Source organism: Homalodisca vitripennis, chromosome 1 (assembly GCF_021130785.1).
Source record: "Homalodisca vitripennis isolate AUS2020 chromosome 1, UT_GWSS_2.1, whole genome shotgun sequence".
NCBI classification, from domain to species: Eukaryota; Metazoa; Arthropoda; class Insecta; order Hemiptera; family Cicadellidae; genus Homalodisca; species Homalodisca vitripennis.
Window position 1 is genome coordinate 101,070,870 of NC_060207.1, and position 144,179 is coordinate 101,215,048.

Below are 144,179 nucleotides of genomic sequence, written 5' to 3' on the forward strand. Positions count from 1 at the left end.
GATCCCCCTAGCGGAAGACGACTGTAGAACCATTCCGCTCATTCTCAGACCCGGATGTAGCCTCCACCTTCCTTCATGTTCAGTATCCTTTGTTTGAAGTTTGTTTTTTACGATGAAAGTATTGTGGGATGAAACAAGATTTTCGGGACATTTTCCATCGTTCAGTGAAACAAAAAAACAGAAACAATGCGTTTGAGATTTCAATCTGATCTCTCCTTCAGATAAATAACTAACCTAACACATAATTACAAACAAGGTTAAAATAAACAAATCATACCAGAGCGTTGCGATACGCCTATGTCAGGAATTTCAACCACCATGTTTTGTGTCAACTTCACTAACTCTAAAACATGTACTTAATAAAAAACTAAACACAACACTAATTATTGATGCCTAAGGGATGGCGCAGGGATTGTGCGTCGCGAACGGAGCCCTTAGGAGTCCCCCAAAGTGTAAATAGCCTTACCTGGTCATGCGGGGCTCTTACTAGGCGGATTTTTTTATTTCCTCGGTACTCGTGAGACCTTTTATGGAATGTCTGAAACTAAAAAAACAAACCCCCGCAGATCTTGATCTGGAATGTTTGCAACAGGCAGTTGCATCCGGCAACCTGGCTCTGCTTGTTCATCATGCACTACTACCATCGACGACGACTTAGCTCAGTTGGTGGTGCAGATGCGGAGGATGAATCCATGAACACATACCCTGAAGCATGTAAACTGGATTACAACCTCAAGCTCCCTTTCAAATTGAGTAAGCAGTGGAGCAAAAGAAAGCTGATGGCACCTGGCTTCCGGATAGTGAATGGAGGAGGCAAAAAGGCAAGAAGTCAACGGAAGGAAAAACTGAGGAAGCAGAGGAAGTTAACACCGAAGGAATCGTAGGTGCTGACTCTACTCTGAGTGGGAAGAGAGGGCACTCGGGTGGTTCTTCGGCGGAAAAGCCCCTGCCGAAGAGGCGCCCGACCGCACCTCCAGAGCAGATAGAACAGGCAGGCAATCAAAACAATCCCTCAGCGGAGGAGGGAGTGGGAGGCACATTTAGGGAAGTTCTGACGGGACACATGCTTTGGTCCCTGAGAAATTTCCTGAAAGGCGCTTCTCGGAGGAGGAGGCCTTGGAGATACGGGGGCGCATCCTTGGCGAGGTACTCTTAGTGGAGGGTGTGCCTGCAGTTTAAGAGGTGCTTTCCAGAAAGAGGAAAAATCTCCGTGTCTGACTGGAAGGTTATTGATGTCCACACGGGAGGTTCCAGAAATACGGTGTTTCTGGTTAATGAACAGTCTTCAGCTACTCTTAAAGGGAGGAACTGGAGGGTGTTCATTGGTCCAGCTGAGTATGCGGGGTGGGGTGGCTGATCATGGGGGTTAAGGTCCTTCAGGTCAATCTGCAGCACAATAAAGCTGCTTCATATGTGATACAAAAACTTTGGATTTGAAAGGGTAATATATCAGGATTTTCTATGACAGGGGTCAAAATATTATTAGTGCCCAGGTCAATAATGCCAGAGCTTATCAAGCAACAAGATGAACAGCATTCCTGTTCTGGTTTGTTCATACCTTCGTATAATGATGTGGATTCTACGCCCTCCCGAGAGATGGCTGCCCTGGTGGACCATGTTGGGAGGAGCGGCTTAGGGCTATTGATTGGATGCGACGCCAACTCGCACAACGAGGCGTGGGGCAGCACCAACACTAACAACATGTCCCGTAGTCTAGTGATTGCAAATGTGGGAAATGTACCTACGTTTCGCACGAGGACGCGTAGGGAGGTGATAGGTGTGACCATGTTGACGGGGGGTATGGTTAATTGGATACACGGCTGGCATGTGACGAGCCCTCCCTCTCTGATCATACCCACATCTGCTTTAAAATCGGAGAACTGGTGCTTGAAAAACTTCAGTATAGGAATCCAAAAAATACAAACTGGGTATTATACAAGGAAAACCTCAGAGCACAACTAGAATCTAACTGTACTAATGGGAAACGGATTCATAACACGGTGCAGCTGGACAAATCTGTCGACAGTTTGATCATTGCAATTGCGGGCTCTTTTGATTTCAGCTGCCCTGTTATCAACAGGAGAAGGTCTAAAGTAGCCTGGTGGAGCTCTGAACTGGCCTCTTTGAGGAAGAGGGTCAGGGCTTTATTCAAGGGGGCTAAAACTTAGGGTACTTGGGAGACTTACCACGAGGCTCTTGCACTGTACAACCGCAAAGTCCGTACGGCTAAGAGATTAGCCTTGAAAACACTTTGCCACCAAGCCAATCACACTTACAGCAACATTTATTACGAACACTTATGGAGGAAATGCCCACTATTGAATCATCACTGAGATGTCACTAACAGATTTCTGTTGGAAAATTGTAGATGGAGAGTTGGAAATGACTTGCTTCGTTGGAAATCAACTCCCAGACATATAAGGACATTGTCATAACACCTGACATTTTAGGGTATACTCTAGATTCAGGTTTTTTTTTTTAATTGACTAATAATATCATGAAATAAATTAAGTATTGTTAAGTTAATAACCATCTCTGATACACAATATATAAATGAAAATGAACTGCTTCAAACTCCCAACATGAGGACGATTCCACTAATGATTAAAATTATTCTAAACATTTTTTCATTCATTCTTTTTCTTATAAAAATATGATAAAATGTTATATTTATATTTCTATGACATTATTATTTTCTGTTGATTTTCATTATTGCACTCAGTAATAAAAAAGAAAAATTGTTTTTAAATATCAGACTATAAAAATCCCTACACATAATTTTGTCAGATTAAAGGTCAACACAACAAAGACATCTTGCTGAACCAACTGTGTATAAATCTGATGCGCTTGAGTATTTCCAGCTCAAACTTAGTTTACATTTTTTTTTAATTGACTGAGTTTTATTTGTGTCAAAATCGTCAGTCTTTCGAATGTGACATCTTTTAGGGTTTATTTAAGATTTTCCCTGGATATCTGACAAGCTCGAATAATTTTTATTCTACCCCTTTGTGCGGCCACCTCAATCTACCAAGCTGTCAAATTAATGCTCTTCCTTTACAATAAACAGGTAGTGCATATATAGTGTTTAATGTCTGAAGAATTTTTGTATACCTTTGTGACATTTTTGAACATTTATATACACTCCCTTCCCCAGTGCAGACATACGAGTACATCATATAAACTTTTTCTTTTTGCATCCAATCTTCACAATCTAAATAGGTTCTCATTAAGCTCGAGAAACTCCTCATTTAGCCTCCTGGGCTCCCCTACTATTATGACTTTCTTTGGATTTTGAGCACCAAGCACCTTGTGGCATTTTGTTACTAATTTATAACGTAAATTGCAATAATAATCTAATTCACCTGCTAATGTTGTGGCTGCCACAGAAGCAAAGTTCTTGGTAATAACATATGATGATCTGAATTGGAAACCTCACATTGACTAATAATGTCTGAGGTTGAAATGCATCTTCATTATGGAACATGGAATTCTGGTCTGGGATAATTTATCTGCAGACCCCAAAGGTTTATTTCTGGACGGTTTTGTACATTCTAATTGAACCTACACTGGTACAACAAAAACTGATGTGTCACTAATATCTGGGCAATACTAGTTAGGAGTGGCACATACCTAACCACAAATGTCAAGATATTGAGGTGGATCGATAGTCTAGTTTACTGCAGAGGATGACTGCTGGAATGAGTGGAGCGCAATAGTGTTAAAGGCCTATAACCATGCCCTTTCATAGGGTGCATTTAATATTAAGTGATTTCTAATCTATTATTTCTTTATATCTATTTGAAACTAATTCTTGCACTTTGACCAATTTAAAATAATGAAATAAATTAAGGAACAATCTTACCACCCATTCTCAAACTGTAGAGTAAGGTTGTAAAATTATTGTGAGCAAAATGTCTTGTTTCAGTACTTCATTTATTTATGTGATATTTAGCTAAAACTACAAGATCAACAAGATATATACAAAATATTTATAAAAAGGCTCTTTTATAAAATATACAATAATTTAAATGTATTAATGATTACACAGATGTTACCAAAGGAAAGTTAGCACACTTTTTGTTAAATGCAATAATAAATACAACAAGAAGTGGAAGATCTTCAAAGTCCTTGAGAGAATGAGCTCCAAGGAAAAATCATGATAGAATGGATGAAAGAGATCTAGTTCAATCTATAAGGGATGTTTCAAGATCTTTGAGGAATTTGGCTCCTTTGTGTAATGTGTGTATTGCACATATTTAATAGCTACCAACATATGATTCAAAAAACAAAACATAGGCTGCATAACTAATTTAATTGTTATAAAACAACCAATTGATATTTCAAATTTTATAAGATTACATTTTTAAGACAGTCATACTACAATCTAATGAAAAAAAATCGTTTATAATTTGTCACTTATTGGCTCAAACATGCTAACATGAAAATTTGAACAAATAGGATGGCATTAAATTATTCAACTATTTTCCAAAAATATCTGATTTAGTTGAGCTCTTTATAACTCTAACTCAAGGACAATATATAAAGAGTAGGAAATATCTAGAATTGCTAACATTGTTGGTTTCATCTAACTTCATGAAGTGGAATAAAGTTATTATAATATACTGTGAAGAGAATTTTTCAAATAAAGAATAATTGAAGGTATGTATGTAAAATTAGCAGACCAAACATTAAGTTCACGTTCTGTTGAAATCAGATCACTTCGGTTACCAATAACACAACAAAAATTAACTAGGAAAACTAAACAATTCATAAAAATAAAAAAGTATATGCAATAACATTTTTATGAATAATTGATGTGTAAAGGATTAGTAAACAATAAACTAGAGGCTATCATTCCTTTCTATCCCCCAAACCCATGCTGTTACGTCCTTTGCTGTATACTCAAATATTCCACCAGCCTCCATGATAATGTGGAACTTCTCACATTATTCTGGTCATTCTCATCCTGGCTGCTGTGGTGCATATATGTTCCAGCAGTATATATGCAGTGTAATTATTCATCTGTATGTCTCTTAATGTCATGCTGGTTCAGGGGAAAAAGGTTTTTTTGACGTAGAACATTTTTATTGTTAACATTGGTGTGTTCAATGCAATAATTTTCTACTTCTTTCCACACTTAACCTATGTTTTAGTGTTAACCAACTCTTTTATTTTAACACTAAATTATGGCAAATATCCATAGTCCTGTTATCCCTTCAAATTACCCACACTCAGGAACAAAGATGAGTACATAAGTATCATACAAATGTGTAAATAAGTGAAATAAAGTATTACATATACAACTATTTTGAAAGAATAACAGGATTTTTTACATTTGCCATCGTTATAGGTTATAAAAGGTATAACATATAATGATGGCAAATGTCCGAAATCCTGTTATCCTTTCAAACCTTCCATTGTCAATAACAAACTTTAAACAAAGAACAAATATTTTGTGGTCAAGATTTTTATCTTTATGTGAACCTAAAGAGGTTTCACAAAAACAGAAAAATAAAGAAAACAAATTAAAATAACTTAAATTGTTAGGATACCTGTTCATTGATTGAATGGTACTTGCTTTGAGTAAAAAAATCAAATTTTCCAAAAGTCTGCTTTCTGCTATAAATGAAATTTGACAATATGAGGATTAACCCAGGTAACGAAATTTTAACTATATTATATATTTTAAGATACACATAAAAAAGTAAGTAAAGTAAATAAAGAGTTTTTATTTCATTTATAATAATATGATTACAACCTTCCATTTTTGAGATTTAGTTTGCGATTGACTTTTAAAAAGTAAGTTTCACCTTTAGGAGTGTACACTATTGTAGTTTTGGTGTTTTTGCAGCCCCTACATTTCAACCTAGAACCAGCATATCAAGTCTGTACTATCTTGCCATCTAGTGCCCACAATAGAATGATCCTGAGTCTTTGTTTCAAACAAAACTGACCAGTTGCTATCAAGGCTATCTGATGGAATTCAATCTTTCCAGTGTCAGGCTTTCATTAAAGGTGCATTTTGTAGCACTCAATATAAGAAATATTACTCTGAATGGGAATATAAAATTGCAACTTGAAGTGAACTAGTTTTTAAAAGCCTTTCCCAAAAGAAGGAAACCATTGATAGTACCACATTTCTACAGCACAACAATTAAATTGTATTTAAATAATGATAACATATAACAACTAATTGTATTGATAGGAAAAGATAAAATAGGCTTATTTTACATAGGTGAGAAGATCGCTATGTATCATTAATTACTGTATCTTTAAATTGTTTATAAATTTAAGAACAATTATTATCCTATTATTTTATATTTATATATTACAAAATTTTTACAATTTGTAGATTAACAATTTCTGGTTAGTTTGAAATTCCACACAAAGTTGATAAATAGAAATATAACATATTACTGTGTATTCTACAATACCTTATACTGTAGTAAAGATAGTAATAAGATGTAAACTATGCTTATAACTATCTATATAAACTATAATAAAACTTTAAATTTGCAATTTGTAATAGTGTCAAAGTTTTCAATGTGAATGGTTAAGTATTGTCATAAAACTTTCAATATAAATATATTGCATTTTAAAAAGAAATATTTTAAAATCTAAATCTAAAACAAAGCATAAAAATTTAATAAGCTATTAAGGAAAAGTTTACAGAAACAATAGCTAAATCTGCTTATTCAGTTATAAGATGGGATTCTGAAAATAAGTTATTAAAAAATATAATGAAATCATTTCAATAAGGCTAACTAATTAGCAGTTTTAAATACATCAAGTGTTATTCTAATATAAAACTGTACAGAAGGGATTCATGTTAGCCAAGGTAAATAGAATACAAGAAAGGGTCACATGTGGGTCAGACATTCAACAACTAAAGAGTTGACATGATTACACAATCTTTTGTTAATAAACTATATTAATCAAAACACTGTTCCATTAAGCCGCAGGCTGTGATTAAAAGAGAAACAAAATACTGTGGTCAGTTCTCCAATCATTATACTTCGCTCCAACGATATCACATCTATTGTACACCTTTTGATCCCTTACTTCTATTTTATTTGAATTGACATTCACTATCCTATCTAGAATATGTTATCAATCCTACTTTGTTCATTAAATATAAAATAAATTTACTACAGTAGGTGGCTAAGTTTGGAACAATTTTCTGAAATTTATTAACAGTGTAAATCACTGTCCAGTTCACAAGAGAGATAGTGAAAAATTAGTCCTAACGACCAATACATGCATTTATTTTTAAGTGCCAGCGAAGCGTATAAAAACAATTGTTAAGAAAAATAATATAAATTTTACATGCTTAATTTATGAGCATCTTCATTTATCTTTCTTTATCAGATAATCTTTAATTATTTTAATTTATTCTTTATTCAGATAAACCTATTTAATATTAATTTTAATTTAATACTTAATATTACTTAGGGAAACCATTTCTTTGACAATTCTGTATAAAATTCATAATTAGCTGTGTAATAAAAAAGTTAATACTATTAATTTAATATTTTAAACGATCTAAAAAAATCCATTACAAACAGTAAAATAACAAATCTTTAACAGTTTCATTGCTGATATCCATTTTTTAACTATGTTTATCAGTGGATCACTTACTGAAGTGGATCATTCAAAATAAAATAATTATAAAACATAATGGAGTTGCAAGATTTTAGACCAAATAATAGTATTTTTATTTTAAAAAAAGAAACTTTTTTGATAAGAGAAAAGTGTGTGTTAGATCAATATTTTGAGCTTGGAATGAAAACTGAATATGTAACTGTATACACATATACAATTGTATTTCAAGAATTAACCCAATGTCATGCTATTTTATTTTTGGGACCCAGAACATTTAATTTTTCAATGTAGTAGTATTATAAATGAATTGCTGTAACTTGAAATCTATAAGAGATATCATTATAGATATTCCGCAACACACAAACAACAACAAATAACTGAATGCAAGAAAATAAAATAATATATTACATAGTAATGCCTATCCTAGATCTTCTATTATTTGTGAAGAAGAAGGATACAGGCAGTTATGGCTCATTCAGTGCTGCTACTACGTACTAAATAATAAATCAACAAATGGAAGATCAATTTCTGTTATAGCATGCAAATGAGTTAAATAAAGTATTGCACCAAAAAGACTTTTTTATAACAAAAATAGGAATACCAGTATAAATAAAGATCAAACACATCTTATTTAATGCTGGATTATTTTGTTTTATAACTAATTAGATTAGTCATAATTCTTATTTGCATTATTAAATAGCCAGTGTTATTCCATTGTGATTTCTAAATCTGCTGCTGTACAAGTATTACATAGACTGTCCTCCACCGAATGAAACAAAATCAACCCTTAACCTGTCTTCTTACAGAATCCAAAAGTATCTGGTGCAGGTTTATTTTGGTCTAGAGGGGAGGCTATGCCACTTGGTTTTGTGAGGGGAAGACAATATCTCGAAGGCAAGGGTAGTCGACGAACTCCCGGCCATAGTACAGTATCGTGGAGCCTGTTACGCCAATCATTGAGCCCCAGAATAGCAGACAAAGTAGAGTGCCAGTACTGTACTCTGGAACATAAGTTTCTGTGGTAAATTTTGAGTAATTAGTATTACACCATGGAACCCCAGAATATCAGACAAAGTAGAGTGCCAGTGTTATACTCTGGAACATAAGTTTCTGTGGTAAATTCTGAGTAATTAGTATTACACCATGGAACCCCAGAATATCAGACAAAGTAGAGTGCCAGTGCTGTACTCTGGAACATAAGTTTCTGTGTACATTCCGAGTAATTAGTATTACGAGGGGGTACCCAAAAAAAACCGGAATTATTTTATAAAAATTATATATTATCAAATTTTTTACAATACGACCTTATCTCCTTCAAAATAATCTCCATTACAACTAATACACTTGTCCCAACGGTATTTCCATTGATCAAAACATTTTTTGTAGTCATCTTTAGAAATGGCTGCAAGCTCGAGCTTCGTTTTTTTCTTAACCTCTTCAACGCTGTCAAATCGTTGACCTTTCAAGCCTCTTTTCATGTGTGGAAATGAAAATAAGTCGCATGGAGCGAGGTCAGGCGAGTAAGGTGCGTGGGGCAGCGGAACCATGCCGTTTTTGGCTAAAAACTGCCTAACTGAGATGGCTGTGTGTGCCGGTGCGTTGTCGTGGTGGAAGAACCAGTCTCCAGTCTGCCACAAATCGGGTCTTTTCTGGCGAACACTGTTGCGCAATCTTCTTAAAATCTCCAAATAAAATGTTTGGTTGACAGTCTGACCTGGAGGAACAAACTCAGAATGAACAATGCCTTTAGCATCAATAAAGCAAATCAACATGGTTTTGATGTCTGATTCGACTTGCCGACATTTTTTTGGACGAGGTGAAGATGGCGACTTCCATTGGCTTGACTGTTGCTTCGTTTCTGGGTCATAACCATAGCACCATGACTCATCACCAGTAATTACCTTTTCCAGAAAATCGGGATCATTTTCGAGATGTTCTTTCAGAAGGCGGCAAGTTTCAACTCGATGTGCCTTTTGATGGTCAGTCAGAAGTCGAGGAACAAATTTGGCAGCAACCCTTTTCAGTCCTAAATCTCCTGTTAAAATTCGCTGAACCGAGTTCCAAGTTAACCCACTACTCTCTAAAAGTTCCTCAATTGTCTGTCGACAGTCGGTGAGCACAAGTCCACGAATTTTCTCAATATTTTCGTCCGTTCGAGAGGTTGATGGACGTCCAGAACGAGGTTTGTCTTCAATCGACATGTCGCCATTTTTAAATCGAGCGAACCACTCGAAGACCTGAGTTTTCCCCATAGCATCATCTTTGTAAGCTGTATTCAACATTAAAATAGTTTCTGCAGCATTTTTACCAAGTAAAAAACAAAATTTCACAGCTGCACGTTGTTCACTTAAACTTGCCATGACAAAAAACGAAACAAGAACAAAACAGGGTTAGCGAAAACAGTCACTACGAACGAACAGAATGCACTAGGACAACGGAACTGAGGTCACTGAGCTCGCAATGGGTTGCGCGACACACGCCTAGCGGCAGGAATGTGTACTACACGCTGCCGGCTGCCAGCAATACAATTCCGGTTACTTTTGGGTACCCCCTCGTACATCATGCCAGTGCTGTATTTTGGAATTTAAGTGTCTGTAGTAACTTCCCTGAGTGCTTTGCATTACATCTTTTCATGTAATAATACTCCTCAAAACTATACAGCAGTTTGTAAAATACATTTACATCAAAGAAAACATCTTCTCACATACTATTTATCTGTATGTGGAGAGCTAGTCCATCAGTTAAGTTAGTCCATGCCACATCAAGAATTACTTCGCACTTATGTTTTAATCCATCGTTATAATTTTTTTATATAAAAATGTAATATGTAGAAAAACTAAGATAAAATTACTTGCTTCTTAAATGACATCCAGAAAAATAGACTCGAAAATCATAAAAAGAATAAGGAAGTTTTATTCTAAATTTTATTACTTTGTACTTAAGAAATATCATCCAGGTGCACATTTAAATGAAAAAAATTATCAATATCATGTATTTGTCCATATCTGTAACCTGCCTTCTTCCTCACAGCTGGTTAATATTGAAAATTAGGCACGGAATTGACAGTCTGCAAGATGTCTTGATGTCTTCAAATTTATCATTTGGAACAATGTTTGCTTTCAACAGTATGCCTATTAACCCTTATAACGTCACAGACGCCGTATGGCGCATAGGCAAACTATCTCCAAACGGCAAAGACGCGGTACGGCGCATTGACACAAAACTGCGTCTATAGCAAATTTAAGTTCCTTTTAAATCCGATCAATGTCACTAACGGTATGCGTCAACCATGTGTGTGGGTTATTGACCTATGTCAAGCGTCAAAATATAGCTGTCGCGTTACATTGTTTGAAACAATAGATGCGGTGTCTAGACACTCTCCCTGCCACACGGCACAGACGCCGTACAGTGCGCGCGCTTCTGTTTGCAGTTTGGCTTCAGGTAGTGCGTGTCTAACCATCGCTGAGTCGGTTTCCTTCGTCGTGTTTTCTGTTTATATAAAAGAACACTATTAGGTTAGTTGTATATTTACAATCATGCATTTCTTTTTTATATTTATCACAAGTGTAATTTATATAATTGTCTGGTAATGTTTATAGTTTAGCTAATAAAATTTGGTGTGCCTTTTATTTTGACTTTATTTATATCTACAATTTAATGTCCCATAAATATATATACGTACAAGATAATTTTAAAATTTTTACTTTTTTATACTTACCATAATTATAGAAAGTAAAAATAAAAATGAACTTTACACATTTAACATTTTTTTTTTTAATATTGTGCCGTTTGCTGGAAGTCGTGAAAAGATATACTGACGTTATAAGGGTTAAGTATTAGGAAATGTAGGGCAAAACAAAATTACTTTTTTTCTTTAATTTTTTAGTAAATTTCAAATTTGCTCACACACGAAGCAGTTTTTTAAAAATACCAAAGTATTTAGAAAATTTACATTGTGATTTTTAATAGCCAAAAATGTACAGAATTTTAGTGTGTATCCTAGCTAAAACTTAATCCCTCATCTAGTCAAATAACTTATTTGTTTGAGACGTACGGAAAGGAGAAAATCTATAATTACACTTACCAGTAGGAGTGATGACATTGGCAAAGAACATAGCCACGGCCACACACAGAATTAGCGGGAACTGCAAACAAAATCTGTGTTTACTAGTATTAAAAGTACAATTATAAAATAGAGCATCATCCCCCCCTCCTTATTAATAACACCTTTTAGTTATAACATATTCTTATAAATTCTATTATATTCTATTAAATATTCTTTTAAAATTTACTATTAATTTAAGATTTATGGTATCAAAGAAGAAATTGTCTATATTTCAGCAAGCAGTTTGTAAGCATTTCAAACGTTTATATGAAAATTACAGAAAATTTTTTTAAATTTTAATATTCTTAGTTTACATTTTTTATGATAGAAGTGTTTTTTATAGAGTAACTTTTATGTTTGTTGTTAATTTGAAATTTTGGGGAAACTGATAAAAAGTTCACAGTAGTAGTGAAAGTTTAAGCTAATTTCAATGATTAAAAGAATTTAGATTTAAACCATAGCTCTTTTCTCAGTCATTTGTAAGCATACACAAGGCAATAAAAACTACTGAATAATACTATTTGTACTTGATTGGGCCCCTACTGTAACCATATTCCTTATCTCCAGAATAAGAAAACCATATTTTTTTGCATAAAACAGCATACAGAGTTTGCTTTACAATCCTATCACTACTATCTTAAATGGTTGTAATTGCTGGGCTAAGAACAAACAATTCGGTTTTAATGAAAAAAAAGTAGTGAAATGGCATGAAATCAAGTACCTATAATGATTTACTTAATAACTGTTCTATGAAAGTAGTTGACTCACCGTGATATACTTCCAGCCCCTGTTGACCGCCAGGGGACACGGGACTGTCACACACTCCTTCTCATCCACCTTGTAAGTACCCAGGAACAGTTCTATCGAATCCTGCAGACAATATAAACTTAGTTACATATATGGCGCATAATATTTAAAACCCCACAATGAGAGAAAGGGACTAAAATTTCAAATATTCTTTGGGAATAGGTACCCGAGGAAGTTTTGTATGGACATAATATCATGCAAACGATTTAAGTTAAATTATCTGATATAACTGATTTTATCAGTAGACAGATAACAAAGTTGACATAGTTGTTATCATCATTCTTACTTAACACATTCAGTGCGGCCGGCGCCAGATGGGGACGGCAGACCTGCGCACGCAGTACGGACGTCCCCAGATGGGGCCGCCTTGCTGCTCTACACACAAAGCCTTAGTGTGATTCAGCCATTTGTTGTAGACTGTTGAATCTAGGTTATGACCAACGCTTTATTGTGATCGGTTTCGTTCGCGTTTACACCTTACAGTTCTTTCTCAATAGGAGCCTGTTGTAATCTTTGAGTGTTTAGTGTGTTGTTTCTGTGTATATGAACTGTGTAATTCTTTCTCTACATTATTTGTGTGTTTTTTTATAAAAATGGAACCTGCAGTGCCAGGTACCGCTGGTCAGACTAACTTTCACTCTAGCAATGAACAAAATTACAACAGTGATGGTTCTGTGGATTTTACAAAGAGTTGTTGATGACTCTTCCTCATACTATTCATCTGCTTGTTCTGAAAGAATCAAGAACCAATGCATGGAAAGGATCACTGTACCTGAGCTGAAGACATTTTTAGGTGTTTTATTGCACACAGGCACAATAAAAATGAATCGAATCCAAGAGTATTGGAAAACAGATTATTTATTCAATTTCAAGTGTTTTAGTAATTTTATATCGAGGGACAGGTTCTTGTCCATTATGCGTTGTTTGCATTTTTGCAAAACAAACGACAATGTTTTTGACCCCGGTACTACAAACTCCATAGAAAAAATTCAGTTCGTTGTAGGTTACTTCAACGACAAAATGAGAAGTGCAGGCAGTGCACGAAACATGGTAAACCAAATGTCAAAACTGCTTTCCATTGTGTAACATGCCCTGAAAAGCCTGGCCTGTGCATGGGTCAGTGCTTTGAGGCTTACCATGACTCTCTGCAGTAAAAGACTGGATAAGTGGAGGTGGTGTATATAGTGTATATAATATTTATAAATAATAAGAATAGTGATAAGACTACAATATGCAGCAGACCATTGGGGCCGAGCTTGTAACGTCAATGGTCAAAGAAAAACAAACGGAAATATAATTTGGACAATCATCCTGGACTTTCATTGAAACAAGTAAGTGATATCAGCAGCAGAGCGATCGTAACAACAACTTCCGACAGTACGGGACCAGCACAATATGCGGTCAGCCCCAGTAGGGGCTGAAACTTATGACGTCACAGTTCCAGGAAACTCAGCCGGAAACGTAATTTAGACCTTCAATCCTGCCTTTCCGCCGTACAAGGTAAGTTTTTTCTACATAAAATTTTTTCAGCATACGGTAACCCTAATTATGCTTTTTGCAGCAGCGAATGTGTTAAGGAACCCTTGAACTTTTATGGAGACTATTGCAAACTTTTTGCTTAACCTATGTTTGTACTGATTTGCATGATGTAGGTGTATATCTCAATACAATGATAAGAATTTAAAATATTCACTTTTACCAACGGATTGTGGAAGTTTTATAAATATGGTGGAAATAACTTTGTCCGACTTTTTTCGTCCCACATTGTATAATGTATATTTTTAAACCATCTAAAATTCCAAAAAGACATATAAATATCCAATATTTTACTTTCAGAAATATTTATTTATTAACAACTGATATGTTTGTAAACGTTTGAAATAATTTGTAAACAAAATATTGAAAGAAATTTACACTAAAAACTCTTATTTACAATGTATAAGCTACATTTTTTTAAAGATTGTTCTTATGAGTAGCACTTGTGTTTGCTTGATATGTTTGCACTTACAGGTGATCACCTTCTTTAAGTTATATTCAGAGTTTTCACGTTGTATACAAAACTAATAAAAAACATACAAAATACAGTTTAATAGTGAAATATACTAAAATGTAACAGCTCGTCAACAAAGGCAACCAGAAGCAAACTATGAAGAAGAGCAAAAACCTGTAAAATAATACATAATAGCAAAGACACATAGAGTGATAACTTTTTATTTCCCAGACTTTATGTCTAGATACAATATGCAAGGTTTGATTGCATTAGGCTAAATATCTTTACTATTAGAAAAACTAGACGTGCACCCATAGTGCACATCGGCACGTTTAGCATTTCATATGGTATGCTAAATATATCAATTAATTAATGCTTTAATAATGGCGCTATAATGATTCTCACTAATGCATCACGATCGTGGCTCAAGCGTTATGGCAGCACTCTAATGCGTTGTGATCGCGACTTGTAGCACTTCTAGGGTTAAAATTGACCATGATCTATATATTGAATGATCATTTACCTAAAATCATACTAATTTTTTAATTCCAGCTGATAAAACCAAATTTTACAATTATTAATAGTTTGTGTGATTCTTTCCTATTTTCCTAAACATTAAACTTGGACACTTTATGCAGAGATCACAAAATAAGTCCACTGACACCTTTTATGTAATATATGGAAATGAAATACATTTAATGTTTTTGTTTGAACATTGAGGTCATGTTTACATTTTAGAGGTCATATGACCTGTCTGTCTCCAAGAGCAAATAGTACTCAGCGGTTAAGGCATCACATAATAAATTCGCATAACATAACAACTTTAAAGTACTGACAATTCTAACTCATCCTACATTACTAAAATTGGAAATATACCATCTAACTGGTCCAGTACCTGACGAAAGCCATCCAGGAAGTTGTTCTTGTAGTAGCGAGTGACGGAGTTGCTGAGGTCCTGCAAAGCGCCTAGGTACGTGCGCTTACCAGTCCGAGTGAAATCTGTCTTCAGAGCCCCAGTGCCAGAGTACTGTACACTGATTACATCTGCATTATCAGCCCACACTGCCTTGAACAGGGCTTCCAACTGTGGCTGCTGCTCCACCTTCTGCCCAACGCGCAGGATTGCCAATTTCTGGACATAAAGCCCAATAGTAATTTTTCAAACCTCAGAAATGTGTTTATTGTTGAAAATATCAAAGCAAAATAGTGTACTAAAACATTTGATAACTTTATACAATACTAAGATATGTTAGACTATAAGTAATATAAAAGTACAGTACATCCTTGCATATTCAGACATAATTTATCTATATTTCTAGATTATCTGGATTGGTTTTACAATTTGGAAAAGTTTAATTTTTTTTAATTTTCAGTGTAAATAGTTTGTTTTATTTTTACACTTCTTTGACATTTAGAATAATGTATGCAATATAATAACAAATTAACAATGTTGTAGTATGGCTACAAGAGCTTGATAATTGTGAATTTGGAAAATGATTTGATTCAGACCACCACTAGCATCGATGCGATGACTGCTGTAGCATTGATGGACATTGAAAACGATTTTATTGAAGAAAGTGGAATAAGTCATGACCCATTCTGATGCCACAACATAGCCATACGGCCAGATTATGTATGACCGTAAAGAGCATATAATGTTTCTTTAGCCACTTTTATGGTTCTGTAAATTAAGTTTTCAGTACTTTAACAGACATTTCTAAAAAATATTCTTTCTGTTGTGAATACCATATACCAGTATAAAAATATTTAAATTTACCAATGTAATTAGAATAAGAATATACTTTATTCCAAAAATATACAGTAACAAAAATTAACATCAGTACTGGCAGGAATTACTAGCCACAGTATCCAGTAAGCATGGCTAGCTCAATTGAAAGTTGTACTTAATAGCATAGTGTTCAGTGGAATATTAACAAGTAAATCACGTGGTGAATCCACAGTGTGCACACCCCAAAGTTAACAGTTATTCTAAACATAACATTTTTATTATTTACTATAAATTTACAAATTAAAAACATTGAAAATAAAATTGTAGAAATTCCTACACTAAAATTTGAAAAATGTCATCTATATTAACCAAATTTAGAAGCTAATTTTTCAACAAATTATCAACTTACTATACATTTTTACAATTTTTTATTTTAAGTCAAAATATTTTAAAAATTTGGACCCAACAAAAATTTTTAAATTGACTTATTTACCTGTGGTTTCATGAATAGACCCAATATGTTACCTCTTGTTCTTTGTAAAACTGTCATTCATATTTCCACTTTTCTCAAAGAAAATTTGTAATACTTTGAATAAAAATAAATATTTTGGTGGTAAGATACTTAGACATTTATATATAGGTAATGCAGATTCATATCTTTTCTTTCTTGCAATTATTCTTATGAAGTGGTTTTGTATTACACCGTTGATTGTATGGTTATATTGTCAGCAGCTCTCTAATGTTCTATACCATGATTTAATTTAGAATGAACTGGTGCAAAATAAAGTGTTCTCATTAATGTATCATCTGTAAACTTTCTTTAAAAAAAAATTAAAACTTCTGATATTTCTTCTTGAACCTAATTGAATGCTGTTTATATGCGGTTTCCAGCTTAACTTTCATCAATGTTTATTCCTAAATATTTAATTTGTTCAACTTGACCGATAATTTCACAATTGCAGTTTGAAATGGCTTGACAATCTTATCTATGAAATTTCAAAATTTTATTGAATTGGTAACCTTTTAAATCCAAAATTTTTAAACAGTCTTAGAGGCATTCAAAACCATTCTGTTATTTTCACACCATTTCCTGATTTTCATTAATCTTCTCTAATATTATTCCAGATGTTTTTCCATTGTTTCACAGAATATCTAATCGCAATGTCATCAGCAAATCCTATGATTTTTCCATTTAATGGTAATCTCAGCAAGTCATTAATAAAAATTAAAAGTAACCTTGGACCAAGAACTGAGCCTTGGAAGACTCCTATATTAACAATCTTAGTGTCACTAAATGAATTAAGATATTTTGACTTTCTGTTCGATTTTCAAGGTAGGTTGTAAACCAGTTGAAAGTATTATCTATCACTAAGTTCTAATTTTCAATAAAATTGTATGGTTAACAAGGTCAAAAGTCTTTAAAAAATCAATAAAAACCCCAGCTGCTTTATAGTTGTTATTGAAACTAATGTATATTTGTTCTACAAATGTTGGTATATCTCCTTCTGTGTTTTTTCTCATAGTTAAAACCATACTGACTATAGCGATCCAACCTGTCTTTCATGCATTTCCCTATTATCTTAGATATTACTGACAAAAGAGCAATTGATCTAAAATGTTCAATCACGTCTTTCTTATGAATGGTCACAACAAATTGATTCTTTCAGTTTACCTGGGAATACACCACTGATAAAACTCAAATTTATTAATGCTGCTAGAACCTCTGTTATATCAAATCCCACACTGTTTATAAGTTGTACAGAAAGAAAATCGCATCCAGTTGAATTTTTTAAATTTGTTTTTTAATGTTTTGATTATACATATCTGAAACAACTGTATTTAATTTTATACTGATAAAACTATAATTAGCATTTCTTTTCTATGAATTTCTATTGACAATGAAAAAATTATAACTTTTTCGCCAAGATTTATGATTTATATGAAATCACATTAGTATACTAATGCAAAGAGGAGTACCTCTAGCACCGTGTTGAGGCTGCGGCGAGCCAGCATGCTCTGTACAACATTTGTACGATCCAGGCAGTCTATGCAGTTCGTGCGGAATACACCAGTCTGCTGTGATGCCAGTGTGCCGTCTCGCAGCAGCAGGAAGTAGCCAAACTCGTCTTGCTCGTGTGCCAATCGGTCAATCAGTACTGATAGCCGATCCCACCGCATCTTGCGGCACTCGTGGTGGAAATCAAATGACTCGTATCTACAACGTTTTAATTGTAGCAGTATGAAACTACTTGGACCAGTTTGTATATTAATTTCTACGCATTATACAAGGTTTTATATTTGTCAAGTTATCCAAATTTCAATTATACTGCCAAATGAGAATGTGGAATCGCTCAGTAAATTCTTCCTACTTTGTTCCTCAATGAATGTCACTTGATACTTCTAGCTACTTTTTACACTGTTACCGTATTGAATCTTTGTAAACATATATTTATTGGATGAATTAATTTCTTTCCTAATGTTGCCCTACAGTTAATAAATGTATAAAGAATACACAATGAAACCCTATTATAAAATGTTCCTCCAAATACGACCTGCATCAATGTTATTCACAGAAAACTTTATAAACTCAGGGGTTTCATCTATTTTGTCTTTCAAATTATGCCTGGGAGAAGCTAGAGGGTAGTGATATGTCAACACTGAATTTTGAATTCATTAAATCTGTAATATTCAGATTCAAGAATGAATTAATGAGATTTGACAACTGAACCTCGAGATTCTCCATGTTACTAATTGTTTGCTGACTACGTAAATTACCAATAACTAAAACATGCTTTTGTAATACTTTGTATTTGAAAAACGTTCAATAGATAATCTAATAAATAAATTATCATAGATTTTAAATAATAATTTGCTTGCAGATGACATTTTCTATATTTATATTAACACATCAATACGAATCTGCTGCTGTGTTTATTCACAGACAATAGCTGATCAGCATTGCATGCATGGAAAGGCATAACTAGCTAACTAAATAACACACGACCGTAGTTTTGAAAATAATATTTTGCTTGGAGTTAGTATTTTAAATATTTATGTCCATAACTTCCGTGGGTCTGCTGTTGTATATGTGTGGATGTCACCTAAATTCTTACCATAATCATGCAACTTTCAAGACAGCAAGACCGGGGTGTATACCATGCAAATACACAAGGTATGCAGTAGCCAGGAATAGCAAGGCGCAGTCCAGTTAAGAAGTGGAAAAATTAAAGTGAGAAAATAACAATGGAATTACTGTTTTAACTGTTTTCTTAAGTTTAATTTGGAATATAAAATATTTCTTACGCTCATAATTACTTATGTCTTTTATAAAGTGTGATACCTTATGTCATAGTAATTTAGTAATATGGTACCTTGAGGAGGTAACCGAGATGAGAGTGTAGTGTTGTGTGTTTGCGTTGTGTGAAATGATACGGTAGAGTAGTGTATTGTTAAGCGTGGAGCCTGTTGTCCACCCCTCCACCACCATAAGTACTCCGACCAATTGATTCAAGAAAGTGTTCCTTCAAAAAAGGCCTACAGTGCTGCGATTGGTGTCCCACGCTTGCGCACTATCTATCTACGACTGTTAGCAAACCACAGACGCAATTATGGCAATCATATTTACAGTTATTAATGCATATTTCAAATGTACCCGCCAACTGAGCATCCCACTGACTGTACATGCTGATTTTTGTTTTAGAAGGGCTGAAAACAGTTGTAATTTACTGTCAAAATTGTGAAGTGTATGGGTGAAACATTATGAGTGATGAAATACCATTAAAATGCGTAAGAGATGGCTGAAGAATGTTCATGATGAGAAACAGAGTGGACAACCCTCAATGATCACCAACGATTTGGTGCAGAAAGTGAATGATAAAGTGAATATGAAAAGACATTCCACAACTTGTTTATTATTTGAGAAGCTTCCTCAAGTTTTCTCTATGGCATTTTTATTGAATGTTTAAAATGATAAATACAAATATGAACACAATGATAAGTATATTGCTGTATAACAATGTCTGTCGACATGCAGCAAAACAAACTTAGATTTCACCACAGCATTTTGCTACAACAATTTGATAATCACAGCCCAAAGTTAGCACCCAGAGACAACCATTTATTTTTTTCATCAGAAGCTTCATCTTGAAGGTTAGTGCCACTATGACAACAGTAGCAATAAAATGATCACATTACAGTTGTTGTTAAATCAGGTGGCAATCTTCTGTGACGACATTATAAAAAAGGTAATTTTTAAATATGATAGATAAGTGCCTTAATAGTGATGGTAATTACGTAGATAAAAGTCTGGGCTTTCATAAACAAATAAAATTGTTAGAACGATTCTACAGTACTTCCTAAAAAAACAGACCTCATATTACGTTGGATTCATCCCACTTCATATTATAATTTTCAGATCAATAAGGTTTCCATATTTTAAATAGTTTATAGGTTGTCAAACCTAAGTAGATACAAAACCCATAAGTTACAGGAAGTCTAACCTGTGATTGCAGATTGATTTACTTGGTGCCCTAGCTTGTAAAACTTTACAAGTCTATGGTTATTTATCTTCATCCCACAATAGGTTGGGGACATGATAAAAAGTAGTTTTGAATTGGACCGGCAGAGTAGCTAGCATTAGTCTTGAATTTATGGTATAAGCTGATTTATCATCTTGCTCAGAAATTCTCATGAACTATTGTACTTTACAGTTGGTGGGACAGTCAATTGACTTAAAAAATTAGAAAAAATAGTCAATTGTTAACAAACCTGATATCAGGAAGGGAGACCCTGTTCACCATGTGTTTGTAAGCCTGTTCCATCTCCCCTTCAGCCCCTCTGTGGTCCACCTGTAGAATAATAAATTGTAAACAATATTAGCAGAACTGTTGTAAATAGATTCATAAATAATTTATAAACTATGCAAGTTCAACTTTATTGGCACAAAAACTTGTTTTTATTCGGGCTAAAGAAAAATCAGTTTTTCAAATTTAAAGTTAAACAGATTGAATGAAAATGTATGTGTGAAAAACAAGATAAAACAATCAACATGATTTTCTGGAACTGAAATGTCTTCTCTTGACATGGATTAAGATATTTTCATATTCTTTCTCAAAATAGCATATGAAAACTTAATAGAACCACAAAGAATCATAATCATACTGTAAGAGTTTCTCAAGTAATAAATTGTTAATTACAAACAGATAGTCAAAAAACTTTAGGTTTTGGGACATAGGTTAATATGAACTCTTTTGCTTATTTTCATTTGAACAATTACATCCTAATTTTTTGAACACTTTTTCTGAACAACTGTATAGCCAGCAGAGTATTGTGAGAGAGTATCCCCTCCATACTAAATCTACTCTGCAACTTCTACTTACCAGGTTGACAAGCACTTGTCGCTCGTAATCTACAATCTGGGCCTCAAAGTGTTTGGTGAAGGCCTCAGAGTGGTTCTCACTAGGGATCAGTGAAGGCTTCGGTTTGTACTTGAGGTTGGGTAACTGCTGCCAGAAGAGAGGTATTGAACCTCGTGTCTGCACAGAACCACAACTTGCTAAGTTACGATAGTATTATGGGTATTTACATCTCTCTTAATGTAAATAGTGTAAAATCATTAACTTTAATTTATCAAAATGCTCAGAGTATACTGTAATACTCTTATATTGCTTATAAATATTAAAAAATTTACAACTTTTATGGGTAGGTACATATCATATTTTAAAATTAATACTTAGAAATATAACTCTTAACAAGAATATGCAATATTCAAGGGAAGTTTATTAGATGTAAAAAAACTTTCTATTGACTTCTTATCCTAAAAGGGTTAATTAGCTGCATTGCAATTATAATTGAGTTTTACCTGAATGAAAGAACTCCTGTCACCAGAAGATTCGACAATCTGTTCTGTTTCAACAAAGTTGGCAACATTGCCACTCTTGTCAACACCTCTTGTGAAGAAGCGGGTGCCGGCACGTTGACAACTGCGACGCGACACTATGCTCCATGTGAATGGTTTCCCATTCAGGGAACAAGAATTGATAGAGATGACTGGGTAAATGTTAAGGATCCAAGTGTTTGTCAAGCCCAAGAATGTCACAAAATCCATGAGAAAAACTAGGTCTTCAGAAAACTTGAGGTATATTTTCCAAGTCAGTGGTGAGCTCTCAGTGTTAATCGCCCATTTTTTACCCACCTACATCATTATCTTCAATAAAAAAAAAAAAATCTAACTGTCAAAAAATGTCCCCCGGTTTATTAGCTAGAGACAAACTCCTCACCACCATCACTTGAAACTGGTTCATCCATTATTTTCCTCAAGTAACTTAACCCTTGCCGAGCGGCATATTAAGATGGAAAAACACATTACCATGCATATTTTTTTATTAAATTTTCTTTTTTGTTTTAACATTATAGTTACATAACTGCATGAAAAAGTATATAAAATGGGTTTTAATTAAATATTTACAAAAATTAATAATTAAAACTTGATATTTTTCAATCAATAATATGAATAACTTCCAATGCCTATATTCTGTTAGTGAGTAAAATACTTGTATATTACCCATATTTATATGTTTAGAAATATTATTTGTCAGTATAACTCAAATATATTATCTTAAAATGGCTGTGGTGAACGTGTAGTGTAGCGTCCTTGGACTGGCGGGGGTCACGACACCAAGACGAGCGAGGCATGGGAACGGCGCGGCACGACACATGTCCGATATTACTGTCACTAATTTCCTACATTAGAGTCTCTACATTATTTATATATAACTAAAAACAACACATAAAACACAGGTGAAATAAACATAATGTAAATGTAAGGTTACTTCAGAATCACTGATCACGAGTTGTTTGTTTTGTTTACTTTACAATGATCGCATTGGAAAAGGCGGGAAAACAAATAACACACAGGTTTATTGATACGTGCTGCTACCTACTAAACAGAAAGGCGTACTAAGTGTACAGGGCTACATTGATAAGTGCTGGTACGTAGTAGATGACGGTGAAAGTAACGTGTGGCGATAGCGCGGCAGACAGATGGAACGCAGCTGGCGGCTGGCGCATATATACGGATGCCGCTTAACCTCATACTCAAGCGCTGGCGCATATATACGAATGCCGCTCGGCAAGAGTTAAGTCAAAATTTAAGTGTTAATTCACTAATTATGAATTGTAAATAAGTTTTGTTTAAACCAATCATAAAATCAAACTCAAAATAATTCAAATAACTAAAGAACACAAAAACATGGTGTACAAGAAATACAATAACATCTGTAATAGTAATAATGGTAGTTTCCAGACTATTACATAAAAGTCATGAAGAAAACTAAAAATAAACCTAACAAAAACTAATATTTATGTTATTTATTTTTCTGGTAAACCTCCAGAACACAATATTAACTAGTAAAGTGATTTATATATCATATATCAGTCTTCTGTTCTTTTATATCCTTGGTTAATGGATAACCGTTTAATTGTATAAAAATCACAACTTAGTGATTAACTGTTGTCTGTTGTTTAATCATATAACAATCACAACTATCTTGCATGTTTTAATACAGTCAACCTCAACCCTATTAGAGCCCAACCTTTTTGTTACACCCTATACACACGCACACACACACACACACACACACACACGCACACATGTGTACACACACACTTATATTTAATTATTTAAAATTCTTAATACTTATTGTTCCAAGGTATGATAACTCTCAAAACAACCAATCTTTCAAATACATCTCCCCCAATAACATTATTTGAAGTTGGGCCTAGGCCTTCATTAATTTCATTATTTGACCAATTTTCCAATGTTAGCAGGATTATTTCACAATCACTATGATCACTTTCTTCATTACTTCATTTGTCATTGTTCTCTAACTTGCCAATAACCTCGAAAACAGAAAGAAATATAATGCCCGGTAGTGACATATTTAGTTGACGAAAACACCAAATGAGGTTAAATCATCAACTAATAAAAACAACAGTAGATGACCACTGGTCTCTCTCTGATGCTCTCTGATATACAAGTGGAACGGCGAAATTAAAATGTCGGATAAGGTCTGACATATGAGTTCTAAGGGGTAAACTCTGAAGAAGAGAGCAGATACCAGTTCTCAAACATTGAATTTCAGCTATACTAACAAATGTTCACAATCCTCTAAAATCACTCCATAAATATGAACTTTAAACAAAGAACATGTAATAAAAAGCATAGTTTTATATTGATACCAATTTCCATTAGTAAGCTTCCAGCAGTAAAGCTATTTTGAAGAATCTGAGTAATTCATATATAACCAAAAATATCCCTGTTAAACAAATAGGAGGAAATGTCTTCATGGATAAACTACATACTAAATCATATTAGACACTTAAATCCACTTGTGAGTTAGGATACAGCCATGCATGATTGGCAGAAGAAACTTGCTGAAGTCTGCGCTGTCAGGGAAGTTGTGCAGAAGGTGTGAATTCCACAGAAACCTTGAGTCTGCACGGTGGTGGAGGGCCATCTGTAACACAACATCTGTCACTTGTGAGTTAGGATACAGCCATGCATGATTGGTAGAAGAAACTTACATGAAGTAAAACTTAGAAAACAAAAAATTTACAATATACATTTTTCAATTTATGTACAAATAAAAAACAATACTTTAGTAAGTGCATATTTTTATTATTTTACATTTTTTCTCTGGTTCAAACAAAAAAATTTATATTTAACACTTATTACTTAGCATTTAGAACATATTTTTGTTAAATATCTGAAAAAATGCAGCGCAAAGTCAAAAACCAGTGTATCATTCTGGGAGTTTCTTATTATCAGTCGGAGGGTTAACAACGTATACTGTAGCTAGAGATGTATCATGGTTTAACATTTGCCTGTGGCAGACACATGTTACTACTATCCCAGATCTCCTAAAGTCTCTACATGAGTGGTGTCGCAGTGAAGGTGTTTACACAAGTTAAACAAAAAGTGTAAATGATTTCATTTATTTACGTCACAGATCAAATCAAAACTAAATTTTAAAATTGGAGTTTATAAGCAAACAATTTATATAAACGAAAACACTCAATAGTTTTTTTTAGAAAACCCATATATTTAATAGGAAATGTCTTTAACATTGATTGGCAGAACAATTATTTTAGGGAGTAAAATTTCCTTTCAAATAATAACGTAACAAGAATAATAGTGATTATTATTAATTATAGTCCAATGAAAAGAATTGCTTGATACTTAAACAAGATATAAACAATCTACGTTTGTTTTTAAGTGATAATACAAATTAAAATAGGGGAACTCGTTAAGAAATAATGTAAAATAAAAGTGAAGGCGGTCACTATCCAGTTAGGGTTATCAGAAAGGAAACAGAGTTAATGATGTCAGCTTGTCACTTAATATAGGCTAACTATTCTAATTAGGTAGTAGTTCAATGAATTTGTTAAACTGATAAAAAAATGTTCTGTAATATGAGAAGTACAATCCATGTTTTCTTTTATACACAATAGTTTAGATGCACCAACTTGAAAAAAAATAAATAAACCAGGTATTGATATGTAAAATTGAGCACAGGCATCAAGCATACATTATGTGCCTATAGTGAGGGTCGGTGCTCCCTATTTAAAGCCTTGGAATGTTATCAGTTCCTAATGAAAAATAAGCTAATAACATAATAGTACTGTACATACTGTAATATAAAGCATTAAGTCTAACTTATACGGACCAGGCAAGATGTCATCTGGTAGGGTTCCGGCCTGGGTCCTCTTTGGCCCGTAGGGGGTTTATTGGGTAGTCCGCAAGGGAGTCCCACACTCTGTGCGCAAATGCATTCCCACTACGTAAAAAAAAAAAAAAAAAAAAAAAAAAAAAAAAAAAAAAAAAAAAAAAAAAAAAAAAGGACAAAATAATAGACTACACACATTTATTTGTAAAAAATTAACAAATTTTTGTATGTGCATGGATGCATGCATGGAAACGTCGTTATGGCCAACGACATAGCTTAGGTTCTAGCAACAATCACTAAAGACTTGTTCACTGCCGTAACACCCACAAGATATATTGTAGTCTGACTACAATTTTTATGCTGTAGTACAGTAAAACCTGTCATACCCGGTCAATATGATAACGGTTTAGGCTGGATATTGTTCAAACCAAATATAAAATCGTTATATGAAGAATGTAAGTTAGTTATAGCAAAGGCTCTAAAATTGTTGGCACAACATAAACTATAAAAACGCTGAATAGTGCGCTGTAACTGTTTCCTGTGAAATTTTATAGCTTTATAATACAGCAAACATTTATTCTAATTTACAAATAAACTAATGTGCTGAGTTTGTAGTTTTTGTGGTTATCTATGTATAATAAACATAATAAAAAGGCTAGAAATACAAATTTAAGAAAACGTTAAACATTCAACAATGTTTAAAACTCAGAAATTAACTTACTGAAACTTAAAGTAACTATCACAGCTGCACAACATATCATAATGCACATTCAAAAACTGACAAACAGTACTTGTATCAATTTTGTCCAAATTAATGTTTCTAAAAATAGTGAAGGTGCAAGTCATCATATAGGGAAACAAAGCTCAAATCCCTCCCTCTCTTTAAATCTTTTAATTTACCTCTGTTAACCGCATTGTAAATGATTGCGTGTCTTATGTACACAGTAATTTTAGATTCAAAGTCTGATTACAAAAGAATAATTACAAAGCCCACTGAATAATTCTCAACTTACTCTTAAGACATCAACCACACAATTAGTCCTAAATGTTCAATTTAATTACGTGTAATAATGTATTCAGTACTGAATAATTTGTAAATATTCTTCAACAGTACTTACATCACAAATCTAAGGACAGGCTACAGATACCAGTGACAAACGGCTGGGTGAAGCAGTGCTTCAGAAAACAAAAAGGGGAGTGGCGTACTTGTTTATTACACATACAGTATGTCAAATACATAATTAACTTTAGTCCTTTGTAGTGGGTATTTCAGCATGAAAACATAGAGAACATTATAGAATTAGCAACTTTTCTCTGGAAAATTCGAACAATCACAACAGACATCTTGTGAAGTGATGAGGTGAAAGTATCAGATGAGAGTTGCATGTGCACACACTACTCTAGGCACGGGCGTGGGGTGGAGGGTGAGGGGAAGGGTGGGGAAACTATGTTAAGAAATGTATGAGAGGAATAAGAAGGGAGCTAGCTTCTGTCGACTGACAAGCCCAGTCTTTAACCTAAGTGTATTCTTCCATCTGCTCTAAGTGCATATGTTAATAAAAACTACTGGTACCCGTAGGCCACCACAGTATCGTATTAATTGTTTTTATTCATAATAGCAGTAATATTCTATAGGCAGATATGAGTTACACTAAATTATTAGCTATTATTAACCACATTATCCTACTGGTATCTATAGACCACCTCAGTATCATACGAGGGTCGTCCACAAAGTAACCTCCGTTTTGAAATAAAAAATAAACCAGTTGAGATACAAAAAGTTTATTATATAAATGTTAAAACTACAGCTTTTCTCTACTTTTTTACATATTCACCATACAAATTCAAGCACTTATCATATCTTTTAACAGTTTTTGAAATTCCGTCTTTAAAGAAATCTGCCGCCTGAGAACGTAGCCAACCTGTCACAGCGTTTTGTAGCTCTTCATCACTCGCAAACCTCTGAGATGTAAGCCACTGCTTCATGTACGGGAAAAGATGGAAATCACTGGGAGCCAAGACCGGGCTGTAGGGGGGGGTGGTCAAAAACGTCCCATTTGAACTTTTCCAAAAGTTCTGTTGTTCTTTGAGCTGTATGAGGGCGGGCGTTGTCGTGGACAAACACACCACCAGATGTCAGAAGACCACGACGCTTGTTTTGAATCACTCGTCGTAGCCGTTTTAAGGACCACAGTAAGCTGCTGCTGTAATGGTGTACCACGCTCCATAAATTCAACGAGCAAGTTGCCCTTAGCATCCCACTTTGTTCACCAAGTCATCACTGACGAGAGATGGCCTACCACTCCGGTCTTCATCGTTAACGTTCGTTCTTCCATTTAAAAAAAAAACGAACCCATTGACGGACTACACCTTCGCTCATAATGTTTGGACCATAAACCACACTCAATTCACGATGAATTTCAGCTGCTGTGTAACTTTTCGACCACAGAAATCTTATTACACCACGCACTTCACACTTGGCGGGATTTTCTATCACGGCGCTCATGTTTTTACATTGTAACAAAAGAACGCGCGATCGCACGATGCTCTCAATTGCACAGCTAGAAGCGTACTGAACGGCTGCGCACACCGATGTGAGAATGTCGGCGCTACCCCCACTACTTATCGCGCCACACCCAAACGGCGGTTACTTTATGGACGACCCTCGTATTAACTGTGAATTATGTTAAATTAAGTTTATTTTATATTAATATATTAACATAAACTTGCGGTGCACTTAACAAACAAAATTAAAACAAATTTAACTTTGTGGCTTTAGTTTGTTAATTTAAATTAAAATCAGCATGTGCACATGCATAAATAGAACACATCTTCCTCACATTGCAGTATATAACATGATTAGTATTATTCAGCATAGAACATTTTTACCATTTTTCTAAAGAGGACTTTCATCTCAAGGGAGTTTATGTAGATTAAATGCTACACATAAGTATTTGTTAATATAAGCCTATTCTATACATTGGATGTAGTATCGTTTTCATCATTGTAAACAGTTTACCTGAAGAAACTCAGGGGAGGTGTTGTGCAGTCGTTGCTGAGAGTGAGTGATGTCATACGTGTAAGAGAAATAGAAGTGAGGTGTGGCCAGCACCGACTCCACCATCGTCACATACACACGATTCATCCGCTCCTGCAACAGTTGCAACTCATTTTTAGTCATGATAGTCATTAATGATTTATAATAATGAAAGACTTGTAATGATCCAAATCCATGTTAGCAGCAATACTTACAGCAGTGGATCAATAAAGAGATTAATTTAAACATATAAAAAAAGCTTCACACTGATGGTTAAGAACTAAAGTTGGAACTTTTTTTCGAAAAAAAAAATACAAAACTTTACATCGTAATCAGAGTTAAAGGGGATAAATGGAATTAAATTTAGTTATAAAATAAATTAAATAGTTTAAACCCAATGATTTACAAATTGTGCTTGAAAATTATTATACCAATAACTAACTATATCCCTTACATTCACAAGGCTTGACACCATTGGATTTTTGTTTGAATGAAAATAACCGCCAACAAAATGTTAAGGGTTGTTTGCTTGTATTTAAATATTAGCACTTTGGAACACTTTTACTCCTACAGCACCACCTACTGATTCATTTTTTTTTTTTAAGAAGTTGTCTGCTTGTCCGTATGAAAACAACAATGTCCGCAACAATCATTGATCATGTCAGGTGTGAAGTGCATTCTGTGATACGATTCTTGTGTGGAAAAGGATCGTCAACTCCTGTCTAGGACAAATTCAAGATTTATCCCTAGTTTATGGGCCTACAGTTATGAGCAAAGGAAATTTTAGACAATGGTGATGTGATTTTAAAAATGGAAGAACATATGTCCATGATGAAGAACGTGGTGTCTGGCCTAGTATCCTGACCGATGAAATCATTGCAAATGCGCCAAAAATTGCGATCTGATCGTCGATTGACAGTTAATTGTCACGGAAAACCTCGGATACCACGAAGTAAGTGCAAGATGAGAATAGAAAATGCTGATCGACTACAACAAAGAATGTCCAGTCTCCAGGACGAGAGTTTTGGGCCATTACCAACAAGAAGGAGAGGATTTGTTAATCGTTAATCCAGAAATAAAACAGTAGTTGATGCAATGGCGCAACTAATCTTCACTAAATCTAAACAAACCTATAAACAGGTAGAAAATTTATGGGTACTGTTTTTTTGGGACATAAAGGGTATTTTATAGCAGATTTTATAGAACGTGGGACAACAATTACAGCGGATGTTTACTGCGAAATGTTCAACAAACTGAGACGTGCGATCCAGAACAAACGATGCAGAAAAATGTTATCCGGTGTAATTATCTTCATACTGATGCCAAAACCAAGGAGAAAATTCAAGATTTTCAATAGGGAACTCTTTGATCACTCACAATACAGTCCTAAGGTGAACCTAGCAACCTTCTAATCAATCAATGGGTTGATGGATCTTTTGAAATCGAAGAGGAGCTGAAAAACAGTATTGTCAAGTGGTTCATCTCTCAGGTAGCGAACTTGTATGTAAGGGGGTTAAAGAAACTGGTACAGCGGTATGAAAAATGCTTACAAGTGAACAGTGATTTTGTAAAGAAGTGAAGTAGGTTTGTAGCTAACTAAACGTCCAAATAAAATGTGTTTATTTTGAGTTTATTTTTTCTTGTGACTAAACCATCCTTACTTTATGAATATACCTCTTAAGTATAGCCTATTACTATAAATTTATCAAGCTCTTCTATCTTCTAATTTTGCTATTCTACATTTGTAACTAGACTTAGATAATTGTACATCTTAACATTTATCACTACACTGTTATCTCACCTGTGTATCAGTCAGGTGGGTGACAGTACGGTGAAAACATAGTAGCTCGGTAGTCCCCAGCCGCCAGATCTCCTGGCCAGCTATAGTGCCCACTTTGTGTCTGCTGGTGACTACCACCAGGTATGGGCCGGCCAACAGTGTAATCACCCCCAGCACACCGAAGATAGGCTTCGGCAGCACTTCCCTCGGGATCTGTCCTACATTCTCTATAGACCCAACAACACAGGTTAACTTAACCAAAAAACTTGACATTGGCATCAATAAAGTTTATTGATGGACAAGTTTTTCTCTGTTAGGAAAATAAATATATTACATTATTAACCCTTTAAGGAGTATGGACATCATATGACGTCTTTTTTTATAGGCTAAAATAAGTAATGGGTGAAATCCAAAAAATTACCAAAAGGAGTAAAAAACTAAAGTCTTTAAAATCTCTTAAAAAATGTTTATTTACATTTGAAAGCTTAATAAAAAAAGGACTATGTGTTCTACAAGTCAATATTTCAGTACTTTTTCAAAATCAAATGTCTTATTTTCTCACTATGGCAGATTCGATAATTTATACCTAATAATAATGTATGCCATTTGGACAACAGTAACAAACTAGATGGTTGTTCAACAAATACGTCACTCTCACAAGATAAATATGGCCACAGTATGCAGTATACAAGGAATGGCTAGTATAATGTGGTGGCATATTCAGACAACAAAGCGATGCGCACTCAGCGCAACCTTGAGTCAGTAGCTCCTACCAGGTGGCTACTGCGATCTGGTGGTAAAATCAGATTACAAGTGAATCCGAGCACAAAAAATGGTAGTTAAGTATGTTGCCAATAGATAGGAGCACTTTATAGACTACAGTAGAACCCCTCATAACCGGCCTCCACGGGACCGAGGCCATGGCCGGATAACGATTCGGCCGGATAAACCAACCTATTATAAAAACGATAATTTATACCTAATAATAATATGTAATTAATAAATATAGTCAAAAGTAGTGTTTAAATCTCTTTTGGGATTATTTTTTATAAAAATACACACGTTTGTAAAATGAATAAAAAATTTATTGTATAAGAAAAAGTTGTTAAATAAAGAGTACATTTGTGAATTCAGATAAGATAAATTAATGTTAAATAAAGATGGAGATATAAAAATTACTCACAATAAATTTGCTTTGAAGATTACATTAGGCCTTATAATAGTCCGTAATTTTCTGCTGAACTTTGTTGTCCATTGTTTTTTTTTTTTGAAGGCATAGTCTCTCCACTTTTTGAATAACATAACGTCAACAGCTGTTGAGTGGTCCTGTTGCTCTATGTAGGCTAGTGATGTCTGAAGTGCATTTCTCGCCTCTTCTTGGCTTATTTTATCTTCTTCCGAAGTGCCATCATCTGATTTTTCTGCTTCTTCATTTTCATACTCTTCTACAACACTGCACGATTTGTTCATCACTTAGATATTCGTTTTCCAAATCATCATCACCAGTTACCCATTCCTGAACATCTTGATTGAAGATTTCTTCACCGCCAGTTAATGCTAACTTCGTCAGGTCATTTATAAGTTCTGCATTACAATTCTCTTGCTGCTCATCCGCTACCTGGATCAAATCTTCATTTACTGTGCCATTGATCAATTTCTCAATATCTGGCCAGGCCTTCCGCCAAGACTTGACAAATGTTGTACTGGGGATTTCATCATATGATTCAGCAGTCATGTAGATAACATCCTTTATGTTAATTTGCTTCAGAGCCGAGACGAGATTTACACCGTCAGTGTCCATTTTTCCTAAAATCTCACATAGAAGTTTGTGCCGATATCGCCTTTTCATACATTCGATTATACCCTGGTCCATAGGTTGGATAAGACTTGTGACATGGTAGAAAAAACAATTTTATTCCGGGAGCATCTTCACACTCTAGTTCATGGGGATGGGTTCCAGCGTTATCAAGCACTAAAATAGCTTTTTCTGGTAACTTATGCTCCTTTAAGAATTTCTTGACTTTAGGAATGAATTCGTTTATGAACCAGTCAATAAAGATGTATGAGTCCATCCACGCTGACTTCTGGGCACGAGACCACAGGAAGAGAAGAAACATTAATGTGTTTGAAGGCTCTGGGTTTCTTGGATTTACCGATGACGAAAAGTGGGAGTTTATGCTCCCCAGATGCATTTGAACACAGGGCAACCGTTATATGCTCTTTGTTTAGTTTAAACCCTGAAGCTGAACTTGAGTCCCCAACAGAGAATGTCTTTTGTGGCAAACGTTTGAAATTCAGCCCGGTCTCGTCGATGTTATAGACCTGATCTGGGACAAGCTTCTCTTGTTGTATCATCTTTGCCAGTTTGACCACAAATTCACTCGCCGATGGTGCATCTGCTGACATTTTCTCGCTCGTATTTACAAATGTAACTCCATGTCTTTTTTTCCAGCGGTTTAGCCAGCCATTACTGGCTATGAACTCAGTTTTTACTCCCAATTTTGTATGTAAAATCATAGCCTTCTCTTTTAAAACTGGTCCTGAAATAGGAGTGCCCCTTCTTCTCTCTTGTAAAATCCAAAGCCACAAAGCATCATCAACCATCTCATTGGAAGGTTTTCTCAAATACCGCCGTTCGGATAAAACCTTTTCACTCTCTATTTGTGTACAATAGTCCATCAAAGTTTTTCGATTACGACGCCAGTCATTAACCGTGCTCTTTCCCACGTTTAGTTCACTACATATTTTGGCCACTGATTCGCCTTTATCAATTCGTTCGATCGCGTTAAGTTTTTGTTCCACTGTCACCACGTTACGTTTTCGTTTTGAAGCACTCATTTTTCCTTTTTTAATACTGTACATAAAAACGACACTGCAACGCAATACATAACACTTGACGAAACAAAACAATTGTACTGTACTGTACTAACCGCACTGAAAATAATCAACGAACTGTTTAGAGGTTAAACCTACTAGCTCAACTGAGGAGAACACAGCTACTGAAAAGTAAACACAAGAAAGTGTAAACAAACAGATACACCAAGATAACGCACGAGTCGTGGGAGACTAGTGCGTGTAACTGCGCGTCTGTAAGCCGTGGGAAATAAATTTTGATATATTGGCTTCCGGGAAGTGACCGGATAAACCGAGGTACGGTAAAACCGAGGCCGGATATGAGGGGTTCTACTGTAATCTACTAAAAGGCAATCAGTAATAGCAATGCATTTACGATAATACAAAAATACAGAGGCTAAACATCATATGATGTCCGTATTCTTTATGTAGAGTTTACACGCACTCCTTAAAGGGTTAACAACTATATAAGCCAAATTTATATTTACCTTGAACCGAAATGACATGAGAAACCCGGTCAATAACAATTATTTTCTTGGAGGAGACAGTTGGTTCAATATAAAACCTGTCACCTGTTATGTATCTGGAACAAAACATAGAAGTGAACACTTTATGAACTATCATAGAAATTTGAATTGTTTATTGGCTATTCAAGACTCTAATTCAGCTAATAATTCAAAACATGTTTCTTTTATAACAAAACGTTTCCCATATCACTTGTTCAGTGGTGTAGCTAATATTTTCAACAGCAGGTTTTATTAAGAGTTTACACAAATGCACAGTGGAACTACCTCAGAATATATAAACAACTGTGAAGTTGTTTTAAAAATTTATCAAATATAGCTAATTAGCTGGTCAAGTAAAATAGACATTCTTCATTTAGTAATGCTTCCTTTATAAGATAAAGGAAATATGTATGATACATTGAGGTTCGGTTGCCCTACTTTGAATTCATTACTATGATTCAGAAGAAAGGAAAGTTTAAGATTTTTAAACTAATGAACCTTTGCCATACTTTTATGTGACAAGAAGGCTCATATAAGGATATTATACACCATTATTTCATGTGATCTACTGTTTTGATCCCTATCTGATATCTAGAAGAACATATTTTTGATGATGAACATTAATCACCAGAAGAAATACAAATAAGTGCAGATGGATTACTAGCATTAAAATATTATTTGACAAAGTAAATATTCCATCTTTGTAAAGTTATATCCCTTATTTCCTGGATGTTCTGTTACATAATATTTTGACCATTTAAGTGGTACTTAGGAATCATTAGACTACTATGAGTTGATGTTGCTCTTGAGTTGTTACTTTTTTGTTGTTCTTACTTGTTAGGAGGAAGGAGATGTGACATTTAATTGTTTTTTATTCTATCAGACCTTTCAAATAATACAATTTTTTTATTGTAAAAACATAGTACCCTTGCACTATTTAACCTCAGTACCCCTTTTTCCAGGTCAAAACACTAAACTAAAGGCATTTGACCTATATACTAATAATAATTTGATTATTTTTTTATACTATGAGAAATATATTAGGCTACATTAAAATGTCTGCATTTGTAAAAATATGAGGGCTATCCAGAAAGTAACAGACATTTTTTAATGGTCTAGTGAGCGGGGCTACAACTGCCATCTTGGTATCGAAACACTCTGGCGTTCATTACACATTGAGTTGTAGTTGCGCGCTGTTGGTATCTTTTTAACTTTTTCACTCCGATTAATTAAAATGTGTGCTGCAATGCAATTTCAAATCCCACCACTTGTGAAGTACGTTCAGTGATAAGGTCTTTGCTGGTAAAAAAACCATAAACCAATTGAAATTTATCGCCATCTGTGTGAAGTTTATGGAAATGGAATAATGACAGAAAGTAGATTAAGGCAGTGGTGAACTGACTTTAAATATGGTGGCACCAATGTTCATGACGATAGTCGAAGCGGTTGGCCTAATCTAGTGATTGAAGATTTTATGTTGAAAATCAATTACAAAGTTCTTGAAAATCGCCGTTTCTCAATGACTGAACTCTCAAAACATTTCCCACAAATTTCATGAAGACTTCATGAAATTGTTGTAGGGAATCTTGGACACCACAAATTTTGTGCCAGGTGGGTTCCAAAAATCCAAAAAGGAGGATCACAAAAAACAAAAACTTGCTGCATCGTTAACTTTCCTTGAAGAACACGACAAACATGGTAACAAACTTCTCTATGGTATCATTACTGGTGGTAAAACATGGGTGAAGCATGTCAATTGTGAAACACAAAAATGCAGTCTATGGAATGGGGGCACACATATTCTCCAAAAAAAAAAAAAAACAAGAAAATGTCTCTAAATTCTGTCAGCGAGAAAGATTATGGCAACTGTTTTTTGGGATGCTAAAGGTGTGATTCTGGTTCATTTCCTTGAACGAGGATCAAAACTCAACGCAGAGAGGTACTGTGAAACACTGCAGAAGCTAGAGCGAGCAATACTAAACAAGCGTAGGGGAAAATTGAGCTTACAAATTTTGTTTTTCCACGGCAATGCACGTCCCCACAATGTTCCTATTTCTGTTGGTTATTGTTTTACTTCAAAATGTCTGTTACGAGGGTCGTCCATAAAGTAACCGCCGTTTGGGCGTGGCGCGATAAGTAGTGGTGGTAGCGCCGCCATTCTCACATCAGTGTACGCAGCCGTTCAGTACGCTTCTAGCTGTGCAAGGGAGAGCATCGTGCGATCGCGCGTTCTTTTGTTACAACGCAAAAACATGAGCGCCGTGATAGAAAATCCCGCCAAGTGTGAAGTTCGTGGTGTAATAAGATTTCTGTGATCGAAAATTTACACAGCAGCTAAAATTCATCGTGAATTGAGTGCGGTGTATGGCCCAAACACTATGAGTCCGTCAATGGGTTCGTTTTTTTTAAAATGGAAGAACGAACGTTCACAATGAAGACCGGAGTGGTAGGCCATCTCGTCAGTGATGACTTGGTGAACAAAGTGGATGAGAAAATTCGCAAGAACCGTCGCTTCACAATCTCGGAACTTTCGGATCATTTTCCTGAAACCTTTTACTGTGAAACCTTAAAATGGCTACGACGAGCGATTCAAAACAAGCGTCATGGTCTTCTGACATCTGGTGTTGTGTTTGTCCATGATAACGCGCGCCCTCATACAGCTCAAAGAACAACAGAACTTTTGGAAAAGTTCAAATGGAACGTTTTTGACCCACCCCCCCTACAGCCCGGACCTGGCTCCCAGTGATTTCTATCTTTTCCCGTACATGAAGCGGTGGATTGCATCTCAGAGGTTTGCGAGTGAAGAAGAGCTTCAAAACGCTGTGACAGGTTGGCTACGTTCTCAGGCGGCAGATTTTTTTAAAGACGGAATTTCAAAAACTGTTAAAAGATATGATAAGTGCTTGAATTTGTATGGTGAATATGTAGAAAAGTAGAGAAAAGCTGTAGTTTTAACATTTATATAATAAACTTTTTGTATCTCAACTGGTTTATTTTTTATTTCAAAACGGAGGTTACTTTGTGGACGACCCTCGTACTTTCTTGATAGCCCTTGTACTTTGTTAGTGTTGTACTTAACCTTCTAATCTTAATTAACTAAAAATATTACTTGTTTGATTAGTCTTTAGTTTTGTTAAAACTTCTAAACTTAAAACAATTGTATGATAAAAATGTTTTATTTTATAAACATTTTACATGACGAAGAACACAAAATGCCATACATTGTATTTTTTTATTTTATTCTATGCATTTTGTAGATATGAATTTCGAAAAATTAATTTATTATCACTCTACCCAAGATATTGCGATTTTAGTAAAACACTTTTTCCGTTCTTAAAGACAGCCCCAAAGTAAACTTAGTAATTAATTAATGTCAACTTTCCTAAAGATACAGTACAATATGGATGGGAGAGTTGATTGGACAAGAGAATTTTTATTACCATCGAATCATTGAATTTTGACACGTATGAGTAAGAATCCTTGCTACTATTTAAATCAAATTACTTTATATTTTAATTATGTTGCATTTCAAATTACATTATAAAAAATAATAATGTTAAGGTGAATAAAAAAAATCTAGGATATGTGTATTTATAAAATATAACAAACAAAACAGTATAACATTTACTTACTTTTTACTATTCTGAAAGATAAACGTGTCTGACACAAATAAAACAAGTGCATAACCACTGTATTTGCTGCCATTACAGATCTGCAGTATTAATATCAGTAAAAAGTGATTCAGTGGTAACCTATTACCAGGATACGAGTGTTTCAGTAATAGGTGGGCTGAAAGATTTGTAGCTGCAGCATAATAAGCAGTCATTAACGTAATGAAATCGATTATTGATTGTAAATATCAATACTATTGAATACAGCATTTGAATTATAGTTATTCCTATTACTGAAATACCATATACATATTATTTAACTTTGTTTCAATTACTTTGGAACAATAATGACGAACTGAATTATGTTATAGACTTTTAAGGTTGTATTATAGGGAAGCCATATTTTTGTCACAGAAAAATATATACATTTTAGATTATAGAAAATAATACAACTATTATATTAAGTTTGAGCAGCATTATAATTATACTAACAATTAATTACTGAAGAAGATAAACATATATGATAGCATGTAAATCATTTTGGTAAATCTTAAGCTCAGCGACTACCGCTCCAATCGCCGTGATTTTTTGCATACTAACACAGGTTAACGTAATTTCACCGAAAAAAATAATCCCGATTATCGCCGTAGCCGTTTACTCCCCCCCCCCCCAAAAAAAATGACGGAAAAAATCAAATTAAAAAAAACCTGACTGACATTGCATTTATTCGTTTTTTTGGTCTTATTAGTTCGTAGGGCAGTAGTCCAGGTACTACTTCTAGTATAAACTCGTCTTATCTTATCACTGATAAACACGCGCCGGTTACCTTTTGCTTGCAATGAAACCTACGTTAGTTCTGTCTGAGTTTTGTGTGTGTAAGCAGTCATGGCGTGATCTGGGCTTGGACTTTGCAAGCTCGAGTTAATTTTTTTTCTAAAAGAGCAAGCAGCGCAAAGCGCTGTGCAGCGGGCAAGCATCGCGTGATCTGAGTTTTGAATACGCAAGCTAGGGTCTTTTTAGCGTGTGACAAGAACCATCGCACGCCATGTCAATAACTTCCCTAATTATTCCTTGTCCATGTGGGTTTGTTTGTTTACGTCTGGCGGTCAATCGAAGCCGTCCTATAGGTCACGTGACCCGCCCGGCCAATCGGAAACTTTCCTGTTTGTCACGTGACTACTGTCAACTCATCAAAACGACCATGGTCGGCCATTGTTTTTAGTTTGATAGTCGAAAATCTCGTTATTTATGTGTTTTGTATTGCCAACATTTTACTGCCGAATAACTGGTTTTTATACGTTAGCGATAATCGGGACTATTGTTTTCGGTGAAATTACGTTAACCTGCGTTAGTATGCAAAAAATTACGACGATTGGAGCGGTAGTCGCTGAGCTTAATATTTACCATCATTTTAATTGATGATTCGATATTATCGATCACTAGAGTGTTCAATGCTTATTATACTGCAGCCTTCAATCCTATCAATCTATTGTGATCTAAGCAAGATTAGGGTAGGGTACGATAAGCGGATCCGGTTTTTTATATCGAAATTGGCAAACTTAACAATATTACTTAATCATAACCATCGATATAATCAATCGATACTGATTAATTATTTTGAGTTATTAACTTAAATAGTCTATATCAACAGCTGTAAACACTTGAAAATAATACACGTGGGGTAATATTTCAATTTTACACAAGTAATTTTAATTATTAAAAATGGCAGTCAATTTTATAAAACTACATGACATTGCTTTGTAAGATGATAAGACATAAAACATTATATATATTGTTTTTGTGGCTTCAACATGTTGGACTCGTACCGAAAACCCCATTATGTGAAATTTGTGGGAAAGAAACAACTGTAACTGTGAGAGGAGCAAATATGGTCGTCTTCAGTTTTCCTAATTTTTGTTAAAATAATTTGATTAATCACTTTAAATATTAAATTCATATTTAAATTTCAAACATATGATTGTTATTGAGGACTATAGATACTTTTATATCGATTGATAGTCTAGGATTTGAGATGCGAAGGTAAATCTTAAGATCAGCGACTACCGCTCCGATCGCCGTAATTTTTTGCATACTGACACAGGTTAACGTAATTTCACCGAAAAGAATAGTCTCGATTGTCGCCATAGCCGTTTACTCCCCCCCCCAAAAAAAATTTGAAACAAATAAAATTTTTAAAAAACGTGACTGACAGTGCATTTATTTGTTTTTTTTTTTTTTTTTTTTTTGTGTTATTAGTTCGTAGGCCAGTAGTCCAGGTACTACTTCTAGTATAAACTCGTCTTATCTTATCAGTGATAAACGCGCGCCGCTTATCTTTTGCCTGTAATGGAACCTGCGTTAGTTCTGTCTGAGTTTTGTGTGTGTAAGCAGTCATGGCGTGATCTGGGCTTGGACTTTGCAAGCTCGAGTTAATTTTTTTCTAAAAGAGCAAGCTTAATATTTACCGATGCGAATATTAGGTATCAAAGACTACATTCTTCGATATAAAAAACAGGGTTTCCGCTTATCATACCCTACCCCAAGATCATACACATACATATAAAACACAACATGATTATTTTAAATGCTAGGGTTTAGAACTTTTATTATTGTTTGATCAGAATAGCTTATAAGTTGATTTATACTATCTCTAGAAAAATATGTTTAAAAATTATTCTGTATAATACACTACAATGGATTCTAAACATTAACCTAAACTTACAGTTGCATGTCATCATAGACGGTTTGCATGACGAAGATTTATATTTTACAGACTAATATTAACGGAATGAAACTAAGATAAAATAATACTTGCTAAAAAGAAAGAAATCATTCTCTAAACACGAACACTTTTGAGGACAGAATGTTTTACAATATTCAAAACGCAGCCACCAATAAATTTAATTAATTCCTTCAACACTAAACTGACAGCTGTAACGCCTACGCAACACCACACCACAACCGATCAACAGAACAGACGAACACAGCATACTGAACCAAAAATACCAAAACTTAAAACATATGATTTCTTCCGCTCCTTCAAATGAGGTTATCATGAACACTTGTAAACAAAGAGGAAAATCTACATCAACGAGAACCTTCTGGTCTGAATGGCCTTGTATTGGTTTTAATAATCTAGACTATTGTGCAGGACGCTAATTTACTAGTCAATTTACCTATGAGTATTGTTAGTAAAGCCCTTGATTATGAGGGCAAAGCCCAGGTCAAATATACTACAGACCGGAGTCATGATACTGTGACACCGCATAATCCGTCCTACGGCTCCGTTTCATGCAATAAGGGAGTACTTGGCCTCATAAATGTTAACATTTTATTGTTTTTTCCGCACTTCAAGATGGTTAAATGCCATCCTTGCAAAAGAACATGTTGTCTTTTTAAGACTAGTTTGTATGTTAAAATAGGTTGTATTTTCTTCTAATATTAGATTTTAAGGTAACACAAAAACTTTGTAAATCTTTATAAAGAAAAAAAAAACAAAAAAAACAGTATGTAGAAGACAAGTAATAACAGATTATTCGCGTGCTTGATTGTTGATATGCGATAAAAAAAGTTAGGAAATTAGGTCGACTGCATAGATAGTTTGACATACGACTAGTACTGCAACAACACTCCGGCCTGCATTATAATCTAGTTTTGATAAAGCTTATCAGGTCACTATCAGCTATGTATAACTCAGATAGTCTAACTAATACAATGTATTGTACATTATAATTTCAATTTAGCAACTTTATCGAACCAAAATAAATCTATTTATATTCATGACAAAGTGTAACATGTCAAGCTGCCCAATTTTACAAGAAGGCCGTGACACCCAATGTACTACAAACTCGTTTGAAACACTTAGCGTCACACGCATCTTATAATGTAACCGAGTTTTTATCATTTGACTGGGAGATCACCCAATCAGGAGATTGACTTCGGCGCTGTAGGTGGAAAATTTGCAAATAGATGAAGGATGCATGAATGTTGAATTGTATGTTTGAGTGTGATCCTGATGTGGTAAGAATGTACCAAATTTTAGCTCTGAACTCGAATTGACTTTTGCTATACATATGCTATATCATGTCTTCGCAATAAAACATTGACCGATTGATTATTTGATTAAAATACAGTGAATGCTTTGTGTGCGCTGATGGTTGTTCACGTCAGGCATTTCTCCTCAGTTCGGATTTTTTAAATCTTCATGTTAGAGTTTGTTCACACAGGGGGATTGTTTCACCTCCAACATTATACGTACAATATTTAGGTAATCCATATCAAACCTTAACAACCCAATTTGCCAATTACAACACAATAGTAAACAGTGTGTACAACAAAGGCTTCTTTGTGAACGCTTCGGCGTTTCTGGCTCGTGTGACAAGATGGGTGAGGGAAAATATCAAGAGAAATTGACCAGTGCCTATTCTCTGGTGGATGTCTTTGAAGACGCGCCCGCAACAAACCCCAGCGGCTGTAAAACATGCTACGTATGGCATACCCCATTACATTTAATGGTCCCCATTTTCGCGAGTTTTCATGCTACATGTCTTTATCATACAGACACACTTGTGGCCGGCCGTAACCTAAGAGAGTAAAAAAATTTCTTAATTGTATCACTGTGTTTTAACTTATACTCTAAGTTAAACACGTTTCAGTAGTTTGGTACAGCATATATATATATTTAAGTTATATTTTCAAAGCTGGGTGTTGCAGGATGCAGCACAATTAAATTGATTTCATTAGACCTTGATTTTACAACGTAATTAATGATAGGCAATTAATCTTGTCTACATACAAATAAACCAATTCAACGAAGTATCGAAAGACTCAACAAGGCAAAAGAAGTCTAATGTAACAAAGTAACCTAATTATATACAGTGGCGTAGGTGAAAAAAAATTGGGTAGAACATCCGGGAGGTTAAAAAGACCCCTTTTTAAATTTACTTATTCACTTATATTATTTGATTGTAATCATCCACACATGCAAACATTTAAACTTTTCAAAATATTTGAGATTTGTGTTCTTAGCATAGTATTCAAATAATGATCTTTAGGGACTCCAAAATACAAAAACAACCTTTAAATTGAGTTTTTTAATTAAATATTTTGTATTTTAAAATTTAAACCAATAGAAATGTTCTGTAACATTATATTTGGTTCATTGTATTTTCCATCTGCCTTGACCAAATAAATATAACTTGTAGGTTACAACACTATAAATTAGAAATTATTCGATAATTGCCATGTACTATAGATCAGGTCAGCATTATAATAATTGTACGCGAGACGACACATGACACGTATCAGGCTTGGTTGAAGCTGCATGCACAGTTTCAAGTCTATAGCTCATTTTTCATTCTCGATAAATTCTACAAACAGACATAGAAATCTATTGCTATAAGTTAAAACTTGGTCGTTATAATTTGGGATTATCAAAATATTAATACTTAACAAAGTGTTTCAAATACCACAGTTCTCAAAAGAAAATACGATAAGATATCAAAGAACATGCCACAGAACGGAGTTAAGAGTCAACGTATACTGCAATCCTGCACCTGGCGTAGAAGCGCTAGCCTTGACTTATCAACTAGTCAGGCACTTCCGTTTCACTCCAAAATGGGCTCGTCTTCCCTCCAAAATCATAATTATCTCATAACTAACACTCAATCAGTAATTTTCAGGACGTCTCATCGGACAGTAGCAGTGGAGTGTATAGCGTCTCTTCAAATTGTGAATTTGTCTCCCATTGAAGTTTGAAGTGTTTTATTTTTCATTACATTTTAGAATAGTTTTTTTTTGTTAAGTGATCTGACTATTAAACTATATATTGTGAAGTTTTCTCAATAAATTTAATGTGAAATCTACGTCCAATAACTTCCAGAGGTAAGTTTGAGAAATTGATTTTGTAATGGGTACTGTGAAGATGAAATTGCTCTCAGATTAAAACGTATAGATACCCGAGTTTTAAATAACCACAGACTAACCACTAGAACTAAAATAACGGGAGCCACATTTTTATTTAGCTGGTTTATTTTGTTGCTTAGGCACAGAGCTGGATGGACATATGGGCTTAAGTGGCTATAGCCCAAATCAGCAAATTTCAGGGAGCGGCAAAATTTTGCAGAGAGAAATATACATAATGTTTGTGGAATAATTGATTTTAGTACACGATGGAATTTTTAGGCAAAATTTGAATCTATTAAAATTACTTATAAAATTATCTTAAAGTTAGTCCAAATAGCCCATTGGGGGTTGTAACACTCGCATTGGTAAAAACATTCGGGGTAATTTTTAACTTGTGTTAAACTGAAATTATCTTCGTTGTTGAATTATGCTCATAGTTCAATTTCGTGTTTATTGTGTTCGGATATAAAACGACTAATCAATTCGTAATAGATAATATAAACCAGAACTGTTCCGAACTGAGGTGGCTGATTAGCCGCATGTTCGGCTCTGCCCCCTCTCTTTCTCTTCGAGAGTTATAATCAGCCCATGTTGGTGGCCCACGAGGAGCTCGTGAAAACAGACGAGCTCCTCACGCAGCAGCAAAATGGGGTGATCGCAACCGGCGAAGAGAAAGAGTGGGGAAGGAGGGGCCCCTCCTGCCAACTACAGATAGCCCGTGTATTGGAATAGTGGAATGAGCAGTCCGCGCGTTCTCGCTCCGTACTCCTCTGAATTTAATTTAGTTTAGTACCTGGCAAACCTATTAAAATGTATCACTGTATTTTCAAACCCCTTTCCGTAGTTTAGTACAGCATACATATATTTAAATTACATTTTCAAAGCTGGATTACAAGAGTGGGGAAGGAGGGGCCCCTCCTGCCAACTACAGATAGCCCGTGTATTGGAATAGTGGAATGAGCAGTCCGCGCGTTCTCGCTCCGTACTCCTCTGAATTTAATTTAGTTTAGTACCTGGCAAACCTATTAAAATGTATCACTGTATTTTCAAACCCCTTTCCGTAGTTTAGTACAGCATACATATATTTAAATTACATTTTCAAAGCTGGATGCTGCACGATGCAGCACAATTAAATTTATTTCATTAAACCTTGATTTTACAACGTAATTAATGACAGGCAATTAATCTTGTTTACATATAAATAAACCAATACAATGGAGTATCGAAAGACCGAAAAAGACGTAAGGAAGTCTAATGTAACAAAGTAACCTCATTATATACAGTGGCGTAGCTAGAAAACATTCGAGGGTGGATTAAACATCCAGGAGGATTAAAAAGAGCCCTACTCGCAAAATTTAGCAATTTGTTTGTTTAAAAGTGAATTCTCAATCTAATTGTACTTTTTAAATTTTCTTAGTCATTCAAATGTGATTGTAAGCATTCATGCTTGCAAACATTTAAACTTCTAAAGGACAGGAATTTTATTCAGTAACAAAAAGTTAAAGAACGCAACTGTTGTGTACTTTTGTGCCTACATTGTAATTCCTGTTTTCATGAATATTATGTTCGTGTGTGGACAATAGTATAAAAAACAAAATGTGCAAGCATATCCATTTGGTGGCTCGCTTACTCTGTAGCAAAACTGATGAATTACCTTTGGAAATGTATGAGAGTGGGGTTTTGAAAATTGACATCTATGATGATACGAACTTAAAGGAGCAAGTACTAAAAGAAATCTCATGTGACAAAAACAACAATCCTAATGACGAGGCTCGCACAAAGAGAATTTACGAAAAAATGACATCCTGATGGAATACACGTAAAGAAAAACAACTACTTCAGACCAAAAAGGTTATATTGATAAACATTTCACACAAATTTTAACTGCATTAGATGCAATGGCCACTACTGCGCAGATACCAGTTAAGGTAGGTCCAATCACTTAATGACCAGTTTTAACTAAACCACTATTTATTGTTTAGTAAAGTTGTAAAACTTAAATTGAATTAAATTTAAAACAAGTAATAGCAGCTCTAAACTATGCGACAGAAAATTCTGTCAAATTTGTCGACTTTATGTTTTAGGAAGAAGAGTGTAACAGAAGGCAACCAGGCAATGCCAATGTTAATAAACAGAGACGTTTTCTTTCCACCAAAAAGAACAAAAAACCCTCGCAGAGAGGCCTCACAGAGGATAAAAAGTTAGACATTTATCTAGACTTAAGCTTCTGAGTGACAATGGCAGACTTCAATAAATTATATAAATTAGTGTAATTGTAATATTGTATCATAAATCTGTATATTCGTAGCATTAGAGATCAGTAGGACTGAATTATTTTCATCATATTTATTACATAAATATTTCTGTAATATAAGTGTAATATTTCTTACATAAATATAAGTGTTTAAAATTGTAAACCAAACATATATGATATATATGATCTTAAACTGAATTTGTCAGTTACATTACTATAATATAATTAGGACACTAATTGTATTAATAATGATGTCACGTGCTATATTAGTGCTCTTTCACACGATCCGGCGCGCGCCGTGCGGCGCGAGCCTGATGCGGCGTTGGGCTATGGGAGTAGATGAGTCTTTCCACACGACATCAGGCGCTCGCCGCACGGCGTAGACGCCGCGCGGCGCACAAATTCCGCCGGACTCCCCTACGCCTGACACGCGGCGTCCACGCCGGACTACTCTGCGAAGGGCTATTGTATCATATTGGGGGTTTCACACGGTCCGGCCCGCGCCGCACGGCCCAACCTCTAGTCTTGGGTTTGCCACTGGAGAGTGAAGACGTACGTATACTTCGGTATTGTTTTTGTTCAAGTGTTTTGTTTTTTTTTTTTAAGTAAAAATGAATGAAACATAAGAGGTAGTGGCAGTCGAAACTGATGAAGATATTGACATGGAAAAAGTCATAAAGTTCATCAAATAATTTGATTGACATACGAAAGTGAGAAAAGAATCTTTCCTCACTGTTCCGCAATGAATTGAATAAAACTTTGAAGGACCCAGAAGTATGTCGATTTTGAAGCAATGGGTGAATCCAATACCGCCTATTTCTTCTTCTTCGCCGTCTCCACAGTAAGTACATGGCTAGCACTTTATTCTTCCGCGGTGTTAACATTTCAATAGTTGAGCATGTACTGAACAGTCAAAACATGGGAGCGCCGCGCGGCACGCGCCGGACGAAACCGACCTCGTGTGAAAACATTCAGCTTCCCAAGCGAGCGCCGCACGGCGTGCGCCGGATCGTGTGAAAGAGCACTTATTACAGCTTTTGTAACGTAATTATTAATTTATTTACTACCAATTAAGGACTCCACATTATAATATCTTGCTTTTGCCCTATTAATTTGAATAGCTTTCCAATAGCACAAAAAAAATATATATTTACCGTCGTTTTAAGCCTATATGCAAAATATGATGAAGTTGTGACACTTTATTCGTTGTGCACCATCTCACATTTTGTAAAGTGTCTTTGGAGTTATAAAGAAAGTTCAATATTAATATAATTAATTCGATATAATTTCTATGTTTTGCAGATATGTTCGGATATAAAACGACTCATTAATTCGTAATAGATAATAGAAGTCAGAACCGTTCCGAACTGAGGTCGCTATCAGCCGCACGTTCAGGGTTTGTCGGAACTGCTTGGCTCTGACCAGTGTTGACAAATTTTCGGGATTTATCGGTACTGCTCGGCTCTGCCCCCACTCTTTCTCTCCACCGGTTGTGATCACCCAGTTTTGCTGCTGCGTGAGAAGCTCGTTGAAAACAGCTGTGTAACCTATCACATAATAGTGATCGGAGTGGCTATATGCCCAGTCACCGGTCTTGGTTTCAAAGAACGGGAACGACTATGACGTCACAGACTGTGACGCCAAAGGTTTTGAAGTAGCTCTAGCACTGTGCATTGTTATTAAAATGGGCGGGTTGTAGAATGTTTAGTTCTTTTGAACACTTGAAAACTTTTATCAATTAATAAAGAAAATACGGACCATATTCAATTAAGAATAAGTGATTCGAGAACAATTTTGCATTTCATGAAGAACTATATTTCATGAAATAGGTCTATACCCTAAATATAGTTACTCAATATTGTGCACCAAACTTCATAGTTGTGATTAAACTCCATAAGTGTGAATACCAACAAAAAATTAAATTACAAGTAGCCTACGTATAAAATTGTAAAATCTTTAGAAATATACAGTGATCTTATCCTTTGGTTATAAAGTGCACAGTATTGATCCGTGTAAACATTATCATGCAAACTTTATAAACTAAATATTTAATTTGGATGCTTACAAAGACCTATTTGTCACATTTTAGTAACAGCATTATACCGCATTGGTGACTTACGTCCAATCCCTCTTACAACTCTATTAAGTGAAATTACTTATTTTTACTCATTTTTTGAAAGTTAATAAATATTGTAAGTTCTCAGTTAATTCCATTTTAATAATTTTCTTATAATGCATTCTACGGGTTTATTTTAGTTTGCCTCTCCTAATTATAATTAATAATTCAAGTTTCATATTTAGAGTCAATTTTAGGAATTTTCATGATCGTTTTTGGTTAAATAAGAATTTTGAGCTTGAGGAAACATCAGTCCCCGAAATTTATTGTACAGTAAATGGGAAAGCGGAAGGGATTGTCGTAATGAAAAAGAACTGTCTGTATCATCCACTTAAATGCATTAGATCTACGACAGTTGTGCTGGGTGTGAGATGCCATCAGTTGTTTCGTTGAGATGTCGTATACAACTCTTATAACTTTCTCTAGACTGTTATTGCTTTAACGCAATTTTCCGTTTTTGGCCAGTCACATCTTAATGAACATATTCAGGCTTCTTTTTATGGTAAGTCATCAGCTCAATAAATTCTTTCGTGTAAGATGCCAACTTTTCTAGATAATCCTATCTGTTATCGTAATGACACATCCCTGTGTTTTTATAACAATGAATGAGAATTATACATTGATGTATAACATTTCAAGTTCAAGTTTAAGTGTTACTTTACATCTGTTTGACTCATCCAGACGTTTGTATAACTGACAGTATTTTGCCGAAAAACAATAGAAAAGTTATGTAGTGATGTACACTGTATGCTATATACTTTTAAACTGTACCAAGATCCCTTCTATAAGAACTTACAGTCCTGCTAAAGTTCCGATAATACATTAAGTGATTGATTAATAATAAAACTATTTTTAATCGGTAAATGGGAAGAATTTTCAAATATCTCAAGATGAGAGACTAATTTCCCTCTTACCACTTACATACAATATACAATGAAATCATAACCATTTGAGTGTTATTAGTACATAAGCCTAAAACAAATGTTTCCAGTTATTTTATGCTATTAAATGACATACATATTTAATATGACAAAAATTATTTATAATTAATTATGATTTCTCTTAATGACTATTAATTGAAACATTCCAGTAAAATTGCGAGAAACAAAACTATATCTTAATAAACTACGAAGTGTAGATTCTGGTACATGGTTAATTTTTAGTTATATATTTCTTCTTTTTAATTTATTTAAGCGTACACTTTTATTACATTACCGTTCAATACGTTACCAAACGCATAATATGCAATTAATAAAATAGTCTACAAATTGTGTTTTTTATATTTCTAAGGCAGTGGTGTAAAGGTGACAGTTGTTGGCGCCCTTTCCGTTACGTCACGGTTGACGTCACCACCCATTGCCCGTCTGTCTAATCTACAGACGGTAGCCGGCCATATAGCCACAGCGAATAGTGATATTATCAAAGTAGTTTGTAGGTTATGTTTTAAATAAGTTATAAAATAAATTATTTTAAATTTTGAAGTAAAGATTTACACTCTTACTTCATTATGATTTGTAATAGAGTGCTACATAGTTACAAATTCAGTATAAAGACATTGCCATTTGTCACAATCCCGATAAGGAAAGCCTCTTCTGAGATGATAGTAAGCTATGTTACATATAATCATTATATTGGACAGAGTACGATAAGCTGACCCGGATTTTTTAATCAGTTACTATAAACATCGATGCATAATATCCGAATATTAACTATGAGACTATCAATTGATATGAGCTACCTATAATAACAATCGTGTTTGAAATTAAAATAATTAGTTTAATATACACAATGTCAATATAATTAAATAAAGTAACCATAAGGATCAATCAAACAAATTAGAACAGGAAAGGGAAAGTTGTATGGAACTATACCTCTCCTGTACACATACTGACAGAAATGAACTTCAAGCAGGTCAGATAGTGTGCCGCTTTTTAAACTTTGTTTCATAGCCTACCATGAGCTTTTGAATCTGGGTAATAGCACCAGTGGGAAGACTTTAATAAGCGACCTACACTTGTTATTCCATTGTTTTTATCAAAAAAATCGATCTCCAATTTTGATGTGTAAAAATCGTACATAATAAGAGTTATAATAAATTACTGTAACAAGAAGAATCTCCTACATTACAATTTTAAAAACATAAATTTAACACTAAATTTACAAAACAAAATCGCCAACTATGGCCTAGATTGAGATATTCAAGAAACTTTACAATATTTATAACTTGCCCAGCTCATCAATGAGTAACCCCTTTTGTGAAATGGGGGAAAGAATTCTCCTCATGGGTTACCAGGAGCCAAAACCACAGTTTGGAGCCACTGAAACAAATCTTGTCACTTGTGTGAAATATCTCACATATTTTCCTCATATTCATCGCCATTTTCAAAGCCTTAAAATATTAGTTACTTCTTGCTGTTTATTGTTTACATTAAAATTACTATAACTAATAAGTATAAATCATATGCTAAGTTAAGTAAATTGTAACTGCATTATTCCTTTGGATAAAAATATCAAACCATTGGATAAAAAAAAACCAAATTACGAGTGTAGGCCGCTCATTAAAGTCTACCCGCACTAGTGACTAGGTCAAAAGTTGTGACTACCATTGACGGTAAATGCACAAAACCATTCACTCAACCCAAAATATGCCTTCCAGATGTCTGTGGCTATGGTTTTTCACATAATGGATTTTTCTGCACCACGCCAACATCTTGAAGTCAAGAAAAACACATTTTATCATCTTTAAAGCAATTTCATTAAATTGACTGTTATTTTGAATTTGAAAAAGTCACTTATCAAAAAGTAAAGTATTATTCACTATCTGTAAAAAGTGTTTACAGATGATATAAGTTAATAAATTTCAAATTGGGTACGGTCCAATAAGCGGACCCGGTTTTTTATATCGAAGAATATAATCATCGATACCTAATATTCGCATATCGAATCATAGACTATCAATCGATATAAAAGTAATAACAATCATATTATGTTTAAATTAAAATGTGAATTTAATGATAACAAATAATAAATGAACATAACCAAAATCAGGGAAACTCATAACTTTAACTAAATGAAACAGAACGAAAACGTTTTTACTAAAGTTGTGTCCACCATTACCTTCTTTTTTTGCATCTGAAGACGACCATGTTAGCTCCTCTGACAGTTACATTTGTTACCTTTCCACAAATATCACATAATGGATTCTTAGGTACTAACCCAACATCCTGAAGCCATAAAAAACATATTTTATCGTCTTTTAAAGCAATTTCGTGAAGCTTTCTAAGATTGACGGCCATTTTAATACACAATGTTACGTGAAATTTAAAATATTACCTTAATTGTATTATTTGAAAGTGTTTACAGCTGTTCATATAGATTATTTAAGTTGTTAAAAATAATTCATCAGTATCGATTGATTATATCGATGGTTATGATTAAGTAATATCGTTTGCCAATGTCGATATAAAAAACCGGGTCCGCTTATTGGACCCTACCCTTCAAATTTATTAATGAGTATTGGTTGGATATACAGATGGTTACAATTTAGTAATATCATTTGCAATATCAATATAAAAAACCAGGTCTGCTTATCATACTCTACTCATATCTTATTCTATCAAAGCAGCGTACTGTAATGTTAGCTCTCATGAAAGATGTTTGAATAATACCAATGTTGTATTTTTGTATAGTCTAGGCTAAAAATAACACTATAAATATTGGCTTAGGGACAGCCACTACACAATCCAAAATCATCATCTTCAATGATAACATACTTCTGAGTATTCTAACTGTCATTTTTACCATGAATAATTTTGTGAAGAAAGTATTAAAAAGTACAGAAAAATTAATAATAACTGATATTTAACTTATTATCAGGTCAAAAAAATCAACACGTATAAAGAACTTTATTTGACCAACTCAGAACTTTGTATGAAGGTTTTCTTCATATAGATTAGGAAAATTGCCTAATTCCTTCCAAATATCGCAAATGGTTTCAATGTTATATGTCTAGCTATGTAAAGATTCTCTAAATCCAAACAAAACAATGCAACCAACACTTTTGAAATAATTATAGCTTTTCTCCTAATTGATGTATACATGTCACCACCCATAAGGGAGTGGTGTCATTTTATTCAGGTTTAAATGCTCTTTCTTTTTATCTACAACACTTTGTTATAAAATATTATTTTTTTAATAATCAAAATTTTGATTTTCTCAAACAGTAAATCTATTAAAAATTAAAAAAAATTTAAATTAATTAATTAATACAAATTTATTTGTTTTATATAAATAGTTTATGCTTTTGGTGATTCTCAAAATATCAAAGTGGGAGGCTAATGGGAACACCAAAAGAAAGAGCATTTAAAACTGAATAAAATGGCATCACTCCTATATTTTTAGCTCAATTGGAGAAAATCTATGGTGATTTCAAAATGTGTTGGCTGCGCTTTTCTTTTTGTAGATTTTGAGAAACTTTACATAAGTATTATAACTGTGAATATGTGTGAGATATGTAGAAAAAATTTGGCAATTTCCCTAATCTATATGGGGACAATCTTTATAACAAATTTCATCAAATTCTGAGGTGGTCAGGTTTATACCCTATGTTGATTAATATGGAATGACCTTATCATTAATTAGCCTTGACAACATCAACAAACTAGGGAACAAGGTGGGAAATTTTGGGTGAGGGGTAACCAACAATTTGGTGTAAAGTAATAAAAAATCACCAACTTAACTACCAGACTGCCATACCTACCTGAGGGCTAACCGTTCTACCCAAGAGTACTGTTTTTAATCTAACTGGATTCTTATTTTCGGTAAACCAATTTAAAATCAAGTAATCTAATTACCTGCCCGTTGGATGTATCTGAAGGTCAACTGCCCTTTCCAAGGGAAACACTCTACTTTAGAACCGACCAACCTCCTTAAGGTCCAAGTGGCTTGCTTTTCTGAAAGCACTTAACACAGATAAACTGACGGTTGGTCTTTTCTTTGGTCTATAATAATAATAATAATTCTTTTATTGCATTTTGGCAATAAGACATTGCATTACTAGTCAGGTTTAAGTTATTAGTAAAAAATCCCTACTTTACACATTCATACTTACAATACTCATTCAAATATACATCTCTTGCCCATTCATACCAACATTCATTCAACATAAGACTCGGGCTCTAACTAATGAATTTTTATGTAAATTTTGATTCCAATTCTCCCAGCAGCCAGCCATGAACTCTTCGACAGAATAAAACGCATTCGACACCAGTAGGCGCTTCAGAAGAGCTTTAAACTGGTTTAAATTATCCAATTGTATAAGACCCGTCAGGGAGCCAATTGAGAAAGCGTTTGAAAGCCACCGTCCTATGCTTTTTTGCACAGTAACTCTCTTTGCCTCTAGTTTCGTAAGAGTGAATGTCACTACCCCAAATAAGAACACATTTCGATTGACAATACAGGGCAACCTCCAATATCAAGAGGCAGGGCAGAGTCAGCAATTCGAGCTCCCTGAAAGCATCCCTGCACGACTCTCTGATGTTTAATTGGGAAATTATTCTGACAGCTTTTTTTTGTAGTCTGAATACTCTTACTAGATTGTATTTGGCACAGCTGCCCCGAAGTCTTAAACCATATGTCAGGTATGGATAAATCAGGCTAAAATAAGCCATTCTTAAGACTGTGAACAATAGTTGGCAAGGTTACGCAGGACGTAGATGCCTGAAGTAACACGAGCACAGATATAGTCCACATGATTGTTCCAGGTTAAACCTTTGTCGAGGTACATCCCTAGGAACTTGGTAGAGTCAGTATTCTCTAAGAGCTCATTTTCTACAAAAACTGCCGGGTGGCTTACATCTTCATTTTGTCGGAGACAAAAGTTGATGACATTAGATTTTGTACTGTTTGTTCTTAAGTTGATCTCAGAAAAATTTTGAATGCATCAATTGACAGCAATGAAGGATTATGAAGTCAATAACAACTTTATTGCCACCAGCACCCGATGATCTACTAAACACAATCTTTTGTAATTGTACAAATGGCTGTGGCGGCAAATGTGGATGTAAAACAATTGGATTGAGATGTTTTAAAGCTTGTAGACATTGTCGTGGTCAGTCATGCTTAAACGAAGAGTCCAAAGAAAATGATGAAGTTGTTGATTTAAATACAGCAATTAGTCCACTAAATGTTTTGTCAGCAACTTTTTATGAAGTTGAAATTGAGGATATCGACAACGAATGAATATAAAAGAAAAGTATATACAAAAAAATCCCCCCCCCCCTATTTCTCAATGTACAAATAAATAATTATTGAGCATAAAATTAAAAAAAAACTTATTACAGATCATGGATTATGCCTACAGGAGAAACCATGTAAAGAAATAAACGCGCCTTGCATTTTACCTCAAAGGTGGTGCGGAAACGAGTGCATCATCATAATGTAGTCGCTTTCTTAGCGCTCTAGCCCGAAAACGGTTGACTTTACAGAAAAATGCAAGAGACATTTTTTGTAGATCATCGTTTAAGATATCATGTAAGATAGATAACATGCACATTGACAAATAGGATTCCACAGGGCGTGTTGGTGTACAGGGACTTCAGTGGCATGGCTTACCACGGCACACAGGGCTGATAAACCCTACCATTAATCTAGTATCAATGCCCCTCATTTGATACTTGAAAAGGAAGGTTATTAATAAATAAAAGAAACAGCACAGGTCCAAGGATTGACACTTGTGAAACTCCTTTAAGAATGACAGCAGATGAAAAGTTATGTAATTGCATGTAATGCAATTGTTCTTATATACATAAGTTATTTTAATGGACTGGGTTCTTCTGCTATCAAGCTTCACAAAAAATAAGTTAATATCCATTAGGTCTAAGGCTTTCTTTAAACCAAAGAAAAGACCAACCACCAGTTTTTCTGTGTTAAGTGCTATTCTTGGTCTGTATTAATGACTTGCCGTCATTCTCTGCCACAACAATCTTGTATGCAGAGGACTCAAAATTTTTAAATACAGGCAATAGCATTGAGGAACTAAACACTCTTAACACAAAATACTTTATTGGAAGCTTCAAGCTGGTTTAAAAACAATGGTTTCCATCTAAATGTATCTAAAAACTCAAAATATCCTGTTCAGTTTACGAAAATCTGTAAACTCTCAAAGCAATCTATCTAATCGTGCTAAATTCTTGGGAATCATTAGTGACAGAAATTTAAATTGAAATGCCCATATTAATTATCTTTCAACTAAGTTATCTAGAGTGATTTATCTCTCAGACGGCTTACACTCTATGTTAATACAAATTATGTGAGAACGGCTTATTTTGCCTTTTTTCAATCCATTATAAGGTATGGACTAGTAGTCTGGGGCAATGAAAGTAAAATTAATAACATTCTTATCCTTCAAAAAAATCTATAAGAATTATTACTAACTCACAGCCACTTGAACATTGTAGACCTCTTTTTACTATTTGTAAAATTCAGACCATAACAAACCTGAATCTTTTTGATCTTATGAAATATTTCTTTCAAAATCTTCAATTAGTAAAGCCTAGCAGTCTAATACACTCACACAATATCAGGAATAAAAATGCTGCATCTATTAATTTTAATAGATTGAGCAAAACTCTTGAAAGCCATTCTGTTATTACACTGAGGGTATACAACCATTTGTTACCCTTAGTCCTAAAGTACAATAAAAAAATATTTTTGAATAAATTTTATATATGGCTGTTAGATAACTCATTTTATGCACTGGACGAGTTCTTCCGATTAAAAAACATTTTATTTTAAATTACCCAATGCTACTGGCTGTATTTGAGTATTGTGGTTTATGTTTGCGTAACTTGAGATATAATTAATATAAGTTTTATAACTGACTTTCCTATATTTATAATGAAAGCTGTAATGAGACTTTGTCAATGATCTTTATTTTATGGCAATAAAAAATGTTGATTGATTCATGTACTGTATCTTAAGTGCTGGTCATGGACCATAGGCTGGGAGTTGGTATAGCTGACGTAATAACTGGGAGCGGACCTGAGCATGATCACTACCGTCTAGTCTAGTAACAATAATGAGACATAAGTTGTGTTTGTGTGTGTCTATGCCTGTCTATCATTAACATATAACAGTTGGCCAGAACTTGCTAATGTACGATGAAATATCTTACTTCAATAGTTTTTTTTAAATCTTCTTGTAGTAAACAATTACAAAACAAATTAATGTAATATGAGTAATATAGTCATGCTCACAACTTTTCTTGTTTCATTACTGATTCACTTATCAATCCGTCTTCTTTCATGAAATTTCTTGGAAATTAAAAAAAATTAAAAGTAAAAGTAAAGAATGTCCTATTTTACCAGGCGAAGTACATATGAAATTACATATTACATTGACAAAAACTATTTACAGATCACATTGAACCAGTATGCAAAAAGGTAACTCCGGAGTTTTTTATCTTCAAAACAGTTTCTTTAACTCTGGACACGAAAGGTTTCTTAGGTTTGGTATTATGTGCTAATTTACCCCTACCTCAGGTATGTTATAGAGATGTGGTGATATGAATATGTGAGAACAGGTTTGCTCTTTAAACTTAAAAAAGGGCTGTTTGAGCAATTGTTATCTTCTGTGTGTGGTTCTCTTATAAGCCATATTTCCCAAGAAAAAAATGAAATATAACAATATCACAATTCCAAAACATAACACCACTTACTATGAGAAACGGTTGGTATGAAATGGTTCTAGGCTTTTCAACTTACTGGTGAATTTGCTGAAAATTGAAGGTAGTCTGCGGGTGTTTGAGTGGCAGTTACATGAGTTGCTGTTCCAGGGTTGCCATTACAGCGATGAGGATTTTCTGCTCCAATAATGTTAGTTGTATAGCCAATTGTAAAATAAAGGTATCATATTTTCTAATACTAACTTTAAGTAGACTTTTAATTAAATCTATATATAAAAGAGCTAACTAATATAAATGTTTAATTGACAAAGATATTTCATATCTAATTTGATGCTATTATGTGGATTTTGTAACTGTTTCAATAAATATTTTTTTTTCTTTCTTTCCCTTCTGACAAGCATGGCCAACCTGATGACTTGTTTTAACATGTAATGTTTCTTCAATGCTATTGATGGATTTGCTCATAGGAATTTTAACAATTTACCAATGTTATAAATTCTTATAGACAATAACAACAAGGCCAGTTACTATTAGCCATATAACAGCTAAGTTGTGGCATCACCATTACCTTGCTGTCTTAAAATATTCAAGAGGCTAAAGTGATTCCTTTATATTTTAATCAGATACTTTATAACTATTTAGTATTAATAATTAGTAATGATTATGAAGTTATTTTGTGTTTGAATAAGTGCCCAAAAATGATAATGTTTGTTTTATATTTTACTGAATTAAAACACAGTCATGCCTATGATAGCAAAAAGTAGTTGTCCGTTCACTCTGTTTGCATTTTTAACTATATAAATTTGTTCTACAAAATACGTATTATATTTATGTACATACATATATATATATATATATATATATATATATATATATATATATATTTATATATATATATGAAACCTGAAGATAGATCAAATTTGGAATAGTTTTACTATTTTGGATGTTTTTTTAAATAATATTTTGTCATCCAATACTTTGGTTTAAAAAATATATGTATTTTATACTTGAATAAGCCCCCAAAAATTTTTATAGTTATTCTATATTTTTCTGAATTAAAAAAGTCATATCTATGATAAAAATAAATTGTTGGTGCACACTGTTTGTATTTTTGAACCATGTAACTTTTTTTCTACAAAATATTTAAAACCCTAAATATATGTTATGAAACTAGATACAATTTGGCTATTCTGGATTTTTATTAATTTGTACAAAAACAAACCATTTTTGTTATCCAATACATTAGTTTAAAAAATATTTTTCTCAAAAACAATTTTTGAAATACATGCTATCAAATTCAACACAATTTTTTGAATTGATTTTGATTTATAAAAATGAATTATTAAAAAACCTTATAAGTAAAGGGTAATACAAAATGGCCTGTATAGATTATTTTGAACTGCCACTTCAAGGTTTAAAAATTAAACTGGAATGGTATTCAGAATAACTTATTTGTTTTTCGTAAGTTTGTAATTTAATAATAATGATCTCTAATTTGTAGCATATTGCTTGAAATAACTTTATGGTATTTGTTACAAAATGTTGGCTCTGCATTCTTGGAAAGTGATTATATTTTATATTCAAACTCTTCTCTAGGACCAGACTACAAAAGTTGACAAATACACAATCAATCATGCTGTGGTGGGGAATGGAAAGCACACAATTCTTCTACTGCCAGGAGCAATGGGTAGGTGAATGTTAGCATTTTCTCACTTAGACTTAGTATGGAGTAACACCCAGGAAAGAAATGAGAGGGTTGGGAATGCCCTCCCAAAATTTTAAAATTGAAGGTTTGTCAAGTTATGTTATAAATATTTTAAAACCTAAACCATATTAGGAGGAAATACTAACCTTCCAGTTTACATTACTCCTCCGAAGTTATCAGAATCGTGTCTTTAACCTCATTACACATAATGGTTTCAAGATATAACATTCAAGTACTCTCTTTTTTTGTTGCTCAAGTATAACAGAGCTCATCAAAATTAAATGAAACATGAACCAGTTTTAATATTTAAAAAAGTATAAAATATAACTACAAAAATTAGGTAGCATCTCACAAAGTGAATATAGATTTTTTTATTGGTGGGAAGGGCAAACTAATGCTTTAAATATTCTTAGTCATTTACTCTTTCCTCTTGAGCTCCATTTAAATCTTGAAGTGGGATAGATGCAGAAATCTGTTTCCTATACTCTCCTGATGAGATCATAATAAGATCAAAACAGCTAGAATATTCTGTACTGTTATGAAACACTTGTCTATGATGAGCAGTTGTGCACCCAGAAATTTTCTCTGGGGGTTATCCAGAACACTGAGGAGTGGGGAGTATAGAAAACCCCCTAAATCAGTAGGGTGTTTGGGGTTATCTCTCATGAAATTTTTTTAATTATTAGGGCCTAAAATCTTTATTTTATAACTTCTGAACTAGTAAAAATAGGGCAAAGATCAGGTCAGAGTGGATAAAACTTATAGTAAAACCACTCTAACCACCAATTACCAGGAATAAATACAATTTTCTGCAACCAATATAGTTTATATGAAGTGTATTTAACTAAAACAAAATTTAATCATAACATTAACCAAATAGTTAAGTTTAAATCACAATTCTAAATCTATATCTACTCTAAGTTCTAAAAATGTCGATAACCAAGTTTGTAAGTTGACTAACAAACTAACTAATAGAGCTGCAATAATGGGAGTTGTATTAAAATTTAGTTTGTTTATTTCTGTTGTTTTGAAATATAAAACTGTTTACTAACGTAACTTCCACTTTTAATATTGATGGAAACAAAAAAAATCTGTTTTTGGTACTTTTTAACAAAAACTGCAACTTTGAAAATTGTGATCCGATTAAGACTAAATATTTGTAACAGATAGATACAAGTTTACTGTAATTGAGTATTTAATTTTAGAATAATATGAAAATAAAGTTTTTAAATTACTATCTTAACTTTTATTCTTGATCGGGTGGTTCACAAAATTTGGCATTGGTCATGATATGGAGCTCCTAGTCATTATCTTGATCGTGTAATTTTTTAAATCACTATTTAAAACATTTAATTTTTAACACAGATTAAATTGCATGAATTTTGTTAATTTGCCGTAATTGGCAACTGCACATTTGAATGCGCAAATCGCCAGACTTCCCAGACAGGTGTTGCTTCTTAGTGATAACGAATGAGAACAGACTAACACAGAAAAGAATTGGACAGAGCTCGGCAACTCACTCACTACTGTGGCAACTCATCACGTCGGGATTATTGTAACTGTTACTTTGTACCGGGTACTCCTCTGTCCCGAGAGTACAAGTTACCACAAACCGAGAATACCTGGTACAAGTATTCTTGGTACTCTTTTACGATAGACACTTTACATGTTTACCACCCCTAGAGGCAACCAGAGGCAGGGATAACTACCGAACTGGAAGACACAGGACGGTAGCTCACGAGCGTTTGCCTTCTCAGGCAGGAGTTCGAATTGTCAACAACTTGCCGAATTCTGAAAATTAGAAGCTGATAATAGTACCTTAAGAGAACATTTTAATCCGGATAACTCTTATATAATAAAAGTTTGAATGAAGAATTTAAACAAACCCAAAGTTGAAGTAACAATCCAAAACAAATTATGTAGGACAAGTGTTCAAGAACTCTGTGCAAGTGTAGAAATGAGCATAGCTGATTCTACAAACTCAGAACATACTTCCCACCCCATAACATCACCCCAGGACAATGTTAAATTAGCTAAAGATATGAAAACAATATGACTGAATATGGCAAGAATATATGAACATCATACATTAATAATGGAAAACAGTTATTGTAAATTGAAAACAAATTTTAACTATAGAAGTCGCAACCATAGGATTTCTGATGATCCTATTCTATTTGACTTTAACTCATGATTTAATTTTACACCCTAAGATTTGATATATTAACGAAAAGATGAGATTCTAAACTTAAGTTTTTGTATATAAAACTTAACTGAACGTTCTTTATTTGGCTTTGAATAGTAAAATAAAACTACAATAATTTGCAAAAATCAAAATTTACGGCAGTTAATGGTATTGACGAAATTAATTAACTTCATTCATTTAAAATTAAATTAATTCATTAAATGCCATAGAAGTTTTTGTTTTAGAAACTTCAGAGTATCATCACTGAAAAGTTCTAATTCTGGAGCAACTGTAGTCAGTTATGTTTTTATGTATGGATTAGTTTTAATATAACAACATTTTTAAATTTTGTCAGTTTTAATAATTACATACAAATAAAAGTTTCAATAGCCGGAAAATCGATGAATCTTATTTCATTTTTAATGTTATTCACATCAAATGAAAGCCTATGATCTGTAGTATTGTTTGATTTTCTTTGTAATCGTTATCAGTCAGCAGTCATCGTAACAGCTGTTTCGAAAGTAACCATTTTATAGGTTGTTGCATTACCTGATGCAAAAACTCTGTCAGTTCAGGTTTTTATTGTTTTGTTTGCTTGATGTATTTTCAATATTACAGTAACATATCACTGTCTTTTATTTTGACACATAAATTAAAAGTGTTAAGTCATATTGTTCAATAAATATTTACATTTTTATTTCTTAATTCATTTACTGTGTTAAGTCTAGAATGATCTGTAAAGGACTAATTTCAATGATTCCAGCATATTTTAGAATAAGAAAATCAGTTATAGATTTCTTGATACATTAGTTGATAAAATATGTATATTAAAATTTTATTCATCAATTTAACACTTTGTCTTTGGAATGGTGTTTCAAGAATTGTTTCCCTAGGTCAGATGGCCAGCGCTGCCGGCCATTACCTTTTCAGTATAAGTTCAGTAGATAGCAGTACTAGCCAACTTAATACAAAGAGTTAACATCATGTAAAGTCTAAAATTATCATATGTCTCTGCAGGAACAATGCAAAGTGACTTTGCCCCACAATTCAGTGGTCTGGACAAGACCAAGTACACGTTGGTATCATGGGATCCCATAGGTTATGGAAAGAGTCGACCTCCTGAACGAGAATATATTCCTGACTTCTATGTGAATGATGCAGAGGTTCTGGCTAAATTAATGAAGGTGAGATTAAATGCTTTGGTACTGTTACTTGGTTTTATTTTTCAGTCAATTTTTATTCTAAATTTTGGATGTTAAGATTGGATAATTTGGTACTGGCGCTATAGTTTAAATTTTTAGTTTGTGTATATTCTAAATTTTGAGTTTAATCTCATTAATTTATTGCAAATATGGTGAAAATGATGGTATGGAATGAAAGTGGATAATTAATAAAAATATCAGATGGATTGTTTGGATATATGTACATAAACATGTATTATATTTGAAGAGTAGTGGTGAAAGACTGTTTTTTATTAATCTTTTTAGTATTCTATAAATTGGACAGATTAGATAAACTATACTTACATAAAAATAGTAGGCTACAAATTTTGCAATAGTCAAGTATTCTATTCTTCACTGAAAAATTCCTAAGTATAGTACAGTACCACTAGTATTATAACTTATATTGTTATGTGTTATTACTAATAGTTTTCTATTCTATTGGTTGTCTATAAAGCATGTTGAATTTGAGACATGTTGTTTCCAGAATACTTTGGTTTATCTGTTAGTCATGAATCTAGTTTGAGTTTGAAGGCCAGTGAGGATCATGAAAATTTTGTCCCAAAAGGGGCAAAACATAGTTTGGTGCCAGGCCAGATGGCTACTGTGATTGGTCTAGTGTTGTGGCTTGAGTTGGAAATGGACGGTACATAAGGAATTATAGAAGGAATAAAATTTGTCTCCGTGCATAAAAAGCCTCAATTAATTGTTTTGTTCTTCTTATTTATAAAAATAAGTGCAAAGTTTTTGTGACAGTAATTGTGAGTAAAATGAAAGTAAAAACCCATGTAATAAATTAGTTATTTAATGCCAAACAATAATTGTAAAAAAATAGTTAATAGCCTATGAGACCAAGAAAACTATAAGGTACCTCAATTCAACATGTACACTGAATATTTTAGATGTTGTTCTTATGTATTGTCTAATTAAGTAATTAAAATAAAAAACTATTAACTCATTGTGGGTGGCAAAAACTTGGCAGCAGAGTTTGTGATGATTACTCAGTTTACTCAAGTTGTTTTTTTTTGTTTCACTAAATGCAATTCCAAAACATATTTCTACATTGCTTATACATTTCTTAGATAAATAAATCTAAACTAATAAATGGTAAAACAAAATATTTTACCCACATTTATTTGAAGCTTTCTATCAGCAATAAATTAACTATCTGCTATCTGAAGGATGGAATTTTTCCAAGGTCATTGAAGACTGATGAATTTTGTTACCAAGGGTAAAGATGCTCTTCTAGAAACATTAGGTAACAATGATAATTTATATTCTGCAAAACGCTGTAGAGTCATTATACTGGTGGTATCTGACCACCAGTATAATAACACATGAACTCAGAGGAAATCATGGATGAGTATAGGGCTCTAAGGCAGAACTTGTAGAACGCAGTTGTCCTAGACAAGTATGCCAGATGGGAGGAATTAAGAAAAGATATCAGTAATAGTACTTGAGGGACTGGTTTACAGAGTTGTTCTTTGTAGCTTCAGCACTCAGTCGACTAGCCTAAACATAAGTGCCCCCGTTGTTGACAGCATAGTAGATGCCCTGTTCCCAACCTATCCAATCAGATAGCATGGAGATATGCCAAATGACATTAGGAGAGATCTAATGCAGGTTAGAGTTACCTACCTCGATCAAACAAACCATATTGTTATCATCTGAGGAGTTACTAGGCTTTCTTTTGAAGTAATGCAGAATCTGGTCTCAGGACCAATACTTAATAGTGCATTAAAATATTACTGTATACATTATTTCTTTCTATATTTAGTAATCTACTGAACACATTACAGTTAGTAACAGTACTGTATTTAAAAGTTAAATGTATTTCAGTTTAAACCCGCAAATTCTACATCCAAAGTCGGCTGGTTACGGTACCATGCAACCATGATTCTGAACTCTAATAATTGCTTAAATAATACCTCCAAGATACACAAGAATTATCTTGTTGTGTCCAGATGAATCATAAACCATACAAAGACGTGTAGACAGCTTGAGAATACGTGAATGCTTCAATCTGTTTATGAGACTGTTGAGCAGCTAGATTACTTGCAAACAGATTTCTTTTCAATGCTTCTTGTAATTAGTCAACTTCTTTGATATAAAAAGTATCTAGTTTATATATATTTGTGTCATATTGACATTTCTTTTGACAATCTGCAATATGCAACAGACGAAAGGCAAGCTTGAGGCTGTGTACCCGGAGAGACCTTCTTGTGTACTGTCAGTACTATATAAAAAGTGCTGTGTAAGCATTGTCACTTTTACATTAATATTTTCTTTGAAAATTATGCAGAAAATAGCATATATACCAATATTATAACCTAGACCTGCAAGAATGTCTGGTGGTCTTGTCAATGAAAGTAACGTCACTTAGAGAAGCTGGGCAAGCAGCAATACTCTGGTGGAGTGGAGTGCCTGAGCCTTGTTCCCCTCCTGTATAATATAAATAACCAAACCAATATTATTCAGGTTGTTCATGATAGAGTGTCACAAACTTCTGTGAGTGATAGTATTCTTCATTTCAAACAGCAAAATTTCATATAAACATAGGTTGAGAAATGTCTCATTTAGCCGCACGAACTATGTTTATATGAATTTTTTTTGTTTGAAATGTAGAAGTTAGTGACACCCTTTTGTGAACAAACAAGGCCTGTATATTAGGCCTGCAAGAATTTCTGGTAACTTGTCAATGAGAATAACGTAACTTACAGAGTTGTTCTTTGTAGCTTCAGCGCTCAGTCGACTAGCCTAAACATAAGTGCCCCCGTTGTTGACAGCAACTTACAGAAGCTGGGTAAGCAGCAATACTCTGTGGTGGGATGGGGTGACGGTGCGATCACAGGTACCATCCTGGCAGCCTTGTTCCCTTCCTGTGTACACCGGCTGGTGCTGATGGTTACCATGGCTTATGTTACACAGGAGGATGTTGACATCTATGAGAGTAACGTAACTTACAGAAGCTGGGCAAGCAGCAATACTCTGTGGTGGGATGGAGTGATGGAGCGATCACAGGTACCATCCTGGCAGCCTTGTTCCCTTCCTGTGTACACCGGCTGGTGCTGATGGTTACCATGGCTTATGTTACACAGGAGGATGTTGACATCTATGAGAGTAACGTAACTTACAGAAGCTGGGCAAGCAGCAATACTCTGTGGTGGGATGGAGTGATGGAGCGATCACAGGTACCATCCTGGCAGCCTTGTTCCCTTCCTGTGTACACCGGCTGGTGCTGATGGTTACCATGGCTTATGTTACACAGGAGGATGTTGACATCTATGAGAGTAACGTAACTTACAGAAGCTGGGCAAGCAGCAATACTCTGTGGTGGGATGGAGTGATGGAGCGATCACAGGTACCATCCTGGCAGCCTTGTTCCCTTCCTGTGTACACCGGCTGGTGCTGATGGTTACCATGGCTTATGTTACACAGGAGGATGTTGACATCTATGAGAGTAACGTAACTTACAGAAGCTGGGCAAGCAGCAATACTCTGTGGTGGGATGGAGTGATGGAGCGATCACAGGTACCATCCTGGCAGCCTTGTTCCCTTCCTGTGTACACCGGCTGGTGCTGATGGCTACCATGGCTTAAGTTACACAGGAGGATGTTGACATCTATGTGAGTAAAGTAACTTACAGAAGCTGGGCAAGCAGCAATAAGCAGCAATACTCTGTGGTGGGATGGAGTGATGGAGCGATCACAGGTACCATCCTGGCAGCCTTGTTCCCTTCCTGTGTACACCGGCTGGTGCTGATGGCTACCATGGCTTATGTTACACAGGAGGATGTTGACATCTATGAGAGTAAAGTAACTTACAGAAGCTGGGCAAGCAGCAATACTCTGTGGTGGGATGGAGTGATGGAGCGATCACAGGTACCATCCTGGCAGCCTTGTTCCCTTCCTGTGTACACCGGCTGGTGCTGATGGTTACCATGGCTTATGTTACACAGGAGGATGTTGACATCTATGAGAGTAAAGTAACTTACAGAAGCTGGGCAAGCAGCAATACTCTGTGGTGGGATGGAGTGATGGAGCGATCACAGGTACCATCCTGGCAGCCTTGTTCCCTTCCTGTGTACACCGGCTGGTGCTGATGGCTACCATGGCTTATGTTACACAGGAGGATGTTGACATCTATGAGAGTAAAGTAACTTACAGAAGCTGGGCAAGCAGCAATACTCTGTGGTGGGATGGAGTGATGGAGCGATCACAGGTACCATCCTGGCAGCCTTGTTCCCTTCCTGTGTACACCGGCTGGTGCTGATGGCTACCATGGCTTATGTTACACAGGAGGATGTTGACATCTATGAGAGTAAAGTAACTTACAGAAGCTGGGCAAGCAGCAATACTCTGTGGTGGGATGGAGTGATGGAGCAATCACAGGTACCATCCTGGCAGCCTTGTTCCCTTCCTGTGTACACCGGCTGGTGCTGATGGCTACCATGGCTTATGTTACACAGGAGGATGTTGACATCTATGAGAGTAAGTCAGTATAGACTTCTCACAATTTATTTTCTTTATCTGATGGTTTGTTGATTTCAAGACCTTTAGTTTCAGTGACGTTTTTTTATTCCAAACCTTATATTTCCTATATTCAAGATCTTTATCAGTCATTAAGCAACATAACAAGTTACAATAGATTTTGTCAAACTATTAGGCGGTAATGAGTAAAAAATAATAATAATTTTAGCACTATTGACATCTTTTAAAATTAACAGGAACATAGCAAAAGGCATGAGAACTTACAAAACTATTAGATAATAGAGAATAGTCATATAAAATTATTTAAGTAATAATGAAAGCAATATATGGTAGACAAAAAATCCTAAACACAAATTGAACAAGAAACACAAAGAGCAAAATATACAATTAAAAACTAGTGTACAATGTAACAGTAATAAATAGTATAAATATTAAAAATGTGTAAATTAGGTGGTTATAACTTAAAATCTTAAAAATATAAAAGTTAATATTTAATGTTAACTCAAGGTTAACAAAATAAAATTAAAAACTTAAGGGAATAATATCACAAGTCAAATATTCATTCAGAGTCTTTAAGCCTTTGGCTTACAACTCGTTTGAGCCTATTTACATTTACAATCAATCCATCCTTGTTTTGTTAATTTATTAAATAGTTTTATTTTCATGTTGATATAACTACTTATTGTTTCTCAAGCGTGGTCCTTGGCAGTTCTAACATGTACTTTTTTCTATTTTTCTACTGAATTATAGAAATATATATATATTATATATGATCCAAATTTTCCATTCACTTTGTGTTTCTAATACATAATATTTAAATAAATAAGTGGTCGATGTACCCCCATTTAGAAATGTAAGATAACGGTCATAGGCGCAGAAACTCAAATCTTGGGTATGTTACTGGGTCAGGCATTCCCTCTTTATGGCAACCACTGAATAAACGTTTTAGGCTTATATTGAATAATGGATCCAGTCAAACCTCATTAATATTGAGGACTGGTGTTCAACATTACAATAGAAGTAAGTAATTTTATTTCTTTTTAAACATCTCAAAGTTTTTCAAGATGTTCTTTACATTTTAAGTCACTACAAGTTAGAAAAAGTCTTAGTCTGTTGAGTTTTCATATTTTTTATGAATATATTCCATAACGCTGAGAAGTAAGTTCAAGGTTGTGGACAATAAAGTTTGCAGAGTATGCACCAGCTCTTACCAGTGTTCCATAAATCAGTTTCAGAGGTAGAAAGATAAAAGTGGGTCACCATTGTGTCTCATACTATTGTTTGTTCCAGGTCTGAGTAAAATCGTCAATTAATTGGATTTTGGTATGTTAAAATATTTAACAAACTATTGTCTTTGCTGCTAACCTGCAATTCCGTAATTCCCATATTTCTGTTTATAATCAGGCCTAAAGGACATCAGCAAGTGGACACCACAGTTGAGAAGCAAGCTAGAGGCAGTGTATGGAGCTGAGTACCTGGAGAGACTATGGTCCAACTACTGTCAGTACTTCATAAACTTGCTTAGTTCCCAGAATGGAGAGGTAAAGTAACCCCTCTGTCAGAATTGTTACTTATCCAACAGTGTTCTGTATTCTTTTGTTTGTAATAGCATAAAGCCAATTGAAAAAATATTTCACCATTCGGAGCATAATGTGAAACCTTGATCTGCCAGTTCAAAATATCATAGAGCTAAGTGTATTTTTACGCAAAGTATTTTATTTTATTCATAATAATAGTCATATTGCCTAATTACCATCATATTTTGTGTTGTTTCTGAATACATAAAATGTGAATTGTAATTTTTTTAACACTTACCGTGTCATGAAATGACAATCACTTACAGTATCATCCGGTCTCACAGACCTGAGGGAGGTTTTTTTGCTGTTTTTGAGCTATTCTTGTTTTTTAGTTCAGATTTAAACACAAAATATATTTACAATTATTCCCTGTTGATAACAAAACTACAATTAATATTTTTTTAAATTTTATAATTGCAAATAATTAAAATTTAATAATTTGGGGAATTTAGGATGGAAAATAATATTCTAGAATACTGGTATAGTATAAAGCCGTATTTACAAGTATCAGAAATACACATACATTTTTACCAAAGCAATTAAAACTTAAAAAAGGCATAAGTACATACAAAAAAAGTATCCACAGATTTTAGATATTCTGAACACATGAAATGCACAACTTTCTGCTGCACTCCAAACAGATGGGTTGTCCGCATTTGATACATTTGTAATTGGTTTTTCTTTCCTTAGCAGCTGGGCACTTGGAACATGTCTTCCGTTTTTCCAGTTTGTCACTAGGAACACATTCATTAGGATTTGCAGCTTCTGTTTCTCCAACGTACTCCGAGATGACGCGTCTAATGTCTCTTGGCAAATTTTGGATTTCTAGACGTCTTGTCATGTGAGGCTTTATAAGTTTTAAGGTCAGACGTTTTATGAATTCAAATCTTGTAATGAGTGGATTGTTACCTAAGGCTCTTGCTCTTGCAGTAGGCCCGGGTAATGGTCCCCTCAAAGTGTTATGTTGAGGTGTTCTGCGCTGCTTGGGTGGCTCCTTTCTGCACTATACGCTACCATCTTACCCCCCAAAAAAGTCATCTTCAGATTCCTGAACCAAATAATTTTTGACACTATGATGTCATCTTCATCTTCCAGTTGGGGTTCATCAACAGCAAAACTATCATCACTTTCACTTTGATTTAGTTTCTTTATCAGACACTACATAGTTTGGATCTTCATCCGAATCGTCACTATCATCCCCTTCAACGTTATGTAGGAGTTGTAAAAGTCGCTCGTTAAATCTTCTATCGTTCACTCTTACAATTTCCGAGTCATTCATGATTATAACGAGTTATAATAAAACATAAAAACTAATATATACAAAAACGTAATAACTATTCACACTTTATCCATATCACCCGGTATGACAGACCGGTAGAATAGTTACAGTAACCGTATCGTCCGGTACAGTAGACCGTAGCGCTCACAAAATAACTGGACTGATTCAAGGTCATACGCCCTAGACAAACTAAAACCAATCAAAAACAGCTCAGGAGAGACCGGTTGACAGCTACTGAGCGTGGAGGGGGCAACCGAACACCAGTAGTGCCAATTTCAGAAACATGAAATTCCCCTCCAGTCTCACAGACCGGTGATACGGTAAAAGTATTAAATTAAAACCGTGCATACTACAAAATGCATTTTGAAAAGGGTTTTTGTTTCTAAGAATAAATTTAGTTTACTCCAATCATTTATTTTTATATTAAATCTTTTATTGTTCTGTGGATATGAATTTGTAACAATGAGAAGTGTAAAAAGCAATTTAATTCAACTCTCTCAAATATTTTCAAATGTTATTCTTTTATTCCTAAACTAAGTAATATACAGATAGTAGATAGATAACTACAAGAATCACAAAGAATTATGTATTTATGAAAACCAATTGTAACATTTAAAAATAAAAAAACACAAAATATGAAACTTTAAAATGTAGATGTATAAAAATATGTAAGTAAACACTAAATTTATATCTTTATTATTGGTATGAATTAATTTAATGTATTTTGAGTGTCAGATAGATATGAACCAAATCTATTGAAAGGGTTTAACCAAACAAATTTAACCAAATGACATGTATCAGGTATTAGACATTAGTGAAATTTACAAAACATTGTAACATTTATAAAATTTATAGTTGCTACCATAATATAATAACAATATATAACAGATAATATTTTAACCAACGAGATAATGACAACAGTGGCTTTAACTTCAGAACAAGAATGAATAAATTATTTACTTTATTTCCAATATTTAGACATGATTACATACAGAAAAGGAAACATAAAATTCCACTTTCAAAATTGTGATACTAAAAACTATGTACTATATTGAATATACTAATTACTCTAAACCAGGGGTTCTCAACCGGTGGGTCGCTACCCCCAGGGGGGTCGCGGGACGGGTCTGGGGGGGTCGCGAGATAGGTGATAAATGAAAAAAAAACTAAAAAACTCAGGCCATATATACCATATGAGCGGCGAATATCAAATGAAGCGACCATGTATTTATTTAGAAACTGAGTTGAGTCCACTTGTTAAATACAATAAGTACATTTAATCAATTTACAATTAATCAATACTATTTTAAAATACAACTATAATTAACAAAAAGGAACAAATGGAGCTCTAAATGACTCAACATCGCTGCTAAAAATGATGGTGCCTGCCGCACCGCTTGTATCGTAACGTAGGCCTTATTGTTGTGAGACAAAATTTGTTTATTCTAAAAAAGGCACACTACACAAAATACATTGCAAAAAATACATTTTTTTAAAAGTCCAGCAGAATGACTTAATGAGAAACTTGAACTTGCTTTGAATTAACTAACTGTAGAATGTCTGGGTTGATTTTTGTCAAACACAAAATAATATCATTTTCCAGTGCCAAACGATTTCTTGATTTGGTTTTTAAATTCACCATTGTGGAAAATCCTTTTTCACAATTGTAAGAAGTAGAAAAAGGTATCAAAATCTTCAATGCTACTTTCGTCAATTCTGGGTGTTTCTTCTTTGTACTTAGCCAAAACTTGTCGGGACAAACATCGTCAAAAGTTAGTTTCAATGACTGATCACTTGATATATCTATCAGTTCATCGTGGAGGCCAGCATTCAATTCAGCTTTTTGAACAGCTTTTTCGGAAAATGGTTTTGTTATCCACACAGATCCACTTGTATCTTTAACAGGAATATAATCATTCAACTGCTTTATCAAGGCTTCAAGGTGTGATGATATGAGTAATGAGAGAGATGATGTGTCAATGGATGTGTCACCAATACTTGAGACATACTCCTTGAATTCTTGTGTAAGTTGGAAATTTTCAAAGTCTTCATCTTTTATTCTTGTATTCCAAAGAGTAAGTTTTCTTACAAATGCATTTACTCGGTCTTGAGCATACAAAATAGTTGTTTCTGGTCCTTGTAGGGATGAGTTCAAAATGTTGAGATGAGAAAAAATATCAGCTAAGTAAGCAAGCTTTATTAACCATTTTTCATCGCTGAAAAAATGGGAAAGTTCATGTTTACTGTCCATTAAAAAAAGCAACATTTCTGATCTCAATGAAAACAGCCTACTCAACACGTTACCACGGGACAGCCATCTCACTTTGGTGTGGAATAGCAAATGTTTGTGCAGGGCTCCTACCTCTTCACACAAGTTTTCAAGTAATTTACTCTGCAATGGTCGACTCTTGACGTAGTTAACAACTTTGATAGCCTCAGCCAAAACTTGACGCAAGTCATCCGGCATTCCTTTAGCTGCCAAAGCTTGTCTATGTAAAGAACAATGTACCCAGTTTGCATTTGGCATTAACGTTTTCAACCTGGCAATCAATCCGCTGGCAAAGATTTGCAAAATAATACATTTTCCTTAATAGAGTGACCGCAATCATACCTAATAAAACACAAAAACTGAGCACAGTTAGCAATGTCAGTTGATTCGCCGCATTGAATCGAAAAAAAATGTGCTTTCTCTTATTTGCATCTTTAGCTGGTTCTGAACATCTTTCACCATGTCTGATATTCGTTGTGACACAGTGTCATTTGATAGTGGGATTTTTTTTAGCTTGTCAGCTTCTTGAGGATTAATCATATTTGAAACCATATCGAGTGCGGCAGGAAGAATTAATTCCTCAGCAATGGTATGTGGCTTCCCTACTTTAGCAATCTTTAGCGCTACCTCGTACGAAGCTTTTTGCTAACATCAGTATGACTTTTAATATTTACCTGTTGACTGCGAAGGGACAGCAGTTTTCTCTGGAAAAACTCGACTGGTTTGTTTTTCAGCGCAGAATGCTTAGTTTCAAGATGACGCTTCATTTTTTAAGGTTTCATGCTTTCAACTGATAATTAACTTAACTTCACTACAAATAACACACTGAGGTTTGTTTTCAATTTCAGTAAAACCAAACTGTAGATATGCATTATCATACTTTCGGCATTTTGGTTTTGAGACTTCGGAACTACTTTTGCTACATGAAGCTTCTCTTTTTAAAAACTTATCCATTATTAATACTAAAACTTGAGTGTTCAATTTGAAGATCAAAATACGCACTATTTCTCAAGACGTCAGGCAGTCGACTGGCACAGTGGCTTGTCGGAGGACGAATTGCGCCGTGCGATGGCTGCGCGCGCAGCTCCATGTCAGGCTGTCTCCGCGGCTTTAAATACACCACGCGTCAGTTCTGTAAATACACTGCGCACAGTCTTTGCCTGCTTTGATATTGAAGAATTGAAAATGATTAAAATTACTTTCGTTACATTTATTACCGGATCGTTTATTAATTATTAAGAAATTAGTGCTCACTAACGTTTTTATATAGTTTTGAATAGTGTTTTTTTATGTTTTTTAAAACTAATTATTGCTGTCTTTTTGCATACAAAGGCTTACTTTACGATGTTACAAGAAGGGGGTCGCCAAAATTCTCAACCTAAAAAGGGGGTCGCAGCGTTGAAAAGGTTGAGAACCACTGCTCTAAACGATATAACTAAAAAAAAGAAGTAAAGCGTTTTTATCTGTTTGCAAAGGAAAGACACGTTCTGAAGAAATGAGGCTACATAGGCAGATTGGCATGTGGGTAAGCCCGGATTGATAAGTACTCTACAAAAAATTCAATAAAGTTATAATACAGGAAAAGTGGATATCAGAACAAAATTTGACTGGTTTCAAAATATTCAACTTGTTTGTTGTAAATAAACGCATCGTGCTAAATGTTCCAGTTTACACTTTTACCAAAAGTGATTGTGGTTTTGTTCTAAAAGTTTATTGTTTAGTTATACAATATGGATTGTAAAATTAAAGTGGTTTATATAGAAACTTCAGTATATCTTTCAAAATATATTGATATATAATAAAGTTGTTACATAAATAGCTTTGTTAAATATTCATTGAGAAAACCTTGTTCAAGACACTTGCTGCAAGTGGTTTGCTAACTGGGAAATAATTTTTAAGAACTTAATGAAGTGTCATCTAGTTATAGAGTTCAATTACTGTACAGCTTTAATTGTACAGATTAAGATGTTAAATGTTAAGTTTCTTTAGTTGACCCGGTTACTAATAAACTTGATAACGAGTGTGTACTACAATAGCCACACCTGAGTGTGTATGTAGCTGATGATCAAACACTGGGGATTGTAAGATGTGACAAACTTTTTCACCTAACATTGCGGCTGGACATCACCACATACAGAATTAGGATTTGTACACTGATACTATATTGTAATAACTTCAAAGTAATCTCTTAGATGGTCCAATATGTCAATAAAGACATTTTAGTTGTTAACTAATGCTGTGTTCCCTAATATGGAACCAAACAGAAAACCTCATGGACACCTGTTGTTTGGATAGCCTTTTGTGCACTTGTCAATAGATTATTGACATTTTCTGAGCGTACTTCACTTGCAGTTCACGATTCACTTATGTATGTTATTGCTTCATGTACATACATGCATCACATATGTCATTGCTACTAAATATTTGCCTTCACATATAATTTCTTCTGCTAGTTACCTTGTTAGTATTGTTTATCAGGTGTGCCAGAGGTTTCTGCCACAAGTGCTCTGCCCCACTCTGGTGCTGCATGGTGAGCTGGACCCTTTAGTTCCTGTGTATCATGGCAAGTTTGTGGCTGACAACATTCCTAATGCAAAGTAAGTTCTTTTACTACATTTAGTAATTACTTCTTTTAGTAGATACTTACATTTTTCTTAACTATTATTTTGTTATCTCATTTAAAAAAATTATTTTGCATACTGTTATTTACATTTGAGATTTTTTAAATCTCTCTTTACTTGTAAAGTGTATCCACTTCACCGTATAGTGATAGTAAACAAATATTCAATTTATAACAAAATCAAACTACTCTTTATTTTCATTATAATACGATTACTACAATTTAATGTCTTAATTTGAAAATACCGTCAAATGGCCGAAGCCTGTGCATGACGGCGAATTCTTATTCTTACTGCATGATGCTGTATAAATTCATATAAGATGCTAATCAGTTATACATGTTTTTGAAAATCATAATACAGTAAAACCCTGTTTAACTCGGGTTAATGGAAACAGTTCCATGAGTGACAGTGTACTATATATATATATATATATATATATATATATATATATATATATATATATATATATATAAATAACTGAGCAAGTTAGCTTATATTCAACAGCAGAACACTGTGACAACTCTTCGCATCTGGGCACAAGAGTGGGTGTATGGGTGATGACGTGTCCTTGAAATGATTGACCCTCCCCATCCTTCAGGCCCCCCATCCTTTCGGCTGACTTACACCACAGCCATTTGTCATCTCCCCCACTATTCCTAAAGTACCATTCCTAAAGTATAACTTACAAAAATTGCTTTTACGTTATTTATTTCACGTACACACCTACTCTAATAGTTTATTTTTAGATTTAGTTGGGTTAACTAAAAAATTGGCTGCCCACCCCTTATTTTGGTTAATCAGTGGTTGTGATTCTTAAAGTTAAGTATCAAAGATGTCATATTATAATTAATCTAGCCAGCACTTGCATAATTTTTATTGCTGAGTCCTTTACTTAGAATAAAATTAACATGATATTCAAATAAATTCAGGTTATTAACAAGTCTTGTTTGTTGATATTTTAAAAACTGTAAAAGTTGTTGTTTTTTTAGAAACTACATTTTCACTTTTTTGTGTTTTTTTTTTTATTATACACTTTAAACTAAACATCTAATTCATCTTACAAAATTGATATGTATAGTTTTTTTCTAAAACATTCGTTGTTAGTTTTTGTAATGTCTGTATACACAGACGTTAGCATTTCTTAGTAGTTTTTCAAACGTCCAAGTTGGTACTAAAAGGGTTAAAAGATCTTAAAAAATTAAGAATTTATGCGTGGCATTTCATATAGTATTTTTTTAGTTAATTCGTATCATGTTTGATATTTCAAGTCCTGGTGTGTACCGGCAGGTTCCATCTAGTGGAGAAGGGAAAACACAACTTCCACATCAAGTTTGCTGACGTCATTAACTCGAAGATAGACCAGTTCCTCTCTGAGAAGTAGGGTAGCCTTGGGCTCAGGTGTGATATTCTCAATTTTTACAAGATATCTAAGGTTCAAATAAATATGACTTAGTCATTAGAATACATTCCATGAATTAAGATTAGATTTGGAACTGAATTTTAATGGTTGGTGTAGTAAATTGTCTGCTTTCTTAAATACCCATTTTTCAACGTTTATTTGAGAACAGTTTAAAACTTTTTTATATTTTTTAAATATTTAAAACTATGCTGTTAAAATATTAAAAGAGAAGTTAGTGGTTTTTCCAAATCTAATCTGATCAGATGTAGATTGTGCAATTATATTTTTGATATGTGAATATTTAAAATTACATTTTTAGTAAATTCAATACATTAAGTAAATTTTACTTACATAGTTCAAAACTCCATAAGAAACCAATAAAATAATTTCGGGTTAGCACTTGTTTATAAAATTTAAATAAAATGTCCTTGATGATTATTTCGTCAATGATTTTATATGTACTAGATCTCATTTTTTTTATCGACCAAGATTGATAATAATAATGTCAAATTTTAATATGACAGTCTATACTAATATTTTTCATTTAAGTCAATAAAACTATTGCATCCTCTCCAGTTACTGCCAGTTATTTTTCATTCTTTGTTCTGCTAAATTAGTAACAAGACAATACCTGGTGGACCAATGTTGCCTACCGTACAATCTCTGTTGGTGTTATGTGGTTACCTCATGTTATTTCTTAATTCATAGCTTGTAGTCTAACTATTTTCATATTTGTGTTGTTCTATTTACATAATGAATAATCATTGTTTTGTGATTCCATTTTACATTCTTTCGTGAATGTTGAAAATCAAATATTTCTAGGCATTAGATAGTAAGTAAACTTTATTTATCTAGTTAAAAGCTTAATAAGTAAACAGTAACATAATTGCAATCATGTTCTGTTTATAAAGTAAACAATAATATGTCCTTGATTAATAATATGAGATGGTAGATATGTATTACAATATGAATATCTTATATTTTAACATTCATGACATTTATAGTTTTAAAGTAAATCATTGTCCAACCCCGTATTATGTAAATGGTCAAAATAGATGTATATAAGTATATTATATTTATATTTTGTATATAGGGGACGTCAACCTCATACAATAAATAGATCTGATACCATTAACATTTCGATTCAATTTACCTTGAATTTTACAACCCATAAATAAAAATTGATATGTTAAAAATTATTAAAACTCATATCGGGTATTATTGACTTTATTTAATTATTAACTTTAGTTTTTCGTAATTACCGATTTCATGCAATTTTTAATTTTTTTTTAATTCTATGTCATAGCTGAAAAATAATGTTATAGCTGAATGTCAGTGTTGTATAGCCCGTCTTCCAGGGTGCCAGCTTTAGGTCAACTAAATAGAAAAAAATAATTTACTCTTATTTAGACTAACATTAAGCGATACATACAAATGTTGCTGTCAAATGAAATTAATTGGTTTGAATTATAATTTATTACTCTTTGAATTTAAAAACTCCCTTGTATATTATTTCTTTAGTTGCATGTTCTTGTGTCTTAAAATAATTAATTTAACATATTATTGACTGTAGATGTCATTGATGCCACTTTAGTAGTTGCAATAGAGGTTAATATTTATATTGACCCATTGAGGAAGCAATTATCCTAGCCTGTCTAGGGCTGAATGTTTGAATTGATTTTGGCCAAAATGCATGTGTGTACTAAAATATTAATAGAATAAGTTTGGATACAGTTAAATAAAATTAATCAATTTTTCAGGACATTTTAGTTTTGGTTGCTCTACAATAGTGTTTGTTTCTTTCTCTAAATAATTTGTTATTTAATTTTTTAGTATATATTTTTTTAATTTAGTAAGAAAAACAAAAAATCAAAAGCAACTGTAAATATTTTATAATTTTTTTTGTTTATCTGTTTCATTAATTTTTTATTTAAAACATCACAATGTTTTTTACATGGAAAACCAGTTTTTATTGGATTACTTAGTTATAAAGCATAATAACAAAACAATCCAAATTCACTTACATTTTTTCATTTTTTTAAGATTTTATTACAAGCTCCTGAATTAGTTGTTTGGGAGATGAGATAAAACTGTTTGTTACATTCAATTGTTATTATTTATTAAAATTAACTATTTACATTACATACAATTTCCATTCACTTACTTTCTATAATTAACTTTTGTGTCAGTCTTTGAGTATATTTGATATCTCAATATCACTGTTTAAGTATCTGTCTACTTCTGAAGTACGCAAATTGTCTTGTTCTATGGAGTAGCGGAAGAACTATAAACAGTTAAACACTAAACTTGAGAACACGATACATAGAATGCAAGCATAACATTGAAGTGACAAAAATTGAGTACATGGCAAAACAAAACAAGCTATTAGTTGTGGTTCCAGTGTGCAAACATAATGAATCAAAACGGAATAATTGCTTATAAGGATGCACGAGGGCACGAAAATGCAATCTAGCAGAAAAACAAACAAATATGTGATTGTTATCGTCTAGAAAGAGCATAACTAGTGACGCTCGGGCAAGTTCCCCAATGGGCTAAGGACTAACAAACATGATCAGTTTCTCTTATTACAAAAATCAATATGCTTCTGGTAATCTTCTCTTCTTGTTGAAACGTACGAGGTGTGTTCAAGAAGTAACAGGGATTTTTAAATCTCGCAGTCTAATTGTCAATGTTTTTTTATTATTTTGGTATTCATCCTCCTGAAATATGAAAAAATTCCAACTGTATTCATTATTTAGTTTTTCACTAGCAGCTGCTAAGGTAGATGTGGTTATAAACTCAACAATTTACGTTTGTAAAACAATGAATCAAAGAATTTGTATATTTTTTGTGTGAAAAATTAAATGAAGTGTAACAAAGCGTGAGAAATATTAACAAAGGCCTATATTGAGCGTGCTATGAATAAAACAAGGGTTTACAAGTGGTATCAAAATTTTAAAGATTGCCATGGATGACGGAATTTTCTGGATGCCCCAGCACATCAACAAACAATGAATGTGGAAGACATTATAATGAGTGATTGCCGTATTACGATCGGGGAAGTTGTTGATGATTTATAACAAGTGAAGAATCATGGGTTTACGGATATGACGTCGAAACTAAGGCTCAGTTACCTCAATGGAGGCATTCTCGATCGCCAAGACTGAAGAAGGCTCGACAAGTGCAGTTGAATTTGAAAGTTATGCTCACTGTGTTCTTCGATTTTAATGGTATAATAGTGCATCATGAATTCTTACCACAAGGTGAAACGGTCAATTAGGAGTACTACCTGCTTTTATATTTATATGGAAAAAATCCCTTCAATCAGAATAAACACAAGTTCAGAAGTACAGTACTACTAAACCAATTGTATTTATGTTTGTTTAACAAGCATAGATGACATTAAAAGTTCTTCGCTGAAAGAGTTAATAAAGGCTATCCTAAAGATCAAGTTTGAGAAGTTCTTCGAGTATTGGAAGAAGTGCTGGCACAAATGTATCATATCTAATGGGACTTTTTTTAAGGTGACAACTTTAATGTAGACGATTAAATAAATATTTTTTCAAAAGATGAAAATCCCTGTTACATTTTGAACATACCTCATATACATCACGAAACACCATATTTTCCAATTTTATATATATGGAAAAAAATCCCTTCAATCAGAATAAATGCAAGTTCGGAAGTACAGTATGACTAAACCAATTGTATTTATGTTCTGCAGGAGCTCTGTCTGTTACATAATCAGTCAGTGTCTTATGTAGGAAATATTAAGTAAAAAAGATGTTCTATTCACTCCCAATGTGACAATCATTCCTGAGAGGGAGAAATTTGTATTAACTGTTATGAACTTTTCTTTTTGAATTATCTCAGATAATTTGTTAAATGTTCAGATCTAACAGTGAAAACATTTTTGAAAGGATTGATTTGCAATGTTCTAAAAAATGTTAACATGTTCTATTTTAGGAAACTTTTTGGATTGAAATATTTCCAGTGCTCTTAAAAAAAAAAGAATTATGTCATTTGTAAGCCTCAAGAGATTGTTTTAGCTCAAATTATTTTTGACAAAATTGAAATTGAATTTTAAACTGTGCTGGCAGACTTGTGTAAACCAGAATCTGTTTATTTTCATTACTCAATTTTTTTGCTATTGACGTCAACAAGTTAAATTTGTGTTAAATTAAAATATAATAAATAATAGAATAAATAAAAACTGTCAATTAAAGCCAACCCAGATTGTCCAACAGATTTGTCCACCCCAGGAAAGTGAAAACTGCCACACATTGACCTGTCCTAATTACAATTATTTTATTCATAGCTTTGAAATAAATTAAGGTGTTACAGAAGTCACGAATGAATCGCATTAGATTTTAAACAGCAACTTCTGTTTCACAGCCCAACAAACATTGAGGGTATATCCTTATAGTTAAAAGGCATAGCCATAGTTGAGAAATATATGCTCTAATTGTGTTGATCACGCTTCTGAACATCAATGTGTACACCTCAAATGTAAATATCATACAATGTAGGAGTACACCAGACTATGTGCCTCGTAACTTTTTTTTTGCAGCAGGGATCACTTCTGGCTGGTTTATACCTACCAGTTGAACCCACCACTGGGCACAGCAAAAACCGATGTGCCACTTCAATCTGGGCAACCTTATGGATGTCCAGTAGCGGCACATCACTAACCGCAAATGTTGAGATTCTGGGGTTCACGGGCAATTCGATAGGTCTAGTCTACTGTGGAAGATGACTGTTGGAGTTGATGGGGTTTGTTCCCTTACCTCAGAGGCTCTTGTGAACCTCAACAAGGGTGTGCCACCCCCTGCCTACTTTGACTGGAGAGGCTGGTTCAGAGCTGGCCTCCCCTTCTTCCGGGATGACTGAGATGTAGTGCCCTAATTCTTCCTCATGGATCTCGATAGGAGGCAGCCCCTACTCCCTAACCTGAAACTCCCATCCTGAATATCCTATCACTCCAGAAGCAGCGCAAAGGTTCTTACAGGACTAAGTGCAATTTATAAGCTTCATGTCCTGAGACAAAAAAAAAAAAACAGGTTTTTTGAAGTTGCATACAAAATAGCTCATTTCATTCCCTGAGTTTTAGGATTTGCTAACTCTTAAGTCAAATTCCATGGAGTCATATGCACCATCATCGAATTCTTATCTTGTGTCTATAATTTAAGCAAATTTAATCTCATTACTTGTATTTCTATGTCTTGTGTTAAAAGTTTAAATATCTGTACTCTAATTTGTATATTCTACGATTTTCTCGCTGCCATAACGGTTAACTATAAGACTAATATCTACATGTTTGCTAACACTCAACCAAATCTCATGAAGTGACGTGCACCAAACTTGGTGTTGGCTGTTTATAAATGAAGCTTTCTGCAAAATTTCAAATCTATAGGTCAGTTCATTCTCGAGATAAAATGCGGACAGGCATACAGAAATAAAATTTGTCCAGCTTCTCGAGTAATAGGCTTTGGTAACACTCAGCCAATAAATAAAAGCATAACTTTGATACATATTGCAAGAGCATTACTGTACTACTGTAATGTAATGACTGAGCTAACACATCATGAAAATGCTTATTGCTTTCAATTCATGAAAATACTGAATTATTGTTGATAGTCCACAAGTACGGTTTTTTTTAGTTTTTAATTTTTTCCAACAATATTCAAAATATCTGTCCTTACTTATGTTTGTAAGTGAACATGTGCTATGAACGATCAATCACGAATGATCAATTTTCATAAAAAATGCATCTTTATACAGTCTACTGTGTAGAGTTAACATGATATCATGACTGTTGACACACCCTAGTCCAAGTATAGACATTTTGAAATTACCACTGTTATTAAAAATATATAATTATTATTATTTAAATAGAAACATTTTATTAATAAATGTCGTTTTTATTTTCAAACTGATTGGATAATTCTAAGATCAAATGTTAAACATTATACAAAACAAAAAAATTAGTGTCATGCAATTTTTATATAATTGTATTTTATATAGTTTAAATTATTACATTAAAAATTATTATTTTCGAGAATATTATGTGTTAAATTTAGTACATATTGTCAGCTAGTAATTTGCGTATCTGTAGGCAGATGCTCAGTCAACACATCTTAATAACTGTATTAAGTCTCTTTTTAGTCTCTAGTCAGCATTATTTATTTGTTTATAATTAATCTTAACAGTGAGTTATATTTTTTTCTTCTGATTTGTCTTTTGGCTGGCCTTATATACTTTATATTGCGGCCTTGATGGACACTTAGTTTACTTTTCTTTTGTCTATATACTTTTATTTATCAATTTAATTTATTAATTGGATGCTTTGTGGTTAACTTACATTGTTAAATTGCTACATAGCCATATTTTAGACACATACAAAGTGAGTTACCATGTTGACAGTTACACTTTACTGGCCATAAAAATGTAGTCTTAAGTGCACACTATATGAATTTATATAGTTCTTTTAGTTCTGATTTATTTTTGTTTTAATAATTAAACTTGAAATTATCCAGCTAGTTTGATGTAATAACAACTGAATATTTTATGTAACTCATGCCGCCAAATTCCTGTCAGTAGTGTAAATATGTTTATTTTACCATAAAACGTAAATTTAAATTTAATCTTTCAGTATTTAAGATAATATATGTATAAGACAAGCATTATTTATGAATCAGTTGTTCATCTATACTTCACATTTACTAAATCGGTGTTACTTGTTATGTGTTATATAAGTTGATTTAGCCATTTAAAATATAATAAATTTTATTTACAATATTTTTCAACAACAGTTTGCAATGGAAACATTTAGTTCATTTTTAAAAGGTATATTCATCAGCTTTTGTGTATTAAGGCCTTGAATTTGGAAAATGAAACAGATTGTATATAATTAGAATTAGGCATATGTAGCCTTGTGAAATAACTCTAATTTCTCTCCAATATTTAATGGCATTTGGTTAAATAGCTCCAATGATTTTGGTAACAATTGTACTATTTTAGGTCAGAGATAAAGGAATCCTGAAGACGAAATCCTTAGCTTTTCAGTTAACATACTTATAATGTAATAAATGATGAAGGTCTTTGTCATTTTGAACCAGAAATAGGCATATTTTAGATACATATTATTTTAGTGTTTATAGGTAAGAGCTTTAGATGTCAAGCGAAATTGTGGATGGCTATTATTTTAGCCTTTGCGCATGTGTGAGCACTAACGGTTCAAATGAACTGCATTTCGATGCATTGATTGAGTTTGTCTAATAGGCCTAATCAAGGAAATATAAATACGTAGGTCTGAAAAGGCTGCATCGGTCAAAAAACGTATATTTACGGCTTGTATAATTTACTTCTGGTCTAAGGTATTTCTTGTTCTATAGTCCATTTTGAGTTGGCTCGATCAAGAAAATAAATATATATATAGGTAGGGTTTTATAATAGACTTTAAATCCGTATCTAAAGTTAAATAAAGTTAACCTGTGTCTTTGATAACTGCATTACAATGCTGATTAAGCATTGCATACATAATACATCCTTAAATTAGGGGTTAAAAGTATATTTTTACCCAAATTTCCAATTGTATTATCTGGATAACCTTTGTGCTCAATAGTGACTATAGAAAAGATTGAAATAAGAAGTGTTGTTAGTTTTAAGTTGCTCTATGTTTTCAAAACTATAAAATGTAAGGAAGGTTAAAATGTTACTTAAATTAATCAAACAATGATAATATGTTGTCATATTTTAAGAATCAAGAATCAAGAACTTTATTTTCCATTAAGTAAACAAGTCACAATAGGCATCGTCAAGAAGTTATAAACAAAATTAAGGTGTCAAGTCCAACATATCACAGTTCATATACTCTTCTGCAGTATAAAATGCTTTCTTCTTAAGCCACTTAGCAATAGTACAACTAAATTTATTACAAGGAAGTGACCTGATGGACATCGGCAGTTTATTGTATAACAAGATTTGTTGATACTTAAAACTATCTAAACACTTATTAAGCCTAACATTAGGTTTAACAAGATCTTTCTTTTGTCTAGTATTGTAATCATGTATTGAATTTGCTTGATTAAAATTACTAATGTTTTTCTTAACATAAATCAGGTTACAGCTAATGTAGATACATGCAAGAGTCATAATATTAAGTAGTTGAAAAGTGTTTCTACATGAAGCCGACATGGCTAGTCCGTTTATTATTCTAAGAGCCTTCTTCTGCCAAATAAAGGCTCTTTTTGCTGAACTAGAACCACCCCAAAGACGTATACCATAGCTCAGATGTGCATGAAAAAGGCCAAAGTATATCATGACAAGAACATCCAGATTCACAGAATCCTTCAACTTTCTTAAAAGATAAGTAACTCTGGACAGTTTTTTACAGAGATGATTAACATGTTCGTCCCAACAGAGTTTGCTGTCTAAATGAATACCAAGCAATTTTACAGGTTTGAACAAGTCATAGTCTACATCCGATAAATGGTTCTTTAAAGTAAATATTATTTGTTCAGTCTTAGTATCATTTATTAACAGATCATTAGCAAGAAACCATTGTTTTGCTTGTTTTAATGAATGTTTAAGTTGAATTTTCACATCTAAAATATCCAAACCAGAGTTAGTAATGGTTGTATCATCTGCATATAGAACAGAAAAAGATGAAACATTATAACTAAAATCATTAACAAAAATTAAAAAAAGAAAGGGTCCCAGAACTGAACCTTGTGGTACCCCTGCTGAAACATTTAAAAATTGAGAATCTTTGTCTTGTATACAAACTATTTGTTTTCTATCTGTAAGGTAACTACTCAACAATTGCAGCTCTTTGTCCAAAATTCCATAATATTTTAGCTTTTTTGACAATAAGCCATGTGAAACCGTATCAAACGCCTTACTTAAATCAATCATACTTGCTCCTACTACCAGTTTATTTTCAAAACCATTGAGAACAAAGTTTACTATTGCTTCTACTGCATCACTAGTTGAATGGTTAGGTCTAAACCCAAATTGATAGGTGTATAGCAAATTATTATTTACAAAATATTCATAGAGTTGAGCTACAAGACATGACTCAATAATTTTACTTATAATGGGTACAATTGTAATGGGACGATAATTGTCTGGATTTTTTACATCTCCTTTCTTATGAATAGGTGTAATTTTAGATACTTTAAGACAATTTGGGTAAACTCCTTGAGATAAAATTAAATTAATTACATAGGTAAGTGGTACTACAATTACATCAATAATATTTTTTAAAACATAATTTGAAAGGCCATACACATCCTCACAACGGGAATTACTCATTTTATTTACAACAGATTTAACAAAAGTTTCATCAATCAGTTTCCATTGAAAACTGCTAGTTGGTTGTGGCTGAGGGGAGTTTGCTAAAAAATTAGAGCAGAGGTTATTATTTGTATTTACTGCCACATTCACAAAAAAATCATTTAAAATATCAGGGCTAATAGGTATTGGTGGCTGTGACATCGGATTCAGATTACATTCAGTTTTTGCAACTTTCCATGCAGCTTTACAACGATTTTTTGAGTTTGAAATCATCTTGCTATTGGCTGCAATTTTGGCCTTTGTAATATCTTGTCTGTAATTTTTTTGAAAATTCTTAAAACGTGCCTTATCTACTAAACTTGAAGTATCCTTCCATTAATTTGTCATACAAAGTTAAAAGTTGATTTCTCATCATACTTAATTCAGGAGTAAACCAGTTCCCCTTGTTAATTCTCTTAGGTTTACATTTTACAGATATTTTTGGACAATACATATTAAAATAAACACTTAAAATATTTACAAATGACTTAACAATAACATTTACATTACAATTATTACACACACTGCCCCAGTCAAGATTACTTAGACATTCTTTTAGATTATGTAGTTTTTCAGGGGATATTAATCGTTTGGTACAATTTTCCGTTGTTTTCTTAAAACATTGACTATTTTTTAATGTTTTTGGCAAAATGAAAAATTTTACCCATAAGCCAGCATGGTCTGATATTAGGTCTTGTTCAAGTAAGAAGGAGTCAAAACTACTACCATCCAAATTTGTGAATACATTGTCCAAACAGGCCAAATCTCTAGTTGCTTTAAAATTAGTTGGAAATAAATTAAAGGATCTAAAAACATCTAAAAACCATTTAACATCTAACCTATGAGTTTCTAAAATATTTACATTAAAATCACCTGTTATAGCAAAATATTTGCAAGATTTAGATACTATATATGACATTAAAACATCTAACTTATTTAAAAAAACCCCAAAATCTGAATTTGGAGTTCTATAAACTGACACAATGATAAGATCATAGTGTACCAGTTTAATTGCTGAAACTTCACAGATAAAATCAATGCAATACTGGGATAAATCTATTATATCATACTTCAAGTCATTTTTAACATAAATTGATGACCCACCATGAGTAAGAGGTGGTGTTCTACAGTAACTGGTTGCATATACAAAGTTTTCTGGGACATACAGAGAAATTTCTTGTTTTGTCAGCCAATGCTCATTCAAACAAAGCACATCAGAAGGCTTATTCCTTAAGATAATATCTAACAAACCAAGTTTTTTGCGCAAAGATCTAATATTTAGTGTAGACACACAGATATTAGAACGTGTTGATGCCTGACTGCTTAGAGTTGAACAATGATTAACATAATTTAAACTTTGGCTAAAAAACTATTATTACTATTTACAATATCTACATTACTGGCTTCGTTAAAAGTTAAGTTATTTACATGTAGAATGTTTATGTAGAACAGTTGATTATTTTTTAACAGGGTTTAAAATTAATAATATGTGTTTGCTGTACTGCATTTCTTATGGGAATTTTTGTAACTTTAGAAGCTAGTGGGGTGGAGCCCTGAGATCGTAAAGATCTTTAGTGCGCATCTAAGCCACAAGATAAACCAGATGGACCAATTTCATGTCTCTATCTTTCATGGTTTTTTTACTGTGTGTTAATGAATCAAGTTATTCAGAACATTCCCTGTATATATAGATACATACAATTTTCAAATAAAATGTTTGAATCCTTTGCTTCACTGGTGATTTTATTTTGGGCTCCACACCCATAAAGTTTAGAGCAGTAACATAGTCTTCAACTTCACACCTCTTTAGGTTATAGCACAATAACATTGAATGGAAATAAAATACACTACATTTTATTTCATATTGTTATCTTAAAAGTGATAGTTACTTAAACATAAATATGATTTGAACAATGTTGCATTCTGCAGATGCTGAACCAACGGTCAACATGTGAACTATTAGTGCAAAAGGATTTTACATTAGCATGTGGTTTGTGTCCTGGATATTTCAGCTAGTCCGTCAGATTAGTTCATGTTGAATAAGATTATTACCAGCTGTGTATTGTGAGGGTTCAGATAAGCCCTACTTGCTTTTGGTTAACTTTCCTCACATGTGATTGGATGAATTAAAAAGTAGGCCTTGTGCGTTCAATAATTTCTTTCCTATCTCATATGTTGTTGTTTATTTTTTTTCATGTATTGTCAATGAGACAAATTATGAATTGGCAACAAGTTACTATAAAATCTCGTATTTGTGTATACTTCTTCAATTTGATCATTTTCATTTGTGAATATTAAGCAAATTTTCTAAAGTAATATACGTGATGGCGATCATCACCCATCAATAGACTTTCTCTTGTATCAGGCACAGGACAAGCCAGCAGTTTACTTCATTCCTAGACGAGTAGTTTGCCTTTATAGGAACCTTGGCAACAGGCCAAGTGTATACAAACTTCCATTTGGGAATAGGAGAGAGTTCCTTATTTTAAACAAGTGGGAGTAGTTTACTTTAGACTTTCTTTAAACAACTTTCATCGTGTTCTATAAAAAAACTAATCAATAAAAGTTCCTTTAATAGTTAATTCAATAATTTTCATACTGAACACATTAATCCATTATTAATCCAGCTCTTCATTATTAATACTTTTTAGTTGGTAACATTTAGGATAGTAAATTAAAGACTATAATTGCAAAATTTTGGAATTAATTTGATTTATTCCAATTAATTGTGCTTGAGAGTCAATGGTTACTGAAATGATGCCATTGATCATTGGAAACTGGCATAACATTCTTCTTCTTCAGATGATAGACTTTTGCAGGAACATATTTCGACAAGTGTGTTTTGCAAAATCACAAATTAGCTTAAGAATTATGTTTTGTGAATTCTGTGGACACTGTGAAAGAACATTTCAGAGAAGTGTTAACATCTAGTTTAGAATTTCGTTAACTGTTCAAAAGTAAGTAGTTGAATAATTTTGAACCAATTTCATATTTAATATGTGATAAGGATTTTCTGCTTCAATATTTAACAAGTATCTTTTGTAAATTGATAAGAGTTTTCGCAGAATGTAAATTATTTGTCCAAAACATCTTTTCTGAATTTCTTTCACAGTTCTTGTAATTTTTCTACAATGAGTATGTTGCACAAGTTATTACTGTAGTAATATTATACTCTAATTTTATAAACACTAAAATGAAGTAAATATTCAACATTTTATGTTTTATTGAACTATGTGATGTTTATAGAATCCTTAAAGGAATAGTTTATTTTGAGTAGTTATAGAATATTTTTGTTCTCTAATAATGTAGATGTTCATTTATTTTATGTTAGTAAGGCTCTGGCTGATTTTTATATGGATGACAACACTGAGCACTATAAAAAGATTTTTTTGTTTGGAAAAAAGGAAAATTCGATCCTCTTTTTATATTTATTCTATCTGTCCTCACGGGCTAATGGCCTATTTAAGGAACTTATCAAACAGGACAATACAGACAGCTGGAATAATAAAAGGTCCACAATACTGATAAATAGTGCAGTGGTCACATATAGGATTTGAACTTGTGCTATCTTTAACTTAGATCCAAAATCAGACACTAAGATTCCTCCCAATGGTGGTACAATATCCCACGAAGCAGACATCCTTAACATATTTTCTAGTTACTCCATCCTATTAATCTCTTTGATTATTCATATGAGTCTGTTCTTTTTCAGTCCCAGTTCAAATTAAAAATCATAATTCAATTTAAAAATTAGGTCAGCTTTTGGATTCAAAACGTTGACATTTCAAGTCAATTTTTTTATATACTTTCAATCCTGATCAAGCTTTTAGGGGTGCAAATAATCAGATTTGAATCGTCTTTAATTAGATTTTATTAAGACCGAATTTAGTTTGACAATATTTTTTGTATTGTTATCAACCAGAAGTCAATTTAGTTTGACAATATTTTTTGTATTGTTATTAACCAGAATAATTAGAATATTATATAATTTATATTTCTCCTCCAAGGATGGGAGTACAATTATTATTGTCAGCTGTTGGATTGATTGTTACTGTTAGATTCGTAAAATTTAAAAGAGAGAGAGAGAGAGATTGAAGTGGATCAGTGTAAAGTCTATATTTAGAAGTTATGAGAAGAGAAGCCACATAAAGTATAAGTCGGGAAAGAGGGTTCTGAGGTAATATTAGCCTGCACAGGTGAAAATGCATCAGCCATGATCCTCTCCTTCAATGGCTTCCTTCCTTCGTAACAGACTGACTGGTCCAGATTATTTTTAGTTTAGCCTATGTATTTTTTTAATGTATCATTATTAGTATTTTATATTTAGTTCTGTTAATATTCTTTTGATTATTTTCATATAAATTATAAAATTAATTTCATAAAGACTTTCTTTTGGGCATGCTTCAAGGAAACAGAGACAGGAGTAAGCGAAACGATATTTTTGGTACAGCTTTTTGTTTGTGACATATGTCAATACAGTAAGAGTGTAGATAATGTTTATCTACACATTCCTCAAACTTCCAGCCTGTCTGACTAGAGAGACTAATATGTTATTTTCAAGAATTTGTTCCTTCTCAAATGAAATTCAAGTAGTCTATTGTAAACACAATCAGTAGTGTGTGGTTTTGAATAATATGTGTGGTTTTGGAATGGCTATCACATTCCATGACTCTCATTTATGTAATAATACCCGATATAAAACTCATTGTTTGATCAAAAATTACTTTTTATAGGTTTTTAATGCCACCATGTCTTCTGTTCAATAAATACAAAGTTATATTTTCATGGAACACTTTTTTTATGTTTTGGGCATTTATTTTACAGCAGACAGGACTCTTTTTGTGGAGTATCAAAGCTATCTAAATCTTATCTTTTGTCTAAAAAATAGCTTTAGATTAAATAGCTCCCACGATTTCAGTAACACTGGAACTATTTTAGACCAATGCAAAGGAACATCAAAGTGCATCGCTTTCTTAGCACTAATTATATTTTTAAAATAGAATTAGTCATATGTCATGCATCAGATAATAATTTTTCAGTGTTCATGATTAAGAGGACAAGAGGTTAAGCAAAATTGTGAGTTGCACTTTTAGTCAAAATTAATTATATTTCCAACGCAAAGTTGCTATTTTGCCCCAAGAAACAGTACCTATATATATATATTGTTAAACACAGTGTTACTGATTTTTTTGTATCACTGAACAATGGCAGATGAAAGATGATATATGATACAGTAAAGTACATGTTCTTGCTTCTCAATCTATGTTTGCTATATCTTACTCCTTGGTTCAGTCTAGGAATTATATAAGTATTTATATACCTAATCAGTATTCTATACCTCATCAGTGAGAAAGGGATGCAGTGTAGACAATTGTCTGTCATAAAAATTTCATTTAGGGTTTCATGTATTACTTTGTGATTCCATTTGCTATAATCACGGACTCACTGCGCTCACTAGTTTCCTCAAATTGTGGTCACGGAGCTAATGGTTTATCGAATCATGCTAATGCTCAGTTCCTCTGTTTTTTGTTTCTTCAAGTACTGTAATTATGTTGTCCCACAATTTCTAAGGAAACCAAATTCAATACCTTACATGTACACATTCACAATTTAATTCATTAGGTAAAATGTTGAATTTATTAATCGGTTTGCTTTGTTGCCACAATGTTCAGATAAGAAGTGTTTTTACTTTTGTTAACTGCATACCAACTGAAAACATTTCTATCAGAAGGAATCCAACCTGATTACAAAATTATATATAGGTCTATATTTTTCCCCCAGGGCAAAATAGCAAATTTTCATTGCAAATATAATCAATTTTAACTAAAAGTGCAAAACATGAAATAAGAATACTCACACTTTTGCTCAATCTCTGGAACACTAAAAATTGGTACCCGTGCATGACATATGACTAATTCATTTTTTTTAAATATCACTAGAGCTAAGAAAGCTATGAACTTTTACTTTGGAGTTCCTCTACATTGGTCTAAAATAGTTCCAGTGTTACATAGAAATTGCAGGTGAAGCCGTGGTATGTGCTAGTATTTAATATTTTTTTTAGACGAAAGGTAAGTTTTAAATAGCATAAAAAAGTCCCTTCTGCTGTAAAATAAATTCCCAAAACATTAAAAGTGTTCCATAACAATAACATAGTTATTGAACAGAAGGCATGGTGGCATTAAAAACTTATAAAAAGTAAAGAAAACATTTTTGATCACACAATGTGTTTTATATCGGTTATTATTACAAAAATGAGAGTCATGGAATATGACTCTGCTGCTGACTGTTCTCTCCCTAGAAGATAAATAATGAACTCCAGTCCCTATTTCATTCAAAACCACATATTACTGATAGTGTTTAGAATAGACTACTTGAATTTCATCTGAGAAAGAACAAATTCTATTTTTTAATATTCTTGTCCAACTTATGCTATTTACATTTTATGCTCAGGGATTACATTCTTCTGACATTACCAACATTAACTATACCCTGCCCCTAATTCCTGTAAGCTGACAAACATATCACTGGGATGATTGATTACCTTGTTTAAGGTTATGTTCATGGTCTCCTAAGTAGTCTTGCAAACTGTAAGATGTTTGGAATAATTTTTTTCTTTGGTGAAGTGTTTTAAATGCCACAAAAGACATTGTGGTGGTTGGATATACAAGAGGGTTGTACAAACAGTGACATGGGAGATTGTATATGTTCTCCCAGACTAAACAAAATGAACTGAGTTCTCAACTGTTACACTCAGAGAAATAATATTTATCCTTACAACATCTGGAATTTCAGAAAAAATTCAGTTCCTCATCAACGTATCATACAAAAAACAATGCTTTTTAGGTTTCAACGCTGTGGACAATGTAAGATGATCCCAACATTCTCCCTATCTCAATAAATCTTGTCAGGATGAGTCATCATTTTCATGGAAAGCAATCATCAAACTTAAGACTTTTGTTGAAGTTGATGTGGGCTCAAATCATCTTTAATGAATTAATTAATATTTACTGGTATTGTAATTTGGCATGAAATATACAGTCTTATTGAAACATTAGAGTTGAATCCAAAATATACAACAAGTTTTAAGGAGGTGATTAAATCTCAAGTCTACCGAGATTCTTCAAATTTTATGAACAGAATAAAAGGATTTCAGCTGTTTATGTATATTTATCTTAAAGTTTCCAAAATATGCAAGTCTTACAGATACTAGCAGTGTATTAAAATTTACAGAAAGTAAAGAAATGCCAATGTCTAATCTGTTGTTCCCTCTTGTATTATACTTGTAGATTTCTTACCTGGTAGAAATTTGTAAAGATAGATAACTGTAAGAATGTCTAGTCTGACAAATAAAATGTTTTGAGTGTTGCCTAGGACTCATACTGCAAAGTATTATAATAATATTTTTTGTGAATAGAATTTTTTTTTTTGTAGAATATTCCCACCAAATATTCCGGTATAACATCCTGTAGTAATATTAAATTGTTTTTAACTTCTAAGATGATGAAACACCAGCTAGACAAGTCTACATTGTATAATTCTCTAATTTAATTTATTGTCAATGCATCCTGCCGATTTTACCAATATGTGTTTGGATAAATGTGTGTTATTTATAATGTATATCATTCCAGATGATTGGAAGCCTAGAAACCTGTAACTGTCTTCTCTGTTATTTGAGCGTATATTTATATGGCCTCCGTGCCACATCAATGTCTCTGTAAAAATTACTCCTAATTTCTTAAATTGTCTTTTTAGAAATGTTGGTATGCATGTGCAGCTGATGCAGCATAAAATTCAAAAGGAAAGTGTTTATTACACTGGATGTGAAAGTCTAATTTAATTTTGTGTCTGTGAAACCGAAAAAATCAAGCCTTTTAAAAAATAATATGGTAGGAGGTTTTATTTATGAAAAATGTTACCCGATATTGTCCAATAAAAATATTTGGGTGTGTGTATGTTGATGAGGATGTTTGTGTAAAGACCTACAATGTGACAGTAGTAAAGTACCCTTCCAGTGTCTCTTCTGGCATGCATGCAGATGTGTTGATGACATAACCGCGTATGCTGTCCCTGTTGTGTTAAATGGCCAGAGACATCCTGTGCGGTGATGTCATCATGACGTTGATATTTATTCCCCTCTCTCTCCCTCACACACACTTAGCACTTTAACTGTTTCCTGCTTCTGTTGGCAGTAATCAGTGCCTGTCACTTTTATGAATGATTTATTGAGGGATAAAGTGCACTTTAGACTGGAATAACTGCCATCTATTCAATTTACTTAACTGTTGGGTAATAAATATGGTTTCTTCATGCATGTCTATGAGTATACAGCAGATAACCTATTTAAATACTAGTGTTCCGTCCCACTGAAATTTAGACAACAGATGAACAGTTTTTAATAAATTTATGACATAGAAACTAAATAGATGAAGGAGAAGGGCTTCTCTACAAACCATTCCCAGGATGACATTTGTTAGTTTAATAGTATGGCACCTACAGCTAGCTGTTAGTAAATGAAATGGACAAGAGCATGTCCTGTCTTAGAAAACTTGACAATACATATTCAATGAGTTCAAAATTCTTTTTGATCCAGAACTGTTTTTTATGGTAATGTAACTAGTAAAAAGAAGTAAAGTTTTGTGATCTTCAAGTACATCTTGTATAGAGCATCTATCAGTCAATGAAGTTCTTTGTATCTACTACAGAAAGGCCCTCTAAATCATACTTCGCCTCAACATTGAGGAAATCTTTAAACTGTTCTCTTGTTGATATGAAAATATTTTGGAGTTCTTCACTCACTTTTTTAATCATTTAAACCTTTTTTACTTACTCTGATACCAAACATCTTAAGAGAATTCTTTTCCGTTAATATAAAATGTTGTCAGAATGGGTTGCAAACCTGTAGCAAATTTCTTAAATACTATCTTAGTGAATTCAATGTGACTTGGTAAAATTATATGAATATAAAGGTTCTCAATTTGCTACCCACTGAAATCTTCTTGAAAACTCTCAAATAATCTTATTTTTGCTTGACTATCTTATAAATGACCCGAACTTGATTGTGTGATCCAATATTCACTCTTTTCCAGACCAGTTTCATAAACCACATGATACTGATACCTCAGGAATAATTACAAAACATGAGCAACTCTGATATTGCTAGTTCTTTCTGAATTTATACTTTTGGATCACTGTACTTTCAAAAATGTCTTCATTCATCTATCTTCACCAATATCAGTAGGATAAAGTCACTATCAACAATTCCAGTTAAGATAAGGAATACATAACAACCTTGATTTTTCTTATTTTGAATAGATATCATAATCACCAGAGATTAGTAGTGAAGCAGAAGATTATTATGTTCTGGACGAATAATTTGTTTAAATGTAGATACTTCTAGAATCAAAAATGTCTGATGATAATTGATAATAATAGTTTTTTACCTAAACTTTTGAGATAGTTGGTTGGCCTGACATTAAACCACATTATTTATAGTAAAATATAATCACTAAGTACAACTGAACAGCACCATCAATTACCCTAACAGTCTTCAAAATCACACTGAATGACATGAAGCTTCCTCCAAATCCTATAATTCCTACCTTTCCTTTTTCTGGATTTTCAGTCAGTACCATCCTTAATCACCCTTTTCAATAGATTTTATTGTACCATATTCTAATTGTATTGTTTACTTTTAAAATACATTTTAATCCATTTTATTGCTATATTAAATTGCAAATAAAAAGATGATAGATTGTTTCTAAAAACTCTTCTCTGTCTCTATTCTTCTATTATCCTCTCATGGAGCCCAATATTTGGCAACCTGTTTTTACCCCTCTTCATAGTCTGATTATTCCTTAAATTTAGCTTAAATTCATACCACCTATAAAAATATAGGGCATTTAATGCTCTTCTAGTCATCATAGTGATTCTGATGGACTCACATTGTCTTTTGGAGAATTTCCAAATTAATATTCTCTGATCATAATTCAGTGTTGATTTTCAGCTATCAAAAGGGTTGAAACACTGAAAAGAATAAAGGATAATGTAGAGGTCCATCCAATTTTACTGTTTGTGAAAATGAAATTTTAAACATGTATACTAAGCATGTTGCATTCTTTATGGTTAAGAGGAAACACTAGTAAACTGCCATCTGCATATCTGATGCTCTGCGTTTAACAGTGAAAAAGTTTCAAACTGCTTTATAAACAGGAATTTCTTCCAAATACTTCAATATTTAACATATAATAACAATATAACAGGTTTTAGTGTTTCAATGCTAATGAATTTTTAAAATACGATTCACTGGGGTTAATACCAATTGTTTATAATTTATATTCAATGTAGTTTCTTCTGGGAAAATTTATACAATACTGAATATACATTTTAAGCAATGAGTACCTGTTAACAAATATCATATTTTGTACAGTTTATCAGTATTGAGACACTAATATCTAGTCCTCTAGAGTCATGTTTATCTGAAGAGATCCAAAAAATTTTGTGGCAAAGAAGTTAAAAACAAATTTTTTACATCATTTTGACCTCAGAGACCTAGACTGCATCACCTTTTTGTAGTCTAGGTGTCGTGACTTTTTTTGAATCTCTTCAGACAAACATGACTTCAGATTCCAGGAATCAAGTCTGTGACAGTGTCAGATTGTAGAAGCTGGACTAAGATGAAGATGAACTTGAACTGAACTAAACGTTCAATTGAATCAACCCTTCCCAACATTTTAAATTTAGTAATAATGTGTATTTTATTATTGATTAAAAATAAAATGTACTAAAATTTTTAATATCCAGATTAGCAAAGCATAGTATTAATAATTTCTAATGCAGGGCAATGAATTCAGTCTTGTCAGAGAACATACAAGGTAGACATCAAAGAGCTAGAACTCGTGCAATACAACATAAGGACAAATATTTATATAGCCATTGCAATAATCTCTTACAGATGTGACTGTAAAAAGATTTTACTCAATTAAAGGTATTTTAGCTTAGCAACATTTATACAAAGTTAAAGAATAAATCAAGTTTAGGATAATTTTCATAGTGTAAATAAGCGGTTTTTTGCAAATAAAAGAGTGGCTTGGCTGTTTTACCAATGGTGAGTATTTAGATCCATACAGATTACAGATATACATTGATTACATACTGTATTGATTTGCAAAATAAATAACAAACATAAAATTTTTAAATATTTTTTAATACCTGTTAGATTATTTATTAAATTAATTAATGACAAATTGTGTTATAAAAACTGTTTCTTGTACTTCACTTGTAAACTATTTTTAGTAATAATAGATGAAACTATACATTAATAATTAAAAATTACATCATGAAATAAACAGTCCAAAGAAAGTTCATATAAATAATGATTTATGTATCTTAATGAAACTTAGTTTAATTTGTTCAGCAGATCTAGTATATGAAAAATGCATTAATACAGCTTTAGTGTCTAATTCAGTTACGAATTTCATTTCATCGTACAAGACTAATTTGATAAAATTCATAATATTAAAAACTGAATTTGATGTAAAAATAGTAACAACATTTCAAAACTGCGAGAATCCGCGCAACATTGTACTGATGAGGGAATGAACGTGTTATTGCTAACTGAGCGAATTACATTATGCTTTAACCCCATATTAAAAGCAGAGTATGCGCGGCATGTAACGACTAACAACTCCTCCTACGACTAACGTAGCCTCTACGCGGCCTCTTTGTTGCGTGATTAGAAGATATTTTGCAATCTTCTCCAGCATGGTTCTCATTATAATTATATTATTATATATACAGGGTATAGTCTAGCATCCAATAAACGTTGACACCGAACTGAGAACTAGTTACGTACCGTACTGCTCTTTCATATTCGTTAATTGAGAAAACTACCAAATGTAGTTCAATCAATCGTTAATTGAGAAAACTAGTCTGACCAGTACCTGTGCATTACTCATCCATCCATCAGTTACAGCAAGTAAATGTCGTGAGAAGGATATATGTAATATATAAGGGTCTTTAATTGAGGGGTAGTCGGCGGACCCCACCGGAAGTAGATGTAGGGGGGAGGCAGGTGAGACACCGGAAACTCCCTTGGCGCTACATTGTGACTCACCACTCTCCAGGTTGTGCTGTGCGTGACTGGCCATACAGATGTAACCGACAGATTAGTGAATAATCTGTACGGATACAATTCCAGCTAACTGATTTGGGTGTTACGATTCATTTCTAAAGTGGAGAGTTTTCTTTGAAACACGAGAACGAAATTCGACACAATTACTTTTCAATAAATATTAAATGATTTATAACTTCTAGATGGTGTTAACAAAACAAAAAGTAATACACTTTGTTTCATTAGATAGTGCTATCAGAAATGTTCTGTTACTTGCCAGGAATTGTAAACCTGTTATAAGAATTCTTAGCTAAGACACAGGAAAGATACGAAAAAGACAGAATCATAAGGAATAACGATAACATATAAATATCATTATTCTGTAACAGGAGTCTCAATGGACAGTCAGACCTCTGACAGTAATATAATTCTTTTGTAAATATCGTTGGAACGTACGTTTTGGAAATTATATACTTGTCGGGAAATAAGTTTTATCCTTCTTAGACGATTTGAGAATGCACCTCACCAATTGTGTCTGTAATACGTAAAATTAACGTTTAGTTGTAGGTATTACAGGTCGATTATCAAAAGAGTATCAATGTTAGGGTATATTATGACAACATTTCTGTACCGTATCTGTGTTAGTTTATACTTAGCAGAGATTAGAGTGTCTATCGGAGTATATTTGATATTGTCTCAAAACAACAGAAACAGAATACATTTCATAACTTGACGTTCAGTTTGAAGTCATAGTTTCCGATTCTGTGTGGAACTGTTGTTAGACTGTAAAATTTATTAGGCGAAATTCCAACTGCCCCATAGTAGGCCTACTGGAGGCATAAAAAAAGAAAGTCTGTTAATTTTTGTATAGAATTTCTCTACATAATCTCTAGTCTAGTAAAATAATGCTTTAAAGGACCAACCCACAAGAGTTAAAACATATAACTTGAGTTTGAACGTGAACGATCCACAAGATAATTTTGAATAAAGACAATTTGAACTTTCAGTGCGGTAGTAACTATTATCAGTCTACACAATCGCCAGTGTTGCACTACAGTAGGTGTCTTGTTCTCTCCTCTTGATCGTGCTGCAAACAGTTCTTCATGTGAGACTTCCGCGTTGTGTCTTTTCTGTTGCTTGGCCATTGATGTAGAATATTTGGTCTAACAATAATGGTGACAGTTTAAAGTGTCCGACCGATTGACGTAAAATCAATTATATAATTTAGGTCCCAAGAACTAAAAACGAACTTAAATAGTTTAAAACGTCATCCCTGTTGATAGAACTTTTGAAAATTAATACTTTAGTGGTATTTTTTGGGCTATGCTTTATTTTTCAATTATGTATAGTAATGTTTTACAGAAAAAAATCTTAGCGCGTATAACCTGCTGCACGACATTTTTAAGGAAATAAACAAACCAGTTATCAATTTCCATTAGTCAAAACATACCCAATGATATTACGTGTTTACTATAGTTTATGCTTTGATTAGGCAAGTTTCATGTTTCAGAAGTAACGTCGCATAGTAACTCAACCGTTGATGATAAAAAATATTACAGATTGGAAATTTACATTTTCAATACCTTTTAAACTGATTGAGGTATTGAACAACGGTTTTCATCATTCGTCTCAGAATAAATAAACAATTTTAAATTGTATTTCACATCATACGTATTTTAAATAATAAGTCTTAATACAATATGGCGGAGTCAAGATGGCCACTAAAACTGGTCAGATTGAAAGTAACTTTGATTTTATGAACTCATACTAAAAGTTAACGGATTGTTCAAAATTACTATAAATATTTTAGGCATATTCCATTCTTTATGGGCACACTATACATTTGTCCTATAGTAATGTGTAAATTGCATTAGTTTGCTTTCGAAATGATGGCCATATATATGACTTGTAATAACGAAAATGGAGATTCAGTATTTATGGAAGCAAATTTTATCAAACAGCTCTTTCGTAAATGAAGTGGATCCAGCAATGCCGTGAGAATACCACACCACTACCCGTTCTGCTCAATAATGGATAAGATAATTACTGTACTCGCAGAATGCAGTGTTATGCAACTTGTAATCTACAAAATACGGTAAAAAAGTCCACTATAACTTCACATGCAGCGTTCAATAACATTATGAACTAAATATTAAATGGCCTGTTATTACGTCTGCCTTAATGCGCTACGAAATTAAAGATGTTATTTTGCAGATTACTGTCAAATAAGTATCTTAAAAATTACCGTACATGTAGTTTTATACCACAAAAAGTCACAAACTCCGTATTTTAGAATAACAATCTCATCATTACAAGTAATCATTTTTGTTATTAATAACTTCTTAACTAAGATTTTCTTAAAAAACATTCATATTATATTCGATTACTGCATTGGAATATATTGTGCGTGTCGTTTAAGTATTCGATTGGTTTAATAATAACAACAAGGTCAAAAGGTCAATAAAAACTGTCAATTTCGTATAGTGTTATTTTTTTTACAAAACCCATGTTTTAACATAAATGTAAAATATAAAGTCTTGAAAATGAAAAACTGTCTTTAGAATTCACTGTTTATTGTTTGTTGCAGTGCAACTGTAGATATCAAGATGGGATTTTTCGCAACACTAGAAACCAGTGGGGATTCGCCCGGAGGGATTTTAGAAATAAGAATAGGACTCTATGTTAACCAGGGACCCTAATAATGTCTATGTAAAATTACAGTACACTCGTTCTAGTTTTTACGGTATCACTCACACACGAACACACAGACAGGCACCATTAAATTAATACAATATTAAAATGTAGTGTAGGTCAGTACTTTAATGCAGATGGCAAAGAAAAGGGGACTTTAAAGTTAAAGACTGTTGTAAAACGTATTTTAGATGTATTTTGACAGAATTAGGACTATCAGATCATGTACTCGTATGTAGATCAGATATGTATATTCTTGATCGGGGAAACTAGACAAAATAGACTATGGCACAAAAAATACTAAGACCGGAGTAAACGTGGCAACAAGGCAAACTCGATATTGGCGTCGGAAATATAATTCACTCGGACCAGAAATGCTCACACACGCGTCATAACTGCGAAGTTGTGTGCGAAGCGCGGGCAACTGTTGTCCATTATATGTTTTAAGAGCAAAAACTTGCATTGGCTTGTTCACAAGTCAAATGATACATTTGATCAGTTAGACGTTTTTCGAAAGCTCATAATAATTTGTTTTAATGACTATACAAATCGTATAAAGGAATTCAGTTAATCGCTCACGTATACTTAATAATAAATGGATAGTTCTCACATTAAGAGCAAAAACTTGCGTTGGCTTGTTCACAAGTCAAATGATACATTTGATCAGTTAGACGTTTTTCGAAATCTCATAATAATTTGTTTTAATGACTATACAAATTGTATAAAGGAATTCAGTTAATCGCTCACGTATACTTAATAATAAATGGATAGTTCTCACATTAAGAGCAAAAACTTGCGTTGGCTTGTTCACAAGTCAAATGATACATTTGATCAGTTAGACGTTTTTCGAAAGCTCATAATAATTTGTTTTAATGACTATACAAATCGTATAAAGGAATTCAGTTAATCGCTCACGTATACTTAATAATAAATGGATAGTTCTCACAAAACTCCGTGTGCAATGTGTTTCAAACTGCTAGTAGGATTGGCATTCCAGTTGTAATGCAGACAATGCTTTTCGTTCCATACAGTGCCTTCTCAACAGAACAGGTTTAAAAAGTATGCGAGTCAGCAGTTTGACCGCGGTGGTGACCTCAATACATGTAGAATGTAGGCATGGGGCAGGTGACCAGATGACGTTAGCCACGCAAACATCGCCATGGCTTCTCGCTTTACTGCTGTCGTGTCCGAACAACGTGGAGCACATTTTTACTTTATCCCAGATTATTTGTTTTGCCATTCTGAAGAATGTAACTTGCCCCCCGCAATGGTCGTGCCGGGGAATATCCACAACACCCTGCAGACCAAGGAGGCCCAGGCGGAGTTTGCCCTTACGGTTACGGAACATTCTTCGGTAGGGGATCCCTCTTGATTCGAAGAACCAATTGATTGGGCAACCCATGTCAATTTTCCTCAGACTTCAGCTCCTGCGTGGTGATTTGTTGAAAATATATTCATAATTAACAATTATTTGGAACGACAACATTATTCCAGAGATTTAACATCGCTATGTTACAAAAATAGCACACTATGGCACTTTTCTAGACTCCCACCTTCTGTGGTGAGCACAGCATGTATTGCGCAAACCCATTGTGTTTCGTCTGGCCGCTATGCACTCTCAGATAAATAGACTATGCTTAATGTTTTGACGTACACCTTGTTCAGTTGGATGTTTTTGCCCTTGGTGTGTTCATCTCCATATTTATGTGTGCCTGCTTAAACTTAAAAATGATAGTAGATTCCAATCCTCGAAACATAGTTAGTGTTCTATTGTTGTAACATATAATGATGCAAATGTATTTTCTTAATAAAAACACAATCGTGAGGGCGAGCATTTCCTTGTCCTGTTTAAAACATTCCTAAGAATATGTCTAGCAACCTCGCTCATCATCGCTCTCTTCGAAACAGTAATGATAGGAATAGAGTACGAGTGTTCTTAAATAGCCACGATTTGTTAAAAGTTGGTCATTTAGTTGTATGATAATGGATGTAACCTGAACCAATCTAATCGTCCAGCCGTTATGACGCTTGCCCTGCCAAAATACTCACCTGTACGGTATTTACGGTATCTTTATACAAGATAGTAAACCTTTCATCAAACTTTGCCACCAGCATGTACCTAGCACCGAATCCGTTCCAGATTGAGTATTTCTTTCTTAGTTTACGCATCAAATTTATGCATCGTGACAGAGCTTTTTGCCACACGGTTTAAGGTGTGAACTTTGAGTTTCCGTCAGACTCAATTCAATTCTTTCCGGACATTGCACTTTATATTAGTGTTATCTATTAGTTTTCAATAGGAGATTTACTTTTCCAAGTGGAAAATGCCATATCAAATTGTTATATTTAATATAGAGACTGTAGGACGGCCTGGCAGGTTCCCATCCTTCACACCGCCTTTTGAATGGGCCTACACTGTCTGCGGTCATTATTTGCTAAGCTCCTTTATGAATTGACCGACAAGATGTTGCCAACATAATGTACCATTCCCCATAATTATCAATGAGGAGTTACACTCTGGCACCTGTTCAGGTAAGTCAGAGCCGAAAGTTGAGAAATGGTCCCTGCTCAATTTCCAAACCCTCTGAGAACTAATTTAAATTTCTTGTAAATGAAAAGGTTAGCTCCTTACAGCAATAAGACAAACATTTCTAAACCTACCGAAATGGATACGTGCGTAAAGCGTAGACAACCGGTAAAGTACTCTAGCTATTGTTTTGCGATAACATTGTTGACTGTTGTAGTAGTTGATAGTACTGGAACTATAGATCAATTATCCCTGTACGAGAATGTGAATGGCAAGGCTTAGTCATCTAGTACGGAACTAAATTTAGAAACGTGAGGAAGTGGATACGTGCGTGACAGTGTAGCCACCGGTAGAGTACTCTAGGTGTTATCTTGCAGTGGCTCGGGTCGATGCTCCGATAACATTGTTGGCTGTAGTAGTTGATAGTACTGGAACTATAGATCAATTATCCCTCTACGAGAATGTGAATGGCAAGGCTTAGTCATCTAGTACGGAACTAAATTTAGAAACGTGAGGAAGTGGATACGTGCGTGACAGTGTAGCCATCGGTAGAGTACTCTAGGTGTTATCTTGCAGTGGCTCGGGTCGATGCTCCGATAACATTGTTGGCTGTAGTAGTTGATAGTACTGGAACTATAGATCAATTATCCCTCTACGAGAATGTGAATGGCAAGGCTTAGTCATCTTTACGGAACTAAATTTGGAAACGTGAGGAAGTGGATACGTGCGTGACAGTGTAGCCACCGGTAGAGTACTCTAGGTGTTATCTTGCAGTGGCTCGGGTCGATGCTCCGATAACATTGTTGACTGTAGTAGTTGTTAGTACTGGAACTCTATATCAATTATCCCTCCACGAGAATGTGAATGGCAAGGCTTAATCATCTTTACGGAACTAAATTTGGAAACGTGAGGAAGTGGATACGTGCGTGACAACGTATCCACCGGTAGAGTACTGTAGGTGTTATCTTGCGGTGGCTCGGGTCGATGCTCCGATAAAATTGTTGACTGTGGTAGTTGTTAGTACTGGAACTCTATATCAATTATCCCTCTACGAGAATGTGAATGGCAAGGCTTAGTCATCTTTACGGAACTAAATTTGGAAACGTGAGGAAGTGGATACGTGCGTGACAGTGTAGCCATCGGTAGAGTACTCTAGGTGTTATCTTGCAGTGGCTCGGGTCGATGCTCCGATAACATTGTTGACTGTAGTAGTTTATAGTACTGGAACAATAGATCATTCTTTCTTCACTGAATCGTGAATGCAATGGCTCAGTCATTTTGTCGGAACTAAATTTCAATGTACATTGTTGTACCATGTACGAGTTGAACTATATAGATCTATAGCCTTTTGGCTGTCATCTGAGTGTAAAATAATACCTGACACATACTTAGATATGAACGGGCTTATACTAGGTTAAAGTTAAACCTTTTGCCTTAAATGTATCTGAGTCCTGTATATGACATTTAAAATTTAATGTAACTATTCATTTATTGGTCAGAAAGATGTTAATGAGTTTTCACAATTAATTAATAATGAAAAGCTGTCTGATTGATTACAGAAGTATTTTTAGGAACATTTTTTAACTACGTGGAGTCTGTTTAGTGCAAACTTTAAAATAATTTACTCACAAATATTAGGCATTCTACTATATACATTTTACTATAGCATGTAGGTATGATTATAACAATATTATTAGTCTTGTCATATACGAAGTTGTACTTTGAGTCGTATGTTTACAAGATTTGACGAAAAATATTTTAGTTTACTATTAGTAAATATTAGTTTTTTCTTACTGTTTCTAAAAAATAAGTTACTATTGAATATTTTCATTTCTATTTTAACTCCGTTACCCTTCTAGATGTTCATTATTTTATTGGTTTTCAATGGATAAATAAAACGGAGTGTTCAAAACATTGTATTAACAGTTTTGTTTGTTTTTAAATCGCCTATTAAGTGTTTTATATGAAAATCAGCTATGATGTATATAACCTATTACAATTATTATAACTAAGTTTTCAGTCAGACAATACTGAAGATAGAGAGTATACTGAACTGTTTCACTATGGAATATCGATATTATAGCTTATAGCATAATATTATTTCTTTATGATATCACCAGAAAAATCGTCATACTTTGTATTCATATTGTTATAAGTATAAACTTTGTTAAGTAAGACTCTATCAGAAGATATTTCATCCAATACTAAAATCTGTTGCTACTTTGAAACTTTGTATCTTGTGGCGAATGAAAGAATTAGTGGTTATAAGTATATAACAGAAAGCAATTTTACATGTTTAATTATCGAAATTCTGACAAGGAAAATGCTTAATTCATTAAAATGAGTTTATTACTCAAATAGATTACGCCCCCAAATAAAATAGCATGGTTGCGTTGTCTACAAATCAAGGCACAGATTTTTTTTGTTTTTATTTGTTTTTTGGAAAGCAGAGGGAACCTTCAAAAGGTACTGGCGTCCCAGTTATGTGGGCTTTTTACCCACTAAACCACTCTGCTGCAACGTCCTGTCGTGGCTGTACAGCACATGGACCCTAGATCCATTGACTGTAGAGGAAGCTCTGAAACATAACTGTTAACTTGGCCTAATTAGGATATGTTGTTTTCTGAAACAAAAAACATCAAGGCACAGAACACAAAGTTTTAGCGAAAGTTCAACATTTCCTATAAATAACTACGGACAGGCCCGTACTCAGACCGGTTTTTCAGACAATGTTACCGGGGCCCGGGCCCCGCCACACGTATATTTGAGGGGACCGTGTCACGGTAGCGGTATTTGACGTGACGGGGCCCGGCCGAATATCTCTTCCGCTGAGTACGGCCCTGACTAAGGAGGAATATGTAAACGGGCAAGGCTACGGCCTACATTAGTCCATGATAACCTTCACCTTTTTAATACAAATAGCCAACAACGCCATAGGAATCTCCGGCATTCCAGTAAGATTCAGAACCTGCACACAAAACTGGTTTTCGTGAAAGGCGTGAGATAATCATTGGCGTCAAACTTTTCAACGTTCTCCTAAACTCCGTAAAATTGTCTTGGGAGAGATTAGGCTAAGTGCTTGTTGATGCAGTGGTCTTATTACGGCGTGGCGTCAGGAGTTTAGTTGAGTTCTCCAGGCATACCGAGGTTCATTTGAAGTAAATGTCCATCTGTGAAAACCTAAGTATGTTTTATGTATTAAATAGATTTGTTTCCTTTTAATTAGTCTGATTGTCATAGAATGTAATTGCTTCATTAGAAACTTTGATGCTGTTATTGAATGTCTTTGTTGTTTTCTGAGTTCTCTACTCAAGAGGTTGCGAGTTCGGTCTCCGAGTTCGCCAACAAACATTTGTAAATGGATTTAGACCATTCCTTAAGAAATGTTTAGTATAATCAATTAAAAGTACACTTGTTGTTTAAAGAGCCTTATAAAACACATAGTTTGCCTTCATGAAGTTTGGCCACATTTTAATGTTTAAATTATAAGATTGTTTTTACAAAGGCTGAGTATCGTGTATACGAATAAATAGACAGAAGATGTAAACAAGGCAAATGTTTGTTTATAGTATATTGAACTTTCCATATTATATTTATTATATGAAGTAAAATAAATTAAGAGGAATAAGATATTTTGAAACATATCCATAGCCGAGACGTAAGCATGCAGCTTTCTAACTGAGAGGTCACAGGTTGTATGCCATATACTTTAGTGTATTAAGATAAAGCCAATCAATTCGATGTGCATGACTAATTAGGCGATATCTCAGTATGCGATAACTCTTTTTATTATAAATCTATGTGTCATTTCCTGGCCATCTATTAGTCAGCTCTTCTAATAAAGACTATACTCAAGACAAGACGGGAGGACGAGTGAACCCATAGTTGTGAGTGAAGTTTGTGTGAATGTATGTGAACTTTCTTACGAGGATAACCGCTAAGCACGGTTTCATATTTATCTCTTAAAGGGGTATTATTTATCTATTAAAGGGTCGTTTGGCCCTTTAAGGTACTAAAGGGCCAAAGGTTCGCATGTTTTAGCCGCCACTACACATCATTTGTCTTTACAATAACAACATTATACGAATTTTGAATTAATGTCCAATATATGAAGCCTTGGTGAAGATATCTCATAAATGAATAGAACAAAACGTACAAAAGAAACTATTAATTTAAAATGTATGTGAACTAACGAAATTTCTTCCTAATTTTTAGCAGTTGCCATCTCGCTACTGTATAGACAGGTCGTTTAATACATTTTATGTTCGTCCCAAAAGATATCTTGGTTCAGAGTTCTCGTACACACGCGTATTAGTCACTCGCTCCACGGAGAAGTTGTCATGTCCAATTCTGCCAAGTTTCTCCTTTTGGAGTGGGATAAAAAGACATGTTACAAAGTAGAGAAAGCAGTCGACCTTAGAGTGGTACGTATCCATTGAAAACTGGATGGGGATTGTTTGTTTTCTACAGATTAACAAGAAGGAGGAAAATAAAGATGGAATCAGTCAAGGAATCGCTCACCGTGCAGGTTTCGTCCTTTGCCTTGCTGAATGACCTTATCTTAATGATTTCAGTGGGCAGTGATACGGAGTAATGCCCAAGGGCAACGTGTGTTCTAGCTCATTGTACCGGGCAGTGGGAAATGGACTGGTTTAGTTCTATGTTGAAGTCATTGTTATTAATCAGTCATTGGTATACATAATAGCTAAACCGATTTGGCTAAAGCAATTATAGTAAGAAAATAATCACTTTGACAAGACATTATGAAGAATACGCTTACGTGATCTGAGCTTGAATTGAGGTACTATTTCGAGGGATGTTTTATCTTTTTTACGCCTTCGACGCCACCCCACACTCCTGGCCAGTGGCATTTATGATCGGTATTTACCATACAAAATCATCTAACGTGATCTAAACGCTGGAAAGTGCCGATTGGAAACGCCCCAGGCCAGAAGTACGGCTTCCGAAAAAGAAAAACATCTCTCGAGCTAATGTTAAATTCAAGCTCAGATCTTGTAAGCGCTGTCGTACAACAATGCACACATCCAACCAAGAACGTAGCCAGGAAAACAGGGGGGGTAACCACTGTTTACAGCTCATTCCCTCTTTTGTTCCTTAAAAAGTTTTTGGCCCGTTTCAATGTCGAGAACGTACTTTCAGCAGTACATGTCAGTAATACTGAATTATTTCAATAATAATAATCGTTTGCTAATTTAAAAAAATCCAATTGGGGGGTCTGGATTCCTTGGACTCCTTCGCTGGCTACGTCCTTGCACCTAACAATAACCAAAACTAATAGGATATAGTCAATTCCTCGGTAAAACACCATGCGTCTTGATAACAAGTAACGATAAAGTAATAAATAAAACAAAATTGATCATTTGACCATCATAAGTCACATAATATTTATAATGTCAAGCTAAAGTAATAAATAAAGCAAGATTACTCACTGTTATCAACTTCAGTACTCTATGATGGCTTGATAAAGTGATAAATAGAGTATTAATCACTTTGACCAAGACCACTACTAGCAAGTATACTATACACAATGACTAGATATTATATAAATAGTTGGGTTAATTAGTCTGGCTGTAATATATTATGATGAAACAGGTAATTTGTTAACACAAAAATCAATAAACTTTGTTCGGAATACTATTTAAATAATGTTCATTTCGATTGAAATCTCACATTAGTGAATTTGAGTCGTGATTACATATACAACAATATTATTATTTTTTGGGAGGGGAATCTAATAAGTAGTCCGCCCCTGGGCTGGATGACTCACGGTTGCCGAGGCAACGGCGCTAGGTGTGGCAACGTTACGTCAGCAGCAGCAGTGTGAGTCACCGCAGAGGGACGGTACCTAGCTAGCTGTGTGTGTGTGTGAGAGAGAGTTTACTGTTTACTTTACGCGCAGTTATCACGACACGACCCAGGCTTGCCAGGACAGTGAGTTGTCATGAGCCAGCGCCAGCCGCCTACGACCGCGGCACAGACCACATATGGTCGTAAATAAATGCTTCTGGGAAGACTGAGAAAATGTTCTAGGAAGGTCACATCAGTAGAACATCACGTCACAACAACAGAACCTGTATTCTAGTTTCTCTGAGATTCGTTTTTGTTTATATCAATGCGATAACCTAAGGTAGATTAGCACAATCCTCAGTTTTGCACTATTTTAACCCCATTCTGATAACCTCAGGCAGAATTTTGTTTATAACATCAGTAATTTAGTCAGTCATTCTTATAACTAAAATTAATAGTGCAGTTCAAGAAATTACTTGGAAAACTCGCTGCCTTGATTTCCAGAGTTATAAATGGGGAATGATTTTATTTATTTATTTTGTACCACAATAGAAGGACACGACTCCAAGTCTTGTTAAATTCGCTGTCAATATAAAATTTCATCCTTAATTTCCGTATTCTCCAAGATGATACTTCATTGGTATTCCATCCTTAGAGTACGTTACTGTGAGCTCCATTGGTCATAAGATCTTACTGTGAGCTCCATGGTCATAACATCTTACTGTGAGCTCCATGGTCATAAGACCTTACTGTGAGCTCCACGGTCATAAGATCTTACTGTGAGCTCCATGGTCATAAGACCTTACTGTGAGCTCCATGGTCATAAGACCTTACTGTGAGCTCCATGGTCGTAAGGTCTTACTGTGAGCTCCATGGTCATAAGACCTTACTGTGAGCTCCATGGTCATAACATCTTACTGTGAGCTCCATGGTCATAAGACCTTACTGTGAGCTCCACGGTCATAAGATCTTACTGTGAGCTCCATGGTCATAAGATCTTACTGTGAGCTCCATGGTCATAAGACCTTACTGTGAGCTCCATGGTCGTAAGGTCTTACTGTGAGCTCCATGTCTTTTAGGTTCGGAAGTTAGACAATAGATGAAGGTGATTGATTCCATTACAAGCTAGCGTATTTGAAACCTGCTTAGGGTTATACGTTTAATTCCAGTAGTTGGATACAAGATGAGATCTAAATGTCCATTTGAAAAGTCCTGTTTTGCCAAACTTGAAGTTTTTGTTTACAAATGTTACATTTGTACGTTCGACTTCATAAAATTAATATATCAAGCAAGACAAGTGAATGTTTATTGGTACATAAGTAAGCTTCAGAATTTTATGAAGACAACAATACCAATTACTTGATGTGTTGAGTATACAAATATTTGTTATGAATTTCTAAAAGAACGCACGCACACATGAATTAGTATCCTGCTACGTTAGAAACTGCCATATCTAGGGTTCACGAGGATTGAGAGAGATGATCAGATGGGTCAGATAACTAATTCCAAGTACTTGGAGTGGAGTATCGGCCAGCGGGCTGCTTATCGCACGCAGAAAACAGGAAACTGTGTAGCTCATGCGATCTCGCGGTCAGAGTTTGCGATACTGACGCAAGCACAACCTTAAAAAAGAGTTAAAAGGGTGGCACACTAGCTGGTGTTATATATACAGCTAGGTTATTTCAGTTTGCATTGTACGGGTACGGATGAAACAAGACTTTTTACTCGAGTAAGTCAACGATAATGTAATCAATCATAAGATCTTACTGAATTACATAAAGTTTGTTTATATTCATTAATTCACTTAATTTATCAGTAGGTATACGTAGTGTAATAAAACGTTTCTATACTTACTGTTTTATTCATCCTATTTCTGTCTTTGTCAGATGACTAGTACATATTTCTATCAAAGGTTTCCACATTTCCTAGTCACTCTCAATTGTCCACTGTAATTGCTTGTTCAGCTCGTTTCCAGTACTATGTAGGATCAAATGACGACCCGTGATATGATGGATTCGCTTTTATTTAGCCTTGGTAGCGGCAGATTAGGTCATCAAGTGAAGGCCGCGCGGCAGACGACTATAGTTTGCGCTTCCGGCGATTGTTAACCCGACCGCGCCTACCGCCGCGCCGCGCCACGCAGAGGCTGGCTGTATTTGGCGGCACAATCAATCCAGATTTTGAACAGTTATACAATATGTCTCAGTGGAGAGATTAGAGTTGGACTTCGATCATTGATCTTTTTAGATCATCAACGTACCATGATTCGACTATCGGCATTCTGACATACCGTACTGACATTCTTATTTTCGAATGCCAATTGACGTTAGAAAATATTCCTCGACCAATATATATCGATAGCTTTGATCGACTATGTCTTGCAGTCCAACCAAGTATCTAACTTTTCCATTTTCTCTTTTGTCTTCTTGTCACATAGCTATGTTTATACATTATCGAAAAATTTAATTGTTTGATTAAAATAACATAAATGCCCATACTATTTTTGTCTTATCGTTATCCTTTTGTCTTCTTGTCACATACCTATGCTTATACATTATCGTAAAATTTTAATTGTTTGAATAAAATAATATAAATACTCTTAGATCTACTACTTTTGTCTTATCCTCACAACGCTTTACACCACGCCCCTCGCACTGTATTAATTTGCTAGTCTCCGTAAAAAATATTCTGCGCTGTATCGTGTTTAAAATGTATGCATTTAAAAAAAGCAGAATGTTGTATTTTGCCATAATGCATAATCATATTAATTATTCACAAACAGGTTGATTCAGATTAAAATCCAGAGTTTATTTTCAAACTATCGCCAAGTTAAAAGGAGATTGTTAACTTAGGTATATACAGTTCTTTGCAAGTATAAAACATCGATCTTTTAGTTCGATAATTTACAACCATCGATAGTCAACGTTTCGTCGATGTTAACATATCGAGACCCCGTATAAGGTCCGATTGAAATGATGCGGTTAGTCCGTAGGAGTGGGGTGTAAAACGCCCGCTACAAGTTCTGGCAGCCCGCGGGTTTGATCGTGTTGGGGCAAGAGCCCGATATGACCCTGACCTCGCGTACACCCGGCTCCGACCGGCGCGGCGCTGCAGATCGATACTACAGTAGTCTGACACTGCTGAAATCCTGAGGCGTTCTTATACTTAGGGGTAGCCAACACGGTTTGCGATGTAGCCAGACGAAGATTCTGCGTTTTAAGGTTTGGGGACTGTTCTTCCTGTATTACAACATCCCTTTAGTAACACCGTTTGATGACTCTCGGGTGGCTAATTTTAATAAGAAACTGGATATCAGCGGACTGTATAAGAGAATCTGCCCATTTCTTCTGATATCAATCCATAAGACATATAGTAAAGCATGCACGAACATAAAATCATAGTGATGACCAAACTAAAGTTATACTTAATAACAGTAACACCGTTTGATGACTCTCGGGTGGCTAATTTTAATAAGAAACTGGATATCAGCGGACCATATAAGAGAATCTGCCCATTTCTTCTGATATCAATCCATAAGACATATAGTAAAGCATGCACGAACATAAAATCATAGTGATGACCAAACTAAAGTTATACTTAATAACAGTAACACCGTTTGATGACTCTCGGGTGGCTAATTTTAATAAGAAACTGGATATCAGCGGACCATATAAGAGAATCTGCCCATTTCTTCTGATATCAATCCATAAGACATATAGTAAAGCATGCACGAACATAAAATCATAGTGATGACCAAACTAAAGTTATACTTAATAACAGTAACACTGTTTGATGACTCTCGGGTGGCTAATTTTAATAAGAAACTGGATATCAGCGGACTGTATAAGAGAATCTGCCCATTTCTTCTGATATCAATCCATAAGACATATAGTAAAGCATGCACGAACATAAAATCATAGTGATGACCAAACTAAAGTTGTACTTAATAACAGTAACACCGTTTGATGACTCTCGGGTGGCTAATTTTAATAAGAAACTGGATATCAGCGGACCATATAAGAGAATCTGCCCATTTCTTCTGATATCAATCCATAAGACATATAGTAAAGCTTGCACGAACATAAAATCATAGTGATGACCAAACTAAAGTTATACTTAATAACAGTAACACCGTTTGATGACTCTCGGGTGGCTAATTTTAATAAGAAACTGGATATCAGCGGACTGTATAAGAGAATCTGCCCATTTCTTCTGATATCAATCCATAAGACATATAGTAAAGCATGCACGAACATAAAATCATAGTGATGACCAAACTAAAGTTGTACTTAATAACAGTAACACCGTTTGATGACTCTCGGGTGGCTAATTTTAATAAGAAACTGGATATCAGCGGACCATATAAGAGAATCTGCCCATTTCTTCTGATATCAATCCATAAGACATATAGTAAAGCTTGCACGAACATAAAATCATAGTGATGACCAAACTAAAGTTATACTTAATAACAGTAACGCCGTGTGATGGCTCTTGGGTGGCTAATTTTAATAAGAAACTGGATATCAGCGGACCATATAAGAGAATCTGCCCATTTCTTCTGATATCAACCCATAAGACATATAGTAAAGAATGCACGAACATAAAAACTTAATGATGACCAAACTAAAGTTATACTTAATAACACGAAAGTTGTCCATCAAATGAGCAAATACGTTCTTATGGTCCAGTATCAAAGTTAGAAAAAGCTTAAACAAAAGGTCACAGACGTCCTTCTGCACGCACTTCAGCAGGTGGGTGGATACTGTTCCAGATATACAGGGTGGTTATAAATTATTGTACACATTTTAAAATTGAATAAATAAATAACCAATCAACTTAAAAACATGGGAATTGTTTTATTAAATTGTAAATTTAAAACAGTTTTATATACTGACTGAAAATTAATAATTGTACACATTACAATAATTATAAAAAGTAGTTATAAAAAGAAAGTAAAAATGTCACTTAAACTGTGGGTGTAAGGTATGATTCTTCTTAAGACTTGTGTTGTGACATAGTCAGCTGGTCAACATGGATCTTTCCACACCAGCTGTTAATTACAGTTGACTAAACAAACACTAAACCAACCAGTATCAAAATGGCTAGTGTGCAAGAAAAAGCAAGGTGTGTTCTTTGGTTTCATGAAAGCAGATATGTAATAACTGTTCAAAGAAGGTTTCGTTTAGAGTATGGCCGCAATCCTCCGAGTAACAATTCTATAAAACGCTGGTTTAGGCAGTTTGAACAGACGGGAATTGTCCAACATAGAAAAGGTGCTGGTAGACCTCCAGTTTCTGAAGCTATTGTTGATCAAGTAAGAGAATTGTTTATGAGGAGCCCTGGTAAGTCTACTCGGCGTGCAAGTTTGGAATTAGGATTACCTCGATCAACAGTCTTAAAAATTTTGCACAAACACCTTAAGCTCCATCCATAATAAATTCAGTTATTACATGAACTAAAACCTAACGATAAACCTCGACGCTACGATTTTGCTGTTAGATTACTTGACCTCGAAGAACAAACAATAAACATTGGAGAAAGCAATTTCTTGAAAAAAGTAATTTTTTCTGATGAAGCAACCTTTCATGTTTCTGGTAAGGTGAATAGACACAATTGTAGGATTTGGGGTACTGAAAATCCTCATAATGTTCGAAAACAAGAAAGAGACAGCCCTAAAATAAACGTTTGGTGTGCATTGGCTATAGATGAAGTGATAGGACCCTTTTTCTTCGCAGAACCGACAGTCACTAAAGAGGTATACCTCGACATGCTTGAACTTTTTGCAATACCGCAAATTGAGCATAGACAACCAAATGTTTACTGGCAGCAAGATGGTGCCCCTCCACACTGGGGTAAGATAGTAAGTGACTACCTAAATGACACGTTTCCTGGTCGTTGGATTGGACGGGATGGTCCAATTCCTTGGCCTCCACGTTCCCCAGACATTACACCCTTAGACTTTTTTTTTTGGGGCTATGTCAAGGACAGAGTCTTCGCCAAAAAAGTTCAAGATATTGAGGAACTCAAGAATAGAGTTCGAGAGGTTATTGGAAGCATAACTCCAGCAATGCCCAGAAACACATGGTGTGAGGTTGAATTTAGACTACAAACTTTGCGTGCAAACCTCGGAGAGCACGTGGAATTAGTTTAGTTTCCTTGTAAAAGTATGAGTAACAGTAATCTTTTTGTCCTTCATTGGTAATAAAACTGTTTTAAATCTGCTATTTAATAAAACAATTTCCTTGTTTTTAAGTTGATTGGTTATTTATTTATTTGATCTTAAAATGTGTACAATAATTTATAACCACCCTATATAATATTAATAAATAATATTATAATATTATTAAGATTAATCATCATAATAATATAAACGTGAAACTGCCTTTGTTTGTTTTGCTTTCACGTATAAACTATTCAACCGATTCTACTGAAATTTTACAGGGACATTCCTGGGATGAATATAGGCATTTTTTTCAAATATCCCTTTGGGCTACGCCCCACTGGTACCTAAAGCTGTAAAAATATCCCATCTTGGTCTCTAAAGTTGTGAAATATGAATTGAAAGAACCTGATAAATGTAATCGACTGTTATGTGTAAAGATTGTATTATGATAGCACGACCATATGTTAATTTAACCACTGTTTTAATTACAGTATTAATAATATAACTGACACTAAACTCCTGTTCTCAGTCCTAAGATGTATGTGTATCACCTTCATCGTCACAACTAGAAAAACCTAACCATGGCACTGGAAATATCTTAGAACAAAAGAAGATTACAAAAGACGTAAGCATACGCTTGTAGACAGAAGTAATTTTCTGAGATTTATATTTGTATATATTTCTTGATCTAGGCAATGAAGTTAATTCAAATTTGACACCACAAATACATTAGAACGTTTATTAAAACGGCCTGAAGTAGACGCGTTTTGGTTTTTGCGCGAAGAAGGCCTCTCAGTTTTACATGTTTACATATACAATGGGAATATCTTAGACGGGAATTCAACGCTCGATAGGAGTAGGTTCTTAGATCTACCCAGACCCATATAATTATACATATATATACTCGTATATATATATATATATATATATATATATATATATAAACATTTTGTTCATAGAGTATATAAGGCAACCCAACTGTAGCATTGTTAATACATTAGACTAGAAGTGAATTTAAAACGCCCGGAATTAGGCACTGTTTGACCGAAGTAGTCTTGTCAGTCCAAAGTAGGGAAATATATTTCCTCCGTCGGGAAAACGAGGCAAACTCGACTATGGCGCTGGAAATGTATTAGACCGATAGTAGAGCACAAGTCTTGATGAGATCAACGAGACGAACTCAGTACTGGCATCGGAAATGGAAATAATTTTAACCAGACATGCTCTTATGCACGCCAAACTTGTCTAGGAGTTAGTTCCTCAACCTCTAATCATCTGACCATGATTATTGAAATATAATGGACCTCATCGTACGCCTACTTACGTTTGAAAAATATCGTAGAGCACCATCATATTACATAATAAGTGCTTTGACAAAGTAGGCTACGGAAACCACGTGCGAAGCTGCGGGTAACAGCTAGTCATGTAATAATTGAAAAATCAGTAAAATAGATTGGTTTTTTCAATTGTAATTTGAATAATTAGGCTGGATGATTAAAGAGTGGGCCAAATTGCAATTGGTAATTTCTAGTTAGGGTTGTGCATAAACACACTGATTTATGGATTTATCAGGTAATTTTCAAGCAAATACGTTTATCCGTTTTTCCCATTGTTGAACAACTTGATCAAACCGCGTAATCAAAATTGATCGGTTGACATACATTTGATCAGACCAAATTATTATCAGATCTGATTTCTATTTATATATCTGAGGAAACAATTTTATGCAGTACAGAAAAGACCGAATTGTTCAGTTTTCTTTGCACAATAAATCTCAAACTGAGTATCCTACAAAAGAAGGAGAAATGATCCAATACTGGGGGACCGATCCAAATTAAATAATGAATCCTAATAGGAATCAAACTTGGAAATAGCGGTTGGTGGGCGGTAGTCTAGAGACATGACAGGAGAAGGACGATCGATGGTGTAGGAGCAACTGTTGGCCTCGTACTATACGTATGTATGTCTGTCTATCTTTAAAACATAGCTTATTCTTCAGGCATTTCATATCGATACGTCTGTTAAAATGACACGGAAGGAAAACGGTCCGTAGGCCACTTATTATTTAATCTGTTATTCATATAACTAAGTAATGCTGTTTCAGGTCAGTTATGTTCACAGCTCCGTACGTTATCGAGGAAAACTGTTCGGTTTAATCATTCTAATTCCCCGGATCATCATTACTAAAAGAAGTGATCTGTTTGTAATGATATCTGGTTGGTATGAACGTTAATACGTAAATATAGAGATGATCATTTGTGTAAACCTGGTTTTTTATTAACCTCTTCTCGTGAATTACTTTCAAAATAAATGCATGTTTTAGCTGGGACCATTTCTTTGAGAATCTGAATTATAGTATTCTGTTATCTAAGTGAAATTTTAGAGAAGGACCAAGACCACGTGATCATCAGAGAGGGATTTAAACCTGTTTCAGATATCCGCGTCAGGGATTTGGTTGGAAATTCATCAATCTGTTGACTAGTTTTTTTTTAATTCGTTCAATCATACTTTCATTTTTTCTTGTGTTATGGAAATGTTCACAGTTTATAAAATTTGGGACGCGGAGTGGGTTATTTTGCAATTGGCTGTTTATATTAGGAGGGTTCGACTTCGGATCAACGTAAGAGACTTGGCGCTCGCCTCACAGATCGCACACTCTTCGCGCTTATGCTTACCTCATCCGCTGAACTATTTTTTGGATTGTAAATGATCGTAATCAGTCAGAGAGCTGATCGTCTGTTTAAGAGTTCCACTGGTATGGTGGCTCTAGGCACCATTCACTGGCTTTAGAGTTTGTTGGGTTAATTTTACAATCTTGTGTTTTTCATAAACCAGGTGGTTCAGTAAAAAGTTTCAATACGTAGCTATGAAATAGTTCACGAGATAGAATGAAATACATTAGCTACTAATTGAGAATGTATACATTTGGTTTCTTGTCAGTTTCAGTTAAGAACACCACAATCTAGTGAATATGATTTGGTCTTAAAACATTTTAAATTCCTGTATAAAGATACTCAAGAGATGCACGATTTACACATCCTGTGGTAGCGTTGTTAGCGGGCTGGTGAGGGATACCGTCACGTAGAGAGTAACCTTGAAACTCGATTACTGCTAGATTACATTCTCTCTCGGAGAATAATAGCCAGGATGATTTAGTAGGATTCCGGTAAAAATTTAATCGAACATGCCCTTGTTCTCTATACATCTTCAAATTACAAATTGACGTCTCTGGTCTCTATCAAGATATAAACACTTTTTTATACACGTCGATCATCTATGAGGCAGTGTTCTTTCTAAATCGGTTATAACGTTTCTTCAGCAAGAGTTTTTATAGGCCAAGAAAATATTTTAGTGTAGTTTCTAATTGGACCTGGATAGGAGTAGCCTGCCTGTCGCAAGGGAGATCATAAAGATATGGCAAGTTTTGTCTCTTTTGAAGGTGAAATGAAAGCACATAGATTAATTTAATTTGAATTACGTTATCCTTGTTGAGTAATAAACTATACTAAAGAAAACTTCAAAATGCTCTTCATGAAGTAAAATAGTGAGTAGTATAGAACAGTATCGATCCAACAATCAATATAATTCCAATAATAGTACATCAAATCCCAAGGGAACATAAATTGAACAATGAAAATGTTTAGGTTTACATAGTTTTTGGAGGTACGCCTCAACCCGAAGCGTGATATGGCTAAATTTGTGTTATGTTTTATTAATTCATCTTCATAATAGTCTACGTTTTATTTCCCTTTAAGCTATTTGGAAAATATATGGTAAAACAAATCTAATTGTCTGATTGATATCGTTGGAATAGTCATACCATACAGTAAACCTGGTTGAATTCTTTGACTTCACTAATTTTCAAAGTAAATTTTAATATAAATTCTATCGGTGTTTTATATTAGAGTATTTAAAAAGATCTCTCCACTAGCAGGCTCTTGTAGAGAAGCCCTGCGAACTCATCATTGCTGGTATCGAACGCCAGATCCTCAAGAAGTAGCCCAGCTCTAGCGTTGGCTGTCTACATCAGTTTTGGCGTAGAATGACGTAGCGCGGCGCGGCGCGGCGGGTTGCACCAGTGAAAGTTGCGCATGAGACCACTGCCTGCCCTGCCGTCTGCCGCCCAGGATCAATACCGCAGTCTGGTGTTAACCCCTCCCCTCCTCCTTCAGCCATGGCTCCCTAGAGATAGCCTACATTTTTATAGAAATCCGATAAAGCGATTAAACTCCGAGACATGTCAGCGTGTATTTCAAGCCGGCGAGTCATGTGGAAGATGACTTATTCCTATGAATACTTGGAAGAATTTCCTTAGTCCGTATCTTGTTTATGATTATGGTTTCCTGAAGGAATATAAAAACCATTCCGATTGTTTCAAATCAATGACACTTGACTATCAAAGAGGTGTATATATAGTAGTACTACTCCTGGACGAAGAAGGGACGTATTATGCTTTTGAAAACATTACCTTCTGTGTAGGCCTACAATTTCAACACGTATCTAAATTCTGTCAAGGGGTTTCTACTCGATCTGCGGCTAATTAGGAATTGGAGAACTTCAAAGAATAAAGATTTCCTTTTCGTTACATTCAAGATAATTTTAATTCTTTAAAATGTACTGCTTTCAAACGATGAAGGGTTAACATTTCCTAGGCGATGCCGACCAGGTATTATTTTTAGGGGGGAGCAAAGGAAATTTAGTAATAGGGGATTTGTGGAATATACATCTCCAAATGTTTGAAGGATTTATTTATTGTCATGGTATCCTCTCCCGCTAAGCACAGCTACTGTGAACAGTATAATAATCTAAAACTATTAAGTAACCATTCTCGATTGTCGATTTACTATTAATCGTGTACATTAATGTATCTTGTAGAACGGGTGTGGTGATCAAAAGCGTCAGTGTCAGGGGGCGCTTGCACGTTCCGTCGTTCATGGCGCCCAATTGGTAGCCTTCAAGCTATCCCCTCGCCTGGAACAATGTCCTGTCTGGAACAGCTTTTGAGTAATTTGTATCATTATAAGCATACTGATACAAGTTAGGACTTGGTAGCCTTCAAGCTGTTCCCTCGCTTGGAACATTGTCCTGTCTGAAACAGTGTAGAAATTAAATATAAGTGTAAAATAAAGACGGAAACTGGGGATTAGTATTGTTTTATTATTACATCAGTTGTAATCTAGGAGAAACCGCCGTACTTGCACCCAAGTAGTTATCGTATCAGCTTATCACACAGGACCCGAGTTTGAATCCAGGTTTTGTGGTGACATGTTTGCACGCCAATAAAAATAATAGTCTAAACCTAACTTGATTAATGGGATATATACACACAATTGATTACTTGTGTAGGATGCAATTACTTGATACATTACATTAATTTATGTTTTTAATTTTACTTATTCTTAAACCATCAACTAATCATGTAATATAAAGCCAATCTAGTGTCGTATGTTTAAACTGAAACATATATGTATGTATGCGACAGTCTTTAATATATTTTTGACACTTCAGTAGGATAGCTAACATGTGGAACTAGCGTGTTTTCCTGAAACACAAGTTTAATTATTTAATTTCTTAGTTGGCTAAGTTAGGCTCTAAAATGGGAGATGTCCGTTTAACACTAAAGTACTAAACTATCTCTTCATGAATCGAGACTACAAGTCATTTTTGTTCATCAATCACCAGGAATTGAACATCGATCAACAAACATTAGTTTGTCTCAACTACAAATAACACGGAGCAGATGGTTCGTATCTTCTATAAATCACCCAAAGCGATATTGTGTTGACAGCTTAAATAAATGTAAATTCACTGCGATACAATCCAACTGCGAGCGCCACGCCCTCCTCACAGGTTATTGTCTGCCCAAGAACCTACCAGAGTGATCCTCCAGATGTGACCTCTTTTCTGACTTTCACTGGCTCCTGATGTAATATTTCCTGATTACTCCACAAGGACACTTGCTCCATTGATAAGTAACCACTCATTCATCTTAGGTTACGCTTTGATATGATTTAATGAGAATCTTTATATTGAAATCATTGTTATGCCAGCGAGAAGGATATCGTCGCCAACATATATTTTCTGTAATACAAGAAAGGTTCGTATGTTATGCGAATACTATATTATGACATTTACTCAGTTTGCTATGTGTAGAGATTTAGATGGGTTTGTAACCTAACTTCCTGAATTGTAAAAATGACTTGTTAAGGATTTCAATTAGGAGTAGGCCAAACTTATCATCTCAATTCTCTTGGGGTGGATACGGGGTACATTGATCTCTTTCTTGAATATTTTGTATTATATGATCATAGTGTGTACAAAATATAAGCAAAATATTCTAGAAACAGTTAAATATAATTGAACGAAAATGTTTCCTCTACCCAAAATATCCTACTTGTCATCCCCTAAATATAAAGGTATACTCGTAACCCTATATATATAAATTATTTTGTGACAGCATCACTTAAACTAAGTTTTGGAATATCTCCGATTGCAGTTTCAGCTGCAATTACTCCTGCTTACTCCTAAACTTCGCTCCTGGTGAAGTATAAATTAACTATGAAGTAGTGAATAACGCCTATAAAAAAAGACGTTATGGCATTAGTCTAGTTTTATTTTTGCAGTTTTTAACAACACGAATATATTTTATATAAACCTCCAGTAATTTAAATAGGTTTAGTGTATCATTAAAATACACTTGAACATTAACAAGTGCTATAGATACACGCTACTACAGTTCGCCTCTTGAATAGTTCTGGTAAGTAACAGGTTAATTGACTCAAGTCAGGAACTTTGACGTAGTAGTTAAATACAAGTCGGCACCAAACTGAACACCGCAGTCAGGGCTATAAATCATGTTCGTTTAACCCTGTTCAACTGTTTTCAAGTTTTCATCTCAGTATTCACACGCTACGTATGTATAACTCATTTCATTATAGTCAAGAAAGGTGTTTGGCAGAGGAGAAAATTAGTGGAAACGTGGAAGATTATTTTTAAGTTGCCCCCTTCCCTCAACAATTTGGGAAGGAGGCAAATTAGTTCCAGTAACCAAAAAACGTGAAGGGTACCAATCTTAAGGACAGTCGACGTCTTTTTCAAACCTATTAAAGGACAGACGATCGTCGTTATTGGAATCAACTCTAAGGTATTAGGCCTATATGTAGTAACTAATTATTCATTATATTCGTAAATATTATCTTAACAATTATTTGTTTTTATTTGATTTAAGACACTATATCCATTATACTTCGTTACCAATTTCAAACTAATCACGTAATAATATTTTTCAGCTAGAGTATTATTGATAACAAATCAGAGAAATAAAATGTACGGAAAGTACCAAAGGGAGGTTCTATAAACATAGGAAAATTAAGGTGGAAACAGCGGGAATAATATTGCTTTATGTTCGTCGGTCATAATCTATAAGACACTTCCGACAGCCGTACATTGCAGCTAAGTAGTGATCGTCTCACATCAGGAACGCGGAGCTGAATCCTAGTTTCGACGTGACATTTTTGCACACCAATAATACTTTTCTAAGTTTAACCCCCTCCCCCCTGGAACAACGTACTGTAGATGCCCTGTTGATGGAAGCTCTTGTTGAATGTATAACAGTATCAATTCTAGGCGCTTATTTCTTTCTATGCGTATTGGCCATCATTTTAAAAATCCAACGTGCTGTTGATGTTTTGATGATAAGTTTTAGAAGTTATCTTCTAATTGTGTCGTCTACATTGTTTTATATATTTTTGAATACAAGTAACCTGGATTCGAGTACGAGGAATACACCAAACTTTGAAACGCGAGTTAAGAGCCAGGCCAGCAGTACTGGTGGCCATCTGGACTTTATACCCATAAGAACAATGTTAACCTCGAATACTTCTAAGCCTTTATTTTTATGGTAGAATTTTGGTAGGTGTCTCATTTTAAAGGTATAATTGTTAATCAATCAGACGGTTTACTATTTTTTTATATATTGATTGGTTATTAAAAACAAAAGTCTTAAACTATTTTTACATCACGGTTTAGTTTAAATAGTAGAGGTAAATTTTGCAAGAAAAACTCAAAAGCGTTTATATGCATATTAATAATATCTTTAAAATATACAACTACCATAATTTATTATACAACCAAAGTTGAGGGTGTAAAAATAATTGATGATTAACAATGTTCTTATGGAATATAACGAAGGTCATTTCACTAGCTCTACACTATAAGCAGCGATCCTCATCTCCCACAGATCTGGTTGACTTCATAAGTAATATAGAGAAGTACAAAAGACATGATCTTGAAATCTATAATAACCCTACTCTTCATAACCCTAAAATCTCTATACTTCGTACATTTTCACTCATAATCGTCGTATTAGTTTTCATTTAACGAGTTTTCACATTGTTATTATTACATTAGTCGCTCTTACCGGAGATCAAAATTGTACTTGTTGGAGGATTTTTGATCTTTGCAAACTCGAAAACATAAATAAATAAACAAGTAATACTGTATCAGCAAAGTTTGTATAGAGTTGTGAATTGTGTCCCTTATTTTTAACAGCACATACATATATTTTATTCTTATTAACTTTACCGCAAGAAAACATGTTATAAGAAAACATAAATATTATCGTTTATCCACTAATGAGTATGAGCGTGAGTATGAGTATGATTGATGAATGGCTCCTTTTCGCTGACATATTGCAGGTGATTAACTTGACCGCAAGGAAACTTGTAATGAGCAAAAGTAAATACAGTATTAGCCATAATAAACAGAACTGAAACTGAATCAGCTGTAGTTGCCTTCTCGATCAGCTGATTCAATTGTCCATTGTTGCTACGGCTTCGTGTTCATTACTTCTTTCTTATTTGATGTTAGTTTTTGCTAACATGTAGCTAACAACGGTAGAGAAAGTTTTTATCGTAGACTGGTAGAGCATTATTTTCGCTCATACGGAATTGGACGTGCGGGTGGGCCAAGCTTATCATACACTGCATTACGTTTTCAGGAACATTTCCACATAAACCCACCTAGTAATGCTGTGACTCATAGTTTCGTTGAAAAATTTATAACAGCATGTAGTGTTTTGACACAACGAAAGGGCTTTTCAGGTCGCCCAACTACTGTCTGTACAAATGAAAACACAGAAGAGTGTTGCAGCAAGTGTTACAGTCACTGAAAAGAAGCTTAATGCGAGCTTCTCTTAAACTGAATATAACAATACGTCAATGCGAAGAATGTTCAAAAACATGGAGGTGGTTTTCCCTACAGGATACAAATTGAACAACCTTTAAAGTGAAGAAACAAACTAGCCAGAGTTCAGTACTGTGTTTCAAAGTTAGCAATATGCTATGAAGAACCTGAGTTTCTGAGTGATGTATGGGTTACAGATTAATGTCATGTGCACCTTAATTGTTTCATAAACAAGCAGACAACGTTTCCTTGGATTTGAACGTCCTGCCATTATTGTAGATAGGGCCATAGCATAGTAAGCGTGTAACCATTGGGTGTGCTGTGTCTGGGAGGGGTATAGTGGGACCATACGTTTTTGAATGCAACAATGGAGAGACTCTTACTTTAAATCAGTATCAATATAGGGCCATTCTTGATCGCTTTTGTGAGAGACCTCAGGAGATTTTGTCGTGCACGAAACCTGCCGTTAAATTTACAGTGGTAACAGCAAGATGGCGCAACCAGTCACACTGCCATTAACAACATTGCTTTTCTCCAACAAACCTTTGGCAACCGTCTCATCTCCCTTAGAACAAACTTTCCTTACCCAGCCTACTCCCCCGTTCTTACACCACCGAACGCCTGCGTCTGGGGAATGTTGAAAGAACCATCTACCATCGTTCAACTCAAAGAAAAAATAACCATGTGTATTAGGAGAATGGAACATCCCCTATTCATAAAAATGATGCAAAACCTACAAGACGGTACGAGTGCTGCCTCAAACTTGAACAGGAGTCAAATTGAACATGATAACACCCGAGTTTAACCGATTTTGCTTCTTTTGACTAGTATTTATTGGTAAAATCTATATGTAATGTTACTGTGTTTACCATAATAAAATATTGCCATTTCAGTACTGTTTATTTTGACTAATACTGTATTATTGTTTATCCACTAATGAGTAACTCTAAGAGGTACATAGAATTAACGCTCCTGCATTCCATTTTGTTTTTGAATGAGTGCATACATAGACGAACATTTGTACAATTATACTATTGGGTGCAATTGGGAGGTTTTAGTCCCTTCTCAGAATAGGTTTCGATCGAAAGGAAACCCCCAACCTGTGATATCACATAATAATTAGAATGAGGAAAACTATAGGACAGGGCTGTCTAAAACGGCAGCCTATTAACGTTTACTTTACTGCGTATAACGTTATTGAGTTATATGGTATTTGGAGTGTAATAAGCATAGATCTTCAGATTGTATTTACTTACTTTACTCCTTTAAAGACTGAACTAATGAAACTATCTAATTTATTGCAATCAGGTGGCCAATGGTGCCATTTTATCTTTATACAAAGCGTTGGTGATTCGTAAACATTGATTATTATTTAAGAATTGTCCTCGTACATACACAGGAAAAGAAGAGATACGTGAATCTATTGTATTGTTATATTTTTAATTGTTCATGCAGCCGTTTGTGTGCAAATTTCTAATTTTACTACGACTCTCTATTCCGAATATTGCACCGGATTTTATGAACCGCTACCGTTCTTTGAAGAGAGTTCCCTCATACCGTACCAATCCCTCTAATGTGTACTTTATAATTTATATAATACGTGTATATTTATAACACGTGAGAAATGAAGGCAAACTTGTCTAAAACATCAAAGAAAGATATTATCCACATATCTTTAAAATGAGACATCTCTTATTACTCTTAGAACAAAAGCTAGGTCGCAAAAGTGTTCAAAGTTTAAATGTGTTTAAGGCTTAAAACCGTAATATTATTTTTGAAGCTAAAATCAAGATGGTCGTCAGTACAAACGACATTCAAGGACAGATGTTGTCTTCGTTCAAGTGCGTTGAAGTCCCTGGGAACCCCGAAGGAATGAATTTAATTGTCCCTACCACGTATTGGAATAGATTAAACTGGAAAAGGATACAATTGTCCTGTGGTATTTTAATAAACCCTGTTTACGGAAATGTATCCTTGCGTGTGGTGGACGCAGGAGGCAGGCAGGACTGTGCCTGGGCGCGACAGGTTGCCATATAGGGAGAGTTGGCAGACTGACGTGGCTCTGGCAGCCGCAGAGGTCAGATGGTCTCAGCCCACTCTGCCAGTGACTCATCACACTTTCTTAGGAAGTTTATGTGCTTTAAAAGTGGGCAGAATATGTCCCTTTTCATTGCATCAGCTTTTAAATGTCGCCATATTGTCAGCAGCATTTAGATCGAGGATGCAGTCTGTATCAGACCACGAACTCTGGATTTACCTCACCTTAACCATGTCATAGAGACCGAAAGCAATTTTGTTGTAAAATAACTCAAGTAAAATATCGACAGAATAGTAAAATTTTTGTTTTTGTCCTATATGAACATGACTTTACACATTACTTTTTAGAACAGATGATTGCAAAGTTTTGCACGCTTGGCAGCACAATAGACTTGGAATGGTATGAAGAAGGCAGAATAAAGTATGAACAATATATGTAAATCTAATGGTTGTTTACGACATCGAAAGATAACTCACAGTGTGGTTAGGAAAAAGCTACAAAGTAACTGGGAGATCCCTATGATGACGTAACATATCTTTTCAGTTTATTATATTGAGCTAAACATCTATTGTGATTCTTCGTAGAGTATAGCTAAACCAAATGTTTGATAAAAGTATTGTATTTTGACCTGAAATAGTCTTACCATTTTAAGGTATAGGCTATGTTAATGAATAAGTGTATACACTGGTAAATTAAATGTTTAAGAAGTAAACATAAGTGCAACTGGGTATTATTAAAAAAGGTACAGTAGTGCCTCTTAACGTACACTACTTACTTAAAAGCATATACGTATTCATTATTCGTTTCCGTAAATGACTGTATTATTGACTTTAGTATATCATTAATATGGTTAAAGTCAATTTTTTATGATGGGCAGATCGTTAAGCAAACAGGGTTTTCTAAAACTTTTGCCTTCGTTCAGTGATACAAAACATGTGTTACTGGTTTTTTGTATCACTGAACGATGATAAATCTTCGGGAAATTCTGTTTCTTTCATAATATATTTTTAATTTCCCGGAGTCCATGTCATTGGTACTACATAGTACTAAAGTTCTGTAACAGTTTTTCAAATTTGTTGTGGGTCTTAATTACGATATCGATATGACTTAATAATTAAAGACGTTTATACACAATTTGCATGAGCAATTGTAAGAACTTAAAAGGTGATTATTTTGTTGAAATATTAATAATAATTCATCTAAACAATTTTGACTTTCAAACAAAACTGCACCTTGACCTTCTCTACTAAGATAAAGTCCATCATAGATATTTTACACCCGATCGTCTGTAACTACTAGATCTATGTGTCTTAGATTAGAGAAGACGCGTTTTAGATTGGTTATAATTACTCGGTCTCAGTTTTGTCCGCTACTCCCACAGGCATCAGGCCCACGTGGAGCCTTCGTCAGCGTCAAGGTAGCCAACCAGGGAGCCAGCTCACGGCTCCTCACTGGCCTAGGCGGGGCATTCACATTCGATAATCAATCCGATGTGGGAGACTTCTATGTTGGTGGGTCGTAGGTCGGTGGCAAGGCAACCTACAAGGAGGCAGTTCACGGCTCTTCACTGGCCTAGGCGGGGCATTCACATTCGATAATCAATCCGATGTGCGAGACTTCTATGTTGGTGGGTCGTAGGTCGGTGGCAAGGCAACCTACAAGGAGGCAGTTCACGGCTCTTCACTGGCCTAGGCGGGGCATTCACATTCGATAATCAATCCGATGTGCGAGACTTCTATGTTGGTGGGTCGTAGGTCGGTGGCAAGGCAACCTACAAGGAGGCAGTTCACGGCTCTTCACTGGCCTAGGCGGGGCATTCACATTCGATAATCAATCCGATGTGCGAGACTTCTATGTTGGTGGGTCGTAGGTCGGTGGCAAGGCAACCTAAAAGGAGGCAGTTCACGGCTCTTCACTGGCCTAGGCGGGGCATTCACATTCGATAATCAATCCAATGTGGGAGACTTCTATGTTGGTTGGTCGTAGATCGGTGGCAAGGCAACCTACAAGGAAGCAGTCCACGGCCCTTCAGTAGCCTAGGCGGTGTATTCACATTTGATAAGCAATTCGATGTGGGAGACTTCTATGTTGATGGGTCGTTGGTCGGTGGAAGGCCACCTACAAGGAGATTACTGACGACTTTTCCCTGAGCTAGGCGAAGCATTCACATTCGGTAAGCAGTCCTATGTGGGAGATTTTTTTATGTTGATGGGTCGTTGGTCGGTGGCATTGCAGCCTACAAGAAGACTGCTGACGACTTTTCCCTGAGCTAGGCGGGGCATTCACATTCGATAAACAATCCGATTTGAGAGATTTCTATTAATGTTGCTTGCAAGGTAGCCTACAAGGTTGGCAGCCCACGGCTTTTCCAAAGCTAGGCGGGGCATTCACATTCGATAAGCAATCCGATGTGGGAGACTTCTATGTTGGTGGGTCGTAGGTTGGTGGCCAAGTTAATAATGAAACTCTTGTATATTGTTTGTTGAAATAAGGCACTAGTTTGTAAAGTAAAATCATAATTTTTTATTAATACTGATTCATATATTATTGTCCATCCTCTACTTTGTACATATTCTAACTATTCAACTCGGACGTCATTTGTATTTAAACATTTGTTTACATTTTTGGACGGGAGACGTTAAATGTATTTATTCGGGAAGTTTCCAAATTTTCATTTTTAACCGGCTTTTCTTTTGTGTGAAAATTTAGTTTAGAGAGTATGAGTCTTGAAAGAGGCATATACAGGTACGTAAATCTAGGAAGTGTTAGTTTCTCCAATCTGTTAGGGTCAGATTTCCAAACGAGTGTTAGCGAGGTGGCCATATGGAGTAGAGACAGTGTCAACCGCCTTTCTACAATCAATAAACAATCAATACCTGCCCGCCCGGTCGCTGCTGGGCCGTATCAAACCAAATCAGAGAGCTGTCACCCTTAACGCCATCCTTCACCCATTAAACGAAAAACAAATTCTGTTTTAAGGTTCGGCTGGTGCCAAATTACGACTGCGGTCTGTATAAGGCCGGCCAGTCACTGCCGTACAAGGTAACTGGGACATTCACAGCATCTCTCCCCGGTGTTACGTCACTTGCCTGGCCACTCTCCACTCGCCGCACCGCTCCTGCAGCAGTCCGCAAGCTTTATAATATGTGTCTTGTCCCGGAATCTCCACCGACTCTCTTAATGTTAACCTCAATCGGTTCTAGAACCGAGGTTCTGAAAAGTCACGATTAAAAATTGCTCATTTGTGACTTTTTAATAAGTGGAGTTTAAACTCCATGTGAAGCTGAATATTAGTTGACATTACCGTTTATTTATACGTATCGCACAATTCTTCGAAATCGTAATAGTTAAATTTATTGTTGCCTGTAAGGGATATCTTTATCAAAGTTGTTTGAACCCAAAATAGTAGATAGACAATATTGCAGACTCAAGTGTAAACAATTTGTGGATGCCAATAATTTCAATCTTGTTTCAATTAATATAATGTCTGTTATGTCAAATTTTCTGAAGAAGAGATATCGTGATTAGATGTAATTCTTAGCATTATTTAATTCCCACCTTATTCCAATTGATAGAAAAACATTGTTTATTGATGAAGACATGCCGTGTCAAGGTCTAGGTCAGAAGGAACTATTTGGTATGTAACATAATCAATATACTGAAAGAAACCTTTTCACCAAGGATGCAGTTTTTGAATTAAAAAACATTTGAAGAAATCTTGAAGAGACATAAATTCCTCTGTTTTTTTAGAAGAACATGTGCAACTGAAACAAATAATATTAGTTAGAATACAATTCACTATATCCATGGAATATTGCCATTCTAGAATTATAGCATATGGGCAAAATTTGTTCCAAAAATATTGCCTTACTAGATATGTTGATCGATGAAGTATTTCATCTTTTAACAAGCTGTGCAATATGCTCCTGACTTCTCTTTAAGGAGATAAAACTTAGATAAATGGAAGTTTGTTTACGTATTCAAATGCCTTGAGCAAATACTTTCAATTTCTGTTTATATTTTCGCTATTCTTATATCTCTTCACACAGCAAAGTCAACAACCAAAATTATAACAAATGGCAAGAAAATGTATTACAAATTTAATTTTTATACTATTTTTTTAGTGTGTTGTAAATTATAGCCTCGTAAAAATAACCTTAAAAGTAATCCTAGTGAATTAAATTTTGTAATATAAGAAACGGATGTAAATATTTTTAGGACTAGGGTGCCACAATTTAAATATAAAGAAGTTACTATACATTTATTAAAGGAACTCCATAACTGGATTGCTACAAAGGTTCTCTCATACAATCACATGGTTGAGACAAATAATTTTACTTGGAAAGGTATGAAAACGTTAAAAAATATGCAATGTTTACACGATACATTTTTTGTGATATATGAAACGACGACAAGAGTCGTATCATCAGCAGTACAATTCTGCCCTCCTAAGCAAAAGTGCCGTATCTGCAAAATTTCACTTTTTGAGATTTATATTGATTTCCATGTTTTGGACCACGAGGAATTCATTGGACTAAATAAAAATGCCGTATCTGCAGTCGTTTCAGAGTTATTTAATATTCAATTGCAGTATCTACCGTCAGAGGCCTTCTAAAACTAAGCAAGAGTGCCGTAAGTACACAATGCTAAGGAAGAATGCGGTATCTACGGCGTAGATGCTGCACTCTTGCTTAGTATACAGTAGATACGGCAGTTATGTTTAGCATGGTTCACTCAGCTGTTGCAGATACTGTTTACTCTGACTGTTTTGTTGCATCATTTAGTCTAGCAATATTTCCCTGAGTAAATACTCAGTGAACTATTTTGCTTAAAACCAGACACAGACTAGTCTGTTTAACGGTTGTTTTAATTTTTCAGTACTGTTTATGTGTTTGTGAAAAGGTTAAATCATCTACGAAATGATGAGTTCTAGGCCTTATGTGTCAAATCGTTCTAGAGGGTTAATGGAACTTGCACTACAACAAGGTAACCAACTTTATCTAATAATATTCAAATACCAAACAGAAATCATGCAGCTGAATTTTTTTGTGATAGTGTTGTCAACGAACCAATTGTATTACAGTTGAAGACTGCGAAATTGACCAGACCATAAACAATGAAATATCTGTTGAGTTGATAGAACTTGAAAAAATGATTGTGCCTAGCAATAATGTAACTGTTTTGGCTGTTAACAACATCTCTCATGACAATGGATTAGATTTCATGGAAAATACTTTAATTGAAATTGAGGAAAATCTTGATGGACCAATTGAGCCTATAATAATAGCTAACAATGAAATAGTTATAATTGAACTACCAGAGCTTGAAAACACTTCTCCAAGCAGTACATTGAATATTTTTAATGGAATTGTACATAACAATAACAGTATATTAGATTTTCCAAAGAATTATGATATGTTTGATGATCCACCTCAAGAAACTACTGTTACAACATCAGTATCATCAAATATTAGTATTTCCAGTGAAGATGAGGGGCGTGCAACATTTGGTATTGCCACCATGCCAAGATTGTAAAAAGGGCTGCGTCAAAGAAATTGATGAAAATCAATGGCAAAAAATAAATTCCCAATTTTGGAATAGTTCAATGACAGAGAGGAAAACATTTATATTGAACTCATGTGTCCGTTCTGATGTGAAAAGGCGGACAACCAAAAATGTTGAGAACTTAAGACAATGTTTGTTCAAATATTTTTTTTTAAATGCTGGTGACTAGTCTTAGACCCACGATGCATGTTTCGATGTAAATCTTAAATCTACAAATAAGGAAATGTTATTATAAATTAACTTTACATTAATACATTTTGTGTTCTGGAGCAAAATGAGAACCTAATTATTAGAACCTATTAATACTTATTAATTTAATTTTGTCTGTTAAGATTCTTCTCAAGGTTTTTACTTGTTAAAGGCCATGGAAGTTTGAAATAAATGTTATTGTTCTCCAAAAAATTAAAAGTAGGTATATTAAAATAAACACCCTAAGGGGAGTTTTACAGTTATAAACATCAAACCTGAACAGCAGATACTGCAATCTACCTTAGCAGAAAGGTAGGCAGTTGCAGCCATATGGATGTGACTATACTAAGCAAAAGTGCAGTAAGTGATTTTTTTACCATTAAAAATCAAAATTCATAACTTTTAACCATTTTAAATGAATTTTATTGTCATTTTAGTTGTAAAAAGTATAAAACAATCATTCTTTAGGATTTACATTGAAAGGGCACTTTAAAAAACTTTAAGGCCCAATATCTCAGTTTGAGGATTTTGCAGATACTGCAGTCTTGCTTAGCAGGGCAGAATTGCACTCCATACATTGCGAATGACGTGCTAAGCAGAGAAGATTTAAGTAGCAATGGGAACGTGGCAACGCCGCTGCAGCGACGTAAAACTAATGGGTACAAGGATAACTGCAGGTCTAGGAGTAAACAAAAGTGAGGTTAGTTCAGCCGACCCAGTCATTTAGGGCCTTCCATTGAGTAACTTTTCCTAGAATGTTATCAGTAAAGTATAAAAAATAGTGCAATGCGCCAAACGCGTGTTGTGTTCATCAGACAATTAATTGTACACTACACAAGTATCTTCTCATAGTCGGTATGAGGTCTGTCGGTCTGTTCGTGGTTCACAGCTATACTTGTAGCGCAGTCACACTTTGAGTGGCCTATGACGGAAGTTAAAGGGACAATTAGGCAGAAATGACTGCAGATGATGGTGTTTTGAAAGCTAATGGAGGCACTTGACCAAATGAACAAGCAGCCGACACCGGTATAGTAGTGTCTGGCGCGTGGGTCTGGCCTTGTTGGGGTCCGTGGGCGATAGCAGCGTCCCACTCGTAGACCCACACTGCGGCCAGTGGTCCGCCCATGCTGCACAGTCAACGGGGGCTTTAAATCCGTAAATCTTCTCGGACTCAGGGTCGCCATGTACGACCAAGGCGGAGGATGTCTCCTTGCACCTTGTGGCGTCATTTCCGGCCGTAGCAAGAAACTGCAGTAGAGAGAGAGAAGTTGTTGCCCTGAAGTTCAAATGGATTTTTCCTCTTTTGGGTAGATTGTAATATTGCATGTTATGCGGCTGTGAATGTGAGATTTTCAATTAGGGGAATGTAGAGCCAGCTTTGATCTGTTTTAATAAATTAAGGCAGGGCACAATACATTTAGATCTGAATCCATAAAACCGCACTGAAAATTGAATTTATAACTTGATAATTGGATCTCTAAAACGATGCGGCGGTACCATAGGTGGTTTACAGAATCGAAGGGTGTGTGTTGGAAATGACAATTAGATACCTTATGTGATAAATAGTTTGTTCTTTTTAAGAACGTGGTCTTATACGGTGGTGTTTGTGCATCGTAATATTTAATATGGGTTTACTGTTACAAATAATATTTTAATAAAATCAGTTTAGGATAAGATTTGCGTTTATTTCATGCTTTATTGTTATGTGATTTGAAGTAACAAGGAGTAAAATGCTAAATAGATATTATTATGTTTAATCAAAATTATTCGTTTTTTAATTATGCTTCAAAGTTTCTGCACATATAAAGAGTACGAACCCTACATTTTATTATCAATCGGTAGTCAACATTGATTTATTTGAAACAAAATTTAAGTTTCATGATTCACTTTGCATGGTTTACTAGATATGGTATAGGGTTCTCTGTAATGTTAGTGACCGTGCCGGAAGGGACTGGAGATGTTGATTGACATTACAGTGACGTGCGTAACGTGCAAGGGATAGGACGGGACGGGGTACAAGACCGGAAAGGCGTGACGACGGGCGACCGTGGATGTGCTCAGCTCAACTGAGTTGCCTTATTCGCGTAGGGGTTTTGGATCTAAACTATGCTAGTATATTTACAGCTTATTTGGTTAACGTGACTAATTAATTAAGAACTAAACTAAAATTTGGTGTTACCAAAATCAATCTTAGTTACATTTCGGGCTAAATAAAATTACCTATACATTTATCCGATAATATAATTTGATCTTGAAACTGTATTAACCGTAACGGTTTAGGTTGAAAAATTAGAATTCTTGACAAATTAAATAGCCCCGTTATTTACATTGATTAAACAAGACCCACTACATTCACGGCGATTCCAGGACGTAATATAATTGTTCAGTCAAACTGAAATGCTTCACGTATGCAGCTCTGTGAAGGAGAAAGCGCGATAAAAACTGATAAAGGACTTAGTGTAGAGCTCATTCCTTTACTATTAAGGATTCAAGTGTCATCAAGGATTCCAAAGAGATTATACTAATTCTCGCTTTTTGAGTCGTCACAGTATGATCAAAGATATCAATGATACTTTTAATTGTCTTTAAACATCTATAGAAAGGAGAAACTCAAGTGGCTGGCCAGACATTAAGCCAGGCGTTGCGGCCGTTACACAATTAACTGTGGTATACTAAACAATTAGAGCGAGCTTAATAATTACTAAACTGGTTGTAGTTGTTTCAGCGAAATGCACAATTAACCGTATGGTCAGGGTTGTTATAGACTATCTGCACTCAATAGTAGTGCCTGCATCACACAGTGAAAGGTACAGAAAGAAGGATCTAACCTAACCTCACTGGCCAAATCTGTTTCCCTTGTTCCAGCTGTCAACTGTGTATGCAGATGACGAATAAATCAGATACGGTTCCACTGACTAGCTGCTCTTCTAAAGTTAGCTACCGATTGAAGCTCTAAATAAGGTCATGACTGCATTGTGAAACATCGTTAATTCTGATTTTCTTAGATAAATCTTTGCAGAGATTTATCTGTCTGGTAACAAACAGAACTGAGCACTATAAAAATAAATGTTAATTTCGTAACTTGTAATTTCGTTTTACAAAAAATAGTTACAAAAATGATCAGTACAATAATAATTTGTTTTACAAATACATTAGTTACTTTTACTGGAAAAACTAATCATTTGTATCTTTTAAGGGATTGGGAACAGTAGAATTGAGAGAATGCATGTCGTGCAGAGTCTTAGTGCTGTCATGGTTTTCGAGCTCATCTTCTCCTATGATATAGCAGTGCTTTATCGAACGCTAGGAGAAACTTAGTGTTGTGTGAACCACCCCATTATCCAAACAATAAATATCCTTGTGTAATGCTATACCGATCTTTGATCTTGAGTACGACACCCTTGTTTGGAATAGAGAATACAAATTCGAGGCTGAGCAGTTAAAATCCTACCATGAAGTACGTGAACTTGCCCATTCACCCAAGAAAGCAGTAATGTAAGATTTTGCATCCTCTATTATGGGTCGTAAACACTCTTGGTAATCTTTTTATTTTAATTACGTCTTTGGTAAGTTTTTATGGAGCACAAAAATCCAAATCTGAACGTCTTACTATGACTAGTAATACCTGTCAACTGATTAGGTAGTGTCCCTTGAATGGTAGTACCAGCCCTAACTTTTGATCTTACTGAAAACTATTGCTCCATTGAGATTCCTTTGTTGTATATTTCCTGTGTTAAGGAGTTTAAAATTTACTTTTTAACTGTTTAACTTAACACTCAACAGTATATATTAATCTGCAAAAAATTTCATTATCCTAACCCACACTACTTACGTGAGGCTGAGAGTGTTAATCTCGCAATCACCGTTTCTTCTTGCTTCTCTCAATTGTTGAATTCGTGAGCCTAAGGTCTTTTTCTCCTGAGTTGTGATTATCAAGTGTCAGTGGTCAGTGGGAGGATCTGAGAGGTGAGAGGGAGCCTCAATTTGAAATAAAAATTATAACCTCAAAATGATACAATACATAAGCATAACAATACAATCACGAATGAATACGAAATGGAGGGCGAGGGTAATAAGTGGATAACGTTTAGCCTTTATAATACATAATATCATTTTGTTCTGAGAAAATTTTACAGGTTAAAGCTCAGTGACTAAAGGCTATTCAAGAAATCCTACAGTTTATCGTAAAGTTCTATAGAAACTTGGGTCTTGTCTTTATTGAAGAATGCTGAAATGCAGGTTCCAATTCAAAATTCCTACAGCATGATCCTACTTAAAGATGATCTTGGACACCTCAGAGAATGTTCAAAAGTGTCAAAATCCGATCAACTCTTAGCATGCCTTTTTTCTGTTTGAGTTAATAGGTACACTAGTAGATAGATCTGATCATAATAAAGAGACCATTGCTGCTGTTGGGAGGTCTTGTATATTTTTAAAAGATTTGCAAATCGATAAGATCAGGTATGATGGTCGAGGTTCGATGAACTCCGTAGTTACTGATGGACGATTTTGTTTACAATTCCGCCCAGTACTGCTGGTCTCCACACAGGTCATAGATTTAACATCCTTTGATTCCCAAATAGTAAGAGAATTTGTAACTAGACCGCTAAGTGTATTTATGTAGTAAATCTTCAAAAAGTCTTTTGGAGACGTACTTATTAGTTGAGGCCGATTCTCTTAATTCTTCTTCAAATAACATAAACTTTCACAGCCACTTCTTTTATATATTCTCGTTCTTTGCTACAGCAAAAAGTCCTTCAAAAAGAAACTGCCTCGTTAAAATGCCGACTTTAACACTTCTAAGTTATGAGAAATTAATCACGTAAAACAAAATTTTAGAGTATATGATCGTGTAAAAACAAAAGGGTTTTTTGAAACTGCGTTACTAACATTCCGAACAAAGTGCTAACAATTTCAGAGTAAATAATTACTTTACATTGATGTACACTATTCTCGAAATGAAATAAAAGCCTCGGATTTACAAAGTCGAATAGATTTATTTTTTATATATTATACTGTAAATGTCGTTTCGTATGCCATATCATTTTATATTCCTAACCAAACCATTTTTAAATAAACAAAATTAATTAAATATTGATATTAGTTAAATGTGACGTCAGAAAGCACAGATACAGTTGTCTCTAATCAAGAGAGAAATAATGACGCTCTAGGGCACAGGGAAGAGTGATTGTGACCTAAGCAAAGAGGACAGGGGAGTTGATTGTGACAAAACACAAAACAAGAGTTCTCTATATTCTGCGTCGTGGTCACCATGGCATGGGCATAACAGTAGCTCTCTCTGATTCTGAGGCATCATTAACTTCACACTGCAATAAATTTGTCACTGCCATTTAATCAAACAAATTGTGTTTTGGCTTATTTACGACAAAATATTTTCATACTTCATAATGAATAGTTTGCCTTGTTTGGATAGAAGGGTAACTCTATTTTAGCTATATTAAGGTTCCATTTGAAGCGGGAAGTAAGATTCATCCAAAACATCGTTAATCCGTATTTTGAGCACTGTACAACAGGTAAGGGAGATATATAAAACATAATTACCCCACACCTTAAAAACTCTGTATTAAACTAATAAATGTCGTGAACACCCATGTTGTAGCTGGGGCGGATTTGCACAGGACCAACTTGACAGTGTGACGATTGTGTCCAGATATGTAAGACTATGGATTGCCTAGCCTTGGCTCCACTACTGACAAGTGGCTATAATGTCGTGAACACCGATGTTGTAGCCGGGGCTGATTTGCACAGGACCAACTTGACAGTGTGACGATGATGTCCAGATATGTAAGACTATGGATTGTCTAGCCTTGGCTCCACTACTGACAAGTGGCTATAATGTCGTGAACACCGATGTTGTAGCCGGGGCTGATTTGCACAGGACCAACTTGACAGTGTGACGATGATGTCCAGATATGTAAGACTATGGATTGTCTAGCCTTGGCTCCACTACTGCCAAGTGGCTATAATGTCGTGAACACCCATGTTGTAGCCGGGGCTGATTTGCACAGGACCAACTTGACAGTGTGACGATGATGTCCAGATATGTAAGACTATGGATTGTCTAGCCTTGGCTCCACTACTGACAAGTGGCTATAATGTCGTGAACACCGATGTTGTAGCCGGGGCTGATTTGCACAGGACCAACTTGACAGTGTGACGATGATGTCCAGATATGTAAGACTATGGATTGCCTAGCCTTGGCTCCACTACTGACAAGTGGCTATAATGTCGTGAACACCCATGTTGTAGCTGGGGCTGATTTGCACAGGACCAACTTGACAGTGTGACGATTGTGTCCAGATATGTAAGACTATGGATTGCCTAGCCTTGGCTCCACTACTGACAAGTGGCAACAATATCGTGAACACCGATGTTGTAGCCGGGGCTGATTTGCACAGGACCAACTTGACAGTGTGACGATTGTGTCCAGATATGTAATACTATGGATTGCCTAGCCTTGGCTCCACTACTGCCAAGTGGCAACAATGTCGTGAACACCGATGTTGTAGCCGGGGCTGATTTGCACAGGACCAACTTGACAGTGTGACGATGATGTTCAGATATGTAATACTATGGATTACCTAGCCTTGGCTCCACTACTGACAAGTGGCTATAATGTCGTGAACACCCATGTTGTAGCCGGGGCTGATTTGCACAGGACCAACTTGACAGTGTGACGATGATGTTCAGATATGTAATACTATGGATTACCTAGCCTTGGCTCCACTACTGACAAGTGGCAACAATGTCGTGAACACCCATGTTGTAGCCGGGGCTGATTTGCACAGGACCAACTTGACAGTGTGACGATGATGTTCAGATATGTAATACTATGGATTACCTAGCCTTGGCTCCACTACTGACAAGTGGCAACAATGTCGTGAACACCCATGTTGTAGCCGGGGCTGATTTGCACAGGACCAACTTGACAGTGTGACGATGATGTCCAGATATGTAATACTATGGATTGTCTAGCCTTAACTCCACTACTGACAAGTGGCAACAATGTCGTGAACACCCATGTTGTAGCCGGGGCTGATTTGCACAGGACCAACTTGACAGTGTGACGATGATGTCCAGATATGTAATACTATGGATTACCTAGCCTTGGCTCCACTACTGACAAGTGGCAACAATGTCGTGAACACCCATGTTGTAGCCGGGGCTGATTTGCACAGGACCAACTTGACAGTGTGACGATGATGTCCAGATATGTAATACTATGGATTGTCTAGCCTTAACTCAACTACTGACAAGTGGCAACAATATCGTGAACACCCATGTTGTAGCCGGGGCTGATTTGCACAGGACCAACTTGACAGTGTGACGATGATGTCCAGATATGTAAGACTATGGATTGTCTAGCCTTGGCTCCACTACTGACAAGTGGCTATAATGTCGTGAACACCGATGTTGTAGCCGGGGCTGATTTGCACAGGACCAACTTGACAGTGTGACGATGATGTCCAGATATGTAAGACTATGGATTGCCTAGCCTTGGCTCCACTACTGACAAGTGGCTATAATGTCGTGAACACCCATGTTGTAGCTGGGGCTGATTTGCACAGGACCAACTTGACAGTGTGACGATTGTGTCCAGATATGTAAGACTATGGATTGCCTAGCCTTGGCTCCACTACTGACAAGTGGCAACAATATCGTGAACACCGATGTTGTAGCCGGGGCTGATTTGCACAGGACCAACTTGACAGTGTGACGATTGATGTCCAGATATGTAATACTATGGATTGCCTAGCCTTGGCTCCACTACTGACAAGTGGCAATAATGTCGTGAACACCGATGTTGTAGCCGGGGCTGATTTGCACAGGACCAACTTGACAGTGTGACGATGATGTCCAGATATGTAATACTATGGATTGTCTAGCCTTGGCTCCACTACTGACAAGTGGCTATAATGTCGTGAACACCCATGTTGTAGCCGGGGCTGATTTGCACAGGACCAACTTGACAGTGTGACGATGATGTCCAGATATGTAAGACTATGGATTGCCTAGCCTTGGCTCCACTACTGACAAGTGGCAACAATATCGTGAACACCGATGTTGTAGCCGGGGCTGATTTGCACAGGACCAACTTGACAGTGTGACGATTGTGTCCAGATATGTAATACTATGGATTGCCTAGCCTTGGCTCCACTACTGCCAAGTGGCAACAATGTCGTGAACACCGATGTTGTAGCCGGGGCTGATTTGCACAGGACCAACTTGACAGTGTGACGATGATGTTCAGATATGTAAGACTATGGATTGCCTAGCCTTGGCTCCACTACTGACAAGTGGCAACAATATCGTGAACACCGATGTTGTAGCCGGGGCTGATTTGCACAGGACCAACTTGACAGTGTGACGATGATGTTCAGATATGTAATACTATGGATTACCTAGCCTTGGCTCCACTACTGACAAGTGGCAACAATGTCGTGAACACCGATGTTGTAGCCGGGGCTGATTTGCACAGGACCAACTTGACAGTGTGACGATGATGTCCAGATATGTAAGACTATGGATTGCCTAGCCTTGGCTCCACTACTGACAAGTGGCTATAATGTCGTGAACACCCATGTTGTAGCCGGGGCTGATTTGCACAGGACCAACTTGACAGTGTGACGATGATGTCCAGATATGTAATACTATGGATTACCTAGCCTTGGCTCCACTACTGACAAGTGGCAACAATGTCGTGAACACCCATGTTGTAGCCGGGGCTGATTTGCACAGGACCAACTTGACAGTGTGACGATGATGTTCAGATATGTAATACTATGGATTACCTAGCCTTGGCTCCACTACTGACAAGTGGCAACAATGTCGTGAACACCCATGTTGTAGCCGGGGCTGATTTGCACAGGACCAACTTGACAGTGTGACGATGATGTCCAGATATGTAATACTATGGATTACCTAGCCTTGGCTCCACTACTGACAAGTGGCAACAATGTCGTGAACACCCATGTTGTAGCCGGGGCTGATTTGCACAGGACCAACTTGACAGTGTGACGATGATGTCCAGATATGTAAGACTATGGATTGCCTTGCCTTGGCTCCACTACTGCCAAGTGGCTATAATGTCGTGAACACCATGTTGTAGCCGGGGCTGATTTGCACAGGACCAACTTGACAGTGTGACGATGATGTCCAGATATGTAATACTATGGATATGTCTAGCCTTAACTCAACTACTGACAAGTGGCAACAATATCGTGAACACCGATGTTGTAGCCGGGGCTGATTTGCACAGGACCAACTTGACAGTGTGACGATGATGTCCAGATATGTAAGACTATGGATTGTCTAGCCTTGGCTCCACTACTGCCAAGTGGCTATAATGTCGTGTTGGCCCTTGGTCTAAATTATCCCGCACAATCTAAGGTGGGTGGACTGGACGCCTGTCCTTCACCATTAAGCATAATTGAATAATCAATGTGGCAGTAAACTATTCAGAAATTTTAAATATTATATGAATTAATTAACTAAAATTTAGAAGAAACCACTTGTCTGTAAACTGTTGTCTTGGTATTGGTCTGATCTGTTTACAAGTGATAACGAAGTGTAATGAAATTACAACATTACGTTGCTTGCGCACACATGTAAGTATGTGTCTGATCATTTGGTTAGACTGTAAAAATATCTTTAAAACAAAGATGGGTAAAGATTACTTTTTCCACTGTCTTGTACTGAATTTTTTGTGTCAGGTATTCAGATATTTATTTAATTACGTATTATTATTGTGTTTTTTAAAAGTATGTTTAAAATTTGGTATGTGAGATAGGATTTTGCGCTTAATTATAGTAGGAGTAGTTGCGCAGCGTATGTTTTGTGCCAGTGTATTTTGACTGGTTGGTGAGTTGTAGTAGACCTTTCGTTCTACATGCACGCTGTATGATCTGTTGTCATTCCTTTACCTGCCGTTCAAAACTTAGTCTACTGCGATATATAACCAATTAACATTTGTATACCCTTTTTGTTACTCCCCGTTACACTGATTTCTCTGGACGGAGAGTAGGCTTTTCATCTCGACTTTTCCGGAATAACTTAAAACCTCCTGACATCTTGTGCTAAATGGGCATTTTGTTCTGATTGTAAAATGTGGAGCTATTCTGTAAAACTGAGTACTCCAGTGGTGAAGTCACAATTTTGAGACCCACTTGAACATGTGATCAACTCTGTGATAAGTATCTTAATTTCAGATAATAATCCTTAGTGAAACAATTTGATGAAAACAGTGATAGATAAGTATTAAATTTACTCAGACCTTACTAAATCACATTCCCTAAATTTTGATCCAGCACAGTCCCTTAATTCCATTGATTTTGAGCCAAATCTTCATATTTATTTTGTTGACATTAACTTAAGTATTTTTACAAGATCAGTTTTTATAAATGCCTAATGGAATTCACTAGTTGTGTAAACAGTAGAAGTAAATAATCCAGCCTACTACTGTTTCGTAACCTCGTAATCCATCATCATTACTTTATCATAATTCATTGCGACTATCAACTTCGCGTGTCAAGTTGGCTGCTTTCCCCATTACTATAATGGCACAGGAATAGCAGCAAAGATCTCGATACTATTTACCGTGGAGAAATATGATTCGGTAGAACTGCAATAAATCATATTTGCTGTTGATTCGCTCTACATTTTCATCCTCGTGCGGAGAGAATATATTAAGTCCACACGTAATAATTGACCAGCTCTGTAATACTGTTCTGTTTAATTTCCATTATGATCTATATAATTTAATGTAGACTTGTTAGGGATATCAATGTACAATTTATAAATAGTTTTTAATCAAGTAAAAGTAGCAGTAAGACAGTTTACAGTCTAATTAGCTTTGATCTGTTTATGACCATCCTCTATGCCGCATTTAAACCATTTTCTAGTCTTTCAACTAGATATCATGTTTTAAAAGACTAATTTCAATACAACAAAACATTTTGTAGTAAGGATTGCGATGCAGCTCGGCTAGATGTATGAGTGTGTATAAATGGTAAGTGTACGAACCCGAAGTACGGCAACTCTGTCTCTCAACATTCCCACCCGCTGATGAATCGTCAATCAAAATATCTCAAAGGTTCTCGTCCCAGTCTTGGATTGAGTAGAAATAACAAAAATCGATCATTCAAACAATATTTTGTGGGAATGAAACGTATAAATATATTTAATACCAATGTCATTAGTTAAATTATTAGTTAAACTTGTCACGGGAATTTACTAATAACCCCAAAAAAGTTGTGGAGGCGGCTCTAAACCTCACCTGGATCCACCGATGTTTCTCGTAAACAAGGTGTGACAGTGCGAAGACCATCAACGTGAAAAATTACAATTCTAGACTGCAATTAATTAGTGTTCTTAACATGAAACTAGGGTGACCTGCTACAGAACGAGTCCTTGCTTTCCAGATTAAACCAAATAACGTGCTTCTGCTTTATTAGAAGGTTTGTATTACATTAATTTTTGTTGCAGTAATGTGAGTTGCAATAATCTGTATCATCTAGGGATAGGCGTATTTGATACCTTAATGCTAAAAAACAGGCGACCAAAATAAATTATGTTGAAGAAACCGTATTTATTTTGGTGAAAAGGTTCAATATCTCTCAGAACTTAACGTTGGACAGAATAATACTTGACAAGAATCAACGCTTGGTAAAAGTATGATTAAATCGTGCGAAGTTTACTAATTGTGTAGTCTGTTCTGGACTATAGCTTTCACAACGTAGGAAGGGAATAGATTTAAAAAAAAAAATAATTTGTGTATATTACCTAAACGATAAATGTTAAAGTATAATTTTTTTTTAATTTACATGGTTAAAGAAACCTTAAAAATGAAAAAAAATATTCTCTAAAGGGAAAGAAAGATTGGATGCGATCAACTAAATCCTAACCCAAAAATCAGTCCTAATTTTATTCAAATCCTAAAATTGAATCAATTTCACATTACCTCGCCTTATTCATTCTCGTCATTTAACTAAGCATATTTCTACCAGGAACCTGCTGAGTTTTCAACTTAAAAACGTAAGTGAAGTGCTATATCCAGGATTTTGGAATCAGAAATCTTAAGTATACTAGATCCTAGAATTTTATAAATGCGTATGAAGTTTCTTGACGATTATTTGTTGTATAGAGAAAAGTGTTTCGAATAAAATAATAAATAAAACGTAAAACTTAGAGTTTGATCGGAAACCATACGCCAAAGATCAGAAAGGTATAAAATCCCATGATCAGAAATGTACAGATGGACTGGGATCCAAACAATAAGAGAATGTGGGCCGGTTACAGAAGAGAGGAGACAAGACAAGCCAGTTACCACAATAAGGCCGCCTGCCCCGCCCGCCATGAATACGACACAAAGAAATGATTTTGGGCCGCGATGATGTCTTGGGCGTTTCAGGGCCGTGCCATCACCGCACCGCAGTCTGCCACTACCTTGTCAGCCTCTGTTTGAAAATTGGCCAGTGGGTCTTCCTTCCATACTATCAAACTTATTCGTTAGCGATTTTTATGTTGGTTAATTACTAATTCTTACGACCTCGCATCCTGGACGGTACGTAATTCACGCCACTCAGGTTTTGCATTTTAATGGTTTTCTCTTGAACTTTTGGTAAATAAAAAGGAGAACGTGGAAGTGTGGGGCTTGCCAGGATCGGGCATGCATCAACTCTCAGTGTCATTAACCTCAAAAACCTCAATTTTTTGTAACATTTAAAATAATGTCAAGAGTCGACATAAATTATGATTTGTTGTGCACATTTGACAAATGGTAGTTTTGTTCCACCACTCTCCCTCAGGTTTTGGTAAATAAAAGGGAGAACGTAGAGGTGTGGGGCTTACCAGGACCGGGCATGCACCAACTCTTCTCGGGTTCATTATTAACCTCAAAAGCCTCAATTTTTTGTAACATTTAAAATAATGTCAAGAGTAGACATAAATATGAATTCTGAATAAATTGTTGTGTACATTTGAAAAATGGTAGTTTTGATCCACCACTCTTCCTCACGTCAAACGGAAATGGTAGGCTATAGAGTTATTTCTTGTGAATTAGTGTGTTATTTTCTAGCGTTGTGTCAGGGCAGAACGCGACAGC

The 144,179-nt window shown here is 34.7% G+C and overlaps 2 protein-coding genes across 6 annotated transcripts; one reads left to right on the plus strand and one right to left on the minus strand.

Annotated features, from left to right (window-relative positions):
- Positions 1 to 3,914: 3,914 nt before the first annotated feature.
- LOC124367776 (phosphatidylinositol-3-phosphatase SAC1) lies at positions 3,915 to 40,735 on the minus strand. Of its 3 annotated transcripts, XM_046824895.1 has the most exons (13): positions 40,468 to 40,735; positions 34,117 to 34,211; positions 30,797 to 31,002; positions 28,978 to 29,109; positions 24,638 to 24,749; positions 22,094 to 22,281; positions 21,612 to 21,767; positions 21,001 to 21,080; positions 18,211 to 18,448; positions 15,400 to 15,636; positions 12,476 to 12,577; positions 11,687 to 11,747; positions 3,915 to 8,603 (listed from the first exon to the last, which is right to left on the minus strand). In XM_046824895.1, exons 1-13 carry the CDS (start codon positions 40,494 to 40,496, stop codon positions 8,455 to 8,457), a joined length of 1,785 nt encoding a protein of 594 aa, XP_046680851.1. In that variant the 5' UTR covers positions 40,497 to 40,735; the 3' UTR covers positions 3,915 to 8,454. The 3 variants fall into 3 exon arrangements, with proteins under 3 accessions (XP_046680851.1, XP_046680843.1, XP_046680860.1); XM_046824887.1 differs by lacking the exon at positions 40,468 to 40,735 and having other exon boundaries at positions 34,117 to 34,267; XM_046824904.1 differs by lacking the exons at positions 3,915 to 8,603; positions 40,468 to 40,735 and adding an exon at positions 8,724 to 8,791 and having other exon boundaries at positions 34,117 to 34,267.
- Positions 40,736 to 47,342: 6,607 nt separating this feature from the next.
- LOC124367796 (valacyclovir hydrolase) lies at positions 47,343 to 76,582 on the plus strand. 3 transcript variants are annotated; one of them, XM_046824916.1, is made up of 8 exons: positions 47,343 to 47,459; positions 49,426 to 49,622; positions 58,299 to 58,389; positions 61,610 to 61,776; positions 64,741 to 64,762; positions 67,707 to 67,843; positions 73,906 to 74,024; positions 75,336 to 76,582. In XM_046824916.1, the coding sequence occupies exons 2-8, from the start codon at positions 49,527 to 49,529 to the stop codon at positions 75,427 to 75,429; spliced, it is 726 nt and encodes a 241-aa protein (XP_046680872.1). In that variant the 5' UTR covers positions 47,343 to 47,459; positions 49,426 to 49,526; the 3' UTR covers positions 75,430 to 76,582. The 3 variants fall into 3 exon arrangements, with proteins under 3 accessions (XP_046680872.1, XP_046680888.1, XP_046680880.1); XM_046824924.1 differs by lacking the exon at positions 47,343 to 47,459 and adding an exon at positions 56,768 to 56,892 and having other exon boundaries at positions 49,427 to 49,622; XM_046824932.1 differs by lacking the exons at positions 64,741 to 64,762; positions 67,707 to 67,843; positions 73,906 to 74,024; positions 75,336 to 76,582 and adding an exon at positions 64,779 to 65,594.
- Positions 76,583 to 144,179: the final 67,597 nt, after the last annotated feature.

What these genes read in the sequence shown, in the direction of transcription:
- LOC124367776 (XM_046824887.1), bottom strand. Translation starts at nt 34,252, where the DNA reads ATGATAGTTCATAAAGTGTTCACTTCTATGTTTTGTTCCAGATACATA. An exon ending in TCTGCCAATCATGCATGGCT is followed by an intron (nt 22,282 to 24,637) that starts GTATCCTAACTC and finishes ACATTTACCCAG; the next exon opens with TCATCTCTATCAATTCTTGT. An exon ending in TCCTGGATGGCTTTCGTCAG is followed by an intron (nt 12,578 to 15,399) that starts GTACTGGACCAG and finishes TATTGTCTGCAG; the next exon opens with GATTCGATAGAACTGTTCCT.
- LOC124367796 (XM_046824916.1), top strand. Translation starts at nt 49,527, where the DNA reads ATGATTTGTAATAGAGTGCTACATAGTTACAAATTCAGTATAAAGACA. An exon ending in AAGCCTCTTCTGAGATGATA is followed by an intron (nt 49,623 to 58,298) that starts GTAAGCTATGTT and finishes ACTCTTCTCTAG; the next exon opens with GACCAGACTACAAAAGTTGA. An exon ending in GGATGTTGACATCTATGAGA is followed by an intron (nt 64,763 to 67,706) that starts GTAACGTAACTT and finishes GTTTATAATCAG; the next exon opens with GCCTAAAGGACATCAGCAAG.